At 45.5% G+C, this 141299-nt stretch overlaps 19 protein-coding genes across 19 annotated transcripts; 9 read left to right on the top strand and 10 right to left on the bottom strand.

The window, feature by feature from the left end:
- Positions 1–12975: 12975 nt before the first annotated feature.
- PtA15_18A114 (uncharacterized protein) lies at positions 12976–16188 on the top strand (the record flags this gene model as incomplete). The annotated part of the gene is made up of 3 exons (XM_053164622.1): positions 12976–12998; positions 15885–16044; positions 16126–16188. 3 exons carry the CDS (start codon positions 12976–12978, stop codon positions 16186–16188), a joined length of 246 nt encoding a protein of 81 aa, XP_053028613.1.
- Positions 16189–25425: 9237 nt separating this feature from the next.
- PtA15_18A113 (uncharacterized protein) lies at positions 25426–25918 on the top strand (the record flags this gene model as incomplete). The annotated part of the gene is made up of 3 exons (XM_053164621.1): positions 25426–25561; positions 25675–25737; positions 25809–25918. The coding sequence occupies 3 exons, from the start codon at positions 25426–25428 to the stop codon at positions 25916–25918; spliced, it is 309 nt and encodes a 102-aa protein (XP_053028612.1).
- Positions 25919–27456: 1538 nt separating this feature from the next.
- Positions 27457–31315, top strand: PtA15_18A112 (uncharacterized protein; the record flags this gene model as incomplete). Its single annotated transcript, XM_053164620.1, has 7 exons — positions 27457–27759; positions 27845–27851; positions 27955–28113; positions 28219–28225; positions 30709–30809; positions 30903–30941; positions 31020–31315. The coding sequence occupies 7 exons, from the start codon at positions 27457–27459 to the stop codon at positions 31313–31315; spliced, it is 912 nt and encodes a 303-aa protein (XP_053028611.1).
- A 10214-nt stretch (positions 31316–41529) lies between these two features.
- Positions 41530–43914, top strand: PtA15_18A111 (uncharacterized protein; the record flags this gene model as incomplete). Its single annotated transcript, XM_053164619.1, has 4 exons — positions 41530–42225; positions 42518–43097; positions 43198–43288; positions 43395–43914. 4 exons carry the CDS (start codon positions 41530–41532, stop codon positions 43912–43914), a joined length of 1887 nt encoding a protein of 628 aa, XP_053028610.1.
- Positions 43915–45218: 1304 nt separating this feature from the next.
- PtA15_18A110 (uncharacterized protein) lies at positions 45219–49505 on the bottom strand (the record flags this gene model as incomplete). The annotated part of the gene is made up of 2 exons (XM_053164618.1): positions 45219–49427; positions 49503–49505. The coding sequence occupies 2 exons, from the start codon at positions 49503–49505 to the stop codon at positions 45219–45221; spliced, it is 4212 nt and encodes a 1403-aa protein (XP_053028609.1).
- A 1018-nt stretch (positions 49506–50523) lies between these two features.
- Positions 50524–53078, top strand: PtA15_18A109 (uncharacterized protein; the record flags this gene model as incomplete). Its single annotated transcript, XM_053164616.1, has 8 exons — positions 50524–50555; positions 50658–50804; positions 50895–51598; positions 51679–52060; positions 52155–52286; positions 52383–52530; positions 52625–52629; positions 52721–53078. The coding sequence occupies 8 exons, from the start codon at positions 50524–50526 to the stop codon at positions 53076–53078; spliced, it is 1908 nt and encodes a 635-aa protein (XP_053028608.1).
- A 535-nt stretch (positions 53079–53613) lies between these two features.
- On the bottom strand, positions 53614–54996 carry PtA15_18A108 (uncharacterized protein; the record flags this gene model as incomplete). The annotated part of the gene is made up of 7 exons (XM_053164615.1): positions 53614–53696; positions 53777–53881; positions 53951–54003; positions 54077–54409; positions 54486–54592; positions 54660–54806; positions 54904–54996. 7 exons carry the CDS (start codon positions 54994–54996, stop codon positions 53614–53616), a joined length of 921 nt encoding a protein of 306 aa, XP_053028607.1.
- Positions 54997–55547: 551 nt separating this feature from the next.
- Positions 55548–56081, top strand: PtA15_18A107 (uncharacterized protein; the record flags this gene model as incomplete). Its single annotated transcript, XM_053164614.1, has 3 exons — positions 55548–55567; positions 55632–55776; positions 55854–56081. 3 exons carry the CDS (start codon positions 55548–55550, stop codon positions 56079–56081), a joined length of 393 nt encoding a protein of 130 aa, XP_053028606.1.
- Positions 56082–59409: 3328 nt separating this feature from the next.
- Positions 59410–60995, bottom strand: PtA15_18A106 (uncharacterized protein; the record flags this gene model as incomplete). The annotated part of the gene is made up of 2 exons (XM_053164613.1): positions 59410–59418; positions 59493–60995. The coding sequence occupies 2 exons, from the start codon at positions 60993–60995 to the stop codon at positions 59410–59412; spliced, it is 1512 nt and encodes a 503-aa protein (XP_053028605.1).
- An 891-nt stretch (positions 60996–61886) lies between these two features.
- Positions 61887–62552, bottom strand: PtA15_18A105 (uncharacterized protein; the record flags this gene model as incomplete). The annotated part of the gene is made up of 2 exons (XM_053164612.1): positions 61887–61979; positions 62076–62552. The coding sequence occupies 2 exons, from the start codon at positions 62550–62552 to the stop codon at positions 61887–61889; spliced, it is 570 nt and encodes a 189-aa protein (XP_053028604.1).
- A 1180-nt stretch (positions 62553–63732) lies between these two features.
- PtA15_18A104 (uncharacterized protein) lies at positions 63733–66939 on the top strand (the record flags this gene model as incomplete). The annotated part of the gene is made up of 9 exons (XM_053164611.1): positions 63733–63753; positions 63869–64102; positions 64438–64569; positions 64682–64936; positions 65057–65192; positions 65266–66427; positions 66533–66669; positions 66778–66827; positions 66919–66939. The coding sequence occupies 9 exons, from the start codon at positions 63733–63735 to the stop codon at positions 66937–66939; spliced, it is 2148 nt and encodes a 715-aa protein (XP_053028603.1).
- A 1620-nt stretch (positions 66940–68559) lies between these two features.
- PtA15_18A103 (uncharacterized protein) lies at positions 68560–69997 on the top strand (the record flags this gene model as incomplete). Its single annotated transcript, XM_053164610.1, has 5 exons — positions 68560–68859; positions 68933–68977; positions 69058–69619; positions 69703–69855; positions 69972–69997. 5 exons carry the CDS (start codon positions 68560–68562, stop codon positions 69995–69997), a joined length of 1086 nt encoding a protein of 361 aa, XP_053028602.1.
- Positions 69998–70830: 833 nt separating this feature from the next.
- Positions 70831–71435, bottom strand: PtA15_18A102 (uncharacterized protein; the record flags this gene model as incomplete). The annotated part of the gene is made up of 3 exons (XM_053164609.1): positions 70831–70880; positions 70967–71286; positions 71368–71435. 3 exons carry the CDS (start codon positions 71433–71435, stop codon positions 70831–70833), a joined length of 438 nt encoding a protein of 145 aa, XP_053028601.1.
- An 808-nt stretch (positions 71436–72243) lies between these two features.
- On the bottom strand, positions 72244–75975 carry PtA15_18A101 (uncharacterized protein; the record flags this gene model as incomplete). The annotated part of the gene is made up of 16 exons (XM_053164608.1): positions 72244–72347; positions 72408–72468; positions 72534–72808; positions 72876–72909; positions 72963–72994; positions 73062–73126; positions 73197–73339; positions 73409–73501; positions 73572–73708; positions 73791–73859; positions 73923–74412; positions 74480–74767; positions 74831–74926; positions 75005–75133; positions 75210–75450; positions 75530–75975. 16 exons carry the CDS (start codon positions 75973–75975, stop codon positions 72244–72246), a joined length of 2703 nt encoding a protein of 900 aa, XP_053028600.1.
- A 3811-nt stretch (positions 75976–79786) lies between these two features.
- Positions 79787–80998, bottom strand: PtA15_18A100 (uncharacterized protein; the record flags this gene model as incomplete). Its single annotated transcript, XM_053164607.1, has 6 exons — positions 79787–79935; positions 80003–80114; positions 80188–80339; positions 80406–80593; positions 80850–80919; positions 80995–80998. 6 exons carry the CDS (start codon positions 80996–80998, stop codon positions 79787–79789), a joined length of 675 nt encoding a protein of 224 aa, XP_053028599.1.
- A 5417-nt stretch (positions 80999–86415) lies between these two features.
- PtA15_18A99 (uncharacterized protein) lies at positions 86416–87111 on the bottom strand (the record flags this gene model as incomplete). Its single annotated transcript, XM_053165058.1, has 3 exons — positions 86416–86670; positions 86783–86921; positions 87095–87111. 3 exons carry the CDS (start codon positions 87109–87111, stop codon positions 86416–86418), a joined length of 411 nt encoding a protein of 136 aa, XP_053028598.1.
- An 8404-nt stretch (positions 87112–95515) lies between these two features.
- PtA15_18A98 (uncharacterized protein) lies at positions 95516–98626 on the bottom strand (the record flags this gene model as incomplete). The annotated part of the gene is made up of 5 exons (XM_053165057.1): positions 95516–95533; positions 97361–97780; positions 97964–98349; positions 98428–98542; positions 98618–98626. 5 exons carry the CDS (start codon positions 98624–98626, stop codon positions 95516–95518), a joined length of 948 nt encoding a protein of 315 aa, XP_053028597.1.
- A 2882-nt stretch (positions 98627–101508) lies between these two features.
- PtA15_18A97 (uncharacterized protein) lies at positions 101509–103266 on the top strand (the record flags this gene model as incomplete). The annotated part of the gene is made up of 6 exons (XM_053165056.1): positions 101509–102031; positions 102108–102223; positions 102448–102784; positions 102859–102912; positions 102980–103098; positions 103153–103266. The coding sequence occupies 6 exons, from the start codon at positions 101509–101511 to the stop codon at positions 103264–103266; spliced, it is 1263 nt and encodes a 420-aa protein (XP_053028596.1).
- Positions 103267–108280: 5014 nt separating this feature from the next.
- PtA15_18A96 (uncharacterized protein) lies at positions 108281–110073 on the bottom strand (the record flags this gene model as incomplete). The annotated part of the gene is made up of 4 exons (XM_053165055.1): positions 108281–108595; positions 108716–108820; positions 109116–109377; positions 109454–110073. 4 exons carry the CDS (start codon positions 110071–110073, stop codon positions 108281–108283), a joined length of 1302 nt encoding a protein of 433 aa, XP_053028595.1.
- Positions 110074–141299: the final 31226 nt, after the last annotated feature.

Here is a 141299-nt window from a genome sequence, read left to right as displayed (position 1 = left end):
TCGACCACCTAAAGCTACAAATCCCCGCTTCAGACACCTCCTCCTCATCATCCATCTCACGTGCGGAGATTGTCATCCGAGCCTTCTGCAAGGATCCTCTCGGCACTCACAAAGCCACCAATTCCCAGTCCTCAAAATTGGACTACGATGGCGTTTTTTTTTCAGATCTGGGAAAAAGAAGTCAACAGGACCCTCCGACATGTCTTTTGGGTCAACAAGTTCACCGCCAAGGAGCGCAATTTCACTGACCGACTTGGCGACGAACAGGACAACATTGCCAGGTTGTTCAGGGCGACAATCAAAACGGATCTTCTTGCAATCGTGAACGGTACCAACACGGAAGAGCCCTGGGAGATCTTCAAGTTGCTGAAAACAAAGTGCAGCAGAACAGACCGACGACACAAGTTCTCTCTCGCCGAACAAATGCTGACTTTAGCATCCGACAAGTCACCCGGCAGCGAGATCTCCGTAGCCAAATGGAGTAGAGTAATGGCTGAGCTTCTTCAGCACAAGGTGACGGCAGACAAGCTTGGCGGCCTCTTACTCCAAGCGACTTTCATTGCTCCGGTCGGTGTCAACGTCCAAACCTTTGAGTTCACAGTGGATCAAAAGCTGGAAGCCATTGAGAAGCCCTCCTTCAGCAATGTCACGATGGTTATCCATGCGGCGTCAAGCAAGAACAAGAATAAGGTTGCTCCTCCGTTGGCAAACAATGGTTACGTACCAATGGACATCAATGCAGTCCATGCTATGAGATCTCCACAGCTGAGGTATGCCCCACCTCACAAGCGGATCCCTCCTCAACAAAACCACCCGCGCCCTCAACAAGAGCATTGCCCGCAAAATCTGTCCGCCGAGAAAGCAGCAAGGTTTTGAGGACAAGCCCCGAGTGAACACCTCAAAGCACGATATGGCAACACCTGCCATTACTGCCTCCAGGTAGGCCACTGGTACAACAACTGTCTCACCTTCTGGGACGATGTTGACCAGAAGCATATTGGAACGCCTCCGGTTGACCACAATCAACCGCATTCCAATTACATTCCACCAAATCGCCCTGCTTATCCTCAAAACTGCTTATGCCAACTCGACGTTCCAGAGGTCAATGACAGCAAGGTTCTCCTGGATTCTGGCGCTTCGACCCATGTGAGTGGCAACATTCACATGTTTATCACCAGAGAACAGCTAGCAACACCTAGAACGATCTTGCTTGCGGTGGCTAACTGCACTGTTGTCGTTAGATTCAGGGGACGTGTGAGGATCAATACGCCGAGGGGTCCAATTGAAATCGACGATGTATATCACTGCCCAGGAGTCAATGGCTTGATTCTTTCGGTTGGCTGCCTGACAGATTTGGGATGGCTTCTAGCTTTCTCAGGTCAAACAGCCACCCTCATTAGCCCCTCAAACATTCCCTTCCTCACTAAATTCCACAACTTTTGTTGGTATATTGCCATGTGTAGTGAAGTTTTTGAAATAAATAAGATTACTTCTACACCTTCTTTTGATCCCTATCTATGGCATTGACGTTTGGGCCACGTCTCTGAGGACGTTGTGAGGAAATATTTGAGGTTACACTTCCCGGAGGAACTAGAGAAGAAAACTTGGAAATCTTTTTTTTGTGATCAATGTGCAAAATTGAAAGCCCTTGACAGGAAATCACCTGGTTCAAATTCTCTCATTCCCCGAGACAAGCCCCTGGACTTGCTGGTATCAGACGTTGCTGGACCATTCCCGTACGATCTCTCAGGGAGACGATATCTCCTGACAATGAGAGACCATGCAACTACCTACATCTGGACGGCAATTCTGTCTAGCAGAGATCATCCCACGCAGATCATGGAATGGATCAGCAATATCAAGACCACTATTGTGAGGTACCCAAAACACATCCGGACTGACAACACTCCCGAATATACCGGTACTCTGAAGAAGCTGCTTAAACCAACAGGTATCAACTACGCTCTGGTGACACCGTACAGCCCTGAACAAAATGGTGAAGTGGAGCAAGTCAATTGAACACTGGGAGATATGGCCCGTACAATGCTACACAAGAGTGGACTGCCGAAACCGTTCTGGAGTTTCGCGTACCAAGCAGCGTCCTATATTCACAATAGAATCCCAAACAGTAAGATTGAAGATTCGCCGTTAACTCAACTCCACGGTATAGAGGTCGACCCAAGCAAACTTACCCGTTTGGCGCGATGGCAATTGTTCTTGTTCCCAAAGAAAACCGAGATAAGCTGGACGAACGTGCTCAAGATGCTCAGCTGATTGGTTTTCCCCCCACGGGAGGTGGGTGGCTATTCTGGTCGCCGTCAAAGAACAAAATCATTCACTCAACGGCAGTTATGTTTCCTGAATTCGTCAACCTACCTTTCAAGAAAAGACAGACCATCAATGCACCAGTAGTTGAACAACCAAAAGACACTGATTTGAATGCAATCCTAAATCAAATTGCTCTGAAGCTTGGTGAAGAGCCAACGGACGTAATACACAATCAAGAAAAGAAGGCAATCTCTGAACTGGTACTCACAACGGATAGGCGCATTCCTTCGACAATCAAGACTGCGCTGAAGAGCCCAAAAGCTATTGAATGGCGGGGAGCTGCGGAATACGAAGCTAGCAAATTCGACTCACTGGAAGTCTGGGAGGCCGTAGATCCGTTTCCTGGGGCAAAAGCTCTTGGATGTTGTTGGGTGTTCACCATTAAGCCCCCAGAGACCAAGGGCGGCCGTGAAATATTCCGTGCGCAATACATCGCCAAGGGATTCAATCAGAAAATGGGCGTAGACTGTAACGAGACGTACGCTCCGACTGCCTCCTTGAATATGCTCCGCGTATGAATTTCACTGGCAAACAAGTTCAGCTTTCCTATGGCGACTTTTGACTTCAGTTCCGCATACCTCTACAGTCCAATTGATGAAGAGGTATACGTCCAGCCACCAATTGAGATCCGGCCGGAGTTGAAAGGCAAGATCATGAGGCTTAAAAAGGCAATGTACGGGACAAAGCAGGCGGCGAGATGTTGGTGGAAGTTTTTCAAAGGGAAGATGGAAGAGCTGGGGTTTGTTGCGTCGGATTTGGAGCAATCCCTGTAAATGTACAGGCTTGGAGCGGATTTTGTGATTATCTGGTTACACGTGGACGACAGACTGGCGGTGGCATCGAACAGGACTCTTTTGGACCACCTACGGACCGGCATGCAGAAGGAGATGAACATCAAGTGGACGAATGGGGTGAAACGGCTTGTTGGATTGAACATTGTGGACCGGGATGGCAAGGTGATCATGGATCAGGTTGGGTTGGCTGAACAGATACTCAAAGACTACCAAAGACCGGCTTACCCGCGCAGAAGCACTTTGCCAGACAATGGATTGGAAATCAACGCTTTCAAACCAGTTTCACCAATGGAGTATTGCTCAATAATTGGCTTGCTGATGTATCTAGCATGTGGGACAACCTGACTTGTCTTACGGCGTGAACTTAATTGCACGGTACAGCAATAATCCATCCGTTAAACATTGGGAAGCTCTGGATTACTTGATAGGATATCTAAAGTGGTCTGTGTCTACAAAGTTGGTATTTAGGAGCCGTGGAGAAACACTCGACTTGCGGTCAGACGCCAACTGGGGTGGAGAACATGAGCGGTCTACTTCCGGTTTTGTCATCAAATATCTGGGAAATTTGATTGCGCGGGGTGCAAAGCGTCAAAAGGTTGTGGCTCTCTCAACTTGTGCCGCTGAGTATATTGCCCTCTCAGAGGGTGCCCAGCAACTCGCCGGTATTGCTATACTTCTTCAAGACATTCAATACACCATCCCCATGAATATCTATTGCGACAATCAGACGGCTATCCTCATAGCAGGCGACAACGCGTCGAAAAAGAAGACACGGTACCTCATTCGCGCTTTCTACTTCATTAATTATTTTTTCCGGAAAAACAACATCAAGATCACGTGGACAAACACCAACAACCAGCAGGCGGACATCTTCACCAAAAAGCTCGGCCCCAACAAGATGGAAGACGCAATCAGCAAATTGGGCCTACGGCGGTGAAGTTTGCATTCTTGGGGGGGGGGGGGTGTTGGAGTGTACGGTATCCAAGAGTGCAAACCTAACTTAGTACATAGTTGTATGCGCGCGTAACTTTATCTCTCACTTCCTTAGACCTAGTTACTGCGGCGTTACACTTGTACATAGTCTACTCTTGGCAGAGCCGGGTACCGGCTCCTCTCTCTCTCTTTACCAAGTTTGGAGACCAATACCCGTGCCGCGCCTGTGCTGACGCGACGTGTTCCTTATTGTCAGGTGAGTAGCAATCAACCAAGTTTGGAGACCGATACCCGTGCTGCGCCTGTGCTGACGCGACGTGTTCCTTATTGTCAGGTTCACATCCTTATAAAAAAGGCACCCAATAGACCCCAGCCCGCCACCATTCAAATCAACAGCGACCCTGGCTGTGATTCCAATATTGAGGTCACAAAAAGCTCACATTTACCCAAACCTGAATCTTCCAAGCAACGAGTCTCAGAAATTTTCTCACCTTACGAGCTGAATTTCTTGAAATGCTCTCGCCCGGGCCAACAAGAATATGCTCCGTTCAGCACTGCACACCCAACTTTTACCACTGGTGGGTCAAGCGCTCCTGATCCGGTACAAAGTAGCATCAACCAAGGAGCAATAGAACCAATTGCCTCAGCAGTGCTACCAACTCCAAAAGGAATAATTGTGGAGGAATTCAACTCTGAAATGTCTGCACTAAAGCGGATCACTGATGTGCTCAAGAGAAAGAAGGACCGGAACGGTATGGCCAAGCTTTCATCACCTTGTTTGATAAACCAATTTCAGGAGGTGTGCTTTGCCCTCTTGCAAATGGTTGAAGATCACATACCAGGCATAACTCAGACTGTGGCACCTATGTTCGGGGGTGTTGAAGATACTTCCTCTATTACTTTGTTCTGTGTCTCGAAAAACCTGGCCGCCAGAGGCGGCAAGTAGCGTTGTAAGGGTTTGATCCCTTCACTGAGCGGAAGGAGGGAAAAGGGACGAGGCACGGCACGGGACAAGGATTCTAGGGCCAAACTCAGGGGGGAGTCTTGATTGCGCTGGTCCAGAGAGACTGCAGGTCAGTTCTCTCTGGAAGTGAGAATGAAGATGAAAACAAGAGAGAAGGAAGAAAGGTGCTTACCTGGTCCAGAGAGACTGCAGGTCAGTTCTCTGCTGAACCAGAGAAGAGAGGGGGACCGGACTACATAGCTACTTGTGACATGTCTTGGTTCCTTGTGAACACCAAAGGAGGAGGGGGGTTTACAGTCTCCCCTCCTATAAAGGAGAAAAAAGGATAAAAGTGGTGAAAAACAATAGGGGCATGCGGGAGAAGCAAAGGAGACGGGGGATGCCAGATTTGACGATGGATGGGGAGGAAATGAGTCGGGAGTGGTAATCCGGGGGGAAGAAATGGCATCTGCAGCTGTGGGGGATGAGCATGTGCTGGAATTGAGTGTCGGGGTTGGGTGAGAGGTTGGTAGTCAGAGAGGGGGGCCGTGGCTGTCTTAGATCCCGGCGATCTCATTTTGGAAGTCGTCCCAGTCCAATATCGTCTCCCCTGGCAACGTCCTGTCGAGGGGCGGCGAAGGCGTGAGTTTGATGTGTCACTCGCGAGAGGGAGGTGGGGGGACACATACTCTTCCTGCTCATTCATTTCCACTTGAGCGTCGATCGCTTCCATTACGGCGACTTCGGCTGGAGATGGCTCGTTCTCCGTGGTCTTTGCTGGGGCAGCCGGGGATCCGAGCCGTCTCATAAAATCCGCCTCTTCCTCATCAAAGGGCCCGTTGTGCCTCTTGTCCTCGATCAACATACTGGCCACTGCAGCTGGGTCTAAGCCAGCCTCAATCATATCGCTCGCGAGGTCTCGAGAGATTCCGGCCACCGAGGCTCCTCTAGGCGAAGTACGGCCAGCTGGGGGGTGAGTCGGTCTTCCAGGAGCTGGTTGAGGATTGCCGCGGGCTCTGGGGGCACTGTAATTGGGTGGCTTTGGAGGGGTCACGAAAGAGGCCGGCACATCGATCCACGTCTTGTCGACAGGTCCTGGGCAGCCCCCCGCTACGTTTCCCCAGGTCCGCTTGCAATAATGGCAGCGGCCTTGTGAATCCAAATACGAGTGGATTCGCCAGATGATCTCGTCTCGCGTTAGGGATTGCGCCGGCACGTTGGTCAATCAATTGTGATTGGGAGGCACCTGCGCTCGGCGGAGTGCGACAAAGGATGCGCTCACGCTTTGCTCAAACCCCCCATATGCAAAAGGGGTTACGTCCATGTATTGCAGCTCAGTTACTCGGTCCTGCAAGTCTTCTTGGAGGTCAAAGACCACGTACTGGGCCAAGTCGAAGTCTCCCAGGCGGGCTGCGTCCGTGGTGTCAAAGTTCACGAGGCTCTGTAATGTCCTGGCCCTCGTGCTGTATCCCAGGAACGATTCCGTAGGGAGCATCTTCAATTGCTTGATTTGCTTCTTTATTTCCATACGCCAATTGAAGGGCACCGCGACCTCGAACATCCGCTTCTTGAACGCTGCCCAAGTTCCAGGCAAATAGGCGGCCGATTCACTGGCGTAGAAGGAGACGAGGTTCGTTTCCATGATGCGATTACCGACAATCTTTATCTTGTCCTTGGCTAGGACCACATCCTTGGTCACAAAATAGATTTGCATTGCTTGGATCCAAGTGATGAATGGTTCAACTTCTTGAAAGGGGCCGGAGAACACGGGTCCATTGTTTACCCAAAACTTCTGCATGTTGATGCCTTCCGTGTCACCAGCAATGGGTAGTTACGTTACGTTACGTTATTCACGTAATTTGGGTAACGTAACTACCCTCGTTACCCGCAGCTGCCCGTTACGTTATTTGTAACGGGGTCTTTGCATGCCTCGCGCGTAACGTAACGGGCTCTTTTTTTGAGGTCGTTACTGCGCGTTATCCACCAGATAACGCGTAACGGTCCAAAATTGGCCGTTATCGGGCGTTATATGGCGCTCCGCAGGCGCCAGTAACGTAACAAACACCAATATTTTTCTGTCACGTTCCAGCAGTACCGTAACGCACTGCCGTTACGAATAACGGTAACGATAACGGCTGAAAAATTGTTACGTTACCGTTACGTTACCGTTACGTTACCGTTATTGGCAAGGTAACTACCCACCGTTGGTGTCACCTTGCCCCGCTCGATTTTTCGTCTCCGTTTTCATTGACCCAAAAGCCAGCATCATGTCCTCGAGGAGGCTCGCTCGAGCGGCCAGGGATTCTTCCGCTTTTCGGGCTGCACGTCGGTCCTCCTGAGCCTGGACCGCCGCTGCATGTTGAGTCTTGAGGATTTGCTTTAGCCAATCGTGTATGCCGTCCCCAATAGGTTCGCTTGGGTTGGAGGAGCTCGAGGTCTGATTTCTTCGCCGTGATGTTGGCGGCCGAGGGGTCGGACGCAAGGGAGAGGGAAGCCTGTTTTTCGGACATCCCGGGTTGTGTAGTGGAGGAGAAAGGGAGGGGTGCGATTGGTTGGGATGAGGAGCTATTCGAGGTCAGTTGTCCTGATTTTATCTGAGCTAGTCGACGACGCTCGGCGTTTGCTGCTCGGATGAGGGCTTCAGGGTCCGTGCGTGGCAGGAGATTGTCGGAGGTTGAATGTCTCCTGGTGGTCATCCACAGAGAAGGAAAGTCGTTGGAGTCGAGAGAGAAGAAGAAAGAATCGGATGTTTTGGGAGGGTCGGACGGATTGGACAAAAGGTTATCAAACGGAACGGACGGAAAAAGAAAAAATTTCTTTGACGATTTGGGGGCGGACGGACGGACGGACGGATCGGACGGACGGACGGATCGGACGGACGGACGAATCGGACAGAAGGTTTGTCAAACGGAACGGATTGGGGGTTGAGTTTGAATAAAAAAAAAAAGTGTAAGGGTTTGATCCCTTCACTGAGCGGAAGGAGGGAAAAGGGACGAGGCACGGCACGGGACAAGGATTCTAGGGCCAAACTCAGGGGGGAGTCTTGATTGCGCTGGTCCAGAGAGACTGCAGGTCAGTTCTCTCTGGAAGTGAGAATGAAGATGAAAACAAGAGAGAAGGAAGAAAGGTGCTTACCTGGTCCAGAGAGACTGCAGGTCAGTTCTCTGCTGAACCAGGGAAGAGAGGGGGACCGGACTACATAGCTACTTGTGACATGTCTTGGTTCCTTGTGAACCCCAAAGGAGGAGGGGGGTTTCAAGCGTCCACTCATTTGGAGGAGAAATTTCGCGGCGAAGCCGCCCACTCAGTTGAAGAAGCAATTTTGCGGCGAAGCCGCAGGGCAGGGTAGAGCTGATGCTCAGCCCCTTGAGGGCTGGTGCCCAAAGCAGTTTGGTACTGAGCTGATGCTCTGGGTTTGGACGCCAATCTGCACCAGCAAATTTATATGGGTAGGAGGGCTTACGCTGATGCGCTACAGCCTTAGCGGACGGAGGGTGTTTCATTGCGAAAACAAGAGCCCTATTTAAGCAAATAGGAAAACACGCGCAGCTGTTTTTTCCCGGTCCTCCCACAGGAATGGTAACATGGGGTCATCTTCCATGAAGTCATGCCACAATCAGCCCCAGGACTCCCAATCTGGGTAGTGACCGCGAGTCCGCTCATCTGCTTGCACTTAGTCACGGGATGCCGATCTCAGCCCGGCGCTTTTCCACAAAGGAAACACATGCACCACCTTATGCGGAATATCATTCACAAAGCGTCTGACACCACGTAGTTTCAACTGTCCCTAGCCAGAGAGCTGGGATGAGCCCACACATTATAGACACCGGCCCTCAGAGCCGAGCAACCAAGCATGATTCTTCACCGGCGTGCCGGTGCATACAACAGCTTAGCAGATAAAATCCTGCTTGGCAAGCAGGTTCTGGGTAGCTGCTCTCTGGCAAGGTGTCCTCAATGGCGAGAACATCGCCAAGGAGGAGGCTGCTCCGGCGAGCGGGTCTTTTCACTGCTTGCTGGGGAGGAATCTTTGTTGGAATCATCCCCGGCAAGCGGATCCCCCCTTGCCCGGGAGTATTCCTCCTGTCTGAGGACCTTGCACCTGCTTGCTGAGAAATATTCCTCAACAAGCAGGTACAAGTCATTGGGGGAATGGAAGAAAATCCATCCTGCCAAGTACAAAGGTGTACCCGTTTGGGAAGCCCCCCCGGAAAGCAGTTACTATTTTTAACTGCTTGGAGGAATCTTCCTTGGAATCATGCTCCAGTGGAACAATCCCCAAGTAATATGTACATGTACCCGCTTGCCCAAGATGATTCCCAGACCTTGGCAAGCAGGTGTAATTTTTATGCCCAAGAGGAAGCCTTCTGGGCAAGCAGGAGAATCCATCACAAGGTCCCTCAACATTTCATGTCAAAGGTATCAACAGGTTTGAAGCAAGGAAAAGACACACAAAAATGATGGGCCCAGTATATTTTCCCACTGTCAATAAAGGCCAGAAATATTACCTTTGTCTGCTACTGTTACACTGACAAGTTATCACTAGCTTCACAGACATGGACAAAATTGACGGAGGGACCTATGACACTTACTGGAAAACAGCAGAGGACCTCAGACTTGCATTGCTGCCAATGCTGGCACAAAACCACAGGCTGGCAGACGGGCAAAGCCCTACATCATTTTTTCTGCATCCTACTTATCCACAGCCCACTCTCAAACCCTCAAAAATTGTTCAACCACATTGCTGTTGAGCTCTTGGATGACCAGCCACACCAACTCCAAACGGTCTACTGGGTTGAAAACCCCTCAGATCAACTTCACCTCTTGCTCTGCTACTACCTACTGTCAAGGAAGCCTCAGAAGAGTGAAAAAACTCTTGCCGGTGTTGGACTCCATAGCCCCGCCGCTGGGGAGGGGGACTTATTGAAAACACTATGCATGAAGAAGATCTCCGGTAAGCGGAGTGTGCGGACCTATTCCAAAAAATATGCCAAACCCTGAGCCATAAAAAACGGATCATTGTTGACTTAGCTGTGCATTTTGTGGAAGCAAATGCTGCCAGCATGCTATATGTGGATGAGCACGGTGGGTGTGGCAAAACCTACACAATGAATACTATTATCCATTCCCTGAAAGCCATGTGCATCCCCGCAGTAGTGGTTTCATCCTCAGATGCTGCTTCCCTAATTTCAGTCAATGGCGCCACTGCCCAATCCCGGCTCAAATTTCCAATAGTAATCTACTCAACCAGCACCTTCATGTTTGCCCTTTGGTCTCAATGCGCTGAGGTATTGAAAGAGGCAGGCGTGATCATATGAGAAAAGGTTTCAATGCAACACTGACATGCTGATGAGATGTTTTCAGACCGCTTTCTTCAAGATCTTATGCAAGACGGCCAACCTTTTGGTGGCAAGTTAGTCATATTTGGGAGGGGGGGATTTCCAACAGACGCTCTTGGTTGTACGCAATGGGACTATATTTGACCTGGAGGCAGCCTTCATGATCACCTCATCTCTATGGGCCCATGTTATCAAGCTCTCCTTGACCAAGAACTTGGGGCTGAGTGGTGGGTCAGACTCTGCACTGACAGAGCTGAATGCTTCATTCTACCGCTGGCTACTGACAATTGGAAACAGTACTGGGCAGCCAAATATCATACCCCCCAGACACTTGAATTTGGAGACGTATATGCAAGCCTGACTGAGACAGCTGTTCCCAATCATGTTATAACCACCGTGTACCCCAGTTCACCTCTGCACTCCTGAGATTGAGCCACCAAAATCAAACACTACGGCTCACGTGTGATTTTGGTGTTGCTCAACCATCAATGATGTTTGTTCCTGGCGCCTGCCCAGGAGATTTGTTGAGTTCCTCTCAATTGACGCAATGGCCACCAATATGAATGGGATCAATGAAGAGGAAGCAGTGACAGAAGAAGTCCCCCACATCACCAGGAAAAAACAATGATCACTTGCCTACAAGTGACATGAAATAGTAAAAAGGCCCCTTTGTACTTTGCTGTGTCACCTGCAGACAAGTGATCATTGTTTTTTCCTGATGTATGTTCTTGATCCCCGGCCTGCCAGAATCAACCCTCCAAATCAAGTTTTCCATGCCCATAATCCTGCTCCGCAACCTTGACCTGGGAGTGGGACCAGACTATTGATAGATGAGATTGCCCCCGGTGGGTTCAAGTGCAGCATACTTACCAGATTGCATGTCAGCTCTACGTGCACCATCCCCAAGATCAAGCTTATCCACAAAGCTAATGCCTCTAATGGTGTATTGTTCAGTTGGTTCCAATAGCATTTGCGCTTACAATCAACAAGTCCCAGGGCCAATCACTTGTGCAAAGGTCATGGTGTACCTCCCATACTCTGTTTTCAGCTATGGCCAACTGTACGTTGCCCTCTCCCAGGTAACATCCATCACGGCTCTCTCAATAGGGATTGTAACACAGCCAACACAGCCCAATTCCAAAATCAATGTTTTTGAGCTTTACGTGATCAGGAGGCGCACAACTCACCAGCACAAGCTTGAGTGAACCAGAGATCAGGATTCTTTGCACATGTATATACAATATGAGCCTTCAATGCTATGTTATACAATTTATTTCTTTGGGGGCCCAAGGATCATCCTGGATCCAAATTGACCTCAGTTTCTCTCATCCATACCCTTACCCCTTTTCCTATAACTGATCGCGGGGCGTTTGCGCCAAAAAAGTATGCACGCAACGCCTGCCGGGCAGGCACACTGAATTTGTCTTGATCAATGCAATGGCCACGGATATGGACGGTATGGATGACAAAGAGGGAGTTACAGAAGAGGTTCTCCATACATTCTCAATCCCCGGCTTCCCAGAATTGACCCTGAGGCTGAAGACAGGTATGCCAATCATCCTTCTGCGGAACTTGGATCTGAAGGCGGGCCTCTCAAATGGCACCAGGCTCTTGATTCTTGACATAGCCCCAGGAACAATCACCTGTGCCATCTTGACCGGTTTGCACGTGGGTGACACCTGTGCCATTCCCAGGGTCAAACTCATTCACAAAGAGGATGCCCACCATGGGGTATCATTCAGCAGATATCAATTACCAGTGTCAATGGTGTTTGCCTTAACAATCAACAAGTCACAGGGCCAATTGCTTGGCAAAGTGGCGGTCTATTTACCACGGCCGGTTTTCAGTCGCAGGAAACTGTACGTTGCCCTGTCCCGGGTAACGTCCGTTGCGGGTTTGTTGATTGGGATGGTTTGTGAGCCTATGGATGCCCCATCTGCGACTAACGTCGTCAATCTTGACGTCCTCAGACGGGCAGGCGATGCAACCTTACTAGCAAATCAAAGGTAGGCACACACGGTGAATCTCATGTCCCTATCCCATGACCAAACTTCCCCATTGTCTCTTATAATCATCATTCTTCACTTTGTACATAATATTCTCAACCCTATGCGCTCTCCCAAAGATTGCATTGTACATTCCACTCAGGACCAATTCCCATTTCTTTCCCTTTCCCAAAGCTCGCGGCGGATACGCCGCGATTTCCTCTAGTGAACGGCGCCGAGGCGGTGGTCTTGGTCGGTGAAATGGTAGAGGTCGGATGGCAAGCGTTCAAGCGCATGGAGGACTTGTTGAAGGTGGCAAAGAACTCGAAAATATTTGTTTCGAAATCCAACCCGTTGTTGATGGGATTGTTCAAGGAGCGGCTCTTCGAGATTCTTGGGGTGATGGAAGAGGCAACAATCCTTGCTCCGAGGGTGCAACTTCGATGAACATAGCGACTCGGTGATGCAATAAGATGGAAGCAAGCGAGCAAGGTGCGATGTATGAAAACAAGGGGCTGCTGAGTCAAGGTGCAGATGACAGTGGGAGGGTAGTGTTCCTTATATGGTCAAATGGTCCATCTTGGACCGTTAACTTCTCAAATATCTGCTTCTCTCCGTTTCATTTCCTTGCTCATCTGCCTGTCCACCAGGCAACAATGATTGCCTGGCTACATTTTTTGTATGCTACTCTTGCTTTCATGTATGCTCATTGTTTCCACTGTTGCTCCTCCCTCCCATGGTTACGAATTAACATGTACCTAGCTTGGATGGCGCTTTTTTTTTATACTCGTAACCAATTTTATGCCCTGTTTCCAAAACAACGCTCTTCCCAATTTAGAATTGCTTAGGGTACATTCGGGAATGCCTTGAGCATGGTTGTAGCAACTTGTTGTTAGGTTGATCTTGTTGGTTGCTGTTGCTTTGGAGACAATGGCTTGCATCACCAGGGATTGTGGTGGCTCTACAAAGACCGTTGTGAAGAGCAAGGTGAGGGGTGAGGTTACAACTGAGATTGGTCAAGCACATAGCCCAGTCTTTTTAGTATAGATAGAGGGCAGGGGGACTGCAGAGAAGTTCCCCAGGGGTTCCGGTTTTGTCCTGGCCCCTCCCTGCAGGCCCCCTACTTTGCTTGATTAGGCCCCTGCTTGAGACAACAAAATGCTGACTCTTTTTTCCTTGTTGCACTGTCACAAGCTGGAGAGTCTATCCGTGGCACCTAGTGTTCGGGGGTAATCTATTCAACCGTGGCCAAATTAGGCTGCACACCAAAACTTGATCTTTTTTGCCATGTTTTTGTGAATTTAATAAACTTGGATGAAAGGTCAGAAAAATTTGTGCACAGTGATATTTTGTGACTGGCCAAGAGTTTTACATTTTTTGATAAGTAGATTTGGAAACTTCAAAAAGAAACATAATTAAAGTAAAAAGCACCGTTTATTTTTTGACCTACCTATCCACAAGCAACAGTGGGCTGATACACTATGTGTATTGTTAGTGTAGTGTATTGTTATTTTTTTCCACTGTATGTACTACACAAATAATACTGTTATCCTTGATTTTCTGTCACTAACAATGTAAGGGTCGGGAGACCCTTCACTGAGCGGAGGCTGGAGAGGCATGGTGGGACGGGCTCGAAGGCCTAGCGGTTCTAGAACCAACGGTCGGGGAGCTTGGATTGCGTGGCTAGCCCAAGCAGAGAGAGAATGGGGTCGGAGTCTCTCTGTTAGTCTATGTACAAGCTTGAGAGGAACCATGAGGAAGAGACAAGAGATTAAAGGCTTACCTAGCCCGAGCAGAGAGAGAATGGGGTCGGAGTCTCTGCCAGGCTAGATGGGGCGAGGCAACGAAGGGTAGTTACGCTACGCGTAACGCGTAGATAACGGTAACGTAACGAAATTTTTGCCGTTATCTATGCGTTACGCGTAACGGCAGTGCGATTACGTTATTGAAACACGTCGAGCCGGTTTTTTTTATGCTAGTTGCGTTATCCGGGCGCGCGGAGCCCTTGAGAACAGGCAAAAAATGAGGCTAAAAAGCCTTAAATGGTCCGTTATTGCGTTATCTGGGGGATAACGCGATAACGGGCCTCAAAAATGAGGCCCGTTACGTTACGCGCGGGGCCTGAAATGACCCCGGTACTAGTAAAGTAACGGGGGGCCCCGGATAACGGGGGTAGTTACGTTACCAAAATTGGGCGGATAACGCAACGTAACGTAACTACCCTTTGTTGGGCGAGGGGGACAGGCTGAACTATAGTCCTCAACAAGTGACATGGCCCGTATGGCCTTGTGAAACCCGCAAGACGTGCGGGGCTTCACAAACAATACATCTTTTTGATGTTATTTTTTTTGGCTGTTATTGTATTGTTAGTGTAGCTGAAATATGTCAGGTTAACAATAACCAAATCCTATTTTTATGATTGTTATCTGTTGTTATTCCTGATAACAAATACAATAACTGTTAGTTTATCTCTGCAATGAATGATAAAATTACTTTCAGTGTATTGATATTTCTGGTAGTAGCTTTGGTTTTGAGTTGCAAAAAAATAAATCTGGGACATAATGTTTTGAGAATCATTTTCTAGAGGCTAAAAACCATGAAATAACAGATACTGTAGTGCAGAATATTTTTATGCTAACTCTGATACACTAAATTTCAGTGAAATTTTGGTTATCCAAAAGAAATACACTACCTGTTAGTGTATTTTGAGTGTATCCTGGATAACAATACCCAAGATCTTCAATGAGAAACTTTGGATACACTAACTGTTAGTGTATTGGGCTATAAATGGGGATAACAATACCCCATTTGTCTTGCCAAATAACCACGGATACACTAAGGGCCTGTACCATAGCCGGGAAAAAAACAGTTTTTCCCCTGGAAATTAATTTATTTGCAAAAAAACTGTTTTCACCAAAAAACACGTACCACAGCGCCTGTTTTTTGACATATCTGGAAAATAGTTTTCCTCGAAAATGGGTGCTTTTCAAAAACAGGTCTGACCCTGTTTTTTGGAAGCTATTTTTCCACTTCTCTGCACTGCACCAACATCCAAGCAGCATGCCCAAGTCCATTGACAATCTCATCAACCCTGTTGTCCTAATGGACACCATCCCACCACCAAGGGTGAAACCGCTGCGCTGCGCTGACATCAGCGGCACTTTTAGCGCAGCGCAGCGGTCCACCGCTGATTCTCCAGCCCAATCAGCGTTAGCGCAGCGGTCTGGCCGCTGCGCTGACGCTGATTTCAGCGTTATACCGCTGACAATTTCCGGTGATCAGCGTTAGCGCAGCGGATAAATGAGCGCTAAAGCTGACAAAAAGCGCAGCGCAGCGGAAATTGCGCTGAATTGCCGCTGACCGCTATTTCAGCTGTCAGCGCGCTGTTTCCGCTGTGCAAGCGCTGACGGCTGCCGCAGCGGAAGCGCCGCTGTCAGTGAGGCGCAACACATTTTTCCGCAGTGCAATCAATGATCACTGCGCTTATTTGAGAAACCTTTGAAGAACATGAAATTTATCTGAAATCACTTGAAGTTGAACCCAATCCACCTTTGAAACATACCAGCTCGGAGCGCCCACCCGATCCGGAGTCCAAAAGTGATGGGGACAAGTTTAATTTTTATCCGGAAAATTCCCAAGCAGTCCAACTCAACACCGAGATTGAGCGCTACACCAATGGTGATTTTCCCATAGACAAGAAGGGTTGTGTCTTAGCTTGGTGGAAGGTCAGTCTCAAACTTCCTTTTCTTTTTCCTCCTTAGTTCCTAATTGACTAATATTGATATTGACAATTGTCAGAATTCTAGGCTCCTCTTCCGCTCACAAGTCTCGAAATCGTCAATCATTATCACTCTGCTTATTTTAAGTAGTTTTAATGTTTATTAATCACTCAACTTGTGTTGTTTTATTTCACTCTACTGTCTTGGTAGTTTTACCTTCACTCTAGTAGTCTGCTAGTTTTATTGTCCTGTCTTCACTCTAGTATACTGCTAGTTTTATTATCCTGTTCACTGTGTATGCTACTAATATTTGTAGTGTACACTTTTACTGTTTTGTTTGTTTTAGTCTCCTAGGCCCCCTTTGGATCTTGCAAGGGGGCTCTCTAGTTGTGACTACATATATTCTGCCTCTATGATTTGAAATTAATCATCAAGTCAGAGCATTTCCACCCTTGACCCACATCTTTAGCTCCTTGGTCCAATCCAAGCTCCTCTGTGATTGTCCCTCTCTTCATCGCACCTTTTTCTTTGACTGAAAATTTGACAACAATGTTTGATCAATTCCTTTTGTCAAATTATTGACGCTGCTCAGAAAAATCCCAAGTTCAAAAAATATCAAGAATCTTCTGCCGCAACAACCTTGAAACCCCATAAATAGTAGTCTACTTTTGATTTTTTGTTGATTATCTTTCCCCAATCTTCTCCCCCCCCCCAAAAAAAAAACTCCAAAGCCCCATAAAAAGTCACTTTTTTCATTGGTTTTTTTTAGAATGTTGTACCTAGATCAGCGGTTTTTAATCGCCGATATCAGCGGTTAACCAACTAGGATCAGCGGTTTTAGACCGCTGCGCAGCCGCTGATATCAGCGGTTTTCCGCTGAAAACAGCGTCAGCGCAGCGGTCCTGCCGCTGATTGCCCGCTGATTTAGCGCGCTAAATATATACATTTTTTTCCGGTGAGACCAATCAGCGCTTGGCGCAGCGCCCCACCCGCTGATTGTCAGCTCAGCGCAGTGGGCCCAAAAAACGCTGCGCTGACCGCTTTTTGCACTGTTTTCAGCGCAGCTGTTTCACCCTTGCCACCACCCACATCGGAACCCAACCTGCCAACAACGCCTGCTCCGATGCCTCAATCCAAGAAATTCAAGCCCAATAAAGTCGTCCGTACTCGAGAACGACGGCTATTAATAGGAGTACACTCCCTCCTTGATGCCCGGTCCGTACCTGCCATCAAAAGTCACTCGCCCAATTCTCGATGACCGGCTTGTTCCGGTCCTTGAGAGGAGTATGCACTTCCCAAGATGACCGGAACGAGCCGGTCATCAAGAGGAAGATGTACTGATCAAGATGACCGGTTCGTTCCGGTCATCAAGGAAGTATGCACTCCTCCCGATGACCGGAACGAACCCTTCCCTTGATGACCGGGTCGTTACGGTCATTTGGAGGAGTGCATATTCCCTCGATGACCGGAAAGAACTGGTCATCAAGAGGAGTATCTACTCCTCAAGATGACCGGTTCGTTGCGGTCATCTTGAGGAGTACATCTTCCACTCAATGACCAGTTTGTTCCGGTCATCAAGGGAGTATGCACTCCTCCCGATGGCCGGAACAAACCGGTCATCTAGAGGTAGATATGATGACCAGTTTGTTCCGGTCATCTTGATGAGTACACCCTCTCGACCACCGGTTTGCGGAACGAACTGGTCACCGAGTGGAAGATGTACTCCTATATGCACTCCTCCAAATGACCGTAACAAACCGGTCATCAAGGGAAGTGATTACTCCTGCGGTCATCAAGAGGAATAATCACTTCCCTGGATGACCGGTTCATTTCGGCCATCTGGAGGAGTAACCAAAGGACATTGAGGGGAGCTCTTGATGATCAAACGGACCTGTCATTGAGGGGAATACATAGTCTTGCATCTGATCACATGGTCTTTTTATTGGGTATTGGTCAGCTGGATCTCCGATGATGTCGATGCAATGGGGGTTGATTGTGGATATCCTGGAGCCATGGTGGGATGTTTGTGGTACACGTTTTTCACATTCTGTTTTTTCAGAAATGTGTTTTTCAAAAAAACGGAAAAGCGCAAAAAAAAAAACTATTTTACCTGCACCAAAAAAACAAATTTTGTATGGTACAGGCCCTAACAGATATTGGCCTGTAGCGTAGTGGCCCATTGTTGCCACAAGGCCAACTCATCAGACTTGAAATTCAAAATCTTTTCCAGGCAAAATTCATCACAGTTTTTAAAAAAATCTTCCAATTTGATCAGGCAAAAAAAAAACGGACTTACTTCGCGCACTGTGGGGGTCGTTGTCTCGACGTCCAGCCCCCAGTGCGCGCTTCTGCCACAGCTCTTCGCGCACTGCATTTTCCGCCGAAAAAACGGCTTGCATTTCTTGAGATATTTTTTGACGAATCAATAGAATGGCTTTTTATGATCCCCCTAAAAAATACTCAAGTCATTTAGGGGTCTCCTTGAGCCTAGAGAAAATTGACATGAAAAAATCATATTTTAACGCGGTAGGGACCTGTAATATCACTTCCTGTGCCCCAGTAGCCCCAAAAATTTCACAGTATCATGGCACATGTGCAAATTCATGACCTGATAATTTTCAGAATTTTTCCTAGAGATATAAGGGGTGCGCGGCAGGCTTAGTAGGAAAATTACTGCTAACTGTATAGCTTTTTTGTTACACACTCAAACAGTCCCAAAATTTCAGAAATGTTTTCATTGTGGATATTCTCCGCGCAACAAATTTCTTGGCAATAGTGTGTCATGATAACATGAGATGTAGTGCGGCGGGCTTAGTTGGAAAATGACTGCTAACTTATCTCATGTTTTAATGACACACTATTGCTAAGAGCTTTATGGCGCGGAGAATATGCAAAATTGAAACATTCCTGAAAATTTCAGACTGTTTCAGCGTGTAAAAAAATCTATACATGTAGCAGCCATTTTCCTACTAAGCCCTCCGCGCACCCCTTATATCTCATGTTATCATGACACACTATTGCCAAGAAATTTATGGCGCGGAGAATATCCACAATGAAAACATTTCTGAAATTTTGGGACTGTTTGGGTGTGTAACAAAAAAGCTATACAGTTAGCAGTAATTTTCCTACTAAGCCTGCTGCGCACCCCTTATATCTCATTTTATAATGACACACTATTACTAGGAATTTCAGGGAATTAATTTGAAGCATATTTCTCTGTGCTCTCAAAATTTTGTGCCTTTGGTGTGTGTAACAAAAAAGTTATACATATACGCAAAATAATAAACGCAATACCTATTTGGGCTACAGGAAAGCTGGTGAAAATTCTGAAAATTATCAGGTCATGAATTTTCACATGTACCATGATACTGTGAAATTTTTGGGGCTACTGGGGCACAGGAAGTGATATTACAGGTCCCTGCCGCGTTAAAATATGATTTTTTCATGTCAATTTTCTCTAGGCTCAAGGAGACCCCTAAATGACTTGATTATTTTTGAGGGGGATCATAAAAAGTCATTCTATTGATTCATCAAAAAATATCTCAAGAAATGCAAGCCATTTTTTCGGGGGAATGCACAGTGCGCGAAGAGCCGTGGCGAAAGCGCGCACTGGGGGCGGGACGTCGAGACGACGACCCCCACAGTGCGCGAAGAGTTTCTCGCAGTGCGCGAAGTAAGTCCGAAAAAAAATGAAATTATCCCTGCGGTCAAAATATAAGACAGAGGAAAATGGTGAAATGAAAGAGAGAGAGGAAATACAAGGGTAGTGATGTTTTGAAGGATAGAAAAATAATAAAGAGGAATACTAAAAAAATTAATAAATGCCATATTGATCAATACATGCCTTCCCAAATTCATCCACGTTGGTAGTGATCCTGATTCATCCTTATTTCTGCCAATCCTGGAGCCTATTCCCTGATTCCTTTCTGCATCTTGGACCTCTGATCCCATAATCTTCATAGTTTGAATGTTGTTTGTCCCTTCTCTGCCTCTCTTACATTTTTTGTTGGACCTTATTCCTTTGATTCTCATTCCTACACCTTCACCAAGGGTATCCACTCCCTCTTTCATCTCAAACAAATACCCCCCACCTACGCTATCATTGTTTTGATCCTTTTTCAGCTCAAGATATCATGGACCGCCACAGGGGCAGCTCTATAGCACTTTACCCTCACCGCACTGCCTACGTTCTGAAACCATAGGAGCTCATACTGCACTCTGCACCATTGTGTCATGTGAGTCTCCTTGCCTCCAGATTACAGCAATCCCCACTCTCTGTAGTACTGCTTTCCTGATTTCTCCACGTAGAACTTGAGACCTGCACTGAATTATGCCATCACAACCGGTTTCCTTCCACTTTATGCTCTACAGCTATAGTGTAACCCAAAAATACCATAAGACCTACTCTGCATACTTACTTCTGGTCCCTGAGCACATTGTGGAGGTTTGAAAATTTTGGATATCAAACCTTGAGCCTGCTCAGATTATACTGAAACTCCAGACCTCTGATCCAAACATTTTGGCAACCAACATGAAAATATTAAATGATCTTAATAAGATCCATTGAGAATATCTGGAAGGTAGGAGCCCAATGGAGAAGCTTCTGTACCAACTGGTCCTGAAATTTCAAGTTCAACACCACAGGATCAATTCTCAATCTATTTTTGCTCAGCCTGGGTTTATATACCTGGCTTGTACCAATTAGAGATGGCCGTTTTGAATCCGGATACCCGCTCGTGTTCGGGTATCCAAGGATGTTTTTTGCCCATTCCTGGCATCCGCATCCGCGGGCGGATGCCTCCGTGTGTGAGCGGATACCCGACCCTCAAAAAGCATTTCAGAGAAGAAACAAACATGTATTACATAATTGACATGTGGTGACAGCTGATCACTCGACTGTCACCACATCCTGTACAACAGCGCGCTTGTTTTTAGCATTGGCCTCGCGCTTGTTTTTAGCATTGGTCTTTGATATATTCTTGCGCTTTTTGAGGTATTCGTGGAGAGCAAGAGGTTTGATCTTGTCGTTCTTTGAATAGAACGACAAGGCCATACCTCTACTTACTGATTTCGGATGGAGGTTGTGTCTCCTGACGGAAACATAGTCTCGTCCGAAGCTGAACGTACGCTCCACATCGACCGTGGTTGCTACATAAGAAATGATCAATCAGCAAGCAAGCAGTTTCTATAATGATTGATTGCAATCTCACCTGGGCAGCACATGACATCCAGGGCCATCTGTAAGAGGCCATTGTGAGTATTGCCGTTCCTCTTCTGCTCGCTCCACCATGCAAGACCGTTTACCGGTGCCCCGTCATCCAAAAACAGGCCGCCTGAGAGCCAAATATCCAACAGGTCTGTTGACGATTCGGCCGATCTGGCAACAGCCGCCGCGCCTAACCCTGCCAAAACACCAGTTGGCTGGAGGGAGATTAAATCAGTAAACTTTGTCCGTGAACATAACATGAGGCTTATACTTACCTTCGCCGCCACTTTTTTTGGTGGTTTTGGGGCTGAAACTGAACCTGTAGGCTTGTACCACGTATTGTACATCTCGCGAGCCAGTTCGATCGCCTCGTCGATCCACTCCCGAGGCCATTTGGCCAGCTTAAAATATTCGTCTTTAAAAGACGGATGGAGGACTGGGATTTCAGATAAAAGGTTGTGATTAGTTCAAAACATGATTTGCTGAAACATTAGATTTGATTGGCAAAAAAACACACCCATTGCTATTCGGTAAATAGGAGAACAATCAGTTAGTGAATAATACTTGTTGGTCAACCCAAGCCCCGCACGACATGCATTGCGTAAAGCGGGAGGGTAATTTCCATCCTCATTCGCGATAACTGCGGAAAGACCTGCAGTGACTTGATTGATCATCACCACGACGTCCAAAAAACAAGCCAAGGAGCCTACTGAAACTTGAAGGGTCGGCTCGTAAAACGGCTTGAGAAACTGTACTAGGTCAGCCGCCAAGTCAAAGTCCTCCTGATTTAAATGCACATTGCGGAGGGTTCCAAACTCCTTATCGCGTTGCCACGCGAATCTGTCACAAACATTAGATCAGGATTTTTTGCCTTGAAAAAAATTATGAAGCAAATACTTACATTGCCTCTTCGCATCTGATGATGCTCTTAAGTTGAATGTATGTTGAGTTCCATCGAGTTGGGACGTTGCGTTCGATGTTGTGCGGTTTCTCGCATTGTTTTTCTTGGCAAATGGTGATGAACTTGGCCTTAGAATTAGGTGATTTCTTCAGTTTTGTTGCAATCACACGAAACTTGATAGAAATAGAAAATTATGTTGTTAGGCAACATTGAAACAAGATCAAGGGAGGAATGTTGTGCAAGTGAAAAAATTGAGCTGACCTTTGCAAGCGATTGACGACACATTTGAGAAGTATATGCATCTTCGTCGTCTTCCTCCTCGATGTCTTTGAGATCATCCAAAGTCAGTTTGTCCTCTTCTGCTAAATCACCATCTTGTGCCGCAATGTTGTTTTCCTCCTCCTCTTCATTTGAATCACTCTCATCGTCGCCAAAGCTGCAGACACACAAATTCACGCAAACAATCATTGGATAAGCTGATTTGTGGTCTGGAAGGCACTTCGTGCCAGTGAAACACTTACCTTTCAATAAGATCATGTGCCTCGTGCTCTTCATCTGAATCATCCAACTCGGAAGCACCGGGAATGGATTTTTTTAAACGCGAAAACGGTTGCAGGATGGCTTTGACAATAAGGTTCAGGATATGTGCAAAGCACCGTATCCACTGTGCCTCGCCTGTGAAGCGCTTCCAGTTGAGTTTTGCCAGCTCGCCGATCATTGTACCCTTGTTTGCCGCGTTGTCGGAAACAATACCACAGATCTAATAAGATCAAAAGGGTGGAGTTAGAAGACGAAATGAAAGAGATACGTCAGACAAAAGGGAAAAAGAGGCTTGTACCCGGTTTTTCAAGCCAAACTTGTCAACAATAAACTCTACCATGCGAGCCATATTCTTGCCTGTATGTTGTTCTTTAAGCTGAACAAAGTCAAGGGGCATTGCATCCAATCCAACTTTACCTGCGCCATCGTCTGAAAGACGGTATATCACCGCTCCGATGATGTCAAATCCATTCGGAGTCTGCCACGCATCCACCCCCAAGTACAGTGCTCCTTCGTGAATCTGAATATTAAAAAACAGGGATCGCAATCAGTTGTTTTATCCTATCCAACTAAATAGCTATGAAAAAGAAACAGGTATACCTCTAATTCAAGGCGTAATTCCTCCTGAACGCACAAGTACAACATGTGAATGGCCTGTGAAACCATCTTTCGATTTGGGAGATGCTTGAGGATCGTCGGATGAAGGATTTTCTTGAAGCTGGGTTCTTCCAAAGCTGAAAATGGGTTTGCCCCCTCGGCACACCAAATAGCACATCGTTGTAACACCTAAGGAGAGATAAAAGGTCAGATCAGTGAGAAAAATTGAACCAAAAAAAGACCTGCCTCCTGCGAGTCAATTTCTCCAGTGCCGGAAACCCCAACCTCTGCAAGGGTCTTGTTCTGTGAGGGTATTTGCTGCTTCCTCAAACATCGGCCGGCATGAGCGAGGAGATTACTGCATGAGGATTCGTACGCGGGTCGATTGATAGCTTTACCACACCTGAGATTGATCGCTTTAGCTATTGTTACTTTGCATAAATTAAATCATAAAACACTTACGTCTTGCATTTCCAAGCAATCATACAACGGCAGAATTTATTGACCTGATCAGAAAGCTCTGGTGGATGATAAGCAGAATATGCTGAACTGACTTGATTACGTGCAAGTCTCTTTGCATGTTCTAAATTCAGAGAGGTTTTTTGGTAAGAAAACAAATATGTACTAAAAAAAGAAAAAAGAGAAGTTGTTATTCAAACTGACCAAGACGCTGCTCATCGGTCATATCGGTTCCCGCAGGTGTAGGACTTGGGGTTGAGTTGTCTTCATCCGGTTCATTGTTTGATTCCACGGCTGGCCTTTGAGTTTTGTCTTTGGAGCGTTGTTGGCGGAGCCTCTTACGGCGGTTCATGATGTGGCTGCTGGGGGATATGTGGATATGTGGTGTTGGCAGATTTCCGGTCGGGAATTGAGAGACGCAGGATATTGGGCGACCCCCGGGGGTGGGGGGCCAAGGGCAGGAAAGCCGGTTCAGAGCTGCGCAGCTGCGTGCGGCTCACATAGACTGTAGGATGAGCGGATACCTGTTCCGCTACCCGGGTATCCGCCAGATTCTCCCAGGATCTCAGAAATCCGCATCCGCTGGCGGGTATCCGCCAGGCTGAGCGGATAGCGGATACCCGCAACGGGTTCGTCGGGGCCATCTCTAGTACCAATTGTCATTTCCCCTCACAGCTATTTCCTGATCTTTCTGAAGCTTCACAAGGGAGAAAGGGGTCAAAGGACTGAAGACACTGGACTGTCTTGTGACAGGTGGAACAGAAACAGAGTAAGGTGGTTTGTATTCAGTGAGGGAAAAGCTTCAGGATTGGAGACAGCACAGACTAAATACAACACCAAGAGCCAGACCATAGTAGAAGCATAAGGTCCATATATGAGCATATCAACATGGTGCCTGCCAGGCCGTGCGCTGCAATGGCAGAAGATTTGCTTCCCAATAACTCAAGCCATACCTCATGTGTGTCTTGAAGATTAACCTGGGTTAGCCTAGGCTAGCCTGTCTATGAGGTTGCCACTCTTCTCAGTGAGAGAAGTTGGTATGCCCCCTCCATCAGGTTCAGGGCTTCATCACCTATGCATCCCTTCACCAACAAACTGACAAAATTTGCGCCTTGAACTGGAAGGTTGCTTGCACTGCCTCAAAGCTGTCCGCCCCGCATTTGTGAAACTCTGATTTCTACGGTAAAAGTGACAGCTCTTAGCATTGAAGTTTGTATCAATCACCATAAAATAGGAAAAAAGGGTACAGCCATCCGCAGCTTCTTGCCCCGCATCAAATCCTAGATCCTTGACTTTGCTTGGCCTTTTCCTGGCACGTTTGAGGTTTGACTGTGTTTTACTGCTTTGACTTGACAGATAGTTTTGGTAGGCTTTACTGCTGATGAATCAAGAGCTCCGGTAACTCTATATGTTTGAGGGACCATCATTGAAATGATTTAAAAACCATGTGATTGTAACTTGCAAGTCTCCCTTCCTTTAGATATACGATCATAATATAATCCCACCTTGCTTTACACTTGGAGTCCAAAAATTCTCCTACTCATATGAGGTCGATTAGCAGTTACATATATTACTGAAGAGATTATTATTCCAGGTATGCTCTCTCTCATTTGTGTGCATTTAATGAGTTTATTGACCAGAAATCTTTGATCCCTCCGTATAAAGCCACAAGGAAATATTGACAATGATGAAAGTGTTTTCCTGGTTGGCAACAGCCTTTCTTTTGAGTTCCACCGAATGTATGAGAGTTTCTTATGGAGGAGGTACAATGGAAGAAATTGAAAAGGTGCCGGAAGCGACATTGTCTACTGAAATGAATAGTGAGTCACCGTTATCCGTGATTTACGATTTTGAATAGGATTAGGAACACCTCCTCACCCCCTTTGGGAGGGTTTTTGACGTCACTTGCCATTTATTATGCCCTATTGTCAAGTTGATGAAAGTACTAGTCGTCTGCCGCTTGCTAAAAGACATCATCATGATTGCGGTCCAGCCTGTGAGCGTCTTTTTAACCATTTGCTTGACGAGATCAAGTTCAACTTGAACTGAAACATTCACTTTGATCAGATGCTGTTGCCCCTGGCCCTGTCTACCAACCGGTCTACCAACCGGTCTACCAACCGGTAGTTTGTTCAAGCTGTGGCGGACATCACCATCACCATGATGATGATTGTTAGAACGGAGTAGAAACATCAATCCACAGGTAAGCAAAGCAATACCACCAGTACCACACTTCAGAAAGCGTATTAATTAGCAACAATTGTCTTATCTGTCTGCATTATCGGCAAGCTTACACACAAATTTTTCCCATTGCATGCAGGAAGTCTCAAAGCATGTTCCCCTCTTTCCTTTTTCTTTGTCGCTACACACGGTTTTCATATTTCCGTATATCACCATTGCAATTGAACCTGTCGGTTTCTCCAACTTGAGAACTAAATCAATTCTGTCGAAAGGTAGAGTAATAGTGCGTGTCTGTACGTTGATCCGCGAAAGCTTATCACAAGTTTAGAAGGAAGTTATCTTAAGACGTTGTCTTTCCTTTGTTTACTTCTCCCTGAACAGAAGCTGTCGAACACAGGCCCTTCTGATTTTTCTCATGAAGACATGTCAGACTCGTACCCAGCGTTACCTAGAGTAGTGTTCCAGATCTTATTATGTTTTTGTTTTTCTCATCTTTAATGCCAACCATGGATGCGGCTGAGCTACTGGGGTCCGGAAGGGAAGAAGCTGGAGTCACGGCATCAGGGCCATAAATCATTCAATTTCGGGTCAAGGCGTTCAAAGCAACATTTGTTATGGGCCGGTAAGTGATACGTTTGGGCTTGCCGGCCCTTGAAGTTGAATGACGAAAGGAAAAATGCACAAGTATATCACGATAGGATGGGTGTCTTCTTTCTACATCCTAATGAATTGAACAGCTCATCATCAGGAAACGGGAATGTCGAAGAAAATAATGTACACACACCTGCAAGTGGACGTACCAGACACATTCATAGCAGCCCCTGGTGAACTAGTGAGGAATATCCTGTCTGATTCATGTGGGTTGTCGTTCAACTGGGATGAGAGGAAATTTTACTTTGAAAGCTTGCTCCAGGAAAGGTAATAAAGAAATGCATAGCACCAATGCCATGATGAGTTTGATAAATACTGCCACTGCTATGTACCAATTTGGCACTTCGAAGTCCGGACACATTTCTTCATAAAGGGTCGGGGGTCACCCGACACACAGCTTAAATCACCCGTGTTATGGTATATCTCCGTGCGGTGAGTCGCGAGTCATGACTGCGGGAAAAGGTTCGGCACAACTGTTTATGGTTGTATTACCATATCACTTGTGAGTGGATGGATGATGGACAATTGTTAACGAACGTGCCAACGTCTGCCAACGTACCGCTGAGGTGTCATGGACTTCGGGTTCCATAGAGCAGTCACCATTCCTGGATTTTCTGCCCACCTCGCTACCCAAGTTCATCACTGAAGATCTGGCAAGGCTCTGCTATATACCAGTGGGAAGCGGACATTAGCGCTTCCAGCGGCCTGAATCATCACCCCACGGACTCCTCAAGGCCCATCATCCCTCACACTTCACACCTTCTCAAAGCAATATCCAAAAATATTCTAACCAGAAAAAAGAGTGCTTTCGTTATCAATATTCCGCAGGATTTTGCCTGTCTTTAGGACCAGGCTTTTATCATTTACGAATACGAATCCAGAGATGTTCTTTTCCCCCTCAATCCTCTTATCTTACTTTCCGATACACTTTAGCGGTTCTTGGAGCGTCGCTGCATCTTCAGATTGTCAGGCACCAGCGCCTTATAAACTCAAAACTCCTCCGTTTACGACTGATTGGACTGTAGGCGCATCACCATGGCCTGAATACTCTCCCCCCTTGCTCAGAAGGCAGCATGGCATCAATCTTAACGGGCCCTGGCAATTCAAACCAGCCAAGAAATTCAAAACCCACCCTACGGCGGATGTGGCTTCGATAGTGAAATTCTGGCACCTTTCCCGATGGAAAGTGGGTTAAGCGGGATCATGGAAAATCACATGTATAGTTGGTATCGTACAACTTTTGTTGCTCCTCGGGACTGGTCGGGTAAAAGTGTTTTGGTGAATTTCGGTGCGGTGGACTATGAAGGTGATTAGGAGACGCGCTTGCTACAAAATGTTTAAAGCAAGATGAGCTGATAAAATTGCTATCGCCCACCTCCAGCCACGATTTTTGTGAACGGAAAATCGGTCGGATTCCACAGAGGAGGATATTTCAAATTCTCATTGGACTTGACCGACGCGCTCAAAGGGCCGGGTCAAGAAAACGAGCTGTTGGTATTTGTATATGACCCAACCGATTCCAAAGATACCTTGATCCCCCGTAAGTTTCTTTTCTTCGTGATGATAACACGCGTGCCTCCGTTTCCTTGGCATGTCTACTTGCCCGAGCTGAAGAGCTAACAATTATTGATTACCCTCAATACAGTTGGCAAGTAAGTTTTGAAGCCAGACCACATATTTTATACCCCTAAGTAGCGGGATTTAGCAAACAGTCTTTCTTGAACCGGTTCCTAAAGGTTTTAGAGCATCTCCACCCGGGGTGGTAAACCGGGTTGCTATCCTGCGTTTACCAACCCGAACCCAAAAAACACCACCCACCCGGGGTGCCAAACGAGTTTCTATTTTGGCTCGGGAGCTAAAAATCTCGATCGGGTTGCTATGTATGGCAACCCACTAGCAACTCGATAGCAACTTCCCCAAGCTCATGCCCTCTCATGCCCCCCTCCCTACCCACCATCAGAAGTGACATGTATCCTCCACCAAACTGGTCATCGAGAGCACTGCAAGCTATCGATGACTGGCTGTCCTGCTAACTGTCTGCCCGGTCATCGAGAGCATCAAAAGCAATCGATGACCGGATACACATATAACCAACCATCGAGAATATCGCAAGCTCTCGATGACTGGCTATACTGGTCATCGAGAGCTTTCTCGATGACTGGCTATACTGGTGATCGAGAGCTCTCTCGATGACTGGGTATACCGGTCATTGAGAGCCCTCTTGATGACTGGATATACAGTCATCGAGAGCTCTCTCGATTGGTATATACCAGTCATCGAGAGCTCTCTCGATGACTGGCTACACCGGTCATCGAGAGTGTTAGAGCGTTCTCGATGACTGGCTACACCGGTCATCGAGAGTGTTAGAGCGTTCTCGATGACTGGCTACACCGGTCATCGAGAGCGTTCTCGATGACTGGCTACACTGGTCATCGAGAGCGTTCTCGATGACTGGCTATACCGTTCATCGAGGGAGCTCTCGATGACTGACTATACCGTTCATCAAGAGCTCTCTCGATGACTGGATATACAGTCATTGATCTCTCTCAATTGGCTATACCAGTCATCGAGAGCTTGGCAAGCCATCGATGACCGGCTATACCGGTCCTAGGGACCTTTGCAAGCTATCGCCGATCGGTGACTGGCTGTATTGTTCATTAGGTTCGTTGTGACTCCATTTGATGACTTGGTCATCTTGGAGTGCTTCTGGATTATAGCAACCACGGGTGTGTGCCAGAGCCGCGCGGGTTGCTATATGCAAAAATTGAGTTGCCATCCCGGGGTTTTAGCAACCCGCTTTTACCTCCCCGGGTGGAGATGCTCTAAGGAACACATTAGCACTCTTCACGTAAGCTAAACATCAGCAAGATTGAAATAAAGTTTATCCCATTGTGCCAGCCAATTTGGCTGGTAAAGTATGCTGATGTATATCTCTCACCATGGTCATAGATTTCTTACGTGAACAGTGCTATTATAGATGCTCACACTACTGCTCATGCGGATGGAACCGGTGAATAATTTTGTGATAGATTGCTCTGCGTGGTTAGCTTTGCTCACGCAATGCACTTTATTAGCAAAAATAACGGTTTCCACCTCAAACAAGGCTTCCAATTCGGAATTAAAGCTATACAGTCCAACTATTTCTTCTGCGGATTTGCCTCTATATCCGGATTCTCTGGGTACCCCTCTCCAGCAGCTTCAAGCAACTGCCAACACTGCCGTCACTTTCACCGTGTCTTCTCCTCAGCTGTGGTCCCCCACAAAGCCAAATCTGTATCACTTTCAAATAGAATTAGGACAAGACGTGGTATGAAGTTACTTGGGTTTCCGGACAATCAAAAAGAAAAAAGACAGCAATGGAATGTCCGCCCTTTCCTAAACGGAGAATTTGTCTTTCAGCTGGGCACGCTGGACCAGGGATTCTGGCCCAATGGTCAGCAATCTTAAGGGTGATTCACTGATAGTCAAATTTCTGCTTTCTCCAACAGGTCTTGACACTGCTCCAACATATGAAGCTATGCAGTATGATCTGAAGGCATTAAAGAGTTTAGGCTTCAACATGGTTTGAAAACACATAAAAATTTAACCGGATCTGTACTATTACGCTTGCAACAGAATGGGCTTGTTGGTTTGGCAAGTGAGTTAAGCCTGCTAGTGCTAGAGTTCAGGCCGTAGATTCAATTGACAAGCCCCTCCCCCCGTAAACAAATCAGGAATATATGCCTTTCATGAACCCCCATTTGCAATGGCCGACATCAGAGTAGCAAACAGAGTTTGTCCTACAGATGATGTTGATGATCACAACACATTAGGGGGGTTCACAATTGAACTGGACAAAACTTTGGGACACATTTTAAGGTGTTTATGAAAATTTTTTTTAAAAATTGATAAACTGACCTGATTGATCAGTATTGCCTGCTGCGGTGCATTTTCCCAAAACTTTAAAATTTTGTTCATAAAGGCCTTAAATTTGGCTCCAAAGTTTAGTAAAATTCAATCATGAACCCCCCTATTGGAGTTTCCCATCAATAATCACTTGGGTACTTTACAAGTGGGTTTCTTCCTCCGTCAATACCACACATCTGTGACACTGAAACCGTAACTCACACGTTTCCATCATTTCCTTACTTTCCAGTGAAGGATTGGGACAATTCAAATTGTCTGAAATTGAACTCACGCCAAAGGTCAAAGAGCTGGACCCAACCCGCACGGTTCTGTCGGTCTCAGGTTGGAGAGGTACACCTGAAAAGCCATTCAAAGTGTTTCTTCTCCCAGATGCTTTTAACTCACGTGTAGCTTAAATTTGTGTTTTTGAATTCCTGAGTCCAGACTCCGGCGCCGGTGACTTTCATGATAACCACCACTATCGTAAGCTATATAATTTGTGAATACCACATTTGAGCCAGGGAGTAGAACTCTGAGTCGTTCCCTTTTTCCTTCTTGCAGCATACCCACAGTGCGGAACACCCTTCTATTCTCTGCCCTCGACACCCTACAATCCAGCAAGGATAGCCGTACAGGGAGAATTCAGCGAAATTGGACACATCCCCGATCGCCAAAATCTTTGGAACGTGCAAAGTCATATTGATACGCTGAATCAAACTTACAAAGTCGCATCCAGCATCGAAATTTGGAACTACAGAGCCATTTGCTTTGTGGAAGACCTTAGGGATCAAGCTCAACTCTTCAGCTGTAGTGGTGGCGTATTCACAGTTAGTATTATGAGCGATCTAGCAGATTGAATAAATATTCTGACGACACCTCTGGATCTTCTCACCTGTAGCAAACCACTGACCTAACTTAACTAAGACCCTCTCTTTGTGGAGGGGGGACGCCGTCCCGCAGGGACCCTCCGAAGGAGGGACTTATACACTATGCGCCAGTGTTTGCCCTACTCTTTCTTGTTTTTTTTGCTGTTTTCCATTCTATTGCTTGTACCTCCTCAGTTGTGAGTAATAGCATGAAGTTTCTGCTGAGCCAATGGACCCCTTCCTTCTCCTGCATCTTGTAGGATATGTAGCATTGTTTTTGGACCTTCTCGCAATTTTTTACTGTCATAATAAAACTTTCAAAGTGCTCAGGTTTGATGGCACCACTCCCTGTACTCTGACTGGTGGCTTTACATCACATGAGCAGCCTGCGGATGTATTGCCCATGGAAAACAAGGAAAAAGACCAATTTTGAAGTGAGTGGGACACTTGATTTTTAGCATGCTTGTAGAGAAGAAGCAGGCGGTCATGTCACACTGAACAAGAAAAAAAAAGGTTGAGTGGATCAAATTTGATAGTGTTTCTAAAATAATGCCCTGCCAAGTGCCAAAAAGAGTAGGGCGGGTGGGGGGTATACGGCGCAAGTCCCTCCTTTGGAGGCTTGCTTTGCAAGGGGCGCTCCGCGCCAGCCAGGCTGCACCAGGCCCTCCAAAGAGGGTCTTTTGTTAAGTTAGACCACCAAAGTTGAGGCAGAGACCAACAGATTACTCACCGTAAGCATACTTCAGCTCAGCGGATCCTGTTTTGAATCAGCTGCAATGAAACAGAAGCTGAAGTTTAAAGTTCAATCCAGTACAATTGCAGGATTCTCTGACCTGATCTTGAAAAATGGCAGAAGCTCACCTCAGAAATTTATGCTGCTCCACACAAAGTGACTCCATTAGTACACCAAAAACATGTTGAGTTACATAGACCTGTCACAGGAGCGACTCGGCAACTTGGCGGGGTGAGGAGGAACAACTGCGGCTGAACTATCATCCAATTAGGTTTTGGACTAAGCTTTGTATATTAGATGATAGCTCTTTCCTTTCTTTTCTTTTTCCTCACTCATCTTGTGTCTCATCGCCCGCACCACCATCAGGTGCACATTTCTCTCTGTTTGCTTACTCCAGCCCCATCACTCGGTCTTGTAGCTCACAGCCATCTATCTGGCATTTCATAGGTATTGCTTCTCTTTCCTTTTTCTGGTCTATGTCTCTCTCTTTTCTTTGTCATGCAATGCCACTCACTCATCTTGTGTCTCATCGCCTGCACCACCATCAGGTGCACATTTCTCTCTGTTCACTTACTGAACTCCAGTCCCATCACTTGTTCTCGTAGCTCACAGCCATCTATCTAGAATTTCATAGGTGCACATTTCTCTCTGTTTGCTTACTCCAGTCTCATCACTCGGTCTCGTAGCTCACAGCCATCTATCTGGAATTTCATAAAACAAAGTCCATCTACTTCCCAATTACCCTTGCCAACTAAGCATGACATCAGTAACCAAAAGTAAATTAGAAGGGGGATCAAAAATTTCAAATTTCGACTGTACACACTAAACAGACCATATACCTACCACCCTACTACTCACAGAAAATCATTTGCGGACAATTGATTACTAGATACCCAATCTTATAGCTAATCAGTGGCTCCAATCCGCTCCATTATCTTGTTTTGGTTTTCTTTGGCTTTTCTTCTCAAAATTTTACCTTGAATGTCTATACAACTTCAATAGTCATGTAGGAATGAAAATGACAGAACCATAAAAAATAGATAAAGAGAGATGGTCAGCCTCAAAGATGCTGAGCTACTTCCTCCACAAGCCTAAGGCTAAAACCTATAGCCAGGTGATTGGCTAGACTCGTTTGGGATATCATCCCTAAGAAGTACTCTAGCCGCGCGCGGACTTCGCTCCGCTTTGGTTAGAAGGTACTCTCTTTGCTTAGAGGATCTAGCTGTTGCGTCGCTAAGATCATGAGATTTAGCTGACAAAGAGTTTCACCAATATCTTCCTGATCCTTAGGTAATAGGAAGCTGAGCTTCTATTCTGTTTGGTGTAACCTCTGCGCTCCTGTCAGAAAACTGGTTAACCTTTTCTTAAAATTTGTTCATCATATCAGCTGATACTGAAGCCAAACAAGATGGACATTTATAGTCAACTTCCTTATTCTTTCACTAAACTAATTGTATTATCCTTTGAGTAGAACTAACTTTCCTTTGACTATAGTGTCCCAACAAGTGTCATTACATGGTGCAACCTCACAAGCTTCCCCAGAGTTCTTGAATGTCACCTGGTTGCAGACGTACGGTATTTGCTTGGGGTGATATGGACTGCAACACAACAGGCCAATTCCAATGCAACATGTGTAACATAAATTGTTAGAGCATCTCCAGTGGACTGTTGTGGTACCTGAAACAAACCTCAACGGCTCGCAAGGTGTTTTTGGCTTCCAGTGGAGCTGCCAAATGGAGGACTTCCCGTTGCCTATGTAAACGGCTTGGTTGAGAGGGATCCACTAAACCTTGCTTATCAATTCTCACAAGCCAGTAAGTAGTCTTTCCCTCCAGATCAAGCATTTGAGCCCACGGTGTGGTGCTCCATTGGCGTGACAATGCCAAAAGCACATTGCAGAGGTATTGAGACAGCATAGATACAGCTATCATTCATTATAAGAGGAGGAAGTTATATATAATACAAGCAGTGTATGTGTTGATGGGAGGAATGGATTCATTACAGATACAGACAGATGGATGAGGGATAGTGTTAGCACGGACAGAACGGCAGACTAGGATCATGTGGGATGGACGGCGTGATCAGGGATGGAATGGAGGACCATGACTAGGTAGGATGGCAGGGAGGTGGAAGGATGTTATCAATAGAAGAGGTGGAAGGTATTGGGAGCACATGTCTCAACCAGGAATGGAAGGGAGGATGGTGTGGTGTATCAAGTAAGGCAGTGTTATAAGGGTATATTACTTGTGTAAGGGTATATTATCTTTATAAGGGTGGTATATTACTTTATAAGGGTCTAGGATTCAGTATGATGGGATATGGATGTAAGTATTAATTAGGGAGGAGGAAGAAGGAAGGATGGAGCAAGGTGGGAGGAGAGGCTTTGACCCCCAATATTCTGGATGGAAGAAGGCAACAGCTGGACATGCAGGCATATGGTAGGTTACGGAAGGTTGTTTGGGTCACCTAGCAACACATGATATCATGCAGTGCAGCATATGCAGGCAGATAAGGTGTTCAAGGAGCCTGCCTGCAGAATCAATTACATCATTCTTTGGCAGGCAGTGCAACACATGCATATATTTCTGTGCAACTGATATCCCCTCCTGCAGAATCCATTACCTAATTGTTTGGCAGGCAGTGCAACACATGCATATCTTGCTGTGCAACTGATATCCCCTGCAGAAAATAGCCCTCACAAGGAGTTCCCCTGGAGCTAAATTCCCTCACCCTTCAATATATAAGGAGGCCTCTTTCCCCCCCTCATCAGATCTTTTCCCCATCAGCCTACAGAGGTTTGGTCACAGTGGTTAGTTTAGTTACAGTGGTAGTTTAGTGGTATTTTAGTGGTAGTGGTAGTGGTAGTGGTAGTGTTAAGTTTGAGTCAGTAGTAGTAGTAGTAGTCAGGAGCTCTAGTAGTAATTAAAGTGCCTTATCAAGAGATTGTTAAGGAAGAGATTATTACCAACTTCATCAACAACAATTATAACAAGTAGTAGTAGTGTAGTAGCAACCAGGAGCTCTAGTATTGATTAAAGTGCCTTATCAAGAGATTGCTTAAGGAAGAGATCATTACCAACCTTCTCATCAACAACCCAACATCAACAACAATTGTATTTTACATAATTGATCCCACTGGATTACATTATCCCTCCAGCATCAGAAGTTGTAACAGATCTGCAAGAATAGTGATTTGAGGAATCTAGGTCTGATAGAGATTACTATACAAAAGTAAGATCTATCTTGGAATCAGCCACATCTTTATAAATATTGATTACAAGACTCTTAGTTATTTGCATAGTACCATTAGAGGGGCAGGTCTTTCAAACCACCCATAAGTTGTAATAGCCTTTCAACCTATTAGCAATTTATTTCCCCCTCAGAGGATATTTTCACCAAATAAACATTTAGTGTCCCACAAGAGTCCCTACAACGGGAAGTCCTCCAATGCCGCAGGACAAAAGCCGCCCTTGACTGCTCCTTTTGGCAGTTTTGGCTGCTTTTTGGCGGTTCTTGTTGTTTTTTGGCAGTTCTGGCTGCTTTTTTGGCCCTGCTCGCATCACGAGCCCAAGTTCTGTGACATGTGGAATATCATTGACACTCAGGGACATCCCCTTGCAGGCCGCTGAAGGCAAATCACTCCCCAAACCATTGGAATTCTGTTTCAACTGCGAGTCGATCACCGGACAACGCAAGGAGGATAGATATACAGACAATCAGGTCGGCAAGCATTCATTCTGGCATTTAATTGGCTTAGATCAAGTGTAGTATCTGTTCTTATCAGTGTAACTAGAGTTCAGCGGCGGCTACACCACCCTCTCCAAGACCCAAGTCAAGCCATCTTGTATAAGTTTTATTACTCCAGTATAAATTAATTAAGTAAATACAACTTTCTTTACCAAATTTACAACTCTTGTTTCATCCCTTTCAGCCACTTGCACAACTAACAAATTATCTACATCACAAACTTGAGAGAGCCCTACATATAACTTCCCATGTGCAAACACCTGACTATGCAATAACAATGCCACCCGCCTCATACTTTGGTGCTGAAATTTATTTATAGTCATGGCAAATGCTAAAGCAACTGGGAATTGGTATCTATAAAAAGATACCTTGACATAAGAATCACCCTCATGTAACAGGGTTACACCAGGAAAAAAAAATAGTCACTTGATGACAAGTGACATCATGCCAGCTCCAGCGGGCTACCCACCATCTACCCACCATCTACCCATCATTTACCCACCAGCTACCCACCATCTAACCATTTTAAGAATTTCCACAGGAGATCCTCAGTTTTTGCTGGGCACCACTGATCCCCATTTCTGGTCAGCTGATACTCAGCTTTAGCTCCCAGCTTATGCTCAGCTTTGGTGCCCAGCTCATGCTCAGCTTTGTTGCCCAGATCAGAACCAGTCCTGGCCCAGCTTATTTTCAGCTTTATTCCAGTCATGGCTCAGCTTAGACTCAGATTAGGACTATCATTGGCCCAGCCAATGCTCAGCTTTGGACCAGTATTGGCTCAGCTGATTTTCAGCTTTGGATAAATCTCGGCCCAGCCAATGCTCAGATTCTGAGTCTGACCACTCCTGTAACAGCTTATGCTCAGCTGTGGACCAGCCTTGGCTCAGCTGATGCTCAGCTGTGGACCAGCCTTGGCTCAGCTGATGCTCAGCTGTGGAACAAACAGCCTTGGCTCAGCTGATGCTCAGCTGTGGAACAAACAGCCTTGGCTCAGGTGATATTAATCTTTTGAATAGTCTCAAAAAATCTGATACTCAGCTTTGGAACAGCCTTGGCTCAGCCAATGCTCAGCTTTGTACGAGCATTGGCTCAGCCAATGCTCAGCTTTGTACGAGCATTGGCTCAGCCAATGCTCAGCTTTTGAAAAATTTTGGCCCAGCTGGTGTTAATCTTTGGAACGGTATTGTCCCAGCTGATCCTAAGCTCTGCACAAGCCTTTTCCAAGATGATGCTCAGCTTTGGACCATTGTTGGCTAAGCTGATGCTCAGATTTGGACCATTGTTGGCTAAGCTGATGCTCAGATTTGGAATATTCTTGGTCCAGCTGACACTTGAATTTGTTTCAGGCTTGGAATATCCAATGCTCAGCTGTGGCCCAGGCTCAGCCAATGCTCAGCTTTGGCCCAGGCTCAGTCAATGCCTACTGCTCAGCTTATGATGAGCATCAGCTGTTCCTGGGAAAAAATTAGGATCAGCTGACTGTGCCACATTGAGTGCTCTGGTGCAGTCCTGCAAGCTCTGCAAGTGCTGGTGGAGCAGACTTGGAGCAGCGCTGGAGAAGCTCTGGAGCAGAAACCAAAGCTGCATCATGTCACTTGCCATCAAGTGACTATTTTTTTTTCCTGGTGTTATCTTTGGTATAGTTATTTCTCTACCCTTGAGTGGACCAGTCAAAATCCTACCACACAGAGCATTCCTAGTGACTCTCAACAGCACCAATCTGGTGCCGTTGCAAAGCCCATCCTTGATGGTTATCTGCATCCGCCACTATCAAAAGTGCATCAGCCACTATAAAAAGTGCGTCCAACACTATCAAAAGTGTGTCTGTCACTATCGAAAGTGTGTCCGCCACTATCAAAAGTGCGTCTGCCACTATCAAAAGTGCATCCGCCACTATCAAAAGTGTGTCCGGCACTCTGAATAGTGCGTCTGCCATTATGAGATATGCCTCTGGCAATATCATAAGCGTCTTTGGCACCATTATATTATTGACGGATGACCTCCTCAAAAATTTATGGCCCAGAAATGGGCCAAAAGAAGTCAAAAACACAAAAAATGTAATTTTTTGGTGTTTTTAATGTATTTTGGAAGTTTTTCTGTTGAATATCTCCGAATAGTTGAATATTCAACAAATCAGTATTCGAGGGGCCCAATAAACACGTTGGATACCACTGTGCTAGTCTTTGCTTCAGCCAGCGGAAAGTTTTTTCTTCCCCCGCGCAGATCGAGTGAGGATCAATGGTCCTCACGGGGTGGTCTTGCGCTTTTTGACAGGTTGAGTTTGTCGTTTAGGCCCCGTTTGGAGCCGATATAATCCAGGCAATATATGAGTTTTTTTGCATGACATCCTATGTGACATCTGATCAGGTCTGCCAAAACTTGATCAGATGTCACAAGTTTCCAGATTATATCGCACAATTGGAGGACTTCCCGTCAATCTGGGAACCCAGATTTTTCCAGATTTTGTGGGGAAATCTGGGCTCGATCTTCCCAAATCCTAGATCTGCCTAGATTTCCCTGCGAAATCTGGGAAAATCTGGGTTTCCAGATCGGCGGGAAGTCCTCCATTATATCAGCTCCAAACGGGGCCTTAATGTTCAAAAAATTCAAAAAAAAAAGGAATTACTGGTATTGGTTCATCAAACCAATCAATTAATTACTCTTATCTTTGCAATGCCCTCAGGCACAACCTGGCTTGCTGGACTGTCCAAGACGATTGCCTTGGGCTCACCCTACTCCCTTGTGCTGTCAGGCAATAACCTTTTTTTTGGTGATTGCTTTTTCTACCAAAGTATTCAAGAAACATCCTTGTTTCTTCACTATGAGGGGAAAAGAAAACACCTGCACCAAACAACTCCTGTAAGCCAATTTGGTTGTCCCTTGTTTGAAGGCGCGAGCAATCCTCCGAAGAGGGTGACTTATGACCTACCTTGCAAGATAGTAGGCAAAGGAAGTCGATTTTGGGCAGTTTTCATTGTTCCTTCTGCAGCAGCTACACAATTGTATTGGAAGTCAATTGGACTAATGAGATGCACAAGGGGCATGGCTTGCTGCTCGTATTTTTTTGGTATTTGTGGTGCTTGAATCTGATTTTTAAAAAATCACCAAAGAACTATTTGAACTTCAAGAACCCATGTTTTTTGTTTGTTTGTTTAGGGATTCAAAGGGGATTCGGAAGGTATGTATGTAGTCACACAGAGGAAGGCCGGAAATTGAGCCTACTTTCTGATAACTTCATGTGCCTGAGTGAGATATGCATAAAGAGATATACACCACAGGAGCACTTTTGGTGCCTTCGAAGTTCTGGCCGAGAACCCGACATCAAACATTTTCCAACGCCAACCTGACAACTAACTTATCAAAGTCCCTCCCTATGCGGGAGGTCGGAGTTCGGAGTTCGGGTGGTGGTTCGGGTGGTAGCTCATTTGGGTGGAGCTTATGTAAGTTTGGCTGGTGGCGAAGCCACCCCTCCCGCAGGGAGGGACTTAGGCCTAATGTGGGGGTCGTGGCGCGTAGGCCACCCACCAAAAAGTGGCAGAAATGCAGTCTTCGAGTTTTGCAGCCTGTAGTTTCAACGCTGGCCATTCCAGCTACCGGAACTTAGAAGCTCCTCCATGGCGCCGATTTTTAGAGCTCTCCCCCCATCAATCAACCCACCGGACTATTTTTGGTGGATTTTTGAAATGAGTCAAGGCAAGCCAGAACGACCCTCATCTGGCGCGGTGCTTGAGTCCGGGGGTCCGAGCACACCCAGATTTTGTGTGGCTTCTTCATTGTTTCTTTTTTGTTTGACGAGATGTATCAGAATTCGGAGCAGACAGAACGATAGCCAAGATGCCAGGGTATCTATCGATGCCCGGGGCCTCATATGTAGCTCGCAAACCGAGTGGGCTACAGCCTGTGTAAGTTGAACCACCCATTCCCGCAATGGCCTACGCGCCACGACCCCCACTTTAGTCCTAAGTCCCTCCCTGCGGTCGGCGGCACTTCGTTCACCACTCAGCCCCGCATAGGGGGGACTTTGTTAAGTTAGACCTGACAAACAGGTCGGGCCGCCGTGGTTCTGCTCGTCATGCCACAGTCGGTGTGCCTTGATGGTCATGGGTCAAACTTGCGGTGGGCGGCCACCGGTTGGGTTGACCATCCCATACTTTGGACAAGCTGCCCGGCAAGCTGTCTTGCTATCTGCTTGCATATTTTAGGTAGCTTGAAGGATTAGGTAGCCTGAATAGTTGAACTTTGAAGGAAACGTCAGCTAGCCATCGATCCTTCCTTTGGTGGCATGCTTCCAAGAAGGCCTGATCGCATGCGTTGTGATGTGCAGCCTTCTTCTTCCTATAGAAGGACGACTAGATGCGAGTCGCTAAAACTTGATTGATATTGTTCTCCTGCGTTATCAAGCTTGCCTGGTTACCGACTCAACGAGTCAGACCGCCAGGCCAACTCAACCACACTGTCGCCAGCACCCAGAGTGTATGTCTCCTCGTCCTGGTTTGGTTGCCAGCTCTGGTCCATCCATCCAGAGCGGCGAAAGATTGCAATACTCACGAGCGTCGTAGGCTACAACTTGCGGCTACTTCCTTCTGTGCATACTGAACTTGCTATTGCTTCCATCTCGCCATCCAAACATACCAACAGTCACAAATAAAGAGGATACATAGCCCTTGTGCCTTTAACTCGGCAACGAAGACCACCAAGGAACACTATTGGGAATTGCAAGGACCGGCGCTGTCAGCTTAACCAGTGGGCAAAATCGGCAACCTCAAGTTTTTGACAGCCAAATACCTCTTCCGTTCACACAACCGTCAGATCGATCTTGAACGTTTTCAATTCGACAAACCTCTGCTTTAAAGCCCCACTTCATCCCCGTTTTAATTTGCTCCCGGCCGTCGTCAATCACATCGGTCACGCTGTGAGTTGTGTACGTGCCCATCCTACATAGTCGAGCCGTAATTCTCAGTCACACTTTTCGCGCTTTCCAGCCAGACATCCATCCACCTGAGCTCGCCGAATCGCCGCCGCCGTAGTCCCTCCACCTCCTTCCGCAAATACAACGAGCAGCACCAAATCCAGAAGATTGCGCAACTTGCTTGAATTCAAACCTTACATCGAGTGACGCATTCTGCTTGTATAAATACAGACTTTCTATCCGACTCCAATTATCATCTCGCTTCAATTTTCCGCCCTCTCTCACAACCTGCCCTTTCTGTCCTTGCCATTTTCCTTGTTATCTTTCTCAGCCCTCGGCCTGACATACCCTGGGGAGCGCCTTGAGTGACCGCATTGACTCCCCTTCGAATTCAACCCCGAATTTTGATTTCTCCGCTGTATGTATGCTCTGTGTCTTTCCTTCAGCCTAAACCAGCCTTTCAGTGTCTTTTACACTCTTCAGTAACTTGCGCTACATCGACTCTCGGTTCGTGTTTCAGGTCGAAGAATCGCAGCCATTTTTCTGGATATATTCTGCATACCACATTCCTTCAATCCACCTGTCGAATTCCTCCAGTCAAGATCTTAGACCAACCCATTATACCCGATTCCTTACGGCAATACATCGCAGACACTCCCTTCAATTTTCAATTTTTATTTGCACCCCCAAATCCCACAGGCTCGCACTCTTTTGATTCTAGTTTGACGCGACACTAATCGAACCCGAAAGAGCCGTCAAAGCAAGAGCCCACACGCGAATTGGATTTTGTCGAGCAAGGTTCCAGATTTTTAAAGTATGGTACACCACTATCTGCCCATCTCAATATCCAACCGGACAACTGCTACGATTCAAGTCCATTATGAGCCATCTTCATCCATGGTGTCGGAATACACAGATTCAATTGGTCCCTTCCAGACGACGCCAACCAAAGCTATTAAAACGGACTTCAAGCTTCATCATCTCGAGAGCGTAATATCAATTGATTTGGAGGAGCCCACATTGGTCAAAGTTCAACTAGTGAAAAAGCAAAGAAAGATACTTCGGCTTCATGATCAAAGTAGTTCGGCTAGTAGTGCCACCACCACCACTAATGATAATCAAAACACTTCAAAGAATAACGAAAGACGTCCTAGTAGATCTGCGGGCATCAAAAAGAAATTAACGGAAACACTTCTCAGTAAAGACGATCATAGCCGGAAATTCTTTAGATTAAAAATTGATTATTACTTGAATTCTCAACCCCTCAAGTTGCGAGACCAGAATATCATAGAAGAGCAAGCTGAAGTCGACGATGGCCAAGTAGTATATTCAACGGACGTGTTCACAGGCCAAGGCGAAGAAGTTGGACATCAAGGACCGCGAGGAAAGACTGCTGATACCTTTGAAGATCCATCTGAAGAAGCGAGCGGGAGTCCAGTTAGCCGTCGGAACAGCTATGTCCAGCCGCCTGGAAAGAAGCTGTTTATTCCCAAATTTGAGATTTTCCAAGCCGTTGAGTCTTAATTTTATTTCTTTTTCTGCTTCGACACTTGCCCTTCTTCCGCCCGTCCACGGTCACTTCCCAAGTCAAGCTATTGTACCTACCACGCATCGTGATCACTCAAAGATTGTTATTCAGCTTGATGACAATACCTGATCGGCCATCAATTTGCGGATTGGAAGACACCTTCATCAGTAGCCGCAAATGGATTTCGAACCGCCAAATCGTGATGATCTGACAGAGCAAAGAGAATCCCAATTCCTTCGTGAAAAGTGCTAACTCGACAATTGTTTTCCTTTTCAGATCTCCCAGGATGGTTCAGTTTCGATCATGATTCTCAAAAGCCGGAATTTTTCTAACTGGATGTCACAGTTGCCAGACCAACTACCCATCTCTGAAATCACTATTCCCGGCTCACATCAAAGCTGTGCGATCTATGGATGGCCAGTCGCACGGTGTCAAACTAGATCATTAGCCAGGCAACTGAGAGACGGAATACGATTCTTAGACATTAGATTAGCATTATCGACAAAAAAGAAGCAGAACCCGAACAGCAAGATGGGCGAGTCTGGCAAATTGGTGGCATATCATGGAATCCAATCTCAAGTGATTACATTTCAAGAAATTCTGAGGATTCTTAACGACTTCTTGCGCGATCAACCAACAGAGACAGTCATAGTTAGTATAAAACGAGAGAGTAACTCAGATACTGCTTCTGTGTTCAAGAAAATTTTGCTTGACGAGTTTATCGGTTTTTATGAATCGGAGGAAAACTTCAAAAGTCATTGGTGGCTGAAATCTTTCCTGCCTCATTCATTGAAACAAGCCCGTGGAAAGTTGATACTCTTCTCCAGGAAACTTTTCCAAGCTGACGGCGAAGAAGGTCAGCTCTCATTCTTACCGTCCCGTCCGGCCAATCTTCCGATTGTGCAACTGTTACTCATTCTCCCAAATTATCGTTTTTCATCTTTTTTGTCGGGTAGATTTTGGCATCCGATTCCCAGTTTGGCCTAACAATTCCAACGAAATTTGGGAAACAAGTATTCCCAATACCAATGTTGCCGTACAAGATTGGTTAGTCTTTCGATTGAAGGTTTTCAACGTTGACAGACTAAATATAACAAAACATTGATCAATCTCGCTTACCGAATTCACTTTCCAACCGCATTTTCTTACTTAGGTACGATATTGGATCGTGTTTATCGATACATAAAAAATCGGCACTAGCATGCGTTTCGTTATGTGGAGCACTACATGAACCCTTAAGAAGTACTTCATCGCCAGTACCCTTAGCGCAGCCGACAACTGGCGATATTTCTACTTCCAGAAATACGGCAGTGCCATCGGACGAAGGAGAGGGAATATTGACGGAGTGCACAGCCCACGAAACTGTAACGTCGAATGAAAACCCTAGAACTTGGGTGATCACTTTTCTTTCGGCGTCCTCACTCTTACTAGGATTTCCATCGATTTGCTCGAGAGGAATCGGATTCCCCAAAGCCGGTTTAGGGATCGAAGGCATTAATTCTCGAGTTGCTCGATGGCTCGTTTCTCGCAGGGACCACCACCACCATCCCGGTCCCAATGTCAATGCCACGAGTAGTAGTAACATCAAAGGCGTCGTTTGCTTGATGGATTTCTATCAATCCCCCAAAGAATCTTTGGTTTGCTTACTTGTAGACTGTAACTTTATCGCTTGAGATGATCGCAAGATTCGCCGACTTAACCTCTCCAAAAGAAGACAATTTGTATCTGGAAAGTTCCCTGGATTTTTCTTTCTCCGTTTGCAGTCCCTGTGACAACCATCTGGCGCCTTCACATTGTGATTATACACTCCTTTCCACTTGATGGCTCTTTGTTTCCCCTTTCATGTTTACTTTCTTCCCCTATTCAATTAGACGTTGAGGCTATATTACATCAGCGAGTTTCTTGTTCCTCATTGGAATGATGGAAAGAAATTCCATGAATGCTAGTATTACGGGTGGTTTAATATCTTCTCATTTTGTTGTTATGACAGTTATTTGGAGGGAGCCACATTTCGAGTGATTCAATTTTTTCTCACATAATTACATACGCTAGACATACCCACGTAATAAATGCATTCATTAAGAACCATCCATTGATTTGCCTCCACAGAAAAGCAGCTATCACGTCCAGCAATTGGTTATGCCAAATGCAGATGCACAGACGAAAAGATCGCCGAACTTTCTAGTCTCCACAGGTCCCGATCGACGGCTGCATCTATGGGGTTCCCGCAGTGTTTCTTGTCTTCTCAACGGCAATGGTGCCAACTGATTGAAAAGGAAGAACTGATCAGTAACTGAAGCCACTAGGGCAAGCAGTAGTTTGACCAATAAAAGGTTGATACCTGGAACTGGGGTTTGAACCCAGGTTACCAGGAAATGCTATGTTCGGATGGACGGCACAATCAGAACCTGGTGTCCTAACCACTAGACGATTCCAGGCGCACTTCCGAACCGGGGTTGTCGTTATTAGTACCGCAGTCTTTCTATTACTCATCAAAATTGGGGCACTGGACTGCTCGGGCCAGGTTGTCCGGACAAAGTTAAGAGTTCTGCAAATGCAATTAACTCGGACAAACCTGCCCGAGCAGATAGTTTATGTGCAATCTGGTGCTCCGAGAAAGGATTTTAACTGGATAGGGAAAGAAAGCCAAAATGATTGGTCTGCGTCGAAGCAATCAAGCAAGCAGTCATACGTGCTGCTCATGAGCCAAGCCGCCTGCGTCGGTGGATGTACTCTAACATTTTGTGGCAAATCCAATCAGATGATATTAAAAACAAAGCAAGAACACAAGATGGGAAAAGAATAAACATGATGAAAATGAAAATGATGAAAAGATAACCGAAACAGAAGAAAAGACTAAATTTATCAAGATAAATGAGATAACACAAAAAAAGAGAAAAAAGAAGAGACAGGCAAAACCGAAAAAAGGAGAGAAAACAAAATAGACGAGGAAATAATGAAAAATGAAATAAGCAAATCAACCACACCACTTCCGACAATCATCGAACATTTTGAACCAAGCGAAAATTGGGTTTTGATGGTCTTGATTGAGATTCCCACTCGAGACTTTGAAGCAACGGATAGATTCCAATGTGATGTTCCTCTCAGGGTGAGGCATCAAAGCCAAGATTCTACCATTTCCGGCATGGAAGCCGGTGACTCCATTGACAGAGCCATTGGGATTATGAGGGTAGCTTTCGGTAGCTTGCAAGTGAGTTCGATCGATATATTCAAGCGCCGGTAGGAATTTATCTTGATCTTGATGATGAAGATGGCTGAAATCAATCCTGCCTTCTCCATGGGAGACCGCTATCGGCAATCTGGAACCTTGAAGAGACCTGAAAAAGACCGATCTTTCATTCATTTCATTCTTCGGGATGTGGACCATCGAGATTCTTGCTTCGAATCGCTGACTTCTGTTCTTCTTCATCTTCGGCCAGGTTTCTCGGATGGAAACCAATCGGTTGTTGATGGTGTTGTCGGGTAAGATTTCGGCTAGATTGGTGAGCATTTGACATCCGTTACAAACACCTAACATGAAGCTATCTGAACGTTTGAAGAATGTCTCGAACTTCGACTTGGTCTCCTCATGAAGCAAGATCGACTTGGCCCATCCATTGCCAGAGCCAAGCACGTCGCCGTAACTGAATCCGCCCACTGCGACCATCCCTCTGAATTGGTCTAATGAGATCTCATTATTGATGATATCGGTCATGTGAACATCGATTGCATTGAACCCGGCTTGAGTGAACGCGAATGCCATCTCGAGATGCCCGTTGACACCTTGGTCACGAAGGATTGCGACTTTGGGCCGGTCGTTCAGTGAACTTTTCGAGATCTGAAACTCGAGCGGACACTTCACCTCATAAACCATCCCTTGATCAGCATTTGATTTGATGAGTTCAAATTCTTCCTTTGCGCAATCAGGATCATCCCTGATAGCTTGTAGGCGATAAGATGTTTCACTCCAGGTTGACTGAAGCTCGGATCGGGTGGAACTCCACAAGGTTGATCCCAGCTGATTGATCGAAACGGTTTGATCTTCGCCTATCTTAGACCCGTCAGAGACTCTTCCAATTACGTGGATGGATGACGCTGGAAGACCGAATCGAGCAAAAGTTTCGACTATCAAAGAGACCTTGGATTCTTCACATTGGATCACCGCACCAGCTTCTTCATTGAAAAGGAACGACAAGATATCCTCTGGAGTCTGTGATCTTGCTGGAAGTGCCAATTGAATCCCTAAACGAGCCGCAAAACTCATCTCGACACAGCTGACGAAAAGGCCTCCATCCGATCGATCATGATAGGCCAGTACCGGCTGCTCGGGGTGGCGATGAAGCTCGACACAGCCATCGACGAAACCTTTCAAATGACTACTCCAGTCAATATTTGGTGAATCGTCGCCCAACTGATTGTGCACTTGGGCAAGGGCTGAGCCACCCATCCTACACTGTCCATTGGAGACATCGACCAATACCAGCACTGACGGCGACGAGACTGCCTTCAACTCTGGGGTCCAGGTCCTCTCGACAGAGGACACTTGACTAAACGCGGTGACAATGAGTGAGAGTGGCGCTGTAACCTCTTTGGTTTTTCCTTCCTCTTTCCATTTCATTGACATCGACATCGAGTCCTTTCCGACCGGTATACTGATACCCAATTCGGCACATAGCTCCATACCCACAGCCTCGACGGCCTCATAGAGCCGCGCGCCTTCATTACCATGATTGGCTGAGCACATCCAGTTTGCACTGAGCTTGACATGTTCAAGTGAGCTGATGTCCGCGGCGACCAGATTGGTGAGCGCTTCGGCAACGGCCATTTTGGCCGAGCTAGCGGCTGATATCAAGCTCAATGGCGACCGTTCGCCCATCGCCATGGCTTCACCCGAAAGGAGACCAAAGCCGTAAGACGTCCTTGTGACTGCGACGTCCGAGACTGGCACCTGATACGGGCCTACCATTTGATCTCGGGTGACCAAACCGGTAACGGATCTATCACCGATCGTGATGAGAAAGCTCTTACTAGCAACTGAAGGCAGCTGCAGAACTCGCGTGGAGCATTGACCAATCAGCTCGGAAATGGATATCCCGGTCGGATATTGTGACATCAGATCGATCTTCTTGCGCTCAGGGCGAGCAGTAGACGAAATCCGATCGACCTTGGGAGGTTTTCCGAACAAAGTGTCCATAGAGAGATGGACAGGAGTGTTGTTGAAGAGGCGGTCGGTGACGATCAATTCTTGTGAGTCCGTCGTGATGCCAACGACCGAATATGGACAACGTTCCCGTTTGGCAATTGATTCAAACTTAGCCAGTGCACCATCCGTGGGTGTCAAGCCAATTACGTAACGCTCTTGGCTTTCGTTACACCAGATTTCCATCGGGCTCATCGTCTCATCATCGATCTTGATGTCCCGGAGTTCAAAACGGCCACCCAATCCACTGTCGTGCACAAGCTCGGGAAGGGCATTGCTCAAACCGCCGGCACCGACATCATGGATGCTATCGATCGGATTGTCGTCTTCATCCAAATTGACACATGCATCGATTACTTCTTGACATCTGCGCTCAAGTTCGGCGTTTTCCCGTTGAACGGAGGCGAAATCTAGCTCGGCTGAGCTAGCACCCGATTGGATTGAAGAGGCCGCTCCTCCGCCCAAGCCAATCAGCATCCCTGGTCCCCCCAGAACGATGATTTTCGAATCGGGCTTCAACTTCCGCTTGTTGATCATCTGAGGTCTGACGTTCCCGACGCCACCAGCAATCATAATGGGTTTGTGGAAGCCACGGATTTCCTCAGAGTTTGGGCCTGTTAGGGCTGGAATCCGTTGGGTGAATGTGCGGAAATAGCCACAGAGGGCAGGTCGTCCAAACTCGTTGTTGTAAGCACTCGAACCTAATGGGGCCTGAAGAATGATATCCAAGCTGCTTGCGATGTGGGATGGTTTGCCGAAGTTTTCAACTTCCCAAGGCTGAGAGAAACCAGGTATGTGCAGATTGGAAAGCGAAAACCCAGCAAGGGCCGCCTTCGGCTTCGAACCACGCCCCACGGCGCCCTCATCACGGATTTCTCCCCCAGAGCCAGTAGCAGCACCTTCATATGGGGATACCGCGGTTGGATGATTGTGAGTTTCTACTTTGATGACAAAAGGCATTGGTTCGGTGTGGCTCGAGTAAGATTTTCCGCTCAGAACATCAGAGGCTTTGTTAGGGTATAAGCCAAATCGAGGTACCGCAGGACCTTCGACCACTGCAGCATTGTCGTGATAAGCAGACAGTGTGTGTTTCGGTTGCTTGGCGTGCGTGTTACGGATCATGCTGAACAAGGTACGATCTCGAGCAAGGCCATCGAGAGTCCAGTTGGCATTGAAGATTTTGTGCCGGCAATGTTCAGAATTGACTTGGGCAAACATAAACAGCTCTACGTCGGTCGGATTGCGTCGGTGAGAAGCATCTGCGCCGCTAGTAAATGCATTGGCAAGGTAATTGATTTCATCGGGTGCCAGAGCAAGTCCAAACTCTTGATTAGCGGACTGGAGCCGGGCACAAGCATGCTGCAGGTCAACACATGAGTTTAAGGCTGGATCATCGGAGAAGATGTCGATAGTCCTCAAAGGTTTCCTGGAGATAGATTCTTTCGGGGTTGCTACAGCGTCATCGGATGATAAAAGGGATGTCGAGCAGATTTGTGTCATCCTATCATGAACCAGATGGCTCGTGGAATCAAGCCAGGTTTGGTCGAAAACTTTGACTTGGCCGCTGACAGTTTCGAGGAGATGTACAGCGATGCGCTCGATTCGATCCACGTGGTCAGAAAGCTGGCAGATACGGGCGATGTCGGTAGCCTTGGATGACCAGGGTGGTATTGTACCAGGCCTCGAACGGACGATGAACGCATTTGGCAAGGATGAACCAAGCGGTAGGGTCAGGATTTGGCCAATTCGTTTGCGAGATTGATCGGACAGAAGATCGTTGCCGTAGTCTAGCAAGCTGGTAAGAATTTGGGAAGCTCGGCTGGTAGGGTCCTTCAGCAGAATGGAGGATTGCTCTGATCGGGGATGGATGATGTGGATCCATGCGGAGTCAATTGCGAGGATATCTGGATCGATACATTGGATTGATTGCAAAAGTGCCGACTGTTGACTCTCCGAGGAGACAGCAGGGCCTGGATACAACAAAAGCTGATGATTGTAAATACACATTGGTTAGTGCGTAATTCATACTTGACAATGGGCTAGATGGAGGAGACAACGTACCATCTTTGAGATTGATGCGGGAGGGAATGTAAAAAACTTGGTATATCAAGTGGCAATTGACTCCGCGATCTAGAGGATGCTGAAGAACCGGGCCGTCTGGGTTTACAGATAGCAATATCTTTCCACTAAAGTAAACTCCACAAGGAATTCAGTCAGCGGAATTCATTGTATTAAATTTCCCAGAAAAACTTACGAGAGGCTTGACCCGAAACCTGAAACTATAACCCGTAAAGATTCTCGATGAGCCTTTATATGTGCTTCAGTCCTGCAGCAATCAATCAAATGGATGCATCATGAATAAAAAGATGGAGGTGAAAGAGGAGGTTCCAAGGTGTGCCTTATTTCTCGCTTACTTGGGTTTGTTTCCCTTGAATCCTGAATTGAGGATAAAGCAATGTCAGATCATGATTAAAATTAAGAATGTGAAGAGGGGGACTTACTTTGTATGGCCTGGAGAAGAACCAGAGAGGATGTGCTCTGATAAAAATCCAGCTAAGTAATGTTCTGCCTTACTTGGCAGATTTTCTTTTCGATGGGTATGGGTTGCGAGTGGATTGGTAGCTGTGGTAATTTTTCTACTCGGCAAAAATCAGTGATTCGACATCGTTTAAAAAACTACATAGACGACTGCACCGACCTTCCGTCGAAGAAAAAAGGTCGTCTGGTTGGCAAGTTCCGTGTGCGATCGGCCTCCGATCTTGGTGAGGGAAAGATGAGGGCCGGCACCCACCGGGCAGACGCGCGGTACTTCAGGCGCAGTGACTGGCGCAGTGCGTAGCTCAGATCTGTCCGGGCGGCCCGTGGGCCCATAGAACAACATATACATGCCCGTGCATGTAATCGAGCTTGTAATTTCAGAGTCCAACAGACAGGAAACGCGTTCGTTGGTCTACATAAATATTTCAACATCGAGTAGGGTGCGTACGTTGCAATGTCCTCATGCATTTTCCATCCGTAAATGTTTCGTTGTTGATATTTTGCTTCGCCAACTAGTGTTTGCTAAAGGTCTCCAGCTGGAATAATGGGCACGAAGCCAATTAAGTTACTCTATTGGTCAGCATTTCCAAACCTCAGTTTAATGCATCCCTATTCCAACCTCAACCTGAAGGGCATCTGACTGTTGCTGTGGCCTGGACCACCCACGATGTCAGCTAGGTTTCGGACCGATCTGCGTCTTCATGATTCTCCTGCGCTTTTGAAAGCTCTCGAGCTTAATCCGGTGGAGTTTTATCCAGTGTGGTGCTGGGATCCGTATTACGTTTACAACACTCCAGTCGGGCCGAATAGATGGCAATTCTTACTGTGGGCGCGTTCTTGTTGATTATACCCTACGCGCTTCGCACATGCAATTTCCTAATCAGCCCAGCTCGTTGATGTCACCCACGTTCTCAGAGATTCAATGAACGATCTTTCGAGATCGATCTCTCGGAGAAACGAGCGTTCGAAATTATTTGTTATTCGAGGCGAACCATCGATCACACTGCCCTATGTTTGGCGTCGATGGGGGATTACTCATATAGCGTTTGAAGAAGACGATGATAATCGACATAGTCGACCACGAGATCAATCAATCATCAAAGCCGCAAAGGATGCCGGCCTTGAAGTACTCACAGCCCCCAGTCACACACTATACCCTCAAGAGAAAGTCATGGCGACAGCAAAAGGCAAATTACCCGCAAGTTACCGTGGTTTCTTGAGCACGATTGAAAAACTCGGCCCGCCTGAACCAGCTCTTGATGCGCCTGATGGGCTTCCTAACCCCGGTCCTATAACTTTGGATGATCCTCTACCTCCCGAGTTTCTGGACCGATGGAAAAAGGCCTGGACAGACCGACAATCCACAGAAAAAGATGTCAATAAAAAGAATCGAATCGCCGAAGACAAGGCTTACCGATCACCCCACCCTCTCTCGGGCCCTAATGGAAATTTCGACATCCCGACGATGGAAGAGCTTGGGATTCAACCGGCGACGAGCCACCATCGCGGTGGAGAGACAGTAGCTCTTCAGAAACTCGAGGAATATCTAAACGACAAGGAAAAAGTCTTGAAATTCGAAAAGCCTCAAACCTCTCCCGCCGAATACAATCCCGCATCCAGTGAGTCCCTTTCATCCATTCCGAACAAACTATGTGTGTCCCATCCACCTCACCAGGCTTGGCTTTCTTTTTTCACATAGCAACAACTCTCTCCGCACACTTGAAGTTTGGAACATTATCATCCAGGTTGTTTTATGCGCGGCTGAAACAAGTAGAACAGGACAACCCAAAAATCAAAGCCTCCACTCCACCTGAATCCTTAATTGGTCAACTTCTTTGGAGAGATTTCTTTCATTTACAACAGTCGCAAATAGAGAATTATCATCAGATCAATGGGAATCGCATCTGTAGATACTTCGACTGGAGATTAAAAGACAAAATTCGGAAGGACACCCAAGAAGATGGCCAAGAAGACGATCAAGGTCCGGAGGCTGAAAAGAACTTGAAGGCTTGGATTGATGGAATGACTGGCTTTCCTTGGATTGATGCTATCATGCGTCAACTCAAAACCGAGGGATGGATGTGAGCCTGGTCTTTTTCTCCGAGATTTCACTCCATATTTATTGCCAGAAAGTATCGAGCAGACTGATTTTCTTTAAACCCGGGCTTCCCGTAGTCATCACTTGGCAAGGCACAGTGTGGCTTGTTTTCTAACCCGGGGCCATTTGTATATATCATGGGAAAGAGGAGCTGAAGTGTTTGACGACTTGCTGATTGATTGGGACCCTTCTTTGAATTCTGGAAACTGGTAAACCAAGCCCAGTTCATCTATTCAGAGCTTCGCTTCTCGTTCTCTATATGGGTGCGATTACTGAATCTACCTTTTTCCCTATTTCTCTCCCAGGATGTGGCTATCCGCTTCAGCTTACTTCCACCAATACTTCAGAGTTTACTCACCGATCCAGTTTGGCAAAAAGTTTGACCCGAACGGAAACTTCATCCGGCATTTTTGCCCGGAGTTGAAAGATTTTCCGAAACAGTATATTTACCAGGTTGGTCAATCTGCTCTCCTGTATTACTCATGATTTTTGCGCGTCTATTTCCTGTGGCTGAGTGTTAACTTGTCTTTCACCGCGGTTTTGAAAGCCTTGGTTAGTCTGAGTTTCATCATGTTTTTTTCTATGAAAGGTTGGTCAGATCTGTCTTCACGTCTCACTGATCCAACTTTGCAAATTAAAACAGGGAAGCGCCCATAGCAGTTCAAAAAAAATCGAACTGTATGATTGGGGAAGATTATCCACATCCAATCGTAGATGAAAAACAAGCCCGTGAAGATTGTTTAAAGAAGATGAAGGAAGGATATGAGAAGAACCGGTATGGAACTGATCCCCAGACCTCATCGACATCATCCCCGTCAAAGTCCACAACCAGCCCGAAAATAACCAACAGCCGTTCAGGCGCTTCCCAAGCTACAGCAGGGACGAATGTTTCGGCCAAGAAGCCTGAGGGTTCAGGCTCAAAGAGGAAACCCACTCATAATCTTGGAAAGAGTGCAGGTAGATCGAAACAACTCAAGCTAGAATTTAAACCTTCCGAGTAGATCAATCCTTTCAATGTGACTTTTTCTTTTGATGACAATCCCTGTATCTTGATGTAGCAATTTAGTTGTGTAAGCCTTAAGAAAACATCAAATCATGTAGCTGAATGCATCTGTGTTTCTCTTTGATTTTTGTAAAACCCGTGCTTTTCTTTCATATTGTTTTGTAGACTACAGAGAAATGGTCTGCAAATAATCATGTCTTGGTTAAGCACTATTCGAAAGAAGATTCGGAGACATGGCTACACCATGCCATCAGAGGAACTTGGAGTGGCTACACCATGCCATTAGAGGAACTTGGAGTACATTTCCAGGATGAAGTAACAAATGCCAGTATGAAGATCTCACATACTTACCCGCCACTTGATTCGGAAAATTGCCATCTCCTGGACCATTTGAAAAATACAAACGATTCTCAAATTGCACTTTTTCTATACAAATACACCCTCATGCTAAAACTCCGAAGAGGTATAGGTAATTCCGGGAAATGAAAATACGCTGATGAAAAATGATGAAAAATGATGAAAAGGATATACCCCTACGCCAAATCTGATGGTCCAGACATTGAGTAGCGTGCGGATTTTGAATCCATGGTTTTACGTTTCCCGACGAGAGATGAGCCTAAGGTGGAGTATTGCGCAAAATCCCGTCAGTTTATCAGCTCCGGAACTTTCTCCATCCCTACCTGAACAGTTGCTCACAGAATGCCAGGAGATATATTCGAGGCAAAAATGAATTTGAAACAAAAGCTGCTATTCGCAGTCGGCTTAGTAATATAAAGTCTTCCACCGACGATAGCGTAGAAACTGGAAAAGAACAGCTTATAGTAAGAATTAAGCTGTGAGACAGATGCGCAAAGAACTTGAGTTTCCTACCAAAAATGAGGATAATGGCGACGATAGACGTTAACGATGTCATCAGGAAGGCACTGCATTCAATTATCAAGTCAGATTTCTTTCGAATCAGATGGTGCCTGGAAGATTGATGATGAAGGTCCTTACTACACTGCTACTAGCAAGATACGACTCAGAAAACTTCTAAACGACAGCTGAACCGTCCCAGCACGGTGTTTAAGAATGTGTTTTGTTAAGACGATCAAGACGGTGATATCAAAGGCTGTGGCTAAGCCTAACCACGCCGCCCAGCATGCGGTCAACTGAACTGAAAGCTTTGGAGGTGTATCTCTTTGCAAGCGTCCATGGGAAGGGTCCGCTAGAATGATCCCCGACGTCGCCAAACCAGCCAGACAGGTTAACGAACATGAAGTTGCTGTGAAAATAGACCATCTTTGCTTATGCTCCACGAAGACACGCACGATGCGAGAAAAATGGATCCTTCGAGGTGCGTACGATTTTTTTCTTTAAGTCAGTGTCTATGTGTCTCAAAGGAGTCAGACAAGGAAATACAGACTGTACGATGATAACGATAAATAATGTGATGAGAGTCTCGATTCCCTCGTAAAGGAATACGTTGAACGGCGTGGAGGTTGCAAAGCGTGTCATAGCAAGGCATGTGTTCTGTGAAATGAATCAATCAAAAACAACCAGGGACCAGATCCGCGCCAACTGAGATAAGAAGTTATACCTCTAACTGTGCGATTACTTGTGCCATATGCATTATTAATGCAGCCGAGCCCGTGTAGCGGGCGAATCGTTGATCTTTTGGATCCGAAATAGATAAAAAATGGAGGAATTTGAGGATAATGAATCCTGTCAGACATGATGCTAGGCACTGGACGAGACTCGCGAAAGAGATGGTTAGTGCGACTTAGTGGGTTTATAACAATATTTTCCTCCGAAATGATTCAAGAATGGAAAGTCCAACTGACGGTTGTGGTGCCGATGGCGATGGCATCGAGACGATGGCCAAGTTCGACTTCTTCGTCTAGTAGTGGATCAGATAACGAAAGAAACTCTAACATATTTATCTCGAATAAATTATAAAATCAAATATTTATAGCAAGTGAAGAATACATGGATGGCCTGGAGTGCTCGAGCGGCAACCCATTTGGCGGCTACTCAAGCGCCCTTTTGTAAAGGGTTACAAGCGTGTTTTTCCCTTGGCTCTTGATTTTTGTCGATCCATTTAATTAGCCAACCGGAACTGTATCGTCAATCTCGGGGATCCCAATATCCCAAGTTTCCTTCTTTATGTGATCACAGGCCTCTGTATGTAGGGCCGATCAGCCCTGTATTAGCACAGCTGGTATTCTTCTTCTTCGGTGGGCCCAATGAGTCTTTTCGAAGCAAATCTCTGACCATCCAATCAAGCATATTCAAGAAGGGCAAAGATGCATGCAACAACAGAACATGAAGCACGAGCAATCCAACTGAGCTTGGCCGGATTCAAAACGCTTTTCTTGATACACCAAGTCTAATTTGTTAATCAAGAAGTTGTACTCTCATCACCCCCTTGGGACGCAAGAGAGTCTTCCCGGATGCCAAGCTAGACCCCGTCATCCAGTTCGCCAACATGGTCACTGCCCATGGCCTGTCCGCCCCGCCCCTCTCCATAATCTGCCTCAGCCCCTGCCGGTGCCTCCTCAGCCTCCCCTAGTTCCGCCAACGAGACGCAAAACTCACATCGCAACGTCTGCCCGCTCCTCTCCAACAATTCTGAGCTCACAGCTACCCCGGCTGAGGCGGTGTTGCCCCACGAGCCCCGCATCTCTCCAAGATCGCCCTACAAAATTGCCAATACCGTCCGTGTACATCGCCGCCCTCCCAAGCCCGCTGTGGCAGACGCTCTCTCGCGATACCGCTGCAGGAGCCCACTTAGGTGTTGTCCAGCATCCGAACCCGCAAGTTGTTGGAGGAGGAACTCGGGCTGAGCATGGCAGACGCCGAGGCCATCAACCAGCTCACCGGCACCTTCGACGACGACAAAGGAGGCCGTCCTGCACAAAGTCGCCCGCCCATTCAATGCCTCCTCACCCCACATGCTTGCCCCCGGATCCCTGTTGCTCAAAAATCCACCGGCGTCAGCCTGGGCTATTGTCGTCCGTAAAAACCTTGCCAACGGTCCCGCTGACATTCCCATCCCCACCCTCTCTTCCGTCTATCCCCCATTGCCCCCAGGTAACAAAAGCCCTGTCCCGCAACACTGACGGCAAAACATGACTGTCAAAAACTTTGACAGGATGCGCGTGCTCGCAAGGCAATGCACCGGGGAGGTGATCATAGTCTGCTACCAAAGGACTGTGGGCAACAGCCATCCCAACCAGGTCTATGGCATGAAAATCATCAAATGAGCTGTATCATAGTATGGTTTGGCTGAATGAGCTGTCTCTTAGTATGGTTTAGCTGTTGTATGTGTCAAGTGAACTAAATGCTTGAACTTCATGTATTTGAGCATGATTCATATCAATTTCAATCTAAGTCTCAGGATTAGTGGGGGCAAGAATTAGACCCCACTAGCTCCAAATGAAGCTCTGGGTGAAGTGAATCCCCACAAAACCTGATCTGATGTGGTTGCAGGGTTGAAATAAGTGCCCTGATCCAGGTAAATTAGTGACTGATGCCGATATAGCTTATTGATGGTGCTATTTGCTTGACATCTGATGAGGTCCACTCAAAATATCAGATTTCACAAGAATCCAGAGTATATTTCTGAAAAATGGATTCTCCATTATTTTTGTAAAATTACACCAGGGAAAAATTGAGGTCACCTGAGGGCAGGTGATGTGAAGAAGACTCTTGTTCAGTCTCCAATCATACTCCAAAACCCATTGAGTGGGACTCCCCAATGACCACAAAGGGGCCATTGTTTTGATAGTGGAGTCTTGCCACAGTAGCTCAGGTGTCTGAACATGTTTTACTCAATGTCACCTGCCACCAGCTGTCATCACATTTTCCCTGGTGTTAGTAACTGTTAGTGTAGTGATGGCATCTGCTAAGATTTCACAGCTTAGTGGTTTCCCTTCTAATTTCATCTTACACTTACACTTTGTGCCACACTGATGGAAAATTGTCCCTGGGGCTGATTGTGAGGGATAAAATGATTTGCAATTTTTCCCTGGACAAACCCATCAAGTCTCAACTGAATAGAGCAGGGCAACTGTGTTTTTGTCAGCAGGGCTACTACATTAAGTAGAGCCCAGCTAACTTTTTATGTTAAAATAATTTAAAAATAAACTGCAGCGCAATAGCCCCGCATAAGTAAAAGATAAAATAAAAATAAATATTGTATTAAAATGTAATATTACATATAAGCACCAGCGCAAGAGCGCCACGCCTTGGAAATGAAAAATAGAGACCAAACTATCTATCTCTAGCCCCCCAAAAGGTGTGTACTTTACAAAAAATAATGGGCTAGATCACGAGGTAGCCCTAAACATGACCAAGATTGTGCAAGCGTGGTTCTAATAATAAACTGCGCGCGTGCTTGATCTAGTACTTAGAATTAAGGTTGGGTAGCATGGAAAATACCATGCTCCGCGACTCCGCGAGATCAAGGAAAAAATGACGAGTAGTGGAGGACTTCCCGCCGATTTAGAAAGCTGGCTTTTCAGTTGTTTCTATTTCTATTTTCTATTTTTCAGCAGAGAAACTGCTTGAGAATAGAAAATAGAAATGGAAAATCACATTTTGCCGGTCTTCTAAAACCAACGGGAAGTCCTCCAGTCTGGGCCCCAGAGACCTGGTAAATACCAGGAGATCTGGAGCCAAGAAACCTGAAAATACCCAATACATGACTTTGAGAAACCAAACCATAGAGATTGGCCAGGGGGTCGTGCAGGCGTTCAACGACTGCAACCAAGCGCGGCTGTTATCGCAGAAGCTGTAAGATTCAGAAAAAGGTGCTGCTTCTCCAATATACTTGTGATATATACAGCCATTCCAAAAAAGCTTGGCTTCTTTGGAAGGAATTTCTGCTGGAAATTCCTTCTGGATTTGCCAATGTATGTGCATCCAACATCAAGGTTGGATACATGATATCCAGACCTGCGAGCGCAGTTGCTTGCAGGATCCCACCAATCAAGCCGTTTGGTAGAGGAAAAAAAAACACGCCGGCCACTGGGACCAGCACCATCCAACCTCACCAACAGGATCAGTGTGCCATCCAGGGTAAAATCAGCCAAATTTCTTGATTCCGATCTCAGAATTAGGAAAAAATGAAAGGAAGGAGATGATAGAGGGCATCTGGCTGCTGTATATGCACCCTGCATATAAGAATGAGGTGGGCATGAATATACATATGTCCAACCTTGCCAGTGATTATTGGCAAATCCAAGACAACGTTTGGGTGGAAATTCCTTCCAACAAAGCCAAGCTTTTTCGGAATGGCTGTAGATCACGAGTATTCTAGAAAGAATGGATAAACAACCGGAGATAAAAAAGCACGAAAATCAAAGCGAGAAAGCCGCACCCCAGTCAGGGGCCAAGATGATCTGGAGAATTCAGTCTTGGCCCATGACTAATAGCAGCACTGAGAGAGCAAAGTTCTGATCTCGTGCTCAGAACCAGACAATATCTTCAGCCTAGCTCCGGCCGAGAGGCTGAGGGACTTGGGGACTGGCAAAGAAGTTCATCACAGACTCTTCGACTCCTAGGAGACAGAGAACAATATAAAAGGTGGGCCTTTGAGCGAGTGAAGGCCCCCCAGAATCGTCAACCACTTCATCGCACTGCCAGCCTCGACCCCGTCAAGTCAAGACTTGTTCGCCCGCTAGCTCTCCGCTGAAAACCTGACAAGATTCCCTGCTTTTGCCTCAGGACTCTCTCCATTGAGTGAGTCCTAATTTTTCCTTCATATCTTATTGGAGTTATCTCCAATAGTCCTGGGAACTGTAAAGTTCAAATACCCCTGCTTCGCAGGCCCCAGACGTACAGGCACCTAAGCACCCCTGCCCAGCAGGCCCTGTAGCACTCCGGAGGGCACTTAAATACCCCACGCGCTCGTGGACCCTCCGTTAAACACCATCTAAAAACAATAATAATATTTTTTGTACCTTGCGCTCCTCTGAGCGCTACTGAACGCCGTCGCCGGTGTAGCTAGAAGAGAAGTCCTTCTCTTGGCATCACCCGAGCCTGACATTTTTAGTGGCTTGAATTATATGTATGCCCATGGAACTACAGCGGCGTAGCTGCCTTGATCTCCAGTGTATTGATAATTCTTTGATAGAATAACTTATCTTGATACAACAGGTAAAAATCTAGAGGAAATGAAAGAAGAAAAACAAATTGTTGCATTTTGTTCTTAGAAGTATTTTTCGGTATTCTTTCCTATAATATAGTTCATGCATTCACAAAATGGTACTAGGTATCGTTTATGCTGTAGCTGTTTTTGTATTTATTTGAAAATGGCTCCAATTTTTTTTGGTCCAAAAATTTCTTTAATCCAGCTGGCAATTGAGTGAGCCCAATTTTTGATCCTTTCAGCTATTTTATGTGTTGTCAGAAGTATATTGAAACGGACACGGTCATAACCAGTGTTGGCAGTGTATTTTCCTAAGTTCAAAATTGATACGTCTATCTGATCGTGGGTATAGAGATTTTCTGAAATCCATTTGAGCATCAGCATCCGTTTCTTGGACTGATTTGACAAAGACCGATTTAGTTCCAGAAATCTCTTCATCATGTTTTTATCGGAATAAGCAAGCGGCAGTAACGACAAATTTTTCTCCTCAGCCGTTTGCGAAGCTTGTGCGTAACTGTATGCTGCTTTGACATTAGAAGTTTTGTAAGCCTCTACCATGCATATTAGCTCTTCCATTTCATCCTCCTCAAAGCCATGCTCGAGCCAATTAAATTTCATAGACGATGGGGCCCATCCCTTGGCGTCCAGGTTTGGGACCAACTTTTCTAAAGATTTCTTCCACTCATGTGGCTCAGACTCAGCGCCAAGGTATTTCATAAGGTTGGGATAGCGAGTCTCATCATTACTAATTTTTGAGAAACGTTCGCTAAGCCACTTTCTTCCGGCTCCAGTAGTCCATTTCTTGTCGTATGACTTTTCAGGTTGCTTGAAGGTTTTGAAGAGCTCGAAAAACTGTGTCCTAACTTGATCCATCTCTTCCGCACTTAACTCAGTCTCTATTTTTGAGAGATGAGGTAGAATTAGATCGCCGATCCGGATGGTAAGGTGGACATCGTCAGACTGATATTCACATTTCTTTTGCAGCTCTATGTAGTCTTCTTGTGACCACCAGATCTCTTGGTCCGATAGAGATCTATCAATAAGGAAATTATAGAGCTCAAATAACGCTCTAAGCTTGAAGTTCGGCGTCATTTGCTCGAAAAATGCTTTCATGTCCTCCTCGTCAGCCCGGTAGGCTTCCTGCGCTTTCCATTCATCTCGATTCTCTTTGTGGAGAACCAAAGAAGCACCTTTCAAGTTGGTAAGACATTTTTGATAGTTTTCCAACTTCATTTCATCTATATAGTCTCCCAAACGCTCCCATTGGGGGGTCTTTGAAGTCAGTTGTGAATTACTGTTCTCTTCCTCGGGAGAGTATTCATGAACGAAGTGGCTCAAGCGATTATTTTTCGAATCATTTCCTGAATTCGATGATAGAGGCGATTGCAGTTGACGTAAGCCTTTAACAGAGATATCCTCTCTGGCTTGCGCACTCCTCCCCACAAAGTTGGCAACGCTTTCAAAAGTGGTATCCAGTGCCAAACATTTTAAGGCGGCGTTTGAGCGCTTGTGCAATATTCTTTTGGTTGTTTTCCTGATTCCCGGCCCTTGATCGGCGGTTCTGCGGCAACTGCTTGCTAGATTGGGAGAAGGATCCGTTTCCACCGCCGAAGGATGCTTCAAAAGATGAGCAAAGCTGATGGCACCAGACCGGTGGGGGATTAAATCTTGCCAATTATCGGAGTTGGCTCCTTGTGTCTTGGTGGTCAAGTTAGGATGATCGCTGTATTGTAAGCACTTCTGGCCCCAGCTAGTTACCAGAAGGACGTATAAAAAGCCCATAGAAAAAAACAGAAGAAGAAAACCAGTGTAGGCGATGATGCATGATGCCCTCCTACCGGATCCACAGGAACCATACTTTTGTGTTAGATTTATCATGTTTGATCTTACTCGAGTGGGATTGGAAGGATAAGGAGAATTGGGAAGATTGCGTGGCGTAGAAAACCAGTCTCTTTTTACCCAAAAAAGGAATGCTCGATGTGAAACTTACTTCCTTCTGGCATTAATTAATTGTGATCAGGAAATATAAACTTGGTGCCAAGTGAATCGTCCTGCGGGTGCCCACCCTCAAGTCAGGAAACCATAAATCCGAAACGTGTCTCCTTGATCAGCACCAATGTTTAAAAGTTTGGCCGAGGAATTATCGCTATGTTTAAAAGTTTGGCCGAGGAATTATCGCTGTTTACATATGCCTGATCGCGTAATGTCGGACTCGGAGGATTGCCTCATCCCCCTTGACGCTGTCCAAATCAGAAGTGACTCGGCGACGACTTCTAATCTGATCCCCTCCGCAAGTTCGCAGTGGCATTAATGATACTACCTCCAGCTGCTTATTGTTGTTCTGGATCACACCCGTTTCATATGTACCTCAAGGTTGCCTTTCAATTGCTCAAGCCCCCCTTGTACGAAGAAGTATAACGAAGGGCTGAACCATTCAGCATAGCGAGCATGAAGTTAGTTGGACCATTACCTCCAGCCACCTTCCAGATGTAAGAAACATACCCTGGTGACTAACCGAAATAAATGTATGATGAGAGTATAAAATGGAAAGCTTAAAATGTATTGAGACTATCAGAATGATCATGGTAAATGCTTTACGATGGTTTGCGAGTGATAAAGAAACAAGGAACAGAAGAAGAGACTCTAACGAGAACTAGCTTCACCTCTCTTCTCTTAAATTTCTGGAGGGTAATCATTCGAGCTTTGTCGGTCAAAGGGAGAACGGCACAAAGGGCAAGTGAGCCGCTTGGAATGTCGGGCCCAATGCTAGCAAAAACGGAAAAAGATAAAGCAAACAAACAAAAAGTTAGTCATGCGGATCCGAGTGGATAACAAATTGACCCAGAATAACGTTTGACTCACCGTTAGACAAGTGAGGTGATAGTTGTGTGAGTCATGGCAGGGCAAGACTATAATTGGAGCGCCCTCGATGTAATCTTCGAGACAGATCAAGCAGTGGGGCCCCTGGTGATCCGAGCTGGTTTTAAAGATCTTAACGGTGGCGAGAGTATAAACGCCGAGGCTGAGATCGCCGACAGAAGCTACTGGTTCGGTATTCTGACGGGTCGGCTGAGAGGGCTCTGGGCGCTCTAGGTTGAGATCCAGGGCGTTCTGGATGAGCTGGACGAGAATGGCATGTCGGTGGAGTTGATTGGTGATTAGCTCGAGGGTGGAAGTCTGCTGCCGGAGCTCTCGCAGTGCTTTCCGTGCATCCGCAACCGCGACGGCCAGTGTGTCCAAGGCGGCCATCGGATCCAGGTCCGGACACCCCTCGCTGCTTCGTGTACTTGGCTCTTCAGATCTTCCATCTTCGGAGTCGATCCCTGCTGACGAGCTCATCGAATTCAGGTTATCTCGACTGGCAGGGTGAGGTCTGGCTAATTGCTTGTGCTTGTCGAGGACTATTATAGAAAGTGAGGTGATGGTTCTGCTAGCTTCTGGTGTGTGGGTGCGTGTATGTCTCCCTGTGAGGCTCTGGTGCTACCTTACTTGATATGAACACCAAACATGAAGAAATGTTTTATGCTATTCGGAGGCTTTCGACTTCAGGGTGTTGCTTTTGATTCACTCCGATACATACAACACAATGAATTTTGGATGTGTGTATAACAAGCGAAAGGAATGCATCGACTGGCGCAATCAGCAGACGCTCTCGAATGTCCTGGCAACCCACTGTGTGCATGAGAAGTATATCACACCCAAGTAAAGTTGTTGGGAGGATATTTTCACTGGGTCGAAAAGCAAATCAATGGTTCATGTTGCACGAATTCCGGTTGTCATCCTAGCGATACCGCCCTCTCAGAGACCGGGTAAATGATAAGCTTCGGTAAGCCATTTGGAAACAGCAGAACGCCGGTTGATGGACTCCGGCAGCCCAAAGACGAATTCTTCTGTAACGGGAAATGTCCGAAAGGAATCAAGTGGAGCAGAGCTGGATTATCGTGCGCATACCCTAGGGGCGGTTTGCAGCTAACTTAACTAAGTCCCTCTCTATGTGGAGGGGGGACGCCGTCCCGCAGGGACCCTCCGAAGGAGGTCCCCCGAGGAGGGAAATTAGCTAAGTTAGGGTTTGCAGTGCCACTCACAATTGTGAGGTCAAAATATTTATGTAACGATCTGGTTGATGAACAAGAGCACAACTTCCATTAGATCCTTTTAATGAAATGCGACTCATGTTGAGCACCGGTAAGGATGCTCTGATAGGCTCTGTCGATTGCACTGGCAATTTTGTCGACAGTGCAAGTTACATTCACTGGATGTTGTGATGTGAATTCTATCACCCCCACTAAGCCATACCCATCGCAGTTTTTGCCTGACTATCGACAGGGCTAATCTCTAAAGTACATGCGCCTAAAGAGTAAAGCCCGGTGACCATGGGCTTACACGGGCATAGCGGTGACTTCACCACCCAACCACGACCCACCACCCACCAACATTACAATATCAACCCAACCCATCCCATCCCATCCAGCAAGTCAAACGAAAACCAAACTCAGCCCTCTAATCACAGTCATCGAGGATGGCCCAGCGGAAGCTTCAGGTCGGCACTACCATCCTCTGCTCTTTCTGTGCTTTTCCTTTTTATTGATCGTTGGATGATGAACTCTCCCTAAGAACGAGAGAGTATCGGCTGACCGCTCGACTCACCATTCCAGGCCGATATCGACCGTGTGCTGAAACTGGTCCAGCAAGGTGTCACACTCTTTGAGGAAACATTCGATAAAATGACACATGCGACCAATCAGACATCGAAGGACAAGGCCGAGGCTGATCTCAAGACTTCGATCAAGAAGCTACAGCGTCAGAGGGACCAGATCAAAACTTGGCTGCAGAGTAACGATATCAAGGATAAATCGGCTCTCATGGAACATCGCAAGTTGATCGAAACAGTTGAGTACCATCTGTCATATTTTGATCGGTTGAGCCCCTCTGGTGCCCTCTCGGCCCCCTCATGAGACTCCTGAGGCTTTCTGTTTTTCAGTTTCTTTACGAACTGTTCAGTTCATTTTAAGCCTCATCGATCAATGATTTCTCCGCTTAACCACTTTTCCTCTTAAGCCCTCTCAAGCCACTGTCAACCATGGGCTTACACCCCAATACCCATTCTTATAATCATCTTGGATTCCTCTCCCCTTTAGCCTTGATATCTCGCAAAACTAACCTGACGGTCCTAAACCTCTCTGGTTTACCAATCTACTTACTTTTTTTTTGCTTGCCTCAACAGCAAATGGAACGGTTCAAGGCTTGCGAAAAAGAGATGAAAACGAAAGCATTTAGCAAAGAAGGACTCAGTGCTCAGCAGAAACTGGATCCTAAGGAAGTGGCCAAGATGGAGATGAGTCATTGGGTTTCCACAGTTGAGTCTCCCAAGATCCGATCACCTATCTTGATCCTCATCCAAGTTATTCCAACCCCTCTAGTCCATCGTATTCACTCTTCTTCCTTTTATTGTCCCTCTTCGCTTGTAGATGGTCGATGAACTGGGCCAGCAGATTGAGCGGACGGAGGCAGAAGTAGAACTATTGCGTAGTCAGACCAAGAAGAAGAAACCTACCTCCGGCTCTGACGGTAGATCAAGTGAACTCGAAGCTCTCAATGACCGTCGAAGGTGGCACATTGGAAAACTCGAGCTAATCATGCGATTGCTTGAAAATGGTCAGATTTCGCCTGAGCGTGTCGGTGAAGTCAAGGATGATATTCAATACTACGTTGAATCGAATGTTGTACGTCTTCTAACCTTTTGTTTTGCCGAGTTAGCTTCATTGGGCCCGATCTCGCAGCATCTTATCAAAATATGATCGAGCGCAACCGTGAAATTCATACTGTTGCATACTTCACCACAGGAGGAAGACTTCACCGAGGATGACGACCTGTATGAATCGCTTAATCTTCAAGAGGAGGAGGAACATTATGGCCTACATGATGACCTTCTTTCATCACACGATACAAGTTCAATAATCGAAGACAGCAATCTCTCTGGTAAACTACCCAAATTTGCCTCATCTCATCTTTTGGGGGGGGCCAAAGTCTAAACTTGCTTTCGATATTCCAGGTGAAAAAAGCCCCGTTAAAGAAAAAATGTCGATTTCAGGCGCTCAAATCCTGCGAGGACCCAGTGTCCGGAAGCCGACGATGGAATCTGGCACAGTGAGACCAGCCATCGTTTCTGGAAGAACTGGCGTTGTTACAGGGATGGTGCTCCCTACCGGATCTGCACCACGGACCACGCCTGCACCCCTCCCATCCTTACGTTATGCCAGTGCTGCCGCGGCTGCTGCTTCATCTAATGTTGCGAATACTACAAGTGTTCCGTCTAGTGCCAAGAGTCCGGGTCCGATACCCGCCGTCCCGCAACGCTCAAATTCACTCTCGTTCAGCGGCACCGCCTCGGGATCTTTGCCAGCTCAACCATCAGCCGAATCGCCCAAGAAGCAATCTCAGCAAGCTCCGCACAGGCCTTTCGCTGCCGTTGCTTCCCCGGACGCCAAGGTTGCCGCGCTCCCTGCATCCAGTGCTCCTCGATCCATGCTTTCTGGCTCGGATCCTTCGAGTACGTCTCAGGATCTAATCTCTCAATCGGCTGACGGGGGAAGCAGTTCCTCACTCGTGCATAACCCATCGGGTCAATCGAATCAATCAGGGCAATCAAGTCAATCCGCCGCTGAACCGTCACCAAACCAGAACACCGATCGATCGCCGAGCCCCTCTAACTCACAGAAATCACGCCAATCTCCACCTCAAGCAGATGGGGGCGCAATGGAGAGTGTTCCTACTAGTGGGGAACAAAAGCCTGTGAGCGACCGACGAGGATCGGAGACAGTGTCCGGAGAAGAAAGGCAAGAAGAAGGCAAACAGAGCAACCTCCAAGTCAACAACAATGGTCGTGAAGTGGAAGGGGGGCAGACAAACAACCCTGCACAAGAGAACAAGAGTGTCTCCTCTCTGGCCGACTTGGTTGAAACTTACGAACACCTCAAGGCTCACACACCCAGCCTGGCCGAGATGCAAAAAGTGATCGAGACTGGAATTTCTGGCTTGCCCCAGATCCAGGATGCCGAGAAGCCTTATTACTATGCCCCTCGCAACCCCTACCCTACCAGTTCTCATTATCCTCAGCAACCAATGGCATTCGAAAAACGTCCAGCTATTTGGTCGGAAATCGAGGTCGAGGTGTTATTCTATCTGTTCTACTATCACCAAGGTGGTTATTTACAGTTGAGTTTTAATCTGCTTTCTTGAAAGGAAAACTTGTTCTTGTTTACCTGCGTGAAATCTGACCTTTGCTCAAAAACAAAAATACAATTTTCATTATTGGATAGATACTTGGCTGCAAAGGAACTGAAGAAACGCGCTTGGAGATTCCACAAGTACTATCTCACGTGGTTCCAACGAGCCAAGAACCCGGAAGAAATGGCAGACGATTATGAGAAAGGCTCTTACACTTATTTTGACTGGGGTCCGTCTCTTTCTGATCATAGTCTTTTGATTTTTGCTATCCCTTGCTGAATTTGATTGTCTTCAAACGATCTCAAACCGTTGATTTGTTTGGTGGGACTTTCTGTAGAGGCTGATTGGCTGATGCGGACTAAGACCCCGTTCCAATTCGATTACAAGGTCGGTCTACATCTGTTCTTAAACTTGGAATCTCATAGAGTCACAAGTGTGATTAGAAAGAAAATTATTGACAAGCAGCTCACTTTTACAGCATTTGGAAGACTCGCTGTAATCTATACCAATATATACACGAAAGAGTTATCCCCGTCAGTTTGTTTTTGATGTTTGTATTGATGTCCCATAAGTAATCCCATCCAACGAAATAGGATGGATCAAGGGAAGTGTGTTTCATGTCCAGTTTAGCTAGTGAATAGAGACAACTGTTAATCTGCCACACACGAGAGAAGTTGTTTTTTTCCTTTGTTTATATAATCTTCCCTTCTTCGAGAAAGCTTGCTACTATCTTTTGGTTGGCTGTGAAGAAAGTCCTGTCAGATTGATATGCTCCAATTGTACTTACTACGTTTTTTGAAGGCAATTCAAGAAGATGAATTTCCCACCTTTTCTTTGGAGTAGGAAGTACACAACATCTGTTGAAACTCCAGTAGTACATATGTACTCTGGCAATACACCCATTGAATAACATTGGCCCCTTTGTGCTCATCAGGGAGTTCCATTACATGGTTTATGGGTGTGGCGAAGTTAGCTTCATGTCATCTGCTGCTTATTTTCCCCAATTCTTTCATGGTGCATGTATCCAAGGTTAATGAAGCCCTAAATCAACACAAGTTCCTTGAGGACACACCCCAATGGCTTGTCCAGAGCTATTCAAGTTAGCTAATAGTAATCCTCTGCCTGCCCAGGCGGAGTAGTATACCACTTGTTGCATTGCACCAAGCAGAGGCAGGATTTAATGAACAGATCACAACCCAGTGGGCCCAGAGAGTTGATTTTGATGGGAGCTTTTAAAATCAAGCCCAATTTATTCATCTCTGATTGAATTCAATTCTGGTCTGTATTTCCATGGCACCCAAAGCCTTCCCCATCCATGCACTATTGCACCCATCTCCATGGCCATGAATTGCGTTTTGAACATGAAGTTTGGATTCTGTACAGTGCAAGATGTCTGATACAGGATGATCTGGAAAAACTTGAGGGCCATTAATAGTTACTGTAACTAAAAATTGGACATGGAATCAGGAACTGCTAGTGAGTAAGTTGATCAAAATGATAAAAAAAAAAGGATCAGGCTTTCCTGCTACCTCTTTCTCCAGCTTTGTCGCTATCTTGATTCTCTTGCTATCTCTTCCTCCAGGCTTCTTTCTTTGAAATTCTTTCTGTCTCCTTATGATATCACCTCCATCAAGTGGGCTACTTCGGCCAAGACCAAATTCAGGAAACATTCATGAGTCATAGTATTGGTAGCATTACAACTCTGATGTAGTGCTCTTCAAATTGTTTCTCAAGCCCAGACCGCAATGAAGGGGGAAAAAAATGAGTTTGATTCACAAAAAAATGGCACAACACATAGTCAGGAGAGGATGAAGGAAAACAGAAAGAGAATGTAAGAAGTGTTTGGCTCGTAGTTTTCCAGCACCTCTTGCATTTCTTTTGTGCCCAAGAAGCTTGAAACTTGATATTGCTGTGTAAGGTGCGAAAAGCAGCTTGATTTATTTTTGGCCGAACAAGAAAAGCCAGCAAAAATACAAGAGCAGAGATGTGATTGATTCTGATTGAGTGCCCAAGTGCGACATCAGTGAGGATAGGGGGTGTTTGGAAGTGCGAGGTTGGCTTGGAATGCGAGGGGCCCTCGCCCCGCCTGGGTGCCAGCCAGCGACTCTCAACCACGAGGATGCAACCCCAGCCACAGCCAAACAGCACCTCGACAGCAACCGACAGCAGCCATCCAACGCAGGACGACGAGCCCATCGGGACTGCCATCGATCCATCGATCCCCTATCCTATCCCAGCTATCGATCCCTTCCTCCCCTCCTCCGACACTCTTTCGTCCACCCCGCTTAACACCGCTCCGGACAACGATAGCCATGTCCCTCTGACTTTTAATATCCGTTTCGCTTCCGATGGATCCGTGCCTGATCTTCTTAACGTCTGGGTCGGCGACAGAGAGAGCGTCCGAGACTTCAAACGCCGGGTCGGTTATTCAATCATCCATGCATCCAATTGAATATTTCTAATTTCCTTCTTTTTTTGCCTGTTCATTGCAGATTCAACTATTGCGACCTTCTCTTGCCTCCAGACGTCTCAGGTTGGTAAGTCATTGAACCTCGATGTGATAATAGAGAAAATGAGGCGGAAACAGCTGACGAAAATGAAGTCACATGTGTCACAGATCTACCTAGGACGGGTCTTAACAGATGGGACGCTGCTGGTACCATGGACAGAGCTACTTCTCAAGCGACAAAACTCACAACTTTCGCAGACAGAGACGGTGACGAGGGTATTGGGAGATGCGGTGAGTGGGGCGTTGGGGGCGGTCAAGGGCGGGTACGATGCGGCGATAGGAGTGAAGAGCAAAGGGAAAGGGAAGGAGGTCGAGCCGGTAGCGGGAGGGACGAACCAGTTCGACACAGTAGTCTGGCTACAATGTGCGGTGGGCGAGATGATGTCGCCCACGATGGCCAGCGCGGCTCTAGAGCCCGAAGCAGACCGGGATGCACGCGCCCAAGCCGCGCTGAACGAGCCTCCCCAGCAGGTCTCTGGCTTCGACCGTCTCGCTGAGGCTGGCTTCTCAGAGGAGGATATCGAACAGGTCAGGCGACAGTTTCATGCCGAACACGAGTTTACCAACAGTCCTTCTGGCTTCGTCGATACCGATGAAGAGGAACATGCTCGGGCTATGGAAGATCAATGGCTCGAAGGACTCAATTCGACACAGGATGGTGTCGATAATGGTCAGACTTCAATCCATCCCTTGTTTTTTGTTTCCTACCCAATATCTGATCTTCCCCTATTTTTGTGTCACTTCTATATGTAGGAATGGGTACACATATCTATTCAACACTTTTCAAAGGACTTTGCGTTGGCTTCTTCTTCCCGATCATACCGATATTTTTCTTCAGGACCGATCTACTAGATCGGAGAACTCAACTAGCCATCCTTTCTGGATCAGCCATCAATTTCCTCTTTGGTTAGTCCTTCAGATCTGTTCATTCGCTCCCCTTTTCATCTCCCCGCAAACCCTTGCGCTGGCTGATCTTACCTCTTTTTCTTTCTTTGTCTGTGGAAAAAACAACTTAATCAAAGGTGTATTACAATACACCAATTCATAATCCTCCATCGTTTTTTCTCGCCTCTCTTTTAAGTTGCCTTTGCTCTTTCTCATTATCTCAGCAATAGATCAAACTCTATGTACGCTATATCTAAACCCCTCATCCAATCGAATGATAAGTCGATTTGTGAACTCGTTTGTAATCCTATCTATCCATCTCCTTATAACCATATCCTGCACGTCTTACATATACTAATCAGTGGTGTATCCCAAGCTCTTGCTAGTTTGTATAGTTTCTCTCTTTTGTTTTGTCTGGTTGTATTGCCTATGTTGTTCTTTTTTGTTTGTTTGTTTGTTTGTTTACGTTTGTCTATCTTCTTTTGTCTTTCTTTGATACAGGTGGAACATATTATGACATGAAGAGGTAATCATTTCATGGATAAACAACAATTGAAAAATACATAATTATTAACAAAAAAGGAAGGTATGGCAGGATACAGTTAATCGCTATCTGCCATGGACGGCCATCGACATCGTCTGCTGAGCCGTTCCTGAGTCTCCAATTCTCCAGGGGTTTAAACGCTGCTGGCGGACTTCGTCGAGATAGGTCGAGATCTACAGACCCTGCAGAACCAGATCTGCAGCCCCTGGGACAGCATGTCCCCGCAAAAATTAAGGTTTTCTGGCTGCAGATCTGGTTCTGCAGGGGGCTGCAGATTAACGGGAAGTCCTCCACTCTCTCCACATGCCTCACGGGCGCATCTTGACATTATAATGCAACTCACAACGCACATCTATGGCTTCTGGAAAAAAAATTCTTCTTTGTAGGTGAAACTGGCGATCATGAGTGGTGGCTGTGATTGAATCCAACGCGACTGCAAGACTCGTACTCTTTCAACTCGCAACTAGCTGCTTGACCATCAATTGATGAGGAGCACCATCCTCTACAAAGGCATAGATACGGCTTGATCAACATTCATACCAATCTTGCGGGTGAACGTGAGCCTGATAAAAACGGTTGAGCACATACCAATAAAGGTGGGTCCAACGGGTTGGTAACCAATCTTGGAGTAGAACCCAATCACTGGTAGCTGGGAATGTAAGCGAATCTGAGTAGGAATGCTGGAGTCTAGCAGCAATGGAGCACGATCAGCTAGTGCTTTGAACCCATCCAGAAGCTGCCGCTCGAAGCTGATCATCATCTGTTTCCCGATGCCTAATCGACGATAAGCTGGGAGCAATGCGATCCTTCCTATCTTGGCTTTTTTTGGATCGTAGCGTAAAGTTCCAAGATACTCGTTCGGCCGAATCGATAAGGAAAATAATGCATGGACGCAAGTCCCATCCAGCCTGCAGTTGAGGAACCCAATGGGGAGCGCAACGAATTATTGGGTTGGTCCATCTGGCACGCAAGAAAAAGGACGGCCTAACCCTGCGTGCAAGCAGAACCCGGGTTTCTGATCAATCGAGCACAATCGACACGCACTCATCAAATTCATCTGCCAAGTCGAACCCTTGCTCCGTGACGAAAACCTATATAAATGAAAACACGCAAAACTTAGTCTCATCAGCTGGTAGTGGACAACTGGTGTATATCTCAGATGTGGTGTATAATGCAGATAAGAGAAGAAACAAATCACTCAACCTCTATTCTGATCTGCCGGCAAACTTCGAATAACAGATTGACGGAAGAAAAACAAATGGTTTCCAGTTGCTACGATTTCAGGTATCAAGACGAGAAAGTGCGCGATCAACTTGACCAGCATTCAGCTTGTCGTGGTTTAAAGTGTTGGCAAAAGGTTGCTTACCAAGTGTCCTGCTGAGGTAGCTGGTGGTATTTGGGGATCCATGTGTGCTTTGGGCAAGTTTGCCGGCCGGAGCATGACTCAATTGAGTCTTCCTAAATGATCCGGAGCGCTGCGGATCTTCGCTCGTATGCCAGCCACCAATATTGCTGGAAAGTTGTTGATGGCATTACCCTGCCAGGAAGTCATCTGGATAAGTCCTCTCTTCTTGTGAAAGACACGTCTCTCCAAATTCATGGCAACCAGACACGGGAAGGCGCATGCTCTGCAAGTCATTTCGCGTGCAAGACTAGATTACACATCAACGGCAGGTCTGAAGATTTGGCTACAGGTGTTACTAGCTACAGCTCATCTAACAGGAAAAAATGAGCAGAACAATTTGTCGAAAGAGTGGGATAATTACTTATGTATTTACAAACTTGATACACTGATCAAAAATAAAACTAGGTAGGAATAATGATTTCAGGAAGGGCAAAGCGACATTGGTGCTGCTACACACACTCTATGTCTTCTTGCAGCACCGGGTCATGTTGGTCTTGAGCCAAAAATAGGTGGAGCCAACAAAACGAACTGCCGAAAGACCAAAAGTTGACCAAAGAATGATATCTGGGAGAATAGGTGAGATCAGTGTGCGTGCGTCGAATTGAAGGGAGGGAATTCACTTACTGAAGTACATCGACTGTTTCTTTTCCTCGTCCGCGGTGGATTTGTTCAATCCGTTTACATTCTGGTAGTTACATGTGTGTCAGCATCTCCGGTCGTGGGGCAAGGGAGAAAAGGTATAAAACTTACTGCAATAGCCACTGACAAGGCAGCGTTTGAAAGCATCCATACGGACACTAAGCGTGTGCGGAAGGTTTTGTTTCCGTCGTCCTCAGTGGGCTTCTCTGCTACTTCGACATTACTCCAAGGAGTGATTGCACGGCCAACAACCGCCTTGAAGTTCGCGTCCAAGTCTTCCTCGGTCCTAACCACATCCTTGACCGTAGGTCCAACTCCATCGGCCTTTTCGGTGGACGACTTTACTGAAGGCAAGGCATCGACTTTGTCCGAGCCCTTGGTACCCCCTACAGATTGATTGGGGTGTCAGCCAAAATCAATCATTCTTAAGTGGCATTTAGATAAGGTACTTACATGAAACATCATGCAAATTGCAAAAAGCATAGACCTATAATAATCATGTTAGCAGGAATTACATTGAAGAGTCAGGATACTGCTTACATTCAGGATGTTGGTGAAGGATGGCGCAAGGCCTGGGTTGAGGAGTGACAATACCGTAAGCTTTTGACTCTACGCAGGAGATGACATTTGGAAGCCTACCCATGTATTGCGGGAACGAAGACAGCATGTGCCATGGGTCGGCGTAGAGACAGGAAGCAATTAGGCTGCAAAAGATTTCACTCCGTCAGGTTCAAGAGACATCATGTGAATTGTAAGAATGAATTAGCGACAAACTATATTCCATATGTTGACACCAAAGCAGCAAGAAGTACTCCGTTAGTACCACCAATCAGCACATGAAATTTATCAACGATTGTCGGGGAGTCTTTGAAAGTCAGCGAGCCGAAGGCCCGGACAGTCAAAAGCAGGGCACAGAACTACAGGGGAGGATTATTTAGTTCAATCCAGTGCATATCAGCTGCGACATTTGAGAGAACTTGACTTACGAACAAATAGTACGATAAAACCGCGAAGATGATAAAACATATGACATATGTCGTTTGCTCGCCTTTGGGGCGATTTCCCAAAGCGAGAACAAACTGCGTAGCAAAACAGTGTCAACATATGTTTCATCTGCCAAGGTCAACGAATCGGGTAGAATGGACTCACTTGCAAAGCTAGTGCGCCGAGGTATAGCCACTGAAGAACCAAGTTGACCCAATGAGTGATAACTTCATTTTTGAACAAAAATACTCCGTTTTGAGGTAAAAGTTCAATGATGATACTGAAGGTGAGCCAGAGGTTGGCTGTAAATGTAATAAGCGGGTCGGATGAATCAGCTACGTGAGTCGCAAAGTTTACTATGAGTGAGCACAAAAATAGATATACCCAATGAAAACCAAGTGAAAATGAGTTGAAAAATGTTGAAGAGTGCTTGAACGTGAAACATTAACAGTCCTAGTAGAACGATAACAGATAGTCAGTAGATCGTCAAATGCAGAGTAGACGCTGATGGCTTACGAATAGGATTGTGAGACGATTTGTAAAACCTGAAGAAATGGATGGTGGCGTAGATGGAGGCAGCAAAACTTCCGTTGAGCCAACGACGACGTTGACTGATGAGTTCGGCGGCTTGTTCGGGGACATCGGTTTCACCCTTGGCTGCTCTAACATAGCTGAGAAGCCACGCATCGTTGGCTTTTGCAGCCAGCTCAAAACACAAGATTCGGTCCTCTGCAAGAAACATGTTCTTGGTGAAGATGCCCATTCCGTTCAGGCCCTTTTTGCCCAGCCGGTCAGCTAGCGTGTGGTCTCCGTGAAAATATTGCTGTAGGGGTCGTCCAGACAATGCCCGGAATCGGTAAGCCGAAAAAGCACCAGGCAGCACGGAGACGTAACCAAACGCAGACTCCAACGGCTTGTCAAGAATGTTAGACATCTTGTACTCAAAGTTTTGAGCGGCAACAAGGGGGTTGATGAGCTTTTTGCCGCCCTTCAACATCGCGTAAATCTTAGAATGTCACATAGGTTGAAGGTCAATAAATTAATCAAAGCGTCGCTAAGAAATGTTTACATACCTCACCACAGGCTCCACCAAGATTACGGTTGTTGTGAAAGGCTTGCCATAAGTAGTATAATGAGCGCTTGCCTGGCTTGGTACCAGCGTCAATAAGAATACAGACTTCGGGATCAAGTTGCCGGCCGATCGCGTTGAACAGCCATCGATGAGAATTGATCTTCTTCGAATTCTTCTGCTTCAGGCAGAAAATCATCTGAACAGGAACCAAGTTCGTCTTCGAGTCGCCACCATCCTGAGTAGGTACCACTAGAGACGGCTTGTGATCCACCGAGAGCTGAGTAGTGTACTAAAAACAATACGGGTTGTCAATTGTTGGGCATTCAGGCGCACTGCTTGAAGGGGCACGAACTTCAAAAATGTGAGCAACGGTCTCTTTGCCGTCGATTTCTTTTTTCATCAGTCCATCCTGATAAACGCCAACAGTGGCAAGAATATCGAGCACATTCTAACACAATTTACAAAAAAAATAAACCAAGTTCAGTAATCAGGATTCATCGGTGGAAAGGAAGAATAACTGCTGAACTTTGTCACATGGCCCAATTCCGTCAAAAATCAAGCAAACAACAATTTTCTGCCATCCACTACCCTTTTGGCCAGCTTCGGCCCCTTTGCCATTCCAAAATTTGGAGTTAGATTTGCAAATGTCCCGTATCTTTAATCAAACAAAAAGAAAATATTTGCTTAATTGATTAAGCACTGTGTGATGAAGTATGCGAAAGAAAGCTCACGTTCAACATCACACCATGCATGGTACGAGCAAAGAGCACCTTATCCTCATTGTAGTACGTGACTGCGATGAGTAATTCGGTTTCATTGCCGGTGGTTGCAGTCCTAAGTTTCCACCCGTTTTCGGGAGTGAAGTCATCCGGGTCGCAAGTAGCTGCTGTGTAACGAAGATGAGAGAATTGCTTCCCAACAGCTTGCTGGAGGTATTTTTGTTCGATGGAGTTAGAAACCGCCTTTGGAACCCTGTGTCAGCAAGCGTAAAGCATGGTCAGCTGGCGTGGCTAGATAACGCACACTGGTACGAAGACAATGAGCAACTTACGGATAGTCGTTGATGAAGTTACCCTGTGTAAGCTTCACCCGGCGAGTGATACCACGCTGAACAGGTCTAGCACGGCGTCTCCAATCGTCATCACTGACCATCGAGCCGGCGCCTCCGGGGCTGGGCATAGATCCTGAAAAAGGCGAAGCCGGTGGATAGCCGGGCATACCACCGTTGTAGTCAGGCATGCCGGCAGGTGGGTAGCCGGGTCCCCCAGTGGGTGGGTAGTAATCTCCCGGATAGGCCGCGCCGGCCATGGGGAGGGCGTGAGAGGTTAGGGAGGATTTTTCATCGTGGATTTGAAATGAGGATTGATGGGTGAGGGTGTGCTGTGAGTTGGTAGACATTTGAGGATGATATAGGGTGGGGGATGCATCAAGACCGGATTCGTATGAGGGTTGACGGCTTCCTTGGTCGCGCAATGGGTGATGGTGTTGATAAGACATCGGAGTTTTGAGATAACGATGACTTCAAAGAGGCCGTCAATTGAAAAGCGGCGGTAAGCTGAGAGAACTGTTGCCAGTAAAGAGCGTGAGGCCTTCGGGACAGTATGAAACAGTAGACACAAAAATATTCAAGATGCAGTGTCGATATCTGAGGGGATGAGGTTAAAGGGTTGTATCTGATCTGCAACGAAAATAAGGTAAGTAAGCTTGTCCTACACCGTCGCAATGCGATTGATGTACAAGAGGTGTTGAGAGAAATGTGATCAAACAAAGAGGAGGGTTATTGAGGGTTGGAAGGGGGGAAGACAGGCCGTCTACCAGACAATGGTAAGCTTGATAAATGAATTGACAGGAAATCAATGCACGCATCAGTGCATTCAGACGAAAGACCAGGACATGGACGAAAATGGTAATGCAGATTGGCTCGGTTGGGAAAGAAACTTGACAAAAGACCTTGATCAGCATAACCTACTGCTAAGGCCTGTCATAGCGCTTCACAGAAGGAATAGCGTTCCCAACCTGGGGAGAATAGCATGCGGCTATCTTGAGCAGAGCATTTTATCGGAATGATGAAGTCGGACTTTAGTTGAATCTGACTTGATCGTGGTCATGGGAAATCCAAGGCAAAACATTCATGATTGAAAACCTCACTCGGTCTTACCATCCAACCTCGCTAGCCGGAGGCATGAATCACAAGGAGGGGGCGGGCGTGCCGCGTGCCACATGGAGAGAAGTCGCAAAAATTCGCAACAAGATTGATGAATATGTCTATTCAGAGAAAGCAGCGAGAAGTGGGATATGTTGACAGAATGCTGAATGATGTCGTGCCTAAAATCAGGCTAGCTAATTTTGCATGAAACCAGCAGACCTAGTGATGGCGGAGATTCCCGGTGCTATAAGCTCAAGGTCTTCTGGTCTTTTCCTTCTCACCAGCACAGGTGGCAGTCACCTCAGGTGACATGGTGAAGTTTTCTAGTCGACACTGTCAGTGACAGTGACAGCGCATATTTATGTCAATATGGCTTGCTGCTTATCCAGAGAGATACTTGCGCTCCGTGTGATTAGCACCGGTACTGATTTGCACCAGGATTACATGATTGAAAAGTTGATTTGAAGGCGAATCTGGATGATCAAGAGCTTCAACATGCATCTTATGCTGATATCTAGCTTAGCCTTCAACTTGCCAAAACGACAGATTCGCCGCAAGGGAGCCCACCTTGAGAATGCAAATCAAAGAAAGATGACGAATGGGAATGAGGCACCTCCGAGAGAACATATCACTTACAAACGGAGGAATCTGACCGTCGCGCCAAATGCCGTAATATTACAACTGCGTTGTACTTGAATGAGTGCACTTGCTAGAAAAGGCCGGGCGCCTGGAGTAGACAGAAATCCGATGAAAGAATTAGTTTCCACAAGGACCTGGCAATTGTGACTGGCGTGTAGTATGGATTAAGAAAAGAGAGAAGTAAGGAGTGTGGTCATTAATCAAAGGCCTGAATTAAAAGATTGTAGAGTAATAACTAATAAGTGATGAATCTTAGATTTGTTGAATCTCCAGAGGCAGGGTGAGCAGAGCTCGATATATATCGGAGACCATCAAACGCGAAGGGGGCGATAGTCAACGTCACACCATACATCTATGGCTGCGATTCGCTAATTACTGAGCCCAGCGGACATCCTGGCCCCTATCCAAGGTTTGAAACGCATCGATGAAACAAACCCCAACTGGTCATAGGGACTTGGCTCTAGGTGCTTTCATGTACTACGAGATGTATGGGATGGAAAAGGTTATGCAGGGATCACGGAGAATGTGTGTATCTCAATTGACCAATCATGTCGGAATATCACAGATGGTCCAAAAATTGGGCGCATTGCAACCTTCGAGCAATCACATCTTGTCGTCCATAGGCATCAGCCGCGTGTCCACATATGTGACGGCCTGAGAGCATCGCCGGTAGAGCGTCGAGGAACCCAGATAAAACGTTGATAGAAGCCCAAAATAACCTTTCAAATCAAGGGACTGGTAGCTGCGTCGCCTTCGAGAATGATCAAGATGGCACCAAGTAGCGGTGAGAGCAGAAGGAAGGTTGGAGCCCTAGGGCTGGGTGCTGTAAGCCCCCGATTGGAACTGTTTATGTGTTGTGATCTCCCACTTGATTCTAAATGATGAGACGCGCCCTTTTCTATAACGACCTAACGCTCGCATAATCCAAAAATCTCACGAGCAAATGATCCGGACTAACAGTGGAGGGTACGGTATGTGAGCACGCCCTCGAAACCTGACATCGTGATGCAAATCCGAGCATGCAAGAGCGTTTCTTGAGCTGACAATAGCGCAATGAAACGGTATCGTTACACATATTTACGTTATAGACGCACCTTGCTTCGAACTTGCGAAGACCTCGCTTCGAGCTTGCGAAGATGTAGGACTAGCCTGATGTCAAGCGAGACGAGATTCGGCTACTGGTAGGATTTGAATCTGTTAGGGTGGAAAATAATGGCAAGGGATATCTTAATTCAAAATCTAGACGCTTGTGCCAGGCGCGCTCCCGAGAGGAGGAACGACTCCGAGATCCATCGCTGAAGAATGTTCAATTAGAGCTTTACTGACCTGAAATATGGTAAAGCCCGCTCAAACTGCCTTTAGACTCAAGTGGACGTTTCGATTCGATACTCAGCCGCGGGATCCGATGAAGACGAGAAAAGCTAAAGAAATGGTTGACTGCCAGGTACTTGCGAGAGGATAGTTTTCGAAAGTTAAATTTGGTAAAGCGGAATGGGTGCCACAAACACCGTGTCTGCTTGTGAAGGAGAATCATCGTTTTATGAGCTTGATATGAGGTCGCGGTAAAAAACAGCCTTCGGTTTAATTATCAAGAGTGTCAACGTCCGTCCCCCAAAACCATGACCTTTCAAACCAGCAGTAGGCAAGCATGCTCAAATGAATTCTTCATCCACCTTCTGTCACGAGGTGAATCTGACTGCGAATTCCTTTTCTTATCTCGCAAATATTTATGACGCGGGTTCTGCGCGATCTCTTGTCTTTTTACTTGTGGTGAGTTGTGGGTACAGGGCCTAGGCAGCCGGAGCAGACGTCTCACTCATTGTCCCACACTTCCCCATGACTAAGATGCGGTGGGTCGTGGTGGTAATCAAGCTGGTGAGTCGTCACTCGTGACAGACTTCATATTTATTTGATCGGCAATCGAGCTACAAAATCGATGCAAGAAAATAATCAAACCTCATGTTTATAAAATATTCAATTATGCAAGGATTCCGTCACATGCCCCCCCTACGCCGAGGGGGAGGAGGGTTGAATTTGGTAGGAGTGAAATTCGAACGGAAAACTGCAAAAGTCCTGAGAGCTGTCGAGAGTGATCTGAAGAGGGCAGCAATTCTTAGACCGAACTAAGTCCCACCTGCGGCATTGGACACAATCCGATGATTTGATTCAGGTTTTTGCTGATGCGTTCGTCATACGCGATGAATTATCACAGAAGCCCAAGGTCGCGCTCGTGACCCCCTCGGAGCCACGCCGCACGACATGTCCATGCCTGAGATAAGTTAGAGAACTGGGTGTGGATGTACCTCGTGGGATCTCTGGTCCAAAGTGCTTCTCCCTTCCAGCTCCCGGAGCTGAGGACAACATCAAGCTTGATACTACATAGTCATCACAAATTGGATAGTTTGACATTATTTCGGTTACAACGGACAACAAGAACTCCGCTGAAGGGCTGGAGATATTAATCAAGGAACGCTTCACCTGTCAGCGGCTGAATCAAGCGGATGCCCAAAATGACTGCCACGTTCAGAGTTTCTGCATGGCCTGGATGTCAGAGGATTGGATGTAGTCTTCAAACTCGGAAATCTTGTCTTGGAGGTCATCCAAAGAGACCTTCTCATCTTCGACCACTAAACTGATTTGCATCTTGCGAACTCCGTACCCAACAGGTACCACTGTGAAATTAGAAGGGGTAGGTTGAGCTACGAAATCAGAGGTGGTGAGGTAAGAACATGAACTGACGCTTGCTCAGACCCCAGACCAACCCGTCCATCTCGACAGACCGTACACATTTCTCAAGCTCAGCCATGTCGGTCTCATCATCCCAAGGCTTGACATCAAGCGTGACCAGTGACTGTGATGAGGGGAAATGTGAATAACTTGGCTATGCCATTGATATTGATCGAGATGAAATCAAGTGAACAAACCTTGGCAATGGTCTTGGGCTTGTTAGCTTTCTTAGCGGCATACTCTGCGAGACGGGTAGCCTTGAGCTTCTCAGCGGCCTCGTCAACTTCTTCATCATCAGACCCAAAGAGGTCGATGTCATCATCGTCATCGCCATCAGCGGCAGCAGCAGCTGTAAGTCAAAAGACGTGTTAGCATGCAGGTGAAGCAAGCATCTGCAAGTTCAGACGGGACATACGAGCTGAGGTGGACCCTTTGGCAGGACCGTAAGAGGATAATTCCTTCTTCTCGCCTGGCAGGGAAGCGTGTTCACTCTCCCAGCTCTTGATGTGCGCCCACCATCGGGCAGACTGAGGATATTTCTTCACGTCGGGGGACGAGGCGATAGCTAGAAAAACTACTACATCAGCTTGGGAGGGTGCGTAACTTGAAAAAAAAGTAAGATAAAGGATGCAAGTCAGTAATAAGCTTCTTTCAAGAGAATCTTCATCAAAGAAAAGATCGAGCAGGATCAGAGGGGTTGGTATGAAGTTGTCAGCATCGTGTGCCGAGGTGTTCCGGAGAACAAGGTCGGGGTCTTAAGCCGCCTGTGCCTCGGCCAACGGTGTTCAGAAACACGGACCAAACATGTAGATCATCACGAAAGCTCGATCTATACAACCATGCAAAAGGCTCAACTAACCCTTCGATGTAGCTCTTGTCATACACATGCTGCTCCAATTGAGAGTAGTCGTTACCGGTAAAATCGAAGCCTGGTAGTTTGGGCGGCGAAACAAAGAGAGGTCAGCGGCAGGATTCAGGCGGTGCAGCAGGGATAACCAACTCACCCATTTCGTTCTGAAGAAGATTTGATGTTGAGGCCGGCTTGTATGTACTTGGGAGGATGCGGGTTGGGTGGTGGGAGCCAACAGCAGAGGCGGGAGAATATATGGGCGGCCTAGGCGCAGTACGCAGTCACATCTCTCCGTGAGAAATGTGGGTGGCTCTTGTTGTTTGACCTAGGTCACCCGGCTGCGGCTGAAGCCGGGACACTACCGCTCATGCCAAAACAGCTCGAACCAGATGGGAGGTAAATCTATTTATGTCGCACCTTGAAGCCTGATTTCTCATATGCTGCCTAGCAAAAACACGAAGGAGAGAAAAGAGAGAAGAAAACTTACCATGCTTGGGTCCGTGGGCCGTGGGCTTTAGCGCAGCCCAAGATGAGTGTGGAGTTGGTCAGCTATAAAAATCAACCCCGTAAGGGATATTCAAGATTTAAGGCCCCGTTTGGCACCGATATAATAGGGGGGTTCACGATTCACCAGGGAAGAAAGTGTTGCACTCTCTAGAGAGTGCCAGGCCATAATTTCTGTCTAGAAGTCTGCCAGATATAAACCATTTCCCCATGTGTAAATGAGTTGTGTGTTGGCCGTGTGTTCATACTCAACTAATACTGATCTTATCTGTATCACATCTTGTTGGATTTGGTGAATTAAACTCAAATAATGGCTTTCTCCACTTGACAGCAAGTACACACACAGATTCTCCAATGACAGGTGACCTGGCCATGAATTCAAGACAAACCCCAATTGATTAATGGGTTACATGGCCATCAAGTAGAGAAACCCTCCATGTGATGACTAATTTAGATGGCCATCAGGTGGGGGGTTTCTCCACTCCATGATCCTGTTTATTTTCCATGAAGTGAATACATCCTCCAATTGATGACCATTTATACCAGCATTTGAGTGGAGAAATCCTCAACTCAATGGCTGTTGTGTATGGCCATTGAGGTAAGGGATTCTCATATTAATAACTGGTGTATACCGGCCATTGATTGGGGATGGTATCCACTTGATTAAAGTTTACTGGGCTATGAGCCGCCATGCTAAATGAAAATTACATGATATTCATCAAGGAGGGCTTTTATGATCTTGAAAAACCAGTAATTACTATCAATTGTGCTGGGGAACTCCCAGATCAATACACAGTAGATTCTGGCCATCCGGCTGGGCTTTTGCGAGCTGGATGGCCAGTATATGCTGCCTTGAGAGCTTGGGAAGGCTTCCTTGATGACCAGTATGGGCTGGTCCTCGGGATAGGGCATTCATGTGATGACCAGTAGGTACTGGTCATCGGATTTGGCTTTGGGGAGGCAGTGGATTGATTTCCACACTTGTCCACCCTATTGTACGGCCAAACAATAGGGTGGACAAAATAAAGGGGTCCCCAAGTCGGGGGAGCCCTCTTGCGATAACCAGGACATACTGGTCATCGCGCTGGCTTTTCCAAGCTTGTGAGTCAGTATAAGCAGTCCACAGAGATCAGAAAAGCCCATATGGATGGCCAGCTTGTGGTGGCCAATGAGAAGGTACCTCCCAGCGCGATGAACAAAAACCACTGTTCATCAAGTCCGGGGAAAAGTGTGATATTTTAACCATGTCCACCCCAATGTTTGCCCAAACATAAGGGTGGACATTACATAAGAAAATCAACCCTCCCCGGGCAAACAGGGGGATGTTAGGCCAATCTGTGTTTCCCCACGCGTCCATAGTTCACTTGTGACAACCTTCAAACCCCCAGACACAATTTTTTTAACACTTTTCCCCCCATATTTGTGTCACTGCTGCTGGCCCATGGCCAATGATTTTAAGTGGTCTGGATACAGAAATTGCACAGTGCAGAAGTCTTTAAATAACAGCCAGAAATAATTTAGCACCATTTTATGAGAGAAATACACACCATGTTGTTGCACCATCAACATGGAAACAAAGGGACCTGTGATGAACTAATTCTAAACATAAAAGAAAATTAATGGAAAATGGTGGGGGAAAAGATGTAAGATGATCAGTCTACAAGAAAAATGGTGCTACCCATACTGTGATTTGCGTGGGTATTTAAGAATTGACTGTTCAATTTGGAGTTCTCAGACCAGCTGTTGAATTAGTTCTCCAGCTAGTTTCAGAAGCAAGGGAAAATTGGTGCACCTTTGATTATCCACTACTCTACCCCCTTTCCCTTGAGCAGCCTTCATGAGGATTCTACACTGCATTTTTCAGTTAAGTTAAATTTACAAAAGTGTACAATTTGTGGTCATGTACTAGGCAAGGTGCATATTCCAAAATGAACAGCTATTGACGCTGAAAACTCAAAAAATTATGGTTGATCCCTTGGTAAATATGGTAGGGAAATCTGAATCCGGTATTTTCACATTTCATATTGCTGAGAGTTTAACTGCATGTTACACAGATTTTCTTAGCTTTGACATGTTTTAATAGTTGAAGAATGAAAATCTTGTTTCAAACCACTTTCCGGCCAATTTGATAGGGTAATTGGCATGTCAGAAATATGCCACAACAATTCATCCGCCAGTTGGCAGATCCTCTGAACTTGCTATTTCTTACAAGTATGTTCCATAATGTGATTTTATGTGGGTTTTGAATGAAAAATTCTGCAAATCAAAATATTCCCTGGCACTTGGCTAAGAACAAATTTGAGCATAAAGATAGGTACATTCTTTGAAAAGTTTGTGTGCAATAAATCTCACTTCTGCAATTGTAATCATGATGAAACAAACACAAAAATTCAGCAGATAGATACTTGTGTGTTGGCATTGAGTTACACATCATTTCACAAAGACTTGAACTACAGTTACAATTGTATTGGTAAGAAATTGAACATAGAGGTAAATTCCACATTGAACTCACATGAGACAAAACAACATACAAAATTACGGCCTGGCACTCTCTAGAGAGTGCAACACTTTCCCCCCTGGTGATTGAAATTTACAAAACTTTGGGACACATTTCAAGGTGTTTATGAACATTTTCTAAAAAAATTGATAAATTGCACTGATTGATCAGTATCACCTGCTGCTGTGCATTTTGCCAAAATTTTAAAACTTTGTTCATACAGGCCTTAAATTTGGCTCCAAAGTTTAGTAAAATTCAATTGTGAACCCCCCTAATCAGTGAAATAATCACAAACAATTTAATCTGTGACATTTTGACTATTACACCCAAAATTAAGATTAAACTAATATATCAGGACTCTGGAAACCCCCGATAAATGAGCGGCATGAAAATGTATGAATTTTTGCATTTTTTTTGCAAAATTGTATGCATTAACATGGTATGAATTGGCTTTGAAACCAAAAAGGGTACGCATGAAACACCAGATATGTAAATGTATGATTTTCCAATGAAATTCAGGTAAGTTGGCTAAAACCCGCAAATCCCCGCTTAAAATCAGGGTTTTTGGGAACCCTGGTCCAATTTAAGCTCAAGCATATCTACACATGAGAATGTATGAATCAGCCAAAAAACCCATTCCCCTGTATGAATGTAGGTGAAATTCAGGAATTTACATGCCACCCAGTTGGGCCTGTACCATAGCAGCTTGAAAAGCTGTTTTTTCGTTGGAAAACAACTTTCCTCACGGAAAACAGTTTCCCCTCAAAAATGTGTACCACAGCAGCTGTTTTTTGTTCAAAACAATTAATTTCCAGAAACAGGTCTGACCCTGTTTCTCACAAGTAATTTGTGAAAGATTTCAGACAACTAAGATAGATTTATTTCTTTATGAGACTCTGCATAGTATGTAACATCATTTGTTTGCTCAGAAAATTGAGAAGGGTAATTAAGTATTTACCTGGTGAAAGGTGAAGGATTTTTGGCCGGAGGCGAGCGGAGCGGGCGGAGGAAAAAGATCGGCTTAGCCAATAGCAGACAACAAGTCTGAAAAAGAGACTGTTTTTTACTCACTCTTAGGGGCTAAAGTGCCTAAGCAGAGAGTCTCGAAGTGGGGCTAAAGTGCCACTCGAGGATTCAGTTTAGTCAGGACTGATGGCTTTGATTTCTTGGAGTCTAGCGGTTTTAAGTAGACTACATACAATATGGTTAACTTGTGGGCGCGGATTTAATCATCACTAGAGGCCAAGGCGGCTTCGCCGCTGCAAATACTAACCACAATTTTCAGGCCCACTTGTTCCCTGATAGTAGTGTCATACTAAGCTCCCTCCAATCATAATGCCATCACAGCCCTGAAATTAACATGTTGAACTCCAATCATAATGCCATCACAGCCCTGAAATTAACATGTTGAACTTGTTTGCATTTACCAAACCACTTCAGCATCCCTCCTTGTACACAGAGTCCGTGAAATTGATGAGAATCATCTATTCCTTTAAACTCCATGGATACTCTTCAATTTCATATGGCAGGTCTTTCCCCAAGAATGATTCTACGAGCTTGTGAAAAATTCTACCAGTTAGAGTCTCAAAGGGGCAGTGCTACAGGTTCTGTATTTGTGCTAATTTTAACAATTTTACAGCCTGAAAATTGATGTGCATATGTAGGTGACAGATGCAGATTGCAGAAAGCAATCATCTTTGTATATTTTTGTTTTCTTTTCAGAGGAAAATGTTTCCAGCTCATGGGTGATCACTCCAATGTGGCAGTAATGTTGTTAGAGGAATGAGGGTACATTTCAGTCAAATACAAGGGTATAGTTGAGGTTTTTTCAATCTGCACAGTTTGGTTTCAGTGGCTGAAACAGATGTGTGTATACATACTCAAATCAGGTTGAGAATAAATAGTTAAGGTGTTCAAAGTTGAAATCATAAAATTTTTAATACATAAAATCATAAAATCATGAACCTTTCAAGTGATGATTCCATATGTACCATTCTAGAAATCTTGCTGTAATTTGAGTGTTTGGGTGGTACATATTTTTTTCAGCTCAGAATTCTATAATTTTATGGTTTTATGATTTTATGCAAGTCAACTTTGAACACCCTAAGTGAATCCAAGACAATTACTTTTGTCCTATGCCAGGCCTGAGAGGCATGAGATTACATGTCAGTCAAATACAATGGGATAGGATATTTTAGAACAAATCTTGGAGACATTCAAAAGTTTTTTGTTTTGTGTTTCTTGGGTATTAAATTATGATTTTTTCTCAAAAATAACCAATTCTAACAGCTAGTAAATAGAAAGTTTCAGAAGAACAAGCCGGAGGGCCTTTGAGTGGTAATTAACAAAAATCAGGTGGTGCACACATCCAATCCACATTGTCTCCCACCAAAGAAGGCTTGGCAGCTTTGACAGGTCTCCTCATGTCGTCGGAATCTTTGCAACTTAATTCTTTGTCATCTGATATAAGGGCTAGAGGGCTGCTGTCTCCGGATACCCTGTGACTGCCATTGGAGTGACGGTTGGCCTGGGACAAGAGCAGACAGGAGAGGTTGGGCTCGGCGACCAAGCTGATCAAAATAAGACATTGCAGGGCCTGGGTCTTTCCCAGAAATGCTGGCGGAGGGGTGTTAAACCACTGGCTGATTGTGTCCACTCAAAAGCTAGGGGAACCGGCACGGATGACGACGTTAATGGGGTGATCAGGAGAGTGTTGTATTGCAAGTCGCCTGAAAAGTGTGCGCTGGGTGAGGAGGCCGCGGCGAGAAAGGGTTGGTGATGCTCACACTTGGAAGACGGATGGGCAGCAACAAGGAGGGCGCCGATGAGCTGGTAGACTCGGTCAGCGACAGCAGCCCCACAATCTATGCATGGCATGCATGTTTTTCAAAACTCTTTTCAGTCCTGTGTATAGAAAGAAAGATGCATGATGCTGGCCCACCTTGAGTCTACAGATGACTTCCTTGTTCACGCGTTTGAGCTGGACACGGAGGTTCTTGAAATTCAAAGTTGCAAAGTCGTTGGAGGGGCTGGTGGTGCGAGCGTTCAAGTTCTGGGTGGTTTGAGCGGAGCTTTGTACTCTTGGCAACAGACATTAGAAAGTACTTTCGGAGTTTGTTGGTGTACAGGCTGGATACGCAACAAAATCAACACAGCAGGTAAGAACAATACACATTGGGTATCTGGTTGGATGCAGTAGTATCACGTTCCCGGTGGGCCAGGCACAGACTCACAGTACATATATCAGGTCAACCTTTCAGTGAGACACATCGTGTGCGATGGAGTGCCGAGTTGTTGCAAACTCAGAACTGTTTATGATAGCATATTTAACTTTATTTGAACTGATCAATGGAAGCCTGACAAACATACATAGGAAATGGAGAATCTAAAATGTATTTGGCGAACTAAGAGGTTGCAATCCAAAGCGTATTTGGCGAACCAAAAGAAGATTCCAAGGGCAGGATTTTGCAAAAAAAAATGCAAGTAAGACCAAAGCGGAGCAAGTTTCTGGTCCAGTGTGAAGGGTACTCACAGCCGAGCGTGCGTAGTCAATATTGTACTGCAACCCTGAGCTCCGTGGCACATACGATTAATACCAGTGGTGAAGGCGATGGTGGTGCAGCCAATGATCCCGAGATGTGCTAGTGGCGTGGGTTGGGCGGGCAACAGATGTCAGTGGAGACAAGGTCAGCTGAAGACAGATATGAGCTGATGCAAGGCATGTGGGTGGATGGGTATTTAATAGAGGGAGGGATGGGCAAGTCCCCCCCCCCCCCCCCCCAGGGGATCCGGCTTCGTCCGCCCCCTCCCTGGAAGCCCCCTAGTTGCTTGATTAGGCCCCTCCTTGACAGCTCTTTCACAGAGTTTTTCACAACCGGCCCTTTTTTGCTTGTTGCTTTGGCACAGCTGGAGGGTCATCCATAGGGCCTTTGGGTCTTTGGGGATATTTTCAATGGCTGTGTGTATTGTTTAAATTGTGTGCTCTTCTGTTGTGCTATTTTTTAATTGAAAATACACCAAAACTTAGATCTAGATTTCCACATTTGTGTGGATTTAATAAACTTGGATGAATGAATAAAAAAAAGGCACATGCATGACAGACAAACAAGAAATGGTGACATGTTTGTGTCAGGGAGGAGAAAGAAGATTGGGAAGAGAAAGAGCGAGAACAAGTGAAATTCCAACAAAAGACTGCTCTCTTAGTGAGAATAAAAATGGTGAAAGAAAGATGTGGAGCGCAATGGTTCCAATAATTGACCTGCATCAATCTGAGTACCGTGACAGCTCATTAGCTTTCATTTGCACCTTTCTAGTTATTTGTTTTAAGTCTCATGTTCTCTTACTCTTTTTGAGTCTTTGGTCCTTGTGACCCACTTGGTTGTATTCGGCGAAACGGCTGAGTAATGACGGTACAATGTCTAGTCACAGTTGTGAGTGTTATCAGCCTGTAGTTTCTTTCTGCCGCTTTTGTGGCTATAACACTTGCCATCTGTTTCCACTTCTCTTTGAGATGGGATGGTTTGGTTGGTCTTGCTCTCCTCGACTTTATCTAGGAGAGTTTTGGGGATGATGCATTAGCTTTTTCATCTTGGGCGTTCAGAGCATGAATTATCAGTTACTCACCTTTGGTGTCAACTGATATTCTAGCTCTTATTTGCTTGGAGCCGGGATTGTACACAGGCCGGAGTTTGTTGCTTGCGAGTGTTGGACCTGCATTCATCAATAGTGATGTGTCAGTTTCACGACGCCACACGGCTGATTTGGACTGCGGAAATGGTTTGCTTTGCTTACCACATTCCGCAGCTGATTTAGATTTGGGCCGCTCTCTCAATTTATGAGCGCTAAGCCTTTTGCCTTGGCGTGAATTCTCACAATTTCCTCCTGCTGACCCCCCTCCAACCAATACACTGGGGCCTCTCTCCTCAGCCAATGCAACATATGTATTAGTCCCTCTCTCATCTCGGACCGATGCAACATATTTATTGGTCCATCTTTCACCTTGGACCAACCCAACATGTTGGTCTGTCTATCCTCCCAGACTGATATAGTTATCAGTCTGAGAGGAATTCTCTCCTTCCTCTCCAACCAATACAACTAGATTGGCCGGAGAGGAAGAGAGGGGGTTCTGCCACCGGTATTATGTTTCAATCTGAGAGTAGCTCTCTCCCCCTTCCTCCCGGACCACTCTATTGGATTGGTTTGAGAGGAATCCTCCCCTTCTTCCTCTCTGCCCAATATACAATTGGTCCAAGAGGAAGAAGGGGAGTGTTCCCCTCAAATTGATACATTGTATTGGTCTGATGGGATCCATCTCCCCTTTGCCCTTGGACAGACTGGTCTATTGCACTGGTTGGAGTAAAATTCCCTCATTCTTCCTCTCCAACCAATACAATTACTACATAGATTGGTCGGAGAGGAAGGGAGAGGTTTGTTCCCACCTCCTCTCATCTTGGAACAATACACAATGAATGTATTGGTCTAGTGTTGAGGACCTTCCATCCCCCCGGACCCATGTTCTATGTATTTATGTATGTACATACACAGTTTGGTCCAGGAGAGCAGTGCAGGAAGCCTGCAGTTGTGGTACACAATTATGGGAGGCTGTTTTTTTTATCTCTTGATAAACTGAACATTGAAAAAAGAAAGCTGTTTTCCTTGTGTGGGAAAAACAGATTTTGTATGGTACAGGCCCTTTGTTATGAGCTGTAGCACGGGCTCCGCAGCACAGACTCACATGTACATAGACTACACGTACATGTCACAAACCATGCACAAGTTTTGAGAGCCTGGAGATCCAAGCCTCTTCATCATCCTGCAATCTACCATCTTGGATCCAGAACCCCCAGACTCCATCTTCCTCTCCACAGATCAGACCATAATACCCTTATAGGAGGTTTTCAGGATCCTAATATATTGCTAGCGTTTGTCAGCATGCAAAATAATTAATATGTACACTTCACCCAGGTCCAACACAGATTGTTCACCTTTGGGATGACCATGCAAAAAATCCATCCCAAGGAACTTCTCCCTCTCAATGACCGCTTGACCAGTCATCAAAAACAAAAACAGAACCTGTTTATGGTCTCTGGAGGATTTCACCCTTTTGATGACCGGTAAACTGGTCATCAAAAGGTTGAAGTCCTCTTGATCAATCTCAATGTGGATGACCAGTCAATATCCTTGACCGGTTCCAGTAAAACAAGCCATCAAGAGGCTTTGGGATGGCCTGTTCAAACGGTCATCCAGAGGAGTATGGCCTGTGTTAATGGTCATCCAGAGGATTATGGCCTGTTCAAACAGTCATCCAGAGGAGTATGGCCTGTTCAATTGCTCATCCAGAGGAGTATACCCAACCTCTTGATCACTGGTTGACTGGTCATCAAGAAGGAAGACACAACACCTGAATCTAGAAGGTGTATGTATCCTCCTTCTTGATGACCATTCAACTGGTCATTGAGATCATCAAGAGTTTATGTACACATTGAGCACCGGCCAAGCCTCTCCATGAGTGGTGGAGAGGGTGTTTGATATTTATGTTTTGCCGGGTCTGAGCTGCTGATATATTGAGAGGTAGCTAATTACAGGAAATTAAATATATCACTGTGCCAAACACCATTGGTATTTCACCAATATAATCACAAAATATTTGTGAAATATATTGCTGATTATATTGGTGCCAAACGGTGTAAGACTCAAAAGTGGTTGTGAGACCCTTTTGCTGAATGGAGGATGTTGAGTTGTCTGTTAGTCTGCTACCATGATGTATCACCACAGTATGGAGGGCTGTCGGATCAACCCATGAGCACTACCAACCAACCACCCAGCTGGCAGCCACAAGCGTCTGTAGCCTAGTTGGTAAAGGCAGCACTCTAGTATGTGTCTCAGCATAGCTGAGGTCGTGAGTTTGACTCTCACCAGACACATCTTCATTTTACAGTCTCTACAGAGAAGGGGATGATGGAGGTGCAAAATCTGCACTTCTATACTATCAGATAACAAGACCCACCAAGCTAAGCTTGCCAAGTTTCAATCATGTGATAGGTCTGGTCTAGTTCCAGATGAAGTTGTTTGATGACAGGTATGTGAGAGTTGAGAGGGTTTATGATGATGGAAGGGGTGAAAGTTGACTCGATGTTTCTGGTGGGGGTTGAACACAGGTCCTTGAGAGGGTGATGTAAAAAGTTGAGAAGAGTGTCTGGACTGAGAAGGTTAGTCGGGAGTTGAACCAGGAACGGGGTAACTCGTGACGGGTGCGTGATACACAACCAGGAGATATGAGAGTATGAGAATATGAGAGTGAGATCAGTGGTTATTGCAGATAAGAGGGATGATATGGTATGTTATAATGTTAAAGGCTAATGGGTGATATCTGTATAACTGGTGGGTACTGAACTGAGGGAAAAACAACTGGAGGGGAAAGAGCTCCTTATATAGACAACTGTGAGGGATTTTAGCTACAAGTGGGACCCTGGATGAGGGATTTTAGCTGGTGGGCTGCGCACAAGTGGTGTCAGAAGATACTAAATACAGGCAAAAAGTGGGGTGAGAAATGAAAGATGATGTCATACTAATGCAAGGAGTGCATAAAAAAAGTGGGGAAATGTCAAATTGCAAGGGGTGCATGAGTGGTTTCAGACTGCAAGGAGTGCAGAAATGTGGTTAGAAGACTGCGTGCAGCTGCAAGGGGTGCATGAATGAAGCGGGGACATGTCAAATATAGAAGAAATGGGGTTGGTCCCCTGCATATGCAGTGGAGATAAGTAGGATAGAAAAGAGTATGTGTTTGGCTGGGGCTGAGTATGTGTATACCTGGGAAAGGTGACTTGAGGGGTGTGACAGGTTGATGACTGAGGCTGGCCGTGTCCATGAGGGTGTAACTTCCAATCCAGAGGGGTTCCAGTGATGCTTCCAGTGGTGACTAGGGGTAAAATTGGCCGTATAATCCATTTCTGAGGCCCATTTGGTGGTATCTTGAGGCCTAGGGTGAGTAAATATATGTATGATAAAAAACTTTTGATTTCACTTTTCCGTTCCCTTCGTGTCACTCTCTTTGACATTCAGTGAAGGACTCAAATCTCAAGTCTTTAAAACTCAGAATATAATGGAGTAATGCTGAAAGCCAACCCTCAGACAACACCGCAAGGGCTACGCTGCGCATAGCAATTTTGACCTTGCTTTGCTTTAGCAGCGGGCTAGGCACTTTTCTGCTATTATTCTAAAGGAAAAAAGGCACAAAAATAGAGAGCTATTTTAAGCGGCAAGTAGCGGCATTCCACTACGCTTCTTGTACAGTAGCGGTAAAATCAATACTTTAGCAATTTTGCTGCGCTACTGTAGCGTCATTCAAATCTCAATCCTCAACATCATAAAGTGATGGAGGATTGATGATTAATTAGATTGGTGGCATTTTCTACAGAAAAGTGGACTAGCCTGCTACACTTTTGGCACAAAAGCAACCCCATTCACTAGGCTTCTTGCGCTACATAGTACTTATTAGCAGTTTAACCTCAAGTGGACCAAAAGGCACACCACAATTATTTTTGGCAGCATTTCCCCCAGCTGTACAATGAAAATACAAGTAAAAAATGTCCTGGACTGTAAGAATACTAGCCAAGGCAAGCGGCATTGACCTCATCAATTGAGGAAGATGCCAGGAGCTCAAACAGATGCGGAGAAAGGTGAGCAAAATGCAAACCCATTCCCGCAGTCCAAAACTGCGCAGAGGGGAAGTGAAGATACTGATGCCCAAATGATGCATACAGTTTTGACACCCGCAAGCAACAGCCACGTGGAAAAACTTGGTCCCAAACCATTGTTAGAAAGAATCTCAGCAAGCACCAAAGATGAGCGGTAGAGATCTAACTAACTGGTTAAGAAGCTAAAGCCTAATGCTAAAAGCTTCCATTCTGTCAGATCAATTCAACAAGAACAAAACCAATCACACCACCGAATCTACTCAAAGAGAAGAAATGGAAAACGGTCAGTGATGTGGTTAAAAGCTCTAGAAAACAAAAAGTGAACTAAAAGAGGAACTGGAACGTCATCTGTAACAGAGAGCGTGAAAAGACTCATGGAGCATTTTGCCAAAGCAAAACAAACAGGGAAATAAGAGCAAAGGCTCCGAACCTGTAAAGTGTAAGGACACGAAATGTCTCAACTAAAAAGGGAAAAGCACACAAACTAACAAGCTGATGCCACAATAGTTTTATCCTGTTGCAAAGCTGAACAGTGCTTATTTCCAACAAAAAATTCTTGACCAGAAGAAGGGATTAAAGGGGAGACAGGCCAGTCTCTTGCTCTTAGGTATAAAGAAATCTCAATTACTATCTTTAGATTCCTACAAGTTGTAATTAGAGATCTAGTTAAATCTAACTAGAAATAAAAATGCTCTTAGACCTTTGAATTCTTTCATGGACCACTTGGCTCTTTAAGCAATTGGCGCCAAGCAAGAGCCAAGCAGTGACCTCCACTGCTCCACACGCCATGTCCTTTCATACATTTACCCCCAACCCCAACTGACCACAAATTCTGCCTTCCTTTATTCCATTTCCAACCCCCTTATGTCTCTCAACATCAAATTACCATTCGCCCCCATTGTCCGTGTACCCATCCAAAAGTGTCAAAATTTTGGCCATTTACTTTTGCATATGGTATCATATTGCTAACAAGAATGTGAAGCTGAGGCAGTCCCCCAAATGCGGCAAACTGAGACTGTTTCCCTGCATGGGATGCTATTCCTCACCAGTATAGGTTTTCCAAATAACAAATCCCACCCCTACACATTGCTGAAATATCACCAATTCCAAGATAGGGAGACTGTGCTCTGGGATAGGATGTCTCTCCGGGCCCCACCAATTTCCCGGAAGAGGATGTTTGCCAATTCTGGGAAGCTGGGACCGTTTCCCGGTACAGGGGTGCCAATAATTGTACCATCCCTACACTTTGCCAGAAGAGTGCGTTTGTCAATTCGAGGATACTGGACCGTATCCAGGAATACAATGTTTTGCCGGGCCTTGCCAATTTCCCAGAAGGGGATGTTTGCCAATTCCAGGAAGATGCAACCATGTCCTGGGATAGGTGTATAAATGGTCCACTCCTCAAAGATAGCCAACCAACTAACCCCTCCATTCTTAACAATCAATCAACTTGATTATCCCAATGGCTTCCCCAACAGTCAGCACTTCAACCCCGCTATTGAATCTACACCATGTCCCTACAAAAGACTACTACATTAACTATCTCTATTCCCCAACAGGATCTCCATCTGCATTTTCAGATTGGAGCTTCAAAATATCTTCTTAATGTAGTTAACAGATATGTCTTGAATTAGTTCTGTTATTATGAATTATTACTTGTTTCTCTAGGTAAGCAAAAGAGCATTGGTTTTCTCTGTGAATGCATATGTGCTAGACCAGGCTCTTTGCTGTGTACTGGTGTCTGTGGCTTGCTTTGCTGTAATAAAATTAAAACAATCACATTCTTTGATTAGTTTGAGATTGCAATAAGGGTCACAGGGTGGCAGAGCCACCCTTAAAACCTATTGGCGCTAAAAAACACCAATTTGGCCACTATGCTAAACTTTAGCAAAATCAGAAATAATCCCGCTTTGCTACACGCGGTTCGAATTTGCAGTAGCGCTGCTGGCACTTTGCTACTGCTCTAAATATTGGTTTTCTGCTAGTGCTAACGCTACTCTGGATCTAGAGTAGCAGGGTTTTGCCTTGCTACACAAAGGACCACTTTTTGTAGCAAAGCATAGCTCTTGCAGTGTTGCCTCAGATCAGAAAATTTATCTTTGAATATGCCATCACTCTGGAAAGGATACTCTTTAAGATTTAAGCTGGACTAAATATCTCTGGAAAAAGGTTTTCTTGCTGTTTCTCTGCCCTGGATCTAGTTGGCCATATTTTCTGGAAGGAAGGAAGGAAGGAAGGAAAGTCTTGGCAAAGAAACTCAACAAAATAGAAACTTCCAACCACTGCTCAGCTGCTGAAAACAAGGATTTCCCAGCTTCTAATCAACATGATTGCCCAGCTGCTGATCAACAAGATTAATAAGCTGCATCAACAAGACTAATCAGCAGCTGATAAACAGTATTTCTGAGCTGTTGTGCAGGATAATTTCTTAGCTGTTGATCAGGAGAGTTGCCGGATTATCAGCCTGCCTCAGCTGATGAGCAGCAGCAATTCTTGGCTCTCCATGATTAACAGGATTGATTGCTAAGGCTGTTTTTGGAAGTGTCATTATCATGCAATAAATAATGACCTTATATTATGTAAAGCAGCATTATATAGCCTGATCCTTTGGAGGTAAACTGTCAAGCTTTATGACAGTTTATTTACAAAAGATTATCCTAAAAAAGTGTGTTTTACAATATGTAAGGGTAGTGGGTTTTAAACATTACACTGCATAATATGATGCTGCCAAACATGGCCTAAGTTGCTGATCTAATTTGTGCTGTGTGCAGCAGTTGGGCCGCTGTGCTAAGCACTTCTGAAAGTCACCAGAAAAAACCCTTGATTTTGCGCGTGCTAAGCAGGGCACAAGTAGCGGAGAAGCGCTGTTTTATAGTGGTAGCTAGTCTAAATACATCCGGATTACCAAAAAAAAAAACTAACGGAGCAGAGACTAACGAGAAAAAAAGAGTACGGAGGGAAATTGTCACAAAGGAGGGCTACTTAGATCCGGCCTTCTTTGGTTTAATTGATTCAACTTCAGGTTTAGGTCAACGGCTTGGGGTACAAAGACAACAAGATTCACAAAGGGCGGGCTGTGTTGGATCGTCACATTGTTGTTATCTGGAATGGTCGGAGAGATTTATCCTGCAAAACAAAAGCTAATGAGGATCTTATCCTGACTTGTTGGTACTTCTGCTGGCCTGCTTACACATTTGTTTGGACGGCTTTCAGGTTCTGCAACGTTTGGATGGTTTCTGGGAAGGTGCAGGTGTCTGAGGCGTCTGTTGCTTGGGAGCCCTCGGATAGAAGACTGGGCTCAATTGTTCGACCCAATGTTTGGTTTCGACCCAATCTTTAGTGTTGTTGTTCTTGAGATTATCGTGAAGATTCAGCAAGTCGTCTGGTATTGCGGTAATCAGCCGCTCTAGCGCCGAGCGCATTTCAGACGTAAGACAAGCGATTTTGTCCAGACCAAGAAACTGGTAAGAAACTCTTTGATCGTCCTTAGCGTCTTCCGGCGGCTTCCACTTGAAACTACTAGAGTTTCTCAAGCTGAATAAGAGAACAAGGTACGGATTGTTGATCCCTTGAATACCAGCAAAACTTTTGGACCAATCGGGACTTGCCGCCGAGCGAACTGGATCAGCCTGATTTTTTGTTTGAACGCCACAAAATGTGATGTTGGCGAGATGTAGCTCTGGAGATTCAGTTGTGGGTGCGAGATAGATGGTGAACAGCTCATCAAATCCAGGTTCCCGACTTCGGCATTGAACCGCAACGCCTCGGTACAAAAACTCCAATAAGTCGGTGGCGCTAGGCGTGTATGAGATCCGGGTAATGTGGTTGAAAAATATCCGCCCTTTGTTTAAGAGTGTGTTTCTGTCATTTGCGTCTTTGCAGTCAAATTTCATGCTGCTTGGGTCTTCCCCGCTCAAGGTTTTGATGAAGTCTACCAATCGCACTGAGTATCCATTCGGGATCAAACGGCCGTTCTCATGAGGAATTGCCTCTGTTTTCTGCATAGCGCGTATCAATATTAATCTGGTCGCCATTTCTCCGGCGTCTCCGAGGGCGACGAGTCCTTTTTTTACTGCAGAAGCAAGAGTATTGATGGACTCGATCCAATGCGCATCGTCGGATGCAAGAACCGCGTTAGCAGCTGATGCATACACGAACTGCGGTGGATAATCGCTGACAATCATTTCTCGAGTTGAGTCGATGTACATGCAATGCGCTGCGTGACTCGCAACGAGCTGCGAGTTGATTGGCGAATGTAAGGACACCCGAGTCTGGATCACGGACCCCAGTATGGCGAAACATTGCGCGTTGGTCAATGCTAGGGGAGAACCCGAGGGAGTCGTCAACAGTAATTTCTTCTTGGCAATCAGCGCTGTGGTTTCGACGGCATTTCGTGGCGTTTTTTGCATTGCGCCCTTGAAATACAGCCCATAAAATGGGCAGCCATAGGTAAAGAGCCTTTCCGGCGATAGCAACTCATCCCATGAACTCGGTGGGTCTTGCGAGACAAACACATCAAGTGCTGAGACTTTGTAGATTGGCGCAAATAAATCAACTCCAACACCGTGGAACCTAGTACTGGGGTCTCGGTCTAGAGCAGGATTGAAGTTGGCGACCCGCGAGGTTGTATCAGTGAAGACGCTAAAGAACCCCATCGAGGAAGGTATTGCCGATAAAGCCCGACGAAACACGCGAAAGTATGGTATCTCGAGTTCTTGGTCTATATGATTTATCAACATGCTGGCTTCGTCTATCGCCAATAGGACTTTGAGATTTCCGTGTCCGCTGTTTTTCATGCTTGAATGCATGCTTTCAACCGCAACAGCAAGTAGTTCCCTCGTCTTCAAGTCGGGTGTGATCGTCTCTAAGTCCGGTGTGATCGTCTCCAAGTCAGGTGTGATCGTCTCTAAGTCGGGTGCGTCGGGTACGAAAGTTTGCCTTGTCCTTAAGTCGGCTGCCTCTTTGTCTCCCGGGATTGACTTTACGTTGCTTAACTGGATCTTGTTCATTTCGTTCTGAACTTGGGTAGTAAACTGAGTCTTCCGAGTGTTGTCTATTTGAAAACTGTGCTCGTACCACTTAGATAATTGATCTTCCAAGCTCATGGCACATATCTCCGGCCTTGAGAAAAACTGTGACACCGTGTTGAGAATCGCAGCCAATAAGTGGCAATAATGCTTCGTCATGTCGAGTTCTGGATCCACCAATGGGAAAAAGTGGCTAGCAATCTCGGAACGAGGAGGCTGGCCATTGGAATTGGGTTCTCGGAGACAGATGTATACCACACACACGTGCGCAGCCAGCTCCTTGAGTAATCGAGTCTTGCCGCACATGCTCGGGCCGATAATCGAAGTGTACGGTGCCTTGTGTGTATCTTTTTCCCATTGCCCTGCATAACGTTCAAGGGTTTCTAGGGTTGGGCGAACAATAAGATCGTGTTTCTGATATTCTGCGTTAAAACCTTGCTGGACGATTTCGGTAGACCACTGGATATTTTCAGCCATGTTTGGTTTCTTTTTGGCTCGAGTGGTAGGTCCCTCAAGTGCATCAAGCATCTCTCTTCTCGACAATCTTGAGGCGTCGTGAATGGGGAATCGGACAAAGTAAGCACACCGGACCAGTTCCTTGATTTTGTCTTCGTCAGCTTGCTCGGTGAGATCGAGCGCATCCGTGAGATCGTTCAAAGATCCCTTTACTTTCCCTTCGATAAAATTGATCCAGCGCATGCCGACACGCATTCGCTTTAAGTCGGCGAGTTCGGAAAATTGAAAAACACTCTCCAGCCTGCTGTTGTGTTGTTGGACCTTGTCCACTTCGCAAGCCGTCAATAGTGCCAAAAAAAATCAGTTGATGTTAAGAAGCTCGTAATCAATCAAGGAGAATGACATACATCCAGCAACATCCTTCAGTTCACGGAATAACTGGGCTGGATCCTTATGAAGGGAGTGGAGTTTCAAAAAGCGATTGCGTTCAGTGTCAAGTTTTGATGAGTCGGGTTCGGCTTGCTGATAGGTTCGAAATAGAGATTTCAGTATTCATGCTACGAGTACTTTCTGGAGGAAGCAGAGAGGAAATCTTACTTGGGCCATCGGAGAGGGGCACAATCGATCGGAGGGCGAGTAAGCTGGACTGAACTGAGAAGTGTGTCGATGCGAGCAAAGAGTCACGCATGTAAATACCGAACTGGTGGTTCTGCCTAGCTTAACTAAGCCTCTCGAACGGAGGGTCCGGGGGACCCCGACCGGGGCACCTGAGGACACTGTCAAGCAGGTCATGTAGCCTCGAGCTTAACAAAGCCTCACTGTGAGAGCCCCGAAGGGGCAGCCCCGCAGGGTCTCTGTCTCACAGAGAGGCTTACCTGGAAAAACCTGTACCTGGCCTGAGAGCCCCAGGAATATCCGCCTGTATTAGGCTTTTTTTCACATTTTCCTTTTTTAAAAATCAACCGTTCATCTGTTGAAGTCGCCCCTCGGGACTTAAGGAGTGCTCGGCATTGCGCTTCTTTTGATGCAATTTGAGCCTTGTAGCTCCCAATATAAGGCCTGATCCTCCCGGTTGAAATTTCCAATCATGGAGGAAAAGTGGCCGTGTAGGGAGTGAGATTTACTGTACAGAACTGTACAACTCTATTAGTCATCTCAAAGGATTCTTGGAAAGTGAGCTCCTTTGAGCCAATCTCCAGCTCATGGGAGGAGGGCAATGGTGGCATGCCTACCACCAATTTGAAGAGGAGATGCAGGTCTTTCACCGGTTCAAGAGGCGGGCAACATGCCCTCTGGGAAGTGGGGGATTTGGGGGCACAAAGTTGGCCACCTGCAAAAAACACCAACTGCACGCGGGGCTCTCACGCCAGGAATCGTGGATTGCACGCAAGTCCCTCCCTGACGGGAGGTCGCACTTCGTGCGAGGCGCTTCGCGCCCCTGCCCCCCGGCAGGCGAGGGACTTGTGCTAAGTTTGATGTAGCCTAGCTTGCGCGTATGCGTGAGGTGGGCTAGAGGGCTACTCCCCCGCACCAGAACCCGGCCCCTCAACCACTTGACCACTTGATCACCGGCCCGGCTCCTGCGCGCGAGTCGGCCTTCTCAACTAAGGCCCTGTTTGGCACCGATATAATTATAGGTGATATAATCGCTGATTAATTCAATAAAAAATAGAAAATTCAACATAAAGCCTCCAAATTTTTTTTGTGGGCAACCTACAGTGCTGGTCTCTTCAACTTTGAAATCAGATTCAACTGATTCAGCCATCTTCAGCACCACAATACCATTATATCACTTCATACCAATATGAAGTGATATAATGGTATTATGGTGCTGAAGATGGCTGGATAAGTTGATTCTAGGTTCACAGTTGAAGAGACCAGCACTGTAGGTTGCCTACAAAAAAAATTTGGAGGCTTTATGTTGAATTTTGTATTTTTTATTGAATTAACCGGTGATTATATCACCTATATTTATACGGACTTACTTTGCGCACTGCGGAAAACTCTTTGCGCACTGTGGGGGACGTCGTCTCGACGTCCAGCCCCCAGTGCGCGCTTCTGCCACGGCTCTTTGCGCACTGCATTTTCCACCAAAAAAACGGCTTGCATTTCTTGAGATATTTTTTGATGAATCAATAAAATGGCTTTTTATGATCCCCCTAAAAAATAATCAAGTTATTTAGGGGTCTCCTTGAGCCTAGAGAAAATTGACATGAAAAAATCATATTTTAACGCGGCAGGGACCTGTAATATCGCTTCCTGTGCCCCAGTAGCCCCAAAAATTTCACAGTATCATGGCACATGTGCAATTTCATGACCTGATAATTTTCAGAATTTTTCCCAGAGACATAAGGGGTGCGCGGCAGGCTTAGTAGGAAAATTACTGCTAACTGTATAGCTTTTTTGTTACACACCCAAACAGTCCCAAAATTTCAGAAATGTTTTCATTGTGGATATTATCCGCGCCATAAATTTCTTGGCAATAGTGTGTCATGATAACATGAGATGTAGTGCGGCGGGCTTAGTTGGAAAATGACTGCTAACTTATCTGATGTTTTAATGACACACTATTGCTAAGAGCTTTATGGCGCGGAGAATATGCAAAATTGAAACATTCCTGAAAATCTCAGACTGTTTCAGTGTGTAACAAAAAATCTATACATGTAGCAGCCATTTTCCTACTAAGCCCGCCGTGCACCCCTTATATCTCATGTTATCATGACACACTATTGCCAAGAAAATTTATGGCGCGGAGAATATCCACAATGAAAACATTTCTGAAATTTTGGGACTGTTTGGGTGTGTAACAAAAAAGCTATACAGTTAGCAGTAATTTTCCTACTAAGCCTGCTGCGCACCCCTTATATCTCATTTTATAATGACACACTATTGCTAGGAATTTCAGGGAATTAATTTGAAGCATATTTCTCTGTGATCTCAAAATTTTGTGCCTTTGGTGTGTGTAACAAAAAAGTTATACATATACGCAAAATAATAAACACAATACCTATTTGGGCTACAGGAAAGCTGGTGAAAATTCTGAAAATTATCAGGTCATTAATTTGCACATGTACCATGATAATGTGAAATTTTTGGGGCTACTGGGGCACAGGAAGCGATATTACAGGTCCCTGCCGCGTTAAAATATGATTTTTTCATGTCAATTTTCTCTAGGCTCAAGGAGACCCCTAAATGACTTGATTATCTTTTAGGGGGATCATAAAAAGTCATTCTATTGATTCATCAAAAAATATCTCAAGAAATGCAAGCCGTTTTTTCGGGGGAATGCACAGTGCGCGAAGAGCCGTGGCAAGAGCACGCACTGGGGGCGGGACGTCGAGACGACGACCCCCACAGTGCGCGAAGATTTTTTTGCAGTGCGCAAAGTAAGTTCGTATTTATATCAGTGCCAAACGGGGCCTAAATATATATGTATGTACATGTCCCACAACTGCACTTCATCCCTGATCCAAAACCCCCCTCTCCAGATGGTCCTCACTCAACAACAACCTCAAAATTCAGCTACCCGCGCCAACACCAATCTATACATCAATCCAAACATTGACTCCTACACAGTTGACACCGATGGCCTCATCTTTTCCGGTCTCGCGGCTACAGATACCAACCACGTGAATTCCCCTGAGGAGAACGGTGCCAACATTAGCTCCGATATCCACATTCAAGACCCGATTGTCGATGCTAGTCCTGAAAAACGCCTTGAAATCCTGCCAGAAGACATCATGGAGGAAATTGTTGGAATGGACCTCGATGCTTTACGCAAACAAGAAGCACTTCACGCGAAGATCAAGCGACTCCCAGCATACCTCAAGCCAGACCTGGATAGTCTGTACAATGAGTTCAAATGTCAACTGCTCATTTTTGCAATCAAAAATCAAATCCACGCGTCATTGTTTTACGTCTACCTTGGGCAGCTCAATCAAATGCGTGGGCCAACCAGTTACAACAACTTCTGCTGTTTTGATACCTTGGCAAGAGAAATATTTGCTCAAAGTACGTACACATCCTTTTTGGTTCCTTTTTCCCGCATACAATGCTGATCTAATATTCCAATCAACTGCCTGTTTAGAGATTCTCCCCCTGAAAGAAAGGTGCAAGAATGTTGGAAAACTGTGGAAGACATTTGACGACGAGATAAAAGCAAAGTACAAAGATCCGGACTACCTTGAAACTATTCGTGGCGATGTACCAATGGATTTTGTGAATGGGATTGTTCAAACAGTCCGGCAAGCCAATGTTGCCAGTAAAGCATTGATGCTTGCGTCAAACAAGAAAAGTATTACTTTTGTGCAAAGGTGGGCTAAAGAAACAATTGACCGAGCTAGTTTTTATTATTTTATTGTATGACTTTGAGGCAGAGTTGAATGTAGAGTAAAAGATTGATTGACTGCTTTGACTCGACATCACAGATGAACGAGCTTTCTGGTTGCCATAAAATCCAAGGATTCATGGTCATCGCATCGGGCCGCTCGTCTGGCGACCTGTTCATCCAAGGTGGCACAAAGCTTGGGCAAGAATACCTTGACATGCTTAGGCAGGGTGGGGATCCAGTCGGAAAGTTCCATACATTGGCTGCTGGGATGGCAGTCCGCAAAGAAATCTTAATTGGAACTCTAACAAGGACTGATGTTGAAGAAACTGATAAAACCCCAAGCAGCCAATCCCAACTCAACTTGCAAGCCAACCTCGGTGCAGGTAAAGATTCCTGTGACGCAGGCAAAAAAAAGTATGCTCAATATTGCCAAGGTGAGTTTAGATACCCAAGTTTCCAGTCACTCTTTGTTGGTACATAACACGCTGACAAAAGCCATTGCAAATAGGCACCCTCAAGAAAAATAAAAAAGAGATAAGCGTTCAAATGCTGGACCTCCTCAGTAAGCTATTGATAACTCAATCAAGTGCTGTCTCCGAGGTTTCTTGACGTTTCCTTTGCTTGAGCAGATGCAGCGGGTGGCAAACACTTTTCTGCATGGCCCGGAAAGAACGCTATCAGTACCCTGCGTGATGCCAAGATTCAGATGAAGATCAAACGAAATAGCGAGGACTTTCATGCTAACAAGGTCTGCCAGCCAGTAAATCAGTTGCTCATAATCCCCTCGCAAAGGATACTACAGGCTCTTACCGAAGGATGGATTTCTCTGAAATACAGAGGTGGAGACAGTGAACTCAGTGACCTTGATGATCGTGAATCCAACACCAATCAGAAGGATGTTGATGATGGAAATTGAACTTCCTTGCTTCCGTGAAGCCTTCTTACTGTTGTTTGGTTTTCAATATCAATGTCCATCAACGTCCATACTTATCATTTCTTCAGTTCAGTAGTTCTGAGCGGTATTTCCTGTTCTGTCAAAGTCCTACTTTCAATCAGGAGTATTCATTTTTAAGCTGCTATCATACCACAGAAACATAATGTGATTTCTCTCATCTATCCCTACAGTTATCAAAGAAATCACAAAGTAGTCCTGCATTCTATTCAATTGGTAGTCTTAACAAATGTTTACATTGAAAGGAAGTCGGATACAAAATAAACATGGATTTAAGCTCTAGCGCAGTACATATATACCCATGATAAACCGCGTAAATTGTCCTAGGTCTCTTAAGAGTTTAACCAAAAAGCAACTTGACTTACCAACGCTGTCAAGCTAGGGGGTCACTGTGCCATATCTCCAGATTCCCATGCAGCATGCAGACTCTAGACAAGAATGTGGACAGAAGTTGGAAAGGACTCACCATGCTGACATGAACTTCCACCTGTGATTATTAATGTTAGCCCTGTGATAAGTAACATTAATTAGCAGTGTAACATGTCAACAGTTCAATTCCCATCCTAGACTGAAAACTTTTTCCAGAGAAAAGAACACTTTTCTTTGGTTGAAGCCATTCTTGCCCACTCTTGGTGGGTATTGCACAAAAAAAAAAAATGACAATCAGGTTTATGTGGAACTCTGGCAAAGAAACCAGTCATGAGACTCAAGCACACATAAACTGATCAGTGATAATCCTCATTGTTCATTTTAATTGTAAACAACCCTAATGCCAGACAAGCTTGACTGTAACAATGAAACTGATATCTTTTTCATGCATGGTAATGGCTTCCCTGAAGTTTGTAGCAACAATGTGTAATCAGGACATGCCACACAAGGGTTGTGCCGCAGGCTCAGTAGGAAAATGACTTCTAACTGTATAACATTTTGGTTACACACCCAAACAGTCTAAGAACTTCAGGAAATTTTTTATGGTACATATTCTCTGTGCCATAAAATTCTTAGCAGTGGTGTGGCATAAAATCATCAGATGTATGGGGTGCCCAGAGGGGTTAGTAGGAAAATAATGGCTAAAAGTATATAAACCTTTTTGTAACAAGTCCCATCAGTCTAAAAGCTTCAGGTAATTTCCAATGATGCATATTCTATATGCCATTAAATTTTTGGAAATAGTGTCAAGTCAGAACCTGAGATATAAGGCATGCACAGTAGTCATAGTACCTAGTAGTGTGCACCCCTTATATCTTATGTTCTGATGCCACTTCATTGCTAAAAATTTCATTCAAACCAAAATATACATGATTGGAAATAAACTGAAGTTTTTATACTGCTGAGACATACAATAAAAAAACTATTCACTTAGCCACATTCTTCTACAATAAGACTTCTGTGCACCCCTTATATCTCATGTTTTTATGCCACACCATTGCTAAAAATTTTTTTGGCACAGAGAATATGCAAAATAGAAATATTCCTGAGACTTTCATGCTGTTTGGGTGTGTAACCAAAAAGCTATAAAGTTACACCAGGAAAAAAAAATAGTCACTTGATGACAAGTGACATCATGCCAGCTCCAGCGGGCTACCCACCATCTACCCACCATCTACCCATCATCTACCCACCATCTACCCACCATCTAACCAGTTTAAGAATTTCCACAGGAGATCCTCAGTTTTTGCTGGGCACCACTGATCCCCATTTCTGGTCAGCTGATACTCAGCTTTAGCTCCCAGCTTATGCTCAGCTTTGGTGCCCAGCGCATGCTCAGCTTTGTTGCCCAGATCAGAACCAGTCTTGGCCCAGCTTATTTTCAGCTTTATTCCGGTCATGGCTCAGCTTAGACTCAGATTAGGACTATCATTGGCCCAGCCAATTCTCAGCTTTGGACCAGTATTGGCTCAGCTGATTTTCAGCTTTGGATAAATCTTGGCCCAGCCAATTCTCAGATTCTGAGTCTGACCACTCCTGTAACAGCTTATGCTCATCTGTGGACCAGCCTTGGCTCAGCTGATGCTCAGCTGTGGACCAACCTTGGCTAAGACAATGCTCAGCTGTGGACCAGCCTTGGCTCAGGTGATATTAATCTTTTGAATAGTCTCAAAAAATCTGATACTCAGCTTTGGAACAGCCTTGGCTCAGCCAATGCTCAGCTTTGTACCAGCATTGGCTCAGCCAATGCTCAGCTTTGTACCAGCATTGGCTCAGCCAATGCTCAGCTTTTGAAAATTTTTGGCCCAGCTGGTGTTAATCTTTGGAACAGTATTGTACCAGCTGATCCTAAGCTCTGCACAAGCCTTTTCCAAGATGATGCTCAGCTTTGGACCATTGTTGGCTAAGCTGATGCTCAGATTTGGAATATTCTTGGTCCAGCTGACACTTGGATTTGTTTCAGGCTTGGAATATCCAATGCTCAGCTGTGGCCCAGGCTCAGCCAATGCTCAGCTTTGGCCCAGGCTCAGTCAATGCCTACTGCTCAGCTTATGATGAGCATCAGCTGTTCCTGGGAAAAAATTAGGATCAGCTGACTGTGCCACATTGAGTGCTCTGGTGCAGTCCTGCAAGCTCTACAAGTGCTGGTGGAGCAGACTTGGAGCAGCGCTGGAGTAGCTCTGGAGCAGAAACCAAAGCTGCATCATGTCACTTGCCATCAAGTGACTATTTTTTTTCCAGCTAATTAGCAGTCATTTTCCTACTAAGCCCCCATGCAACCCTTATGCAGCATGTTCTGATGACTCAAGATTGCTAAAAGCTTCAGGGCAGCCATTTAGTGGATATCTGTGTCCTAAAATCTTCATGCTTCTAGTACATGGGACCACAAAGTTACAACTACAAATAACCATTTAAAAAGAATTAAATGAAATGGGCACAGAACTGGGGGTTTGTAATTGTAGCATATCCTAGCCATAGTACATTTCCTCTTTGCTTTCCAATGGTTCTCCCATGTATTTCTGAAGAAATCTCCATTTATAATGAAGACACATCTAAATCATATGGAGCTGAATTAGGTGAAAATCAAAAAATTGAGGAATTGACTCCCCATTTGTTAGTGTAGTGTAATATCAAAAACAGGCTACAATGACATGTTGAAAAGCATCTTTGCTTAGGCTATTCTTTGCAAGTCAAATGTCATAAAACTTGACTGATTACTTACATAATATTATCCCAAAAAATGGTTTACACATTGTACATGTTTTGATTATCACACTGCATTTATCACGCTAATAAACAGGGCCTTATTCACTGACACCTGATGCAATGAAAGAATTTTGACATTGCTTTATTCTTTCCAGCACTTTCACTCAATCAATTATGAAATAAATCAGAGGATGAATCTAGTAAGAAATTGAAGTTTACTAGAGGCCAAGGCGGCTTTGCCGCTGCAAACTTCAAAGTTTTCCTGATAGAGCATAACATTGGTTGCTGCTTATTCCCATCTTCTGGGAGAATCTTGAGCCCCTATTAGAACACTTGACATAAAAAATTTGATGCAAAAAAGAAGAATCATCCTGCACCTAGAATAATTCAGCAACAGCCAACCCAGAAAATCTGGCACATCAGCCTAAATTTACTGTGAGAGGTGTTTGCCCATCAGTAAGTTATTTCATGCTGGATTCATCCTTTATCCCACCAGAGCTTTTACTTACCCCTTCTATCAATAGCATTAACCCCCAGGACACCTCCCATTCACTGCAAAAAAAACTTGGTCAACTGCTTGCAGTTGACATGCAGGATACTCAAGCCAAGCTGCCATTGTAACTCCACCTGAATGCACAAGTGCCTTTGTTGGCACAGTCACTGTGCAAGGTGCACAGTGACTGTGCATTGAAGCTTGGGTCAAGTCAAACCTTGGGTAAGGCTGGTGTAACACCACAAGCTTCCTCAGAGTTACCGCATGTCAACTGCTCACAGTTGACACAGTTTTTTTTGCAGTGATTTTCATTCTGCAAATTTTCCTCTCATTTACTGTGGCTAGACCCAACACCAGAAGGACAGTCTACCAGAGCACTCATAGGAACTCCAGTTTTGGTGCACCCTTTGTTGGTAACTTGACAATCAGATTGCCACCAAAAAAAGGGGGCAGTGGCAAGGCCATATCTCACTTTGGCATATCAGTATTACTGCTTATCATTGGCCAACCAGTGCAAGGAGCTTTAGGGACTTCTCCCAGAACTACTTTGTTTTGATACATCTGATTAACTTGTGTCCAGCAACCAGTAAGGGCCTTGATTCAAATGACAACTCTAATTGACCTTGCTTCTTGCGTAGCTGTAGCAGCAGGTTGGACTTCTACTTGGTATCTCCACCAAAATAACTTCATATGTACATTGCCTGAATTCTGTATTACTGCCCTTGTGAGAGTTTGCAACCTAAAGCTGGTGAGGTGTGTGAAACAGACAAGGTAAGGGACGCCAGGGAGGTCAGCATTGATTTTCTGGAGAGGGCGAGTCAAAGAGAAGTGGGGATTGCCCTCTCCTGAGGGGACACCATTGACCCCGCTGAGGAAGAGAGGACTGTGTAGCTAACTCTCAGAGGTGTAGGTCCAACGAGCCGCATCCAGACAGACATCAGGAGTATCAGCTCAATAACCCCAGAGATGAGACTGAAGCGGAGGAGATTGTGAGCAAGGGGGTGCGCCGGGGCTATAGGAGCGGTCGCCGGGCGCGAGAGGCAGAGGCTTGTGCGAGACAATCTAATGAAGCGGAGGAGATTGTGAGCGAGGGGGTGCAGGGCTATAGGAGTGGTTGCCGGGCGCGAGAGGCGGAGGCTTGTGCGAGACGAGGATGTGCATGAGTAGGGAGAGACTGCGAGAAAGTCTTTGCGGGGGGCGTGGCAGGCCGGTTGGAACGGGGAGAGCTAAGCTGAGCGCTGGCGTCGAGGATCTCGGTGAACGATACCCGGGTCGGGTCTTATGATGGCTTAATGGGTTGTTTGGCTGATGAGTTCAATACAGACAGAAGCAAAAACAATGGTCAGCATGCTATTCAATCTCGAGCGGGTTGAGGAACTTGGTGCGAGCGGGTGGAGGGGTTTTATGCGTGGCTTGCGCGGGCTGGGTTTTGGTGGATGAAGCAGGGGGGTGGAGCCGAGGGGTGAGGGGGTCGAGTGCGTTTGAGGCGTTGTGGACAAGGGCGTGGATGAGGTGGGCAAAGAGCGGGTCCTGACCGAGACAGAGGGGACCGGCGGGTAGCCAGGCTTTCAGCGTCCGGATCTTAGTATGTTGCTTGAAATTCGTCCGTTCCAGGGCGCCGTTCATCGCGAGGAGCAAGGCATTACTGATCTTGACATCCTGGATCTACGGGCAAAACCCCACAGGCTGTTTCATCAGCAGTTTGGGAGAGAGAGTGTGTGTGGGGGGGTGGGGATGAGGCTCACTTTGCAGGTGGCTTGTGTGCTGACGAGTGTTTTGGGCGACGGGCATTTGAGGGGTGTGGGTGTGGTAGTGGGGGGCGGGATAGTCAGCGGGAGCAGGTCGATGGTGTATCGGATTCAGGGTGAGGGCTGGATCCCGGCTGTCGGTCTGAGCCGGGGGGATGGCTGGATGCAGGATGATGGTCTGAGGACTGGCTGCTGCTTCTGGTGGTGCTGGTGTTTGGGTGTTGGTTTTAGTTTTGGCTGGAGATGGCTGTAGCAGCTGGTTTGCAAGTTGGTGGCTGTGCGTAATTCTCATCATCATCGTCGTCGTCTTCCTCTTCAATGAGTTTGCTCCGAGCCGGAGCATTCTCCTTTCCTGCGCCAGTCATCGGATTCGATTTATTTTCAAGTCCGAATCGGTTTCCTCCCAGGGTCAACTTTGGATACTTTTTGTGCTTTACAATTTTGCTATCGCCGTAAGTGTAACTCTTTGTCCTCGCAAACACAGAGTTTTCCCGGGTGCAAAAGAGATTGAGATCCTTCTGCCGATCAGTTCGGTGGGTCGGGTCGTCCATGCGCACGTAGCTACCATCACAGTGCTGTGGAGAATGAGAAAAGTACTTGGCGAATCCGCCCTCCAGTATCATGTAGATCTCAGGGTAATGTAGTGCCGGGTAATGAGTCATATTCTTGTGTCTGTCTTGCTCTCGCAAGTGCTTTGCCCTGATAGTGATTGAAACAAACATATTAGTGAAGACTGCCTATGGCGATGGTTAACGTTCAAGCTTCAAAGGCTTACACAGTCGGCGCTCTCATGGCGGAATACTCGCAATGAAAGACTAGCACAACTTTCTTCATTTCCCCATTTGGATCTGGTTTGCCGGATTCGCTAGGAATAGGAACATCTTTCTGCCCGCCATTGAAGAGCGTCCCCTGCAGTAACATGGTCTCGGCAGCTTCTTTGTCATGGAGATTGATAGCTTCGCAAATGTGTCCACCATCATACTCGTATCCGAACCGACAATCAAAAATCATCTTCTTTGAAATTTTATTGTTGTACACTCCATCTAGTAGTTTGTCCATTGTCTCGGGGGATATGCGCATCAAACCATCGCTAGAAACTTTGTGGCAGGGTAAGATTTTTCCGGCGCGCTCCTTTTCACTGAAAGCTATACCTACAGGACTTTGGATAGTCGCACCGAATGTAAAAATGAATCTACTGCTTGGACTCTGCAAGGCGGTGACTGAGTTGAGGGATGGTGGTTGTAGATAGCCCAAATCCAGCGGCGCAGCGCATCGTTTGGCCTTCAGGTTGGTAGGAGCCAAGACCTGCTTAACCGCAATCCAAGGAACTGGCGAAGAATCTGTTTCGGACCGGTCGTCCAGTTCCTCCAAATTTTCCCGTCCGTCAAACTCCATTGGTCTGGGTCCTAGCTGACTGCACGTGGAACTTTCATACCCCGTCGGCTAGTGGGCTCTTCTAATCGGGTTATATCAAGGATTGTCAATAATGATAGATGTCGGTTGAACAATGTAGCCATGTTTGAAAAAGGTCGGCGAGGGAACGGCTGGGAGGCAGAACAATGGCAACAGGGCAAGGGTTGTGGTTTGAGCTGGTGTGAGCGCGCGAACGCCTGGCAATCCGTTGCTCATGGCAAATACAATGGCGAGGCGGTGAATTTGTTGGTATCCAATGAGGTGGGAGGCAAGGGTCTCAGCAAAAAAATCTGGTCTTGTTGACAACGCCTAGCTGGTCAAAGCATTACCATGCAGGTCAGACGTACCAGATGTACATGGCGGTGGCGTAGTTGTCAAGAGTGCGCTGGCAAAGTCTATAGTGCCAGATTGTCTATAAAAGGAGGTTTGACTTGCTTGCTTGTGTACCCCAGGGCGTCCTCTGCCGCTGTACTTCCAGCGTGCGGTTCGCCCTCACCCCCTCCGCTGTTGCACTTGCGCAGTTTGAGGGGCTCTACTCGGTGGCCCCCCTTTGCATAATGCCTTCAATGCGGCGCGCTGGGGGTCATCCTCTCACCATTTTTTAACCCTGCTAGACAGGGATGGATGGTAAGCCACGGTGCATCAGCTTGCTGATGTTAGGTGGCTGGTTGCAGATTATTGTTTTGTTTTTGGTTTTCATAGTTTTTTTTGTTGATTTTGGCATTTGTAGAGGGAAAACCCTTCATGTTTTTTTTTCTGAAAGTTGTAGAGGGGAAACCCTTGATTTTTTTTGTGATTTTTGGAGATTTGTAGGGGAAACCCTTGAATTTTTGTTTTGTGAATCCAAGGCTTTAATAAACTTGGATGTGTTGGTGTGGGTTTCATTTTGTGAAAATTTGAAAGTGATGTATTTTTTCTACTTGGGGTGCGCATGCCAGATTGATATGTATACAAATTTGTAAACATCATTTTATCTTGTCCTCACTTTTCCTTCAGCGCATCCTCTGCTTTATCAAATTAACAGCTCCTTCACATCATCAGCTTTGCCAAATTTCTTAATACACCCAGAACCAAACATGCCTCCAAAAAGAACGCTTCCAAGACCACCACGACCAACCCCGCTATCAGGACCTCGAGCTAGTCGTATCAATCCCTTTCGGCACGAAACACAGTCCAAAAAGGCTTGCCTCAAGAAGACGGCTGAAAAAGCTCAACAATCTCTTCAACAGTTGGAGGCATTGCATCGCGGCGAACTCCCAATGCCATCATCATCTCAAGCACTTCAAGCACACATTGAATCCCGACAGCAAGATCAAGAAACTGAGCAGGAAAACTACTCCTCAGAACCCTTAACAGAGCCATGGAATAACCAAGACGAAGCCGATTGGAAAACCAAAGATTTACCACCACACCAAATCACATCCCTTTCTCAAAGAATACTTGATTTTAATGCTCTTCAGGATAGTCAACAAATGACAAGAAACTGGAACAATATTATACCGCAACTCCACGGCGTATACATGTGGCTCAAAGTGAAGACAGGCAACTGGGCCTCCAAAAACTTGTTTGATTCGTGGGAAGACCATTTTTGCACTTGCAAAAATTATAACTACCGTTCAGTAGATGTGGTGGATATCATGTGTGCGTTAATTTCTCTTTGTTTTATCAGTGACACGGTAATTACATGATTTTTGATGGAAAATTCAACTTAGGGCAGAAAAAAGTTAAGCAAAAGTTTTGTACCTGCATTCCTGATGTAGTTAGATTGCTGGCTACTGGTTATATGGGTAGCTTGCCTGTCCAACCACAAACCGCCTTCTCTGTCTGCCTGCTACAGTTTCACAACTTGGCATGGAAGTGGTGTAACATTGCAACTCAGCCTTTCACTGAAATGCTGTCGCGATGGCTTGAAGGTCAATCTGAAAAACTGTATAATGAAGATGGTACCAAGGCAAGTTGATATACTAGCTTTTTATGACTGTTGGTACTGATTTTGATGGTTATGTGTCTAACACTATGAAAAAAACTAAAGAAACCGCTGGCAGTTGACATGCGGCATACTTGAGTCAATACTCAATTAGAACCAGGTTCATAAAAATGAATCCCAGGCTGGAACAGCCTGGAATATTTGGAATTTGCACAACATCATTCTAGTGCACAGTGCACTAGACAAGACTGAGCTCTGAGGCAATTGCTCAGCTGGGATCCATGGTCTCTGAGGCAAATGCTCAGGAGATCCATGGTTTGCCAACCTGGGCTTGTCAGCCAGCATCAGCCCCTCCTGCCTCTTGTTGTCCAGGTGGAATGCCTCCTCCTCAAGAAGCTCCTGGTCAACAATGGAACCATGTTGACCAGGAGCAGACAACAACATACAATAGGTGGCCGGGGCAGTAGCTCCCGGCCAACAACATCCACCTGTTGACCAGGAGGAATCCCTCCCGGTCAACATCACCATCCAGCCATCGAGTGGTGATGTACACAACCCACTCAATGACCGGCACACACCGGTCATCGAGTGGACTGAGACCCACTCGCTCTCAATGACTGGCTTGTGCCAGTCATTGAGAGGTACACAACCCACTCGATGCCGGCACATACCGGTCATCAAGTGGACTGAGACCCACTTGATGACCGGCACACACCGGTCATTGAGTGGACTGAGACCCACTTGATGACCGCCACATACCGGTCATCGAGTGGACTGAGACCCACTTGATGACCGGCACACACCGGTGTGGAACTACTCAAGGGGGAGAATAGAGCTTGGAAGGGAAATGGATAGCAACACTAGTACTAATGTAAGCTATGCAAGGGTGCTGATGAGGCTGCCTTCCTGACTAATGCTGAGGGGATGAGAGTAACACTAAGAAAAAAAAAGAAAAGGTGTGGCTGATTTCTACTTGATCTTAGGAGCTAGTACTATGAGCTTTAACTACTGACTACTGAGGGTAAGAGAGTTGGAGGAGTGATGAGAGTGGGGAACTTATAATTTCTGTATCCAAAATTATCTATAAATTCTGTATATATTTCTCTGCATGAGGTACAAGTGAGGGGGGGGAAGACAATTCTTATAGTAAGGAGGGATGAGCACAGACAATGAAGAGTTCTGGCTATGAGAATGAAGGTTGTACAAATGAGGAAGAGTGATGTGAACATAGTAACAGTATGTAATGATGAGCAATGCTGAAAAGGGAATGCTGGTTATGGGAATAAAAGAATGTACTAATGGGGAAAAGTGATGAGAACATAGTAACTACTTGTAATGATGAGCACTACTGAAAGAGGTAAGCACAGATCTAATGATGTAATGTGTACAATAGCCATAGTACATAATGAGGAATGTATGTAAAGGGTTTAGTATGTGAAAGTAATTATGTAAAAGGGATGTACTGTAATGATTCCAGTAAGTTACTAATGAATTGAGTATTGTAACTAATGAAGACTGTAGATTATCTGTAAGTCTTATATCCTCTATAACTATTGAACCATTGAAGATAAGGGTATACTATGTATGAGGGACTATATGTGAAATTTGATGTAGAATCTGAATATGCAATAATAATGAGGTATTTGTGAAGGGTTATGGGGAAATGTTCAATGTAATGATGAATATATGTAAAAGAAAGCAATAAAATACTACTTATGGTTTGGAATGGAGCACCACATCCTCCCCCAACTTATTGTCTGTCCCCAGGCAATGCACCAAAGAGAAGAGTGATCCAGAAAGAGTTGAAGAATGTTGAGTCCAAGAGTCCAAAGTCCAAAGTCCAGTGTTCTTCCTCCAAAAGGTGAAATCCAAAGTCCTGAGTAGCAGTCCAAATCCAGAGTCCAGTGTCCAAAGCCAATTAGAATCCAAGTATAATCCAAGTCCAGTATATCTGCGTCCAAGGTGTCCAAGTCCAATTAAAAGTCCAATAGTCCTATGTATCCAGAGTATCCATAGTCCAGTATCCAATCCAAAGAGTCCAGTATCCAAAAGAAGGTCCAATTATCAATGAGGGTTGAATGTATAAGAAGATCTAACTCTGCTGAAGGCAATATCCTTGAGACAGACACATATTAGACTAATTTCCACTCTGGAGAATAATTTTCCCGCCTAACTGAGGCTAAGGAAGAATGCAATGATTGATGATGATTGATTGATGGGGTTGATAATTGTAGTTTCTGAAGGTTGTGAATGATTTGGAGTTGAATGACTGAATTTCTGAGTATCTGAGTATATAATGTAAAGTTCAGTGAAGAGAATTTGAAGTCCAGAGAAGTTGATAAGCTGTCCAAAGAATATTCTTGCTCAAGTTGGGTGGTTTCTGAGCTGCAATGTGCTGGAAGAAATTGGTTATAATGGTGAATGAATGAGTGATTGATTTGTTGGTTGAATAATTCCTAGAATACAGGGTGAAGATGATGAAGTTCCAATATTGTGGTGGTTGGATGTCCAGTAATTGCTATGGGATGGTAAGAAATAATTATGGATGGATGGATTGATTGATGGATTGAATTGATTGATGATCCATAATTGATATTAGATGGTAAGGAATAATGATGGATGGATGGATTGATGGATGGATAAAATGAGTGATTATCCAAGGATGAATTCCTTTTCCATGATGATGGTTCTTCTCTACTTCTCTCCTCCGTGTCGTGTGTGTGTGTGTTCCCCATTATTCTTGAGTACTTCACTCCTTTTAATTTCCCCATGTCCACTACAAAAAAGCGTTAAATTTTGTACAGAGGAGGAATGGAACATGTGTCCATGCGCGCGTGCTGTCGAAAGAGGGGTCCTGATGTCTGAGAGGGGGCTCCAAGCGGGAGGCGCGCGTGCGGAATTACAAAAAGAAAAATAGAAAATGGTTGACCTGTATCTCCGGAACGGCTCGATGAAAATTCTTGAAACCGAGTTCATTCGAAAGAGGCAATTCTGCAGATTAAAATGGTATATACTGGTTATTTTTAAGGGTTGAGTATCGATTGTGTAGGGCCGGTTAAAGATCCAAGCAAGACCCGCGGGCGCGCGTAGTAGTAAAGCCGTGCAGATTAAGAGACCATCTTCCTTTGCATATAACTCCAAAAACCGTCGATGAAATTTTCTAATTACGAGCTCATTTGAAAAACTGGAAGGAGGAGATGAAACTAGAATAGATTTATATTGAGATTCCTTTCGGCCGATAGGTCGCCGTAAACGTTTAATGAATGGCACCCGCGGGGCCGCGTAAATCCTAGGGAAACTTTGAGGGGTTATAAATTCTAAACGGCTCGATAGAATCGTCCAGAACCGAGTTCAAATGAAAGGCAAGATCGCATTTATGAAGACTGTAATGATCAATATTAAATTTGAAGCCGGCCGATCGATTATTCGGGCGATTAAAGCTTTATTATGATTTTCCGCGGTTTCCATTGTATAGGAGTTGAAGGGAGATGAATACATGATGAAATACTCTTAATGTAACGCCAAGGAGCTGTCCAATTAGACTCCTGAAGCTGGCCAATCGATTGAAAAAGGTTATAGGCGAAAAGAATGACGTGAAAGCGTTTCAAGAATTAATTAAACTGGGTCGAACACCAGAGTCAACATTAAGAAAATGAAAGAGAATCCGCGCCACACGATTCTGAAAGGTCAAGGCGTCCATAGTGACGTCATAAAATGAAGAAAAATGAGTATCTATAAGGTCCAGGTCGTCGGCCAACGGAAAAGTTCTGTTATCGCATTCAATATCCGTAATGTTTGCCTCCAGCGCCACTTCCACGCCCTCATCGCCGAAAGAAAACCTCAATAACTCCTTAGATTATTCTTCAAACACGTCCATAACTTCATCTCAACTCGACGAAGCAGCCGTTATTAGCCCCTCTTACGATATCCCGTTTTCCATTCGTCGAGCGCACTCGGCCGTAGACAACGTCCACGCATATAACTCCGGCATGCGGGACAGTTTCAAACCCGAAGAAATCTACGCCTTGCGCCACTTTATCCAGCAAGGACTCCTCGCCTTTGCTTGTGAGGACCTTGACGACCCGGTTGCCGCACAAAACGCACGTCTGAGGTTGTATAGCCGATTTCCCGACGCCTTTGCACATGTATGTCGAGTGGATTCTGTATGTAGATGAATAAGAATTTGAAAAGAAAGAAGATTGATTATAATACTGATATTTTTCCCTGTTTCTATTTTGATTTTTAGATGGATACTCATTCCATTATAGATGCCATGATAGAGGAAACTGAGGAAAAGAATGCCCTGGAGTTGTTAAGGGTGAGGGACCAAGTGGAAGAGGAGGAAGATGGTTGGAGGGTAGAAGCAGAAATGGAGAGGATAAGAGCTGAGGGTAACTTCTATTTTTATTCTTTATTGAGGATTTTTACTAATGTTATGCTTTAATTTTTCTTTTGATGTCTTTTGATTTTTAGATAAGGAGAAGGGAAAAGAGAAGGAGAAAAGTGAAATGGAAGAGGGTGATGTAGTGATAAAAGAAGAAGAGGTGAGCTTTTGATTTTTATATTTAGTTATTTTTATTTGAGAGTGTTTTTGAGACTGATTTATATTGATTTATTTCTGATTTGTTTATAGATTTTATTTTATTTTGTTGTTATGTTATTGTGTAAGAAGATGAGAAAGAGAAAAGAGAAAAGAGATGAATTGATTATTCCTTATTTGTTTTTACCTGGAGTGGTATTCCTTGACATGAGTTGCAGCAAACCTTCTGGCTAATTCTGTGCCATCCAATTCTTCCAAGATGTAAGATCCTCCTGGGTTTTGAGCTTTGATTCTGTAAGGGCCATTCCATTTATTTTCAAAGAGCTTGCCAAACTGAGAGTCCAAAGATTTGTTATACACTACTACTAATTGACCTTTCTTTAGTGGCTGCCTTGATGTTTTCTTCTTGTTCCAATAGTCCACAGAGTTCTTCCTGGAATCCATAAGCTGCTGGTGTGCTTGCTGCAAGATGGTATCCCTGTTTTCAAGCTGCTGAGTCCTAGCCAATAAAAGATCCTGAGTTGATTCTACCTTTGACCAATCCACTCCAAAGAAGGTTTCCAATTCTAGGTCAATGGGTAAGATGGGGGGCTGTCCAAGAACTAATTCATAAGGTGAGTAACCAGTTGATCTTTTGGTGGAAATTCTGTCTGCAAATAAAACTAAAGGTAAATAATTCCTCCACTTCTTGCCTTCTTTTCCACAGAGCTTGACCAAGGTATCCTTAATTGCCTGATGTCCTCTTTCTACCATACCATTTGCTTCAGGATAATAAGGGGTGGTGACTTTGATTTTGATTCCAGATTCCAGAAGGGATTTTTGAAATTGTTGTCCAAATTCAGATCCTCCATCCACTGTGACTGACCAAGGGGCTCCATATCTGTAGATCCAGTTGTCCAAGAACCACTGAGAGATTTTCTTTGCTTGAATCTTTTCTAGTCCAACTGCCTCTACCCATCCAGAAAGGTCATCTCTTGCAATTACCAGGTATTTCCATTTGCCAGCTTTGATGTGAACTGTATCCAAACTGACTCTTCCAAAGATGGTTGCTGCTCCTGTAGGTTTCTTGGGTTCCATTGGCAATTTTGAACTCCTCTTCTGGCAAGCTTCACAAGACTGGACCCACTTGGTAACACCTCTCTTGAGACTTGGCCACCAAAATCTGAGTTTAATCCTTCTGTAGGTTTCAGCAATACCTCCGTGGCCTAAGGATTCATGAAGGGAATTGAGGATGGAATTCTGAGCTGAAGAGGAGGTGACTACTATCTGGGAGAATGGTTTGTTGATCCTGTGCAAGACTCCATTGGAAAGGAAGAAGTTGGCTGATTTGTGCAAAATTTTCTTGAATTCCAGGCTGCTGCATCCTGGAGGTTTGTTCATGGTTGAAAGGTATTCCTGGAGGTGCTTCCAAATTCCTTGCTGCAAGTTACTTACCCCCTCCCCCAACTTAGCTGATGTCCCCAGAAGCAGGCCAAAAGAAGAATGTTTAGTTCCAAATCCAGGGTGAGGTTTGATCCAGGTTTCATCTTCATCAAAGCTAGGACAGTCATCTTCATCAGAATCAGGGGGCCTTCTTGAAAGTCCATCAGGTAAGGTGAAAGTTTTTCCAGGAGTGTGAACAAGGTCATAGGAGAATAACTGAATAAATCCAATCCATCTGTTCATAGGGGCATTGGGAAGTGAAGGGTTGTTGATCATTCCAATAAGGCACTGGGCATCCACTCTGAGTTGAAAATGTTGGCCCCACAGTTTGGTTTGAAGTTTCTTGAGGATCTTGGCAACACCACAGAGTTCTAATTTGGATTGTGAGTATTTTGATTCCCTGGGTGAAAAGACTACTGACTCATATAACACAGGCCTATCCAATCCATCAGAATCCTGTTGAGTAAGAACAGCACCTGCAGCAATAACACTGGAGTCCACTGAGAGTTTGATTAAGCCAGCATTAGGTCCATAGTCCAATTTCTTCAGGGTGATATCAGTTCCAACAATCCTTTTAAGGTCCTCAAAGGCATCCTGGCAATCTTCAGTCCAATCCCAAGAGGAGTCCTTCCTGGTGAGTCTTCTGAGTGGAGCAGTAATGGTTGAGTAATTTTTAATGAACATTCTAACATATACACAGATACCTAGGAATCCTCTGACATCTGAAGGAGTGGTGGGAGTTGGCCAGGTTTCAATTTTGTTGAGCTTCTTGATGGATATCCTTCTGCCTTCCTTACAAACCACATGGCCAACCAGATCCAGAGCAGGTACACAGCAAGCAAATTTCTTCCCAGAGATGGTGAGTCCAGCTTCTTCAATCCTGAAAAGAATCCTTTCCAGAGTAATGGCATATTCATAGATAAATCTTCTGATCTGGGGGTTGTCCTTTAGAGTTTCTTCATTGTAGTCAGAGGTTGGTCCTTTTATACCTCCATCATCCACAAAGATTCCCATATGTTGAGGTAATTCATCCTGGAGTATCCACATCATTTGGGCCTGGTAAACTGCAACTGAATTGGTGGCTCCTTGGGGTAATCTGGTAAGTTGAAATCTTCCAAGGGGTGTTTCAAAGGTGGTCAAAGGTCTGGATTCTGGAGCTAATTCTCTTTCATCATATCCTCCCATAATATCACCTAGTCCATAGCAAGCCCTTCCAGTGAATGATTCAATGAGTTCCTCTGTCTTTGGTGGTAGTCCAGCGTCCTTAATGGTGACTTTGTTGAGTTTCTGAAGGTCATGTACAATTCTGAGCTTACCATCCTGCTTCTTTACACAAAATATAGGGCTGGAATAACTGGAAAAGGATTGTTCATAGAGGCCAGTGCTGAGTCTTTCCCTTACCAATTCTATAACCTGGTCTTTGATGGGTGCAGGGATTGGAATTGGTTTCTGTTGCCAAGGTTCATGAGGAATGACTGGAATAATATAAGGCTGTCCATAGGTGTGTTTAAGAAGGCCTCTTTCTGTTTCTACAAAAGCCAAAGCACCTTGTCTAATCACAATTACCCATACCAGCAGGAGATATTCTTGAGGAGAAAGCCATCCAGGAGGTCCAAAATTGATGAGGTCCAGCCTTTCTTGAGTAATCTTGGAGGTAGGAGTGAATGGTGGAGGAAAAGGGCTTAAAGGAGTGAGGTAAGGATCTCTTGAGAGTGGTGGCCTTGACAATGGGGGATTGAGAGATAATGGCATTGGTTGGTTTACTGGTTTTATTTTTTTTAGAGTTGATTTATATTTTGCTGAATGAGTGACTACAGTTTGTTGCTTTTGGTTGTTTTCCAGGGTTGCAGTTGTAAGAGAGGGGAACTGAAAACCTGGTCTCAATCTAAAAAATTTAACATTCCAGAATTGGAAGGTATGCTGGTTTCCCACTTCTGATTACTGGGGAGTATGATTGGAACCAAAAAAGTCTGACCAGCTGAATCCATGATTGAAAGTGCTTCTCCTCTGGCTCCATTGTAGTTGATGTTAGCTGAGACATCCATCAAGAAAGGCTTTCCAATAATCATCTGAACTGGTCCTTTGGCTACCCAGAAATGAACTGTCCTAACTACTTTCCCAATGGTTACCTCCACATCTTCAGCAATTCCAGGTATATCAGTAAGGTGGCCTCCAATTCCTTTGAGCTTCATAGATTTAGCAGTGAGTACCAATCCAAGTTTATGTGCAAGAGTTTTAGGAATAATGTTGACCATAGAACCAGTATCCAAGAGTGCTTGATGTTTCTCTCCTCCAATAGTGATGGTGATGTATCCAAGGGGGCAGGAGTAGTGAGTAGTGGGTTGCTCCTGTGCTGGTTCTTCTCCATCCTCCATGTCTGTGAAGTTTGCTGATTTGACACCATCCAATGGGACCCTTCTGTTGGTTATCTTCTTCCTAATACAGTCAGGAACTCCTGGTGATATAGCAAAGATTTCTCCAAAAGCCAACTCCATCTTTCCTGCAGTCAACATCCTACTAGCCACTTCCTCTTCAATTCCTGGGTACTCCTTGGCCAAAGTCTTCTCCAAATAGGTTTTCTTAATTGGTTTGTCCTTAGGTGCAGTAGTTGAATCCTTGTCCTTATCCTGGAATCTGACCTGAGGGGAGCCTTTTGAAGTAGGGGATTTGGAAGCACTAGGAGTAGGGGGCTGTGTCATGTGGAGTAAGTCCTCTGTATCCATGTCCATTAGGTCCTGTTTCTCCTTCCTGATCCTTTTGTCTGCCTTGGCTGATTCCTCTTCATCCTGATCCTTAGAGTTGTTTCTAGTCCTCTTTCCAAGGTCTGCTTCATAACTATGGGCTTGATAATAGACTGGGTCCTCCTCTAGTTGGCCAAAAGAAGATGTGAGCTTAGTTTTAGAGTACTCTTCCACTGGGGTTCTGATTGGTCTGCTTGGAATCCAGGGAATAACTGATTTGTCTGGAAGTCTGTAATCTCTTCCGTCCTTGATAACAGCACCACTAGACATGTCCTGGGCAAGTTGAGAGCAGCTGTTGGTTCCATGGGTTTCCTGATGACAATAATAGCATTTGAATGGCCAGGTCCTGGCAGGTTTGTCCATGTGGGGAGGTAGTCCTTTGCCAGCAGTAAGGGATGCAAGTTGTTTGGTAAGGAGTTCCACTTGTTTGTCCAGAGAAATAGAAGCAGTAGGAGCAGTTCCCTGAGTAGCAGGTGTAGGTTTGGAGGTCCTAGGTGAGTTTTCCAAAGTGAATTTCTCTTCTGCCCTCCATTCAGTCCTTCTGTTGACCACTGATCTTGAGTAAACTTCCTGGTGAATGTAGGTAAGAAGAGTTTCAGTGTCTGGCAAGATATCACCTCCATCCTTTGAGGCTAGCATTTGATTGTCCCTCATCAAGCTCCTAGTAAGTCTTTGATCCAGATCCTTGTGAAGAGTTTCCAAAAGTAGGTGTCTGAATTCCTCCAGGCTAGTACTGTACCCCATCCTTACCAAGTAGTGAGTGATGGTTTCAAACTTGTTTCTGAATGTGTTGAAGGTTTCCAAGGTGCTGATTCCTCCATCCTGGGCAGATTTGTAGACTAGTTTCCTGAGATCCTCCCTGGTATATCTGACCAATGGCTGAGAAGTTCCAAACCTGGTGAGTAGCTGTTTCTTCAGGGTTTCCCAATCCAAGTTTTCATGGCCTGACATGTCTTCCACTTCATCCTTAAGGTCCAACCCTTTGATAAAAGCAATGATTTGTCCAGCCAGTTCTTTAGAGTTAGCACCATCATCTCTTCCAGCACTTTCATACCTTCTAATAAACTTCTCCACAGGCATGTTGGTTCCATCAAAGAAGAGCTCTTTGTCCATGGGTTTGATCTTAACTCCTCTGCTGACTGGATCCTGGTACCTTGGCATGGCTGGTTCTCTGTTCAAGAAGTGGGTGTTGGACCTGGTAGAGTGAGTTGAGTGATCCCTTTGGCACTGGAATCTGGAAAAGCGGGGTGGTGGAGCATTTAAATCCTCTGAATCATCTGATGGCTGATTGGTATCCCTGTATCCTGTGAATCTAGGAGCACTGGAAGTCTGAGGTCTAGGAGGAGGTCTGCAAGAACTGGAGTTGGCCTGTGGAATAGAAGAACCCTGTGGATCTGGAGCATTGGAAGGAGCCTGAAGACCTGGACCAGTAGAAGAAGTGGTGGAGTCCTGAACTGCAGCAGTACTGGAAGGATCCACTGGAGGGTAAAGACTGGGGGCAAAATTGGTGTTGGGGGATCCTTGGGCAGACATGATTGAAGCAGGTAAGTTGAATCTGAATCTGAAGGTTGTTGAAGGTTGATAGTGGAGATGCTGATAGTGTTACTGTTGGCTGAAGTTGATTCTAAAAGCAGGGAGTTGATTTGTAAAGAAAGGAGTGTGAGGAGTGTAGGTGAAGTAGTATGTAGCTGATGGTAAAAGTGTTACTAAGGCTGAAGATATCTGAAGTATAGAAAAGCCACTGTTGGGACACCACTTGTGGAACTACTCAAGGGGGAGAATAGAGCTTGGAAGGGAAATGGATAGCAACACTAGTACTAATGTAAGCTATGCAAGGGTGCTGATGAGGCTGCCTTCCTGACTAATGCTGAGGGGATGAGAGTAACACTAAGAAAAAGAAAGAAAAGGTGTGGCTGATTTCTACTTGATCTTAGGAGCTAGTACTATGAGCTTTAACTACTGACTACTGAGGGTAAGAGAGTTGGAGGAGTGATGAGAGTGGGGAACTTATAATTTCTGTATCCAAAATTATCTATAAATTCTGTATATATTTCTCTGCATGAGGTACAAGTGAGGGGGGGGAAGACAATTCTTATAGTAAGGAGGGATGAGCACAGACAATGAAGAGTTCTGGCTATGAGAATGAAGGTTGTACAAATGAGGAAGAGTGATGTGAACATAGTAACAGTATGTAATGATGAGCAATGCTGAAAAGGGAATGCTGGTTATGGGAATAAAAGAATGTACTAATGGGGAAAAGTGATGAGAACATAGTAACTACTTGTAATGATGAGCACTACTGAAAGAGGTAAGCACAGATCTAATGATGTAATGTGTACAATAGCCATAGTACATAATGAGGAATGTATGTAAAGGGTTTAGTATGTGAAAGTAATTATGTAAAAGGGATGTACTGTAATGATTCCAGTAAGTTACTAATGAATTGAGTATTGTAACTAATGAAGACTGTAGATTATCTGTAAGTCTTATATCCTCTATAACTATTGAACCATTGAAGATAAGGGTATACTATGTATGAGGGACTATATGCGAAATTTGATGTAGAATCTGAATATGCAATAATAATGAGGTATTTGTAAAGGGTTATGGGGAAATTTTCAATGTAATGATGAATATATGTAAAAGAAAGCAATAAAATACTACTTATGGTTTGGAATGGAGCACCACACCGGTCATCGAGTGGACTGAGACCCACTCGCTCTTGATACAAGCCAGTCATCAAGAGCGAGTGGGTCTCAGTCCACTTGATGACCGGTGTGTGCCGGTCATCAAGTGGGTCTCAGTCCACTCGATGACCGGTATGTTCTGGCATTGAGTGGGTTGTGTACCTCTCAATGACTGGCTTGTGCCAGTCATCCAGTGGGTCTCAGTCCACTCAATGACCGGACTGTGCCGGTCATCGAGTGGATTGAGACCCACTCGATGACTGGCGTGCGCCGGTCATCGAGTGGATTGAGACCCACTCGATGACTGGCGTGCGCCGGTCATCGAGGGGTTTGATTCCGGTCATCGGGTTGCTCCCGGTCGACGCCCTTGTACCCAAGTGGATGGGAGGCATCCATGAGGTCGCACCATGGACTTGTCAGCTGGCTACTATGGCAGAGCCACCGTGACAAGATACAAATGGAAATATAAAAAGTAGTTTTACATATGAAAGAGACATTATTACTCTTACATATGTAAAACTACGCAAAAACATTAGATACATATGTAAATAATTGATTACTTAGCTTTGTGTAATCAATAAGTAAAATATTATAGAAGATTCTGATTCTACGGGTAAAATAACCTAGGGTACCTCACTTACACATACCCTTAATTATTATCCCTTCCTTGTGTAAACTAACTTCAAAGTTTAAGCAAGAGCATCACGCCCCGCGTGAATGCACATGTATGCATATATATATATAAGTACATATGTTTACACCCAGTTTTAGTGACGTAACTGAGGTGTTGTGTATAGTTTAAAAGATGGCTTTATTTGTTGCGTGGCGCACCCAAGCCCGCGTGCTCTGTTGCCTAGAGCTCAAGCCCGCGCGCAAGGTGTACATATATGCATATTGCATGAACTGGCCCGTAACCACTGCGCCTGGGCTACTAGTAAGTGAGAATGGGCCAGAATACGCCCCAATAGCAACATTACATGTGTTATATGTATTGTACACATGTAATTAAACACCAAACAAGATGTAATTACCACATCATTTCATATAAAAACATTCTAGACTGAAAAGAACTCTTGTAGCGTGCACAGGAGACACTAGAAAGCGCCCCAGCTTCTCCCAAGCCTCACTACACGTAAATTACAACTGTAGTAAATGTGTAGAAGGGATCAAATGAACTGGAGCAATCAATGAGCGCCTCCAGAACATGTATAAAGCACTGCTGACACGTGTACAAGTACACAGAAGCCAGTTCTAGTACCTTCTGTGGCACATTTCCACGGAAATGAGCGTCACAGAACCCCCAAACCAGCCCCCATGACGTGTAAAGCATGTGTAAAATCACGCAGAACCTCTGTAAATGGTCCTTGGCAACCCTTGTATCCAAGCCCCAAGGTTCCACGACCCACAGCGCCTTCTAGCGCAACCAAATTGCCTCAGAATGCGCCCACAAGTGTCCCCATGTCCCCTGGGCGCCCCTGGAGGCCTGCCTAGGCTATAAAAAGGGCCCTTTCTCCGCCCAAAAGGAGATTCCCCAGCTTTACATTACATATTAGAATTTTACCCGCCTTCAACAGCCTCATTAGCCTGTGATTTGCCAGGTAAAATACCTACTTTCGTGATTTTTAGCCCTAATTTCCGCCCTGAAGCTGTCCAGTAACCACCCTGCCCTCAAGATTACCTCCTCTGAGCGCCTCCAACTGCCCAACTTCACGCCTGAAGAAACTCAAGTGACTCTAGGGTCTTATACTAGTAAGTTTAAGCCCCTTCTCTTGAGATTCTCCGCCATTTCTTTCTGGGATTTGAAACACCCCTGTTTACAGGCCCCAGTTCTTCATTCTAGAGGGATTAAACACCCCTGATTTATCAGGCCCCTCTTAAAATTAATTATATTCATTTTATTACGTCAAAATTGGCCCAAATTGGCCCAAATTGCCTTATTCTTACGCCATAATTCCCAATAATTACGTTGGAATTAACCCTTATAACCTTGTCTTAGAGTTTTATAACTCTAATCTTTTGCTTTGCACCACGTGTAGCTAGAAGGATAATATCCTTGGCATCACATAGGCTGACAGGACTTGTGCCATTGTCAAGGCTGAGTCTGAGGACACCTGGAGGCACAGCGCTCAAAATTGAGCACTGAGCAGCTGTGCCTTGTGGCTTGCCACCTGGCCACGCTGAGCTAGCCTGGAAGCAAGCTGGAAGTGCCCTGGAAGAACCCAGATACTGATCAAAGTACTAGCATGGTAACTGCATGTCAACTGACATGAGTTTCTTGAGTTTTTTTCGTAGTGTAAGAGGCAAGAATTGTGAAAGCCATTTTCTGCAGCAGTTGACATCTTCAGACTTATGCTCCAGAAAACCACCGATATGTTCAACAGTTCCCTCCAGCTCAGTAAAACAGAGGTCCTGGCAAAGTCTTCTTGTCCCGAAAACAGAAAATGATACTTATTTGGCTCGTACATCTGTCAAAGACTCGCTCATTGTCTGCTTAGACAGTAATTTTCAGCACAGGCGTTCTGCAAAGGCTGGGGTGAAAGGGGTCCCATTGGTTATCCCACCGATATTCCTAGAGCCAGAAGCAATCAAGAGAATGTGAAGTGAAATAGAGCAAATTGGAAGGCCTGAAGTCGTAATTTAGTTTTTCTTGATGATTTGTAGATCCTCTTCAAAAGCTGATTGGTAATAAACTGGTAAATTTAGTCCGATCCATGCTCTGATTCACACAAGGCCGCAAACAATAAGAGGAGTGAATCCACTTGGAAAGGGTGTGATGACACAGGGCTGATGGGATGCTGTTGTCGGCACGATCAAGTGGTATCTCTTGCTAATATTCATTGCAGTAGCGAACAAAGATCTCTCCCAGTAGCTATTCTGAAGCAACTTTTAGATGATATCCAACCTGATCGGCCGGTGGGTGTGCTCTATGACATCAGTTGCTCTTTACATAAATTTCTTAGATTGGTAAATATTTTTTTCCGAGTAGTATTCATTCATGTCTAACTTCATCTAATATTTGTTTTTGTAGTGTGATTTCTTTGCATTTCCAACCAAAAAAAGATAATATCAAGTTTGCAAATTCAGTCTTCCATGCATATGTTCATGAATGGAAGTGTCAGGCTCAGTATAATCCACGGTTTAACAATGGTTGGGGTTTGTCGGACGGCGAAGGGCTAGAACGACTCTGTTCATCTTTATCCAAGTTTATTAAATCCACACAAATGTGGAGATCTAGATCTAAGTTTTGGCGTATTTTCAATTAAAAAATAACACAACAGAAGAGCACACAATTTAAACAATACACACAGCCATTGAAAATATCCCCAAAGACCCAAAGGCCCTATGGATGACCCTCCAGCTGTGCCAAAGCAACAAGCAAAAAAGGGCCGGTTGTGAAAAACTCTGTGAAAGAGCTGTCAAGGAGGGGCCTAATCAAGCAACTAGGGGGCTTCCAGGGAGGGGGCGGACGAAGCCGGATCCCCTGGGGGGGGGGGGGGGGGGACTTGCCCATCCCTCCCTCTATTAAATACCCATCCACCCACATGCCTTGCATCAGCTCATATCTGTCTTCAGCTGACCTTGTCTCCACTGACATCTGTTGCCCGCCCAACCCACGCCACTAGCACATCTCGGGATCATTGGCTGCACCACCATCGCCTTCACCACTGGTATTAATCGTATGTGCCACGGAGCTCAGGGTTGCAGTACAATATTGACTACGCACGCTCGGCTGTGAGTACCCTTCACACTGGACCAGAAACTTGCTCCGCTTTGGTCTTACTTGCATTTTTTTTTGCAAAATCCTGCCCTTGGAATCTTCTTTTGGTTCGCCAAATACGCTTTGGATTGCAACCTCTTAGTTCGCCAAATACATTTTAGATTCTCCATTTCCTATGTATGTTTGTCAGGCTTCCATTGATCAGTTCAAATAAAGTTAAATATGCTATCATAAACAGTTCTGAGTTTGCAACAACTCGGCACTCCATCGCACACGATGTGTCTCACTGAAAGGTCGACCTGATATATGTACTGTGAGTCTGTGCCTGGCCCACCGGGAACGTGATACTACTGCATCCAACCAGATACCCAATGTGTATTGTTCTTACCTGCTGTGTTGATTTTGTTGCGTATCCAGCCTGTACACCAACAAACTCCAAAAGTACTTTCTAATGTCCATTGCCAAGAGTACAAAGCTCCGCTCAAACCACCCAGAACTTGAACGCTTGCACCACCAGCCCCTCCAACGACTTTGCAACTTTGAATTTCAAGAACCTCCGCGTCCAGCTCAAACGCGCAAACAAGGAAGTCATCTGTAGACTCAAGGTGGGCCAGCATCATGCATCTTTCTTTCTATACACAGGACTGAAAAGAGTTTTGAAAAACATGCATGCCATGCATAGATTGTAGGGCTGCTGTCGCTGACCGAGTCTACCAGCTCATCGGCGCCCTCCTTGTTGCTGCCCATCCGTCTTCCAAGTGTGAGCATCACCAACCCTTTCTCGCCGCGGCCTCCTCACCCAGCGCACACTTTTCAGGCGACTTGCAATACAACACTCTCCTGATCACCCCATTAACGGTGTCATCCGTGCCGGTTCCCCTAGCTTTTGAGTGGACACAATCAGCCAGTGGTTTAACACCCCTCCGCCAGCATTTCTGGGAAAGACCCAGGCCCTGCAATGTCTTATTTTGATCAGCTTGGTCGCCAAGCCCAACCTCTCCTGTCTGCTCTTGTCCCAGGCCAACCGTCACTCCAATGGCAGTCACAGGGTATCCGGAGACAGCAGCCCTCTAGCCCTTATATCAGATGACAAAGAATTAAGTTGCAAAGATGCCGACGACATGAGGAGACCTGTCAAAGCTGCCAAGCCTTCTTTGGTGGGAGACAATGTGGATTGGATGTGTGCACCACCTGATTTTTGTTAATTACCACTCAAAGGCCCTCCGGCTTGTTCTTCTGAAACTTTCTATTTACTAGCTGTTAGAATTGGTTATCCAAGTATATTAAATCCACACTTTTGTGGAAATTCGGATCATGGGTTCTCCCTGCATTTTTCTGAAAAGGGGCTAAAAAATTAGCCCCACACCCACAAATGGAAAATTGGAACTCCTGTCCAACCTCCAATTTTCTCAGGTACCAGCACATTACGCTTAATACCGCAAGAAAATAAATTTAAAGTCCCCGAACATAAATGCCTTGGACTTGCCCCCCAATTCCTGAACCAGAAATGAAAAGGGGCAGGATTCAACCCCCTCGTGCCTGTCGCAAATGCAAGGGCAGGAGGGGGGCAAAAGTTAAATGCGCCCAGCGCCAAAATGAGTAAAAGCACCTCCCTTGGTCAATTGCAACTGCAAATGACGGGGGAGGGGCTGAAAACCTGCGCAAACGCGACAGGGAAGTAAAAGGGGTTATGTCCCCCCCGGGCCTAATGCAATTGCAGAGGCGGAGGGGAACAGGACGAGGTCTGCTCAAGCTGTGCAAATGCAACAGCAGAGCTCAACCTGTCGAGGGGAAAACATTTGGCAAGGGGGGGGGGGGGGGGGGGGGTTGATATATATTTGTTTACTTACTCCGCCGAAAAAATGTTTCCGGCAGGAAACTCTCCGTAGGAGCATTTCAACCTGTATTCTGTGTCGTTTGCCCAATTTGGGAGCCAGGGGCTCCCGCTTCAGACCGCCCTCCCAACCCACAGTTTAATTAGCGGCTCCTGTTTCAATGAGCCCTTCAAACAGGAGTGCATGCGTGCAAACCTTCCTCAACCTGGAATATTCTTTTACCAGGAGTGAAACGCGAGGTCGGATTGGTCCACGGGGCCGTTACCCCGTACGAGCTGGCAGAAGTGGGTCCGAACACCTAAGCGCCGGTACAGCCAAGCACCAAGGCGGTTGAAGCATACAGGGGCATGCCTCGCCTATCTAGCAAGAGGCGGCAACACGGCGAGTACAGGGAGGTGCCTCCTAAGAGAGTCCAGACTCGAGCTTGACCAGGTCTCTCTCTCTCGTCCCTGCTCTCCTCCCTTCCCCTCCACTCGGCTCCAATCCACTCTACACTCCCAGGCTTGATTTGTCCCCCTTCCAATCAGATCAAATCCAAAGATGTATTTAGATAGGGTGAGGGTCTTATACCCTTGCCAACACACTGCCGTGTGTGCTGCTCCAGAGAGGAAGGTACCTCCGCTCCCATCTCTTCCCCTTGAGTTGCCACAAGGCGCTGGGCTTCTCTACCAGAGACTCCGAGCCCTCTTGCAACCTCTGGGTGGTTGAAAGAGAGAGGCGGAGTCCCTCCAGCCACCCACAAGCAACATTCCTCTCCTATGACCCGTACACAGCGATCTCAGGGGGCCACTCCCGTTTCCCAGGATCTCCTAGAAACTGAAAGGTATCAAACATGTTCTGCAGCATACTCTAACCCCTGCACCCTGTGCACTACGCGGTAACACTCGCGCCTTTTAAACATAGGCCCGGGACTCCATGGCTCCTCCCGTCACCTGAGGCCAGAGTGGATTGGTCGCAAGACCGCTCTTTTTGGGCTTTAGAAGTGAGCCATACTCCTGCCGGCTCAACCCGGGGAGACGGTTGGGGGGACTTCCTCTCGTGTCAGCCACCCGGACCCGGGGAAAGGATAGGGGAGGTGTGGTTGTCGTACTATACTAGCAACTTCATCACCACCCCCTACACTCGCAAGCGTCGGCAGGAACCTCTTCAACGGTGCAAACCAATTTGAGTGAACCTCCGCGGAATGACGGTGCAGCATACATACAACTGACAGTCAAACCCCCCCATTCAAGTCTGCCAGCAACTGACAGTCAAACACCCCCATTCAAGTCTGCCAGCAACTGACAGTCAAACCCCCCCATTCAAGTCTGTCAGCGCCTCAGGCAAACTTCCCCTGTGGTAAGTGAAACTCTCAGCAACTTGGAATCATGGGACCGTCATCAAATATTTATTGTGGGGCACCCCTTCCAACAAGGCGCCACGGGGAGCGTGGCATTAAGATTGTTGTTAAACCTGAGGGCAACGGCTGCTTGAGGAGGGTTTTTGCCCAACACAATGAGGTGGTGTGGTTGGTTGTTCAACTAATCTTATTGCCTTAAGTAGCTACCACCTTGAACCGCGACAAACACTGAGTACAATCTGTAGTCTGGCCTTCAACTTCGATACCACAAATCAGACTAACTGAATTTTAATCTTCTTTGCTTCAACCTCACCAAAATGCTCCTAAAGACAAAGATGATATTTGCCTCAAACGGTATGTTCACTGAGGAGAACAGATTACGCTTTGTCAGGAAGTTCATGGCGGTCACCGTGGTAAGTCATCTTTATATTGCTCTCTCAAAAGAGACTACTACAATTTTTCAGGCTGCCCAATGGTAGTACTTGGCTTGCAAGTAAAAGCTACATTACTTCGTCGGGAAGATGGACTCACAGGATAAAAGTTTGTCCTGTGAACTTGACAACAATGGACTACTTGGACACACCTCTCAAAACAGGCAAATTGTATGTGATTCAAGGGGAAATAAAAGGTGTGAACTTCATGCGGGTGCCTAAATTTATGTGAAGCGCAGGTGACAAGAGGCAGTCCAATCTGAGCAAACATCACTCTAAGTGGGAATGGGTCCGTGTTTCCGGTGTTGGCACGGTAATTAAGATTGAGACCAAAATACCTGGCCGGATAGAAATGAGGCCCCGTTTGGCTGCCGCGTTATACGTCATAAATGGTCGAATTTATGACGCGCGACCCCCGGGGGTTTCAGCGTTTTGGTGGCAACGGGGGGCGAACTTTGGGTTGCGGCGTCATAAATTCAACCATTTATGACGTATAACGCGGCAGCCAAACGGGGCCTGAGATTTTGGTTGACATAACGGTGGAACATTTAGGTGGGGTGGGTGTTGGACTCAATTTGCTCAGGAATTGTACGCTGAGTTATACTAATAATTTGAATAGCTTGCCGACAACGGAGTCTTTTGCGTCCATTGTGTTTCAGGGTTGGCTTCTAAATTTTTGGCGAGGGATGCTTTTATTCAACAGCAGCAAGATCAAATATAAGGGTTTATTGGATGGGTTTGGCAGGAGATCTCGTCGAATGGTCATTGAGGTGAGTGACTCTCTTAATTGGTGAATCAGATGCCCATCCTCCGGTTTTAAACCTTCACTCCCTTCAGGTAGCCCATGAAACGGTCTTGTTGGAGGATCTACTCAACAATGATTCCAACGGCAGCTCCAGCTCATTGAACATTGATTTCTGACTGGCCCATTCAGGCACTTCTTCACCCGTAAATCTGTAGGCTGATTGATGAGTTGGTGTTTTACTTTAGGGTAGAAAGTCTTGGCTTCTGTTTGTGTAGGAATTTTTGTTAGCTGTGTGAGGTTACTATGCAAACTGGGGAAAAGTATCACATCCCATCCTTCATACATTTCTGGTAGCCTTCCCGCTCAGCGGTTGCAGTGCTCAGGCCTCTACCTACCACGCTTTGCACGTTGTGATCTACTGGGGGTGTGTATGAGTACCAGTAGCCATTCCTTTGAGGAGGGCTACTGGAGGGCTGTGTATGCCAAACTTTGTGGGTGCGGCGGCGAAGCCGCTTTAAACTCTAGTTTTTGAGAAAAAATCATAATTTAATACCCAAGAAACACAAAACAAAAAACTTTTGAATGTCTCCAAGATTTGTTCTAAAATATCCTATCCCATTGTATTTGACTGACATGCAATCTCATGCCTCTCAGGCCTGGCATAGGACAAAAGTAATTGTCTTGGATTCACTTAGGGTGTTCAAAGTTGACTTGCATAAAATCATAAAACCATAAAATTATAGAATTCTGAGCTGAAAAAAATATGTACCAACCAAACACTCAAATTACAGCAAGATTTCTAGAATGGTACATATGGAAGCATCACTTGAAAGGTTCATGATTTTATGATTTTATGTATTAAAAATTTTATGATTTCAACTTTGAACACCTTAACTATTTATTCTCAACCTGATTTGAGTATGTATACACACATCTGTTTCAGCCACTGAAACCAAACTGTGCAGATTGAAAAAACCTCAACTATACCCTTGTATTTGACTGAAATGTACCCTCATTCCTCTAACAACATTACTGCCACATTGGAGTGATCACCCATGAGCTGGAAACATTTTCCTCTGAAAAGAAAACAAAAATATACAAAGATGATTGCTTTCTGCAATCTGCATCTGTCACCTACATATGCACATCAATTTTCAGGCTGTAAAATTGTTAAAATTAGCACAAATACAGAACCTGTAGCACTGCCCCTTTGAGACTCTCACTGGTAGAATTTTTCACAAGCTCGCAGAATCATTCTTGGGGAAAGCCCTGCCATATGAAATTGAAGAGTATCCATGGAGTTTAAAGGAATAGATGATTCTCATCAATTTCACGGACTCTGTGTACAAGGAGGGATGCTGAAGTGGTTTGGTAAATGCAAACAAGTTCAACATGTTAATTTCAGGGCTGTGATGGCATTATGATTGGAGGGAGCTTAGTATGACACTACTATCAGGGAACAAGTGGGCCTGAAAATTGTGGTTAGTATTTGCAGCGGCAAAGCCGCCTTGGCCTCTAGTTGGAGAGAAAAGGGGATGTTTTAGCATGGTGGAAGGTAAGTCAAAACTTCAGTTTATGATGTGTCCATGTAGCTGACTCTGTCTTTTGTTCTACCCAGACCCACTGCCAGGACTTCCCTGTCATGGGCTCCTTGGCAAGAGATTATCTCGCCTGTCCCGCCAGCTCAGCTTCTGTGGAACAAACATTCTCGGGCGCAGCAACAGTGTGCTCATCAGGTCGGTTGAGTCTTTTGGTCCAAACAATCAAGCGCTGCATCAGCAGCCAAATGTGGCTGCGCAACAATGTCAGGATGGGAGGCAAGTTCAAGGATTGCCAGAAACTGATTGATGGGGCACTCAAGAACCCCAAATTTGAATCAACTGCAAACAAGATGATCCTGGAAATTTAAAGTAGTTCCTTTTTACTAATGGCCACTCAAATTTATCTTCCATGTTATTGGTTCCCCCTCAAAAAATTTCTTACTTTCTCTCTCCTCTACATAAAATCTATCCCACTTTCTTAAATCCACAGAATTCCAGACCTGCAGATCTAAGTTTTGGGGGTTTTTTTTTTTTTCACAAAATGGGGCAAAAAATGCCCCTCTATCTCACTTGGCACGTTGAATATCCCCAAAGGCCCGAAGGCCCTATGGATGACCCTCCAGCTGTGCCAGAGCAACGAGCAAAAGAGGGCCGGTTGGTAAGCTAGCCAGGGAGGGCCTAACCAAGCAGTTAGGGGCCTCCCAGGGAGGGGGCGGACGAAACCGAATCCCCTGCGGATCAATCCATCCATCACCTACTCCTTATATACTCACTCGACCTTACTCACCACCCGCCACCTCACACCACCGCCACGCCACACTTCTCTCACGATACCGCCCCAATTGCCCAACCACGCCCACGCCACACCTTGCTCTATGTTACCGTCACCGCCCCGGTGGCTCCTGACCCAGCCCAGTCTTGATTATGTACTCCATTGGGCTGGTTGCACTTGGTTGCGCCAAACTCATCATTTCGCTCCTCTGATGCTACCAACACCGCCAAGGCGACAACACCACCAGCTTCACTTCATGCCAGGGTGGTTGTTCAACCCAACACCTACATACTTTACCGAGGCAAAGCCCTGAGGATGTCCAGCCAAAACCAACCCAGTAAGGCTAAATCCTGAGACACAGCCTCAATGACCCAACAACCCAACGCGCTCCGCTCTTCTGGCATGTTGAAACTAATTAAAAAAATCCTACTATTTCTTTCCTCAGGCCGCTCTTCTTACCCCTCGGAGCTGATCTTGGGGATGTGCCCCGGCCCCGGCTGCTACTGAGTGCCAGCTCAATGGGCGAGCCGATCATCAAAGTGCGCACACATGTATATATCTCTGTCGTGGTTTGGGGAGCTTGTATGAGGTGCATACCCACGCTTATTGTTTACGCAGAACCTCCAAGCTACAATGGACCATCTGGTCCGGCTGCTCTCGACTACCTCCGGGGCCGATAAGTCGTTCATGCTTGTCCAGTATTCGGCTATCATCCTCCGAACACTCGCCACTCGCTCGAACAGCGGCTCGTCCAACAAGGCCCTTGTGCTCCGCCTGGCTGCCCTGAGTAAACTCTTATCCGACGCACGAACAATGTTGAGCTTCTCACTTTTTCGGATCACGTTTGGCATATTCAAAGCTGACTTGTGGGATTTTGGTGGTATGATTTCGTGAAATTCGTGGTCCTTGGGCAAGATTAGTTATCGACTGTGGGATTTGATCTCAATCGTCCAGTGGCTCCGCTCGCTAAATGCTTTACCACCATCAGGCTCGAAGCCAGTGCAAATCGAGCGACTACAAGTGATCTCGATGCTAATATACTACCCAGTTGCGTACAGAAGTGTCTTAGTTGGTAGAGAATTGATGGATGGACATAAAACTGACAAGAGACCGATTGGGATGAAAAAAATTGTTTTGCCCAGCTTGAACATCTATACTTCCTGGCCTCCAAGGGTGTCCTGCCGCTCTCGCCCCGACTGATCAACAAGGCGGCATTGTACTCCTGTCGGGCCTGGGCGGCCTACACGCTCCTGCACTTCTTCCACCTTAGGGAGGAACTCAAGCTGTTGGAGCCCGAGCGGCGCCGACTTCAGGCCCTCCAGGCTGGCACCGATTTCGACACCCCTCGCAAGCCCAGTCCGGCCGTCGCCGCTTCTCTCCAGGAGATGGAGGGCCGCAGGGCCGCTCTCATCAATGGCTTAATTGTCAACCTTGCTTACACGCCCCTCAGCCTCCACTGGTGCGTCCCCTCCCCTCACATGTGCAAATTCACTTTCTACAGCTCATCTTCTTTTACGTTATTAACCTAGGTCCATGCCAAAAGGTCTGTATGGCTCCGAACTGATCACCGGAATCTGTGGCCTCGTGGCCGCGGTCGCGCAACTGAGAGCAGGCTGGAAAGCATCCGCTGTCACTCGCTAATTCTATCTAAAATTATGCATTGTACACTCTTCCACACAAATTAACCTAGATGTATATTTTTTCCAATACAAAAACAAACTGCAGAAAAAAAATCAAATTTGCAGTTTAATTTACCCTGTTGATGAATTTTTTTTCAGGGGTGGAATACAAACAAAGTTTCTGGTGCATGGTCTTGTAAAAATCTGGGAGATAATATGTCAAAAATATGGGATATATCTACTATTCTGGGCTACATTCATCATCAAACTTGACTACACCCAAGTTTACTTGCCTGATGTGGACTTCACCACATGTGAAGATCTGCAGAATGTTTTTGTCAAAATAATGCTTTGTAGGTAAATTGTGCCAATTTTGAAGTGGTAGACACATCATTTAGGTTAGATCTACAACTTGGGCAACAGGACAGAAAACATATTGCCACCAGTACTTTGGGAATTGGAATGAACATAAGTGAGGTGTGATGCTGAAAGGTTGATTGTGACATTTTGAAGGAGGGATCAAGGAAGTTGGAGAAATGGGACCAGGTATCTGCAGCGGCGAAGCCGCCTTGGCCTCTAGTAATGAAATAAAAACACATTACTTCCCCCCCCTCCCAAAAAAAAGTGCCTCAAAAGCGCTACAAAAGCGCTATAAAATAGCGTAGCGCGCTGTTTATAGCTGTAGCGTAGTGCATTTGCACTATTTTATGGCTATAAATAGTGGCTACAAAAATAGAAAAGTTACAAGCTCGTGCAAAAAAGCGCAAGCGTAGCCCAAAAACGCTACAAATTAGCGTAGCGCATCCGGGCCAAAAAACGCTACGCTTTGCGCTACGTTGCGCTATCTGCAGCGCAGCGCTTTCACCATTGCCATTAGTACAGTGCAAATGGTTTGGATTGAGGAGATGAGACCAGTGCCAAATGAAAGCTGAGGTCCAGAAATATCTTTTGGCTCTGGGGCAGGTCCACAGGACCTGAGGGGGAGGCTGACTGAGGCTTAATATTTTCCCTCCAGCCAATTGTGATTTCTTTCCCAGCCAAAATTTTGACATTACGCGCAAGTCCCTCCCTGCGGGAGGGGCCGCTTTGCGGCCAGCCACAGCGAGCCTCCCACCAGGGGGGACTTGTGTTAAGTTGCTGGTTCTGCAGGGGGGCAGCCCTGGTCGCGGAGCGACCCCTCCAAAGGAGGAACTTGAAAGTTGAGTCTACTTGACGGTTGGCCAGTTTTAGTGTAGCCGACTTTTGGATGGCTGCACCTCCTGTACATCCATCTCCCTGGAGGTATAAAGTTGGGTGGGAGATAGAGGAGGATTGTGCGGATCTGCTCATCCAATTTGCAAAAGAATATTCTGAAAATTGGACCAGCAGGAATTTTTGCAAGATCACAAAAATCAAAAAATCTGACTCTTCAGGATTGAACTGAAGTTGATTCTTGGCTTCTCAGCCAGGATCCCTCCTTCACAAAATTCCTCCAAAATTTTCTATTTACTATCCTGGGATGGCCATCTTGTCCTCTATTGATTACATAAGGAATGGTTTGGTTTGAAAAAGAAAAAAAAGTCATGATGGACTAAAATTGGCTTGTAAAAAATCCTACACATACCATTTTGAAAGTTCAAGATCCCTCTTGATGGGGATGAAGACCCCCATCTTGAGCACACCCTGCCCAACTTCATTATCCACTGGGTGGTTGTGTGTATTTTACAGGATTTTTACAAAAAAAAGGACCTCAGAAGCCCAACCATGACATGCGAGCATGCACATTTTAGGCACAAGCCTCTTCCGCACTTCGTGCGTTTGACGGAGAGGCTGTACACGCTTGTGTAAATACATAAGGCCAGCTTTGAATCCCCCTACATATTAGGGGGGTTCACGTTGTGGTAGACGCTTTAGTTCTGGATGGAAAAATTCAAAAATTTCTAGTTTACATATGTAGTGTTACATTACACCATCTTTTGATACACACACTCCCTTCAGTTTACATACACAGTTTTACAAAACTGCATGTATATAGCTTACATACTACCCTTTTACATATATATGTGGCTGCGTAGCAACCAGCCAGCCTCATATGCAGCTGTGTAGCAACCACAAGCCACTTATTACAGTAACCCAGCAACCACAAGCCACATTAATAAAGCGGCATAGTAACCATGGGGCTGTGCAATTCAATCAAGCAGACTACACAGCAATACAGAAAGCTGTGCAGGTCACTTGAAAAGACTCCATAGCAACCAGAGGGCTGTGTAAGCCACACTTGTAACTAGATCACCAGCTAAATTTGCTCATGTATACACTGCCACACTGTACATAGCTGTATTTGTACAGCATTTGTAAAGGCACACCAGCCAAAACCCCTCATGTACATAGACCACCAGCATAAATGCCTCACATTTTCCTATATAAGGAGGGGCTCTCTCTTCCTTTTCCCCCCATGGAATCCAATAAAGGAGATCATTCCCCCCACAAGATTCAAATAAATTGTCACCCTCACACTCTCCGCCACATAATAAAATACTAGCTTTATATTTTGAAATACACAGTCCATTGTGAGCCACTTGTGAGAAAAGTATTCAACTACACTAGACCACTGTCTTCTTGCTTCCAGCCTAGCTGGGGGTGTTGTCAGTCTTTGTCTTTCAGAGAAGCAGGGGTTTCCCCTCACTTCCTTCTCTAAATTCAGCCATAAGAGGTGCAAACCGCTTTTGGAGTCTCACAACTGGTGTCCCAACAGTGGCTTAGTTAGTTGAACACTTTTTTCCAAGCTGCATTTGGTTTTATACCTTGTTATATTATTGTTATTTTTCAATAACCACACTTTTATTACAGATAAACACATATTTTATAAAAGATCATTGAACAAGAACAAGAGCAACTCTGAACATATAAAACAGATAAATTTGGGTGTAATTAAAGCTTTCTGTAGTACTCTCTAGACAAACCATTTGTTTCAGGCTAGCTATTCCTTTGCAGTTGAGACTGGGGAATAAGCTAGATTTTATATTATTTAAGGATAAATCAGATCTGCCTTGGTTAAAGAGAACCAAAGACTATCAGTTTATTAAATTTTTGATCATTATGATCTTCAACCTTGTCTAGTGGTATACATGAGCCTGTATTACAAACCAAAAATATCCTTTTTTATACTTTTGTAGGAACTTCTCATTCTAAGAACAATGTCTTTTTTACTATACATGGAGATTTTGATAGAAACTAGAGGCCAAGGCGGCTACGCCGCTGCAGGGCCTTTAGCCTTTAATACCAAGCTATTCCTTTGGAACAAAATTTGAGTTGGAGATCTTTGGTTAATTTGAAGCAAGTGTGATGATTAAGGCCTGCTCCTATAATGCAAACTCTTGCAACACCTTATCAGGTTTTGGTGGATGGAATTGGGTGGTAGAAGGATTTTGTCCAAAATTTACACATCTACACTTGCAACGTATTGCTAAAAACACAGGGCCTAAGTTTTCTGACTGTGACTGGTCCAACATAAACTTGTGATTGGTCAAATGTAAACCATGTGCTATTGATTTTGATCTGATCAAATTTGATTTAAATTGTAGATAGCAAGCAGATAACACCAGGAAAAAAAAATAGTCACTTGATGACAAGTGACATCATGCCAGCTCCAGCGGGCTACCCACCATCTACCCACCATCTACCCATCATCTACCCACCATCTACCCACCATCTAACCAGTTTAAGAATTTCCACAGGAGATCCTCAGTTTTTTCTGGGCACCACTGATCCCCATTTCTGGTCAGCTGATACTCAGCTTCAGCTCCCAGCTTATGCTCAGCTTTGGTGCCCAGCTCATGCTCAGCTTTGTTGCCCAGATCAGAACCAGTCCTGGCCCAGCTTATTTTCAGCTTTATTCCAGTCACGGCTCAGCTCAGACTCGGATTAGGACTATCATTGGCCCAGCCAATGCTCAGCTTTGGACCAGTATTGGCTCAGCTGATTTTCAGCTTTGGATAAATCTCGGCCCAGCCAATGCTCAGATTCTGAGTCTGACCACTCCTGTAACAGCTTATGCTCATCTGTGGAACAGCCTTGGCTCAGCTGATGCTCAGCTGTGGACCAACCTTGGCTAAGACAATGCTCAGCTGTGGACCAGCCTTGGCTCAGCTGATGCTCAGCTGATGCTCAGCTGTGGACCAGCCTTGGCTCAGCTGATGCTCAGCTGTGGACCAGCCTTGGCTCAGCTGATGCTATGCTGTGGAACAGCCTTGGCTCAGGTGATATTAATCTTTTGAATAGTCTCAAAAAATCTGATACTCAGCTTTGGAACAGCCTTGGCTCAGTCAATGCTCAGCTTTGTACCAGCATTGGCTCAGCTGATGCTCAGCTTTTGAAAATTTTGGCCCAGCTGGTGTTAATCTTTGGAACAGTATTGTCCCAGCTGATCCTAAGCTCTGCACAAGCCTTTTCCAAGATGATGCTCAGCTTTGGACCATTGTTGGCTAAGCTGATGCTCAGATTTGGAATATTCTTGGTCCAGCTGACACTTGGATTTGTTTCAGGCTTGGAATATCCAATGCTCAGCTGTGGCCAAGGCTCAGCCAATGCTCAGTTTTGGCCCAGGCTCAGTCAATGCCTACTGCTCAGCTTATGATGAGCATCAGCTGTTCCTGGGAAAAAATTAGGATCAGCTGACTGTGCCACATTGAGTGCTCTGGTGCAGTCCTGCAAGCTCTACAAGTGCTGGTGGAGCAGACTTGGAGCAGCGCTGGAGTAGCTCTGGAGCAGAAACCAAAGCTGCATCATGTCACTTGCCATCAAGTGACTATTTTTTTTCCTCGTGTAAACCATTAAGAAATCATTTGGTGGCCCAGTCTGACTTGAATTTTGGTTTGAGAAGGGGAAAATTATATATGAAATCAATAAATAACCATTTAATTTTATCCAACTTTCTATGCCACAAAGCTTAGAATGGAGCATACAAAGTTGATGTGTGGATGTTTGCCATAGAGAATCATCAGCCAAATAGAATTTTTCTTGAGATTTCACATCAGAAATAAAAGTTTCCCAATTTTCATGTTATTGGTAAATTCCACAGCTTCAGAATAAGTTATTCTGTATGTATTCACACTGCAAAGTTTTACCGGATAACCAATTGATCAATCTTTATGAATTCTTTGTTAATAATTTCACCCATAAATGTTGTGTTGGGTTCTGCCTCTGAAAACCCAGCACTCAGCCCCAGGATCTTTTACTTTTGTCCAGGACACCAGCCTCTAAAAATTAAGCCATCCAGACTTCAAATATCACAAAAACTTTCCAGAATTGACAAATTTCCAAAAGAAACACTTTAGACTCAACAAAGGTAGCAATACATGGTATCAACAAAGAAGCAAAAGAGAAGCAAAAGAGAAAAGCACATCTTTGTCCATCTGTACATTTTAATGCCATGCATGTTAAGAAATTTGACTCCAGAAGGTCTAAAATTAGATTATGACTGTGTTTGTTCTACTTTCAGTGGGATCTCCAACTGTTCATAGTAGCAGGATTGATGATAAGAAAACATGCTTCTTGAGCAACAAAATTCTCTTTTAAGTTTCCTTTCTAGTCTTACGTTGTTGCTATTCAAACTGACAAGGAACACCACAGCTTAAGGCTGGTGGGATGTGATTGAAACAAGAAAGTGACCCAGAGATTCAGGCACCTAATTGGTTGCTGTCATCATCACAGTTTCTTTTGAATTTCAATAGCTTTTGTGCTTGAATGGAATAACAGGAGCAGGACTCAAATTATCATTTTGCAACTTGGATGACTCTTGCTTGGCTTGAGGATGTGGCAAGGAAAAAGGCAAGCGGAAGGGGATGGAGGAGCAGGTTGAGAGCGGCGGGGTTGATGTGCGGTCATTGTCTGGTGGGGATGAGTAAGGGAGG

This window comes from Puccinia triticina, chromosome 18A, assembly GCF_026914185.1.
Source record: "Puccinia triticina chromosome 18A, complete sequence".
Taxonomy (NCBI): domain Eukaryota; kingdom Fungi; phylum Basidiomycota; class Pucciniomycetes; order Pucciniales; family Pucciniaceae; genus Puccinia; species Puccinia triticina.
The sequence above is the reverse complement of the archived record's forward strand: the minus strand, read 5'-3'. Positions and strand labels throughout refer to the sequence as shown.